We start from the raw sequence: 121,896 nt of genomic DNA on the forward strand, positions 1-121,896 counted from the left end.
TAAAGCATCAGTGGACAGGAGACACCTCTTACAGAAGAGAATTTCCCTTCCTAGGGGTAGATTTCCTCACTTCCTTTTGCAAGTAGGAGTCGTTTGTAAGTTGGATGTTTGAAAGTAGGGGCCTGCCGTATATACTCTGCAGAAATTTGGGCCCTAGGTGTTGGTGTTGCCACAACACTGTAAGCCCTCACAGTCTTGGTGGGCGCTGGAATGCCCTGCTGTGAAATATTAGATCAAGAATTGTAATTACACGCCCCTGTTGAACAGGGGCAACAAAATTGGGCCTTAGGCATTGGTTTTGGTGCCACAACTCTGCAACCCCTCACAGATAAGCTAGTTGGAGCCCAGGAATAAGCCCTGCTGCAAAGTATTGCATCAAAAATTGTAATTACAAGGATAGTCACTCAGCATAACAGGATAGTCACTCAGCATAGGCAGTCTTGAAGGGATCTGACATTTAAAAAAAAAAAATTCACTTACATCAGCATCAGGTGCTTGGTAGCTGGTGGTGATCCAAGCCTGATTCATTTTTATGAAGGTCAGTCAATCAACCGAGTCGGTGGAGAGGCGCACCCTGTGATTGGTTACAAAGCCTCCAGCAGCACTGAATGTGCGTTCTGAAAGAACCCTGGATGCAGGACAAGCCAGTAGCTCAATTGCGTACTGTGCGCGCTCTGGCCAGTGATCCATCTTCAAGACCCAGTAAGCCAGAGGATTTTTGGTGGGAAAGGTGTCAAAGTCTGATCTTGCCCCTAGGTATTCCCGAACCATGTAAACCAGACGCTGGCGATGGTTGCTGGAACCGGTCATACCTTGGGGCTGCGGACTAAAAATTGTCTGAATGCATTGGTCAGACGGACACCTTCTCCACCGCTCCTTCCACAGGCTTTGCAGGATCAGGGAGGCCATGCAGCGTAGGTTTGCTGAGGCATTCAGGGCACAGTCCTCTGGGTCACTGAGGATGACATGATCCGCAGCCACCTCGTCCCAGCCATGTACAAGTCCATGGGTTTCCTGGGACTGTAATTGATCCTTTGAAGACTGCTGATGATGCTGAGTGCCAGGCTCCACCTCTATGTTGACACAATCCTCCTCCTCCTCCACCTCCTACTCCTCGTCTTCTTCCTGTGTGATAGACGGGCAAGCAGGAACACTGTCTGGATAAAGTGGGCCTTGAGAGGTAAGGAAATCCTCCTCTTTCTCCCTCTGTTCTGCCTCAAGGGCCCTGTCCATTATTCCACGTAGGGTGTGCTCCAACAGGTGGATAAGAGGGACAGTGTCACTGATGCATGCACTGTCAATGCTCACCATCCTTGTGGCCTCCTCAAATGATGGCAGGACAGTGCATGCATCCCTGATCATGGCCCACTGGCATGGGGGAAAAAACAAGCTCCCCTGACCCTGTTCTGGTGCCATATTGGCACAGATACTCATTGATGGCCCTCTGCTGCGTGTACAGCCGCTGAAGCATGGCCAACGTAAAGTTCCACCTGGTGGGCATGTCACAGATTAGGCGGTTCTTTGGCAGGTTGTATTCCTTTTGGAAGTCTGCCAGCCAAGCACTGGCATTATATGACCATCGGAAATGCACACAGAGTTTCCTGGCCTGCTTCAGGACATCCTGTAAGCCCGAGTACCTTCCCAAGAACTGCAGCACCACCAAGTTAAAGACATGAGCAAAACAGGGCACATGGGTCAGTTGTCCTTGTCGCAGGGCGGAGAGGAGGTTGGTGCCATTGTCGCAAACCACCATTCCTGGCTTAAGCTGGCGTGGCATCAACCACCTCTGAGCCTTCCCCTGCAGAGCTGACAGAACCTTTGCCCCAGTGTGGCTCCTGTCCCTCAAGCACCGCATGGCATCACTTTACATGCGTACCTGCGTAGCCCCTTGATTGCCTATGGAGCACCGCTGGTTCAGAGGACACATCAGCACAGAAAGAGGCCTCAGAGGAAGAGGAGGGGGTGGAGGAGAGAGGTGTGTCACAATCACCAGTAGTAGCATTTTGGAGGCGTGGTGGCGGAACAACCTCCAACACTACTATACCTTGTCCTGGATCCTTCCCAGCTGCCAGCAGAGTCACCCAATGCGCTGTGAAAGAGAGGTAACGTCCCTGTCCATGCCTGCTGGACCATGAGTCAGTGGTAATATGCACCTTATCTTATACCTTACCACGGTAGAGTGCCGGAATCGCCTTCTGTGAGAAAAAGTGGCGTTTGGGTACCTGCCACTGAGGTACCGCACATTCCACAAACTCACAGAAGAGGGCAGAATCTACCAACTGAAAAGGCAGCAGTTGAAGTGCTAGCAATTTAGCTAAGCTAGCATTCAACCGCTGGGCATGTGGATGGCTGGGAGAAAACTTATTTCAGTGCTGCAGCAGCTGGGGCAGGGAAATTTGCCTGGTACAATCTGACGTTGGTGTACCGATAGTAGATTTCCTGCAAGTACTCGGCTGTGACACACCTAATTCTACACCTTTAGTCCTATCAGTGCAGGCTTCAGAGAGGACTGAGGGTCTAGTGGGGTTGGAGCTCCCAGCTGAAGAGGGGCAAGGGGAGGTCCGCTTTGTTCTTTGGTGTGGGTCTTTGAGGTACGCTTGCCAACTAACGGCATGGCAGGTCGACATATGACTGGTCAAGCATGTGGTGCCCAAGCGGGTGATGTTTTGGCCACGCAAGATACGCTTGCGACATATGTTGCAAATAGCAGCTGTGCGATCTGATGCACTTGTCTCAAAAAAGGCCCACACCAAAGAACTTTTGGAATAACACGGAGAGACAGCAGCGCCCTGCACATGTGGAGCTCTGCGTTGTGATGCAGTCGGTGGAAAAGTCTACAGCTTTTCATCCACTTTAAACCAAAAGAGACGAGGCTCGGGGAATTGATATGTTTTTATCTATATAATCTCAATGTTTGCTAAATCCCTCCCTAAATGTCTCATAGTTCTGCATTGTAGGTTTTGTAGCTTATCTATATTACACAATCTCAAGACTGTGGGAATGCCCAACTCAGCACTGCTTGGTGGTTCCCAGACCAGTATATGGAACTCTAATGCCTAGTACACACGATAGGATTTATCCGCGGATACGATCCTCAGGACCGTTTCCACGGATAAATCCTCTAAGGATTTTGATCCGATGGAGTGTACACACCATCGGATCGAAATCCGCGCCGAATTCCCATCGCGATGAAGTGTTGCGCCGTCGCCGCGATGATGACGCGGCGACGTGCGCGACGCTGTCATATAAGGAATTCCACACATGCGTCGAATCATTACGACGCATGCGAGGGATGGGTTCGGACGGATCGATCCGGTGAGTCTGTACAGACCACCGGATCGATCCGCTGAAGCCGATTCCAGCGGATAGATTTCTTAGCATGCTAAGAAATTTTTATCCGCTGGAAATCGGTCGGCCCGAAATATATCCGCGGATAAATATCCGCTGGATCGTACACACCAGCGGATCTATCCGCTGAAACCGATCCGCGGATCAATTTCAGCGGATCGATCCTCTCGTGTGCACGGGGCCTAAGGTCTGGGCTAATCCAGAGTCATCTCAATAGTGACCACCAGACAAATTATTATAGGACAAGGCACCAATTATCATAACTCAATGGTATCTTTAGCCCTTGATGTACTAAGATAGACTGTTACATTTGTGTGTGTATAAGAAATAAATGGGGGTTTTAACTATAGAAAAGGGTTTGTGCCCATAAATGTATTCCTTTATAAATGTTCTGTGTGTTTTTTCTTTAAACAATGTTTTATTTCTCTCCTATTTTTGGCAGGTATATCGCTCATTGGAATTATTATTGTCTAAACCTCTAAATTCATCTGTGCGCATCCTGAACATCAACGTCAATGTCACTGACACAGATACTGCCACATATAATGACACGTTTAATGTTCCAACTTCCTTATCATATTTACTGATCACAGGAGATGACAGATTCAGTATTCATTTTACTGATCCGAATGGTAAGTTCATGTCTGTAGATTTACTGTAAGAGTTTCTGAATGTATATATACTGCATCATTTCCAACAAATGTAAGAGGATAAAACCGATGTCCACCATTTCTACGATAAAATTAAAATGAATCCTTACTGCCAAAATTCACAGAAAGTGAGAGTCAGCGGGTATCACATTATTTAAAAAGTCAAACCCAAACTTAATACAAGGGAATTCTTCTCTTCTTCACAGAAAATTGAGATGTGAACACATTTAATGCATTAATGGCCCTGAATCCTGTTCATTCTAAGGGTCTTTATTGATGGACTTGACGATTGTGTCAGATCAGTTTGAAATACATTTGAGATCCTTCAGAATCCAATGATAAGTACATTTAAACCGGAGCTGACCCACTTCTCACCAACATGTGACCTGATTCAAGCAGATATTGCATTGTCATATATAAAAAATTATTCTGTGCCCAAAAAAATATGTTTATATATATTATTGAACAATTTGAGTGCCCGTGTAAAGGTCCCAAACACACAATGGGGTAGATTCAGGAACAATTTCCGCCGGTGTAGACTGAGATGCGCGGCGTAAATGCCAATTTGCGCCGGCGTATCTCCGCGCCGTATTCAGCAAACAATATTACGCCGTAACGTAGATTTTTTTTTTCGTTTGGACCTTTCCACGCCGGTGCGGCGTGGGCGCCCATTTACGCTGGTCTGAACTAGCGCGGCCCTGGTTTTTCTATTTTAAATATGCAAATGAGGGAGTTGGTCCAATTCAGCAAATTACGAATTGCCGGCGCAGGCTACTCCCGGTGCGTGTAACTCTGGTTTGCAGCGGAAAGTTACCCTTTATAAAGCAGGGGTAACTTTACACCACACTTGCAGAGGTCAGCTGGAGAGCAGCTAAAGCAGCAGCGTTACAAACGACCTGAGCAACAACACTTGCTGGACAACACATAGAGGCGGTCCCCATGTTGGGAGAGGCCCTCAATAATTACAGCCCTCTCCTCTGGGCTGAAATTGGTCATCCGCCCACCTGAGGATTCCTCATCAGCCATAACTGCCCCACCACAATGCAAACCACCTAGCTTGGAAAAAAAAAGCTTCAATACATTTGCACCTGCAGGGCGGAAGTCTGGGCTGATTCAGGGACTGGGCTTTGGTAGTGGGTCGGCGGAGCTCAGGGATCACGCCGGGGCGCAGTTCTGAGCATGTGCAGATTGGGGCATTTACCCCTGGATGTCACTGAGCATGTGCGGTCTAAGATGCGCCCCGGCGTGACCCCTGCGCCACGCTCCCCGCTTCATTAGCATAGGGAGCCACCCATTTTATTCTACCCCGCCTTACGCCGCGCTACGCCGCCTTACGCCGTGTAAAATCCGCCACGCCGGGGCAAGAGACAGGAAAAAAGTTTCCTGAATCACTAGCATGCCTCTCTGCGCTGCTCCGGCGCAGTGTAAAAAAGATGCACTGCGCCGGACCAAAGATCCGCTGATGTTCCTGAATCTGGCCCACTGTGTGCTAAGCTGCTCCCCTAGAAAGTGATGAAGTGTATGTGACTTCTATCTGATACGTGCTAAAAAGTGTACTGGGGGCGCTATAGAGTAATATGTAATTACGCAACTAATCCTATAATATGCAACAACAAGTAAATTAATAAAAATGTGTCCTGTTGTACGTGATAAATCAATCAATAAATGAATAGTAAATAATAAAGTCCCATTGGTGCAAACAAAGATACAACATCAATGCTCGAATATCCTCAAGATATATTTCTTGCTGTGATACAAAAACCATCTCCGGTCGTGCAAACTTAATTGATCTTCCACCACCTGGATAATTAGTATGACACCCAATGTGCACAAGTAGTAAATTGTGCTTACCAGACCTGGTTGACCTCTGTAGTGAAAAAAAGTCGGTCAGATGCGCTTGAGCAGGATAATGCTTGCAGACATATAAATGGACTGGAGCATGTACGATACCTCACCCTCGAAATGTTGAGATTTTAGAACATAGAATACAAACAGAGAGCAAACACCAGCCAATTGGCTACTCACATAAAAAGTGCCCTTCTCCCAGCACTGGGGCTGCAAGCTTTGATTAAAAAAAAAACACTGGCTCTCCCACCTCTGTGGCGGCGTGCGTTCCACCAGCTGCTGACACTCTCCAGACGATCCGGAAGTGACGTAGGGCATAGTACACGTGACCAGGTACCGCCGCCGACGTACGTTTCGTTTAGTTACGTTTTCAAGGGGCGCCTTTTCATAAACTTGCATAAAGATGCAAAAACCCATTGAAAGTGAACACAAGTCCATTAACACAGGTGCTTATAGACTCCAGGAAAATTCTTCACTTTTCTCTACATGTGTATGTTCCAAATACCGTATTTATCGGCGTATACCGCGCACTTTTGTTGCCCTGAAAATCAGGGCAAAATCGCGGGTGCGCGGTATACGCCGATACCCGCTTTCCCGCGCCAAGTTTTGAATACTGCGCCGACATATACCGAGCGCAGTACACTTGGGTATAGTAGTCGGCCAGTCTCGGCTCCTTCCACGCTCACGTCCTGGACGTACAGGACGTGAGCGCGAGAGTTGCCGAGCCTGCCCGACAATACACGAGTGTACTGCGCTCTGTATATGTCGGCGCAGTATTCAAACTCGGCGCGGGAAACGAGCGGGGAGGACGCGAGGACGCCGCAGAAGGACGCCGGACCCGACGAAGAGGACACCCGAAGCCCTCAGACGGACCCCGGACCCCGACGAAGAGGACACCCGAAGCCGCAGACGGACGCCGGACCCGACGAGGCCACCGATAAAAATCCCAATAAAATACATTTATATTTTTGGCTGTAACATTACAAAATTTGGAAAATTTTAAGGGCTATGAATACTTTTTCAAGGCACTGTATACTAACCTCAAAACATTTCAATACAGGTACTCAGGGATGCTCTAGATTAGGGATGAGCCGAACACCCCCCCCTTTCGGTTCGCACCAGAACCTTTGAACGGGCCGACCGTTCGCGCAAACATTTAGAATCCCATTGACGTCTATGGGACTCGAAAGTTCGAATTCAAAAGTGCTAATTTTAAAGCCCAATATGCAAATTATTGTCGTAAAACGTCTTTGAGAACCCAGGTCTTGCCCCAGGGAACATGTATCAATGGAAAAAAAAGTTTTAAAAACTGTTGTTTTTTTCTGGAGCAGCGATTTTAATGATGCTTAAAGTGAAAAAAAAAATGAAAAATTCCTTTAACTATCGTACCTGCTGGGTGTCTATAGTAGTGGCACGTGTTTAGAACTGTCCCTGCACAAAATGAGATTACTATAAGAAAAAAGTCATTTAAAACTGCTTGCGGCTTTAATGTAATGTCTGGTCCCTGCAATATGGATGAAAATCACTGAGAAAAATAGCACAGACAGTACACACCAAGTAGCTTTAGGTGCAATCTGCAGAGGACAAAAGCAGTACACACCTCGTAGCTTTAGGTGCAAACTGCAGAGGACACGGGCAGTACACACCACGTAGTTTTAGGTGCAAACTGCAGAGGACACAGGCAGTACACCACGTGAGAATACTGCAGCTAGCACAATCACCTGCCTTTAACTGACTAGCCTGCCTGCCTGCCTGCTCTATCTACCTAGAAAAAATGACTCTCTCTCTCTCTCTCTCTCTGTCTTCTCTCTTTTAACCACCGCAACACACTACACAAGGCCAACCTGCAGGCGGCCTTTTATAGTGTGGGGCGTGTACTAAACCTCCTGAGCCATAAATGGCCAAAGCCACCCTGGCTTTGGCAAATTATGGCTCTCAGTTTTTTGCAAGCTGTGATTGGCCAAGCATACGGTTCATAGTGCATGCTTGGCCAATCATCAGCTAGCAATGCACTGCGATGCCGCAGTGAATTATGGGCTGTGAAACGCAACTCGAATTTGGTGCGAACGGCCCAAAACTTTCGTAATTCGACGAACGATCGAACATACGATGTTCGAGTCGAACATGAGTTCGATTTGAATACGAAGCTCATCCCTACGCTAGATCTATTAGGACTCTGGCAAAATACTTACCCCTTCTCCATATCCTCGTCTAAAAATGGTGCAGAATGTTGAAAAAACAAAAGGAGCCCAAATCAGTGCCCAGTTAATCATTAAATTAGAAGGTTCATCTCTATTAAAAGACATTGGCCATAGAAGCCCTTCTGCTACACAGCAAACAATTCATATATCATTGCTATTACTGTGTATATTATAATTATTAATATGTCGTAAGGCATCTAGCCAGCTTAGATTGCTATGAATGTAATATTTTGTGGATGACATGAAATCAATACATACACGTTGAGGAGTTTGTAGAATTTGTTGTTTTTTGGATTTCCACTTTTAGCTTTCTGGTGGAAATTTGAAGGTGTATTTATTATGTATTGTCATAATGGCACACAACTTTAGTACTTCTGCAACCCGCTCTAAATAGAACTGACTGGGGCAGTCTGAGGCTGGTTGAATCTTGTCTGGTAGTAGAAAATGTCTTGAGGTTGAAGTGTGATGTTTGCGGCGTGGGCATATGTCCGCCGGCGAGGGGCCCTCTGTGCATTTAGCACCGACGATCGTTGAGGAGCGGATGCGCTCACTCCGCAAGCACACTAGTGGTTATGGACAGATGTGCGCTCTTATCTGGGTCATGTCTGATCAGCAGGGCTTGGGATTTGTAGCGTACGCCTGTAGATAGCCTCCATTCCACCTTTAATAAGGGTATAATCTGAATATGCATTATTCTATGGAATGGCGCAGATTAAGGATTCTATCAGTGTTTAATATGAGAGCTTGTGATCGTTTCTGGAGTCAGGAAAGGCACATGCACTCCCTGCCCAGACACGCCCCTAAGACTTTAGCCAGCATTGTATGTATTTCTATTCATTGTATTGTATTCATTGTATGTATTTCTATTCATTGTGGTGTTGTTGTATTATTTTGTTATTGTTATATTACTGTATTGAATCCCTGTTGGAAGGGTTTCCGTATATGGGCATCTGCTGGGTGGAGCTCACACCCTGTGAGCTCACTTCCTATGGAGGAGGTCACATGTTGTGACATCACTTCCTGCTGGGTCTTTAATAAAACTGCCTGTGAGGGCGTCGGCAGACCAGTCATGACTGGGAGCTAGACTGAGAACAATTGGTGAGGTCTCTTGACTTGAATGGATGGGCAGAGAATGGATGGTGAGTGAACTTATTTATCTTTAAGATGGTTTATTTCATTAAGATGAATTCTGTGCTTTTTAGCACAGGGCAAAATGGCGGTGTGCTCTGCATACAGCCCATTTTGCCACCACAGCTTTTATCTGAAATTCTTCAACCAAAGAAACATTTTAGTCTGTCCACTTCTCCTATATGAATGATATTGGTTGAATATTAGACTTAAAAATATGTGATAACAAAATACATTTATTAGCCTTGTTTTCAATGTATAAATGTATTTAAATTGTTTTTATTTATTCTTTATTATTTTAGGAAACACATTATCATTTGAAAAAAATCCATATTATTACAACTACTATTACTACTATTACTATTATTACTATTACTATTACTACTATAATTATGCTATTCCAATTTCCCATTTGGTAAAAAGTCCAGCTGCGGGATCCTGGATTCTGAATGCTCAGGGGAATACGTCACTTTCTCTTCAGATATTGGGATTTACTGGTAAGTTTTACCATCTCTCTGTATATGAATAATTCTAACTCTGACAGGTCCTCTCCTATCACTTGCCTAATACAGTCATTCTCAATATTTGGACAATGTTAAATTCAGATCAGTATTAATGGATTTGTTAAATTTAGGTAATAATGAATCCGTATTTTTGGTGTGTTTTTTGGCGTTTCAGATTCCAAAACATCTTCTGGGAGCCATGTGACCACCATTAAGACAATAATTTTGCTGTAATCCTGTAAAATTTTCTATCCCCCACCCCCTCTGGTATTAAAAGGAGCCCCTCTCAGGCCCCGTACACACGACCAGTTTCCTCGGCAGAATTCAGCTTCCGACCGAGTTTCTGGCTGAATTCTGCCGAGGAAACTGGTCGTGTGTACACTTTCGGCCGAGGAAGCCGACGAGGAGCTCGACGAGGAAATAGAGAACATGTTCTCTATTTCCTCGTTGTTCTATGGGAGCTCTCGGCCCGCCGAGCTCCTCGGCGGCTTCAGGGCTGAACTGGCCGAGGAACTCGATGTGTTTGGCACGTCGAGTTCCTCAGCCGTGTGTACGGGGCCTAAGAGTTCATATCTCCCCATTGTGGTTGAGAGAGAAGGAATGGAGATATGGTTGTGGTAGTATAGAGTAGAAGAACCTTTTACAGCAGTTGGCCACTGTGAGAGCAGCACAGACTCATGTTAGTGTTCTCTTTTATATTGTTCTACAAAAAGAAACAGATTTTTATAGTGTATCATTTTGTCAGTCTGTGCCTTTGACTATTGTCTGTCAGTGTGTACTGTTGTAGTCTATTGGCTTGCCAGTTGTCATCTGGTACAATTTATTGGTATATTCTTTCATTTGTTTTGTAAAACATAAAATCAATACAAATCAAAACATGAAATCAATACAAATCAAATCAAAAAGACATTGCATACTAATTCTAAGAAATGAGGGCAGCACAGTGTTGTAGTGGTTAGCACTTTCACCTAGCAGCAAAAGGGTCACTGGCTCGAATCCCGACCACGACACCATCTGCCTGGAGTTTGCATGTTCTCCCTGTGTCTATGTGGGTTTTCTCTGGGTACTCTGGTTTCCTCCTACACTCCAAAGACATGCTGGTAGGTTAATTGGATCTTGTCCAAATTGGCCCAGAATATATGTGTGTCAAGATCCTACAAGGTAAATGACCGCACCAGCCAGGAAGACACTGGCTGCAAAAAGCGCCTAGAGGCGATTCAGTTCGCATGTGTAGCGCTATACAAGTCATTCATTCATTCATTCTCTCTATGTATAAGGCCTCGTACACACGGCCGAGGAACTCGACGTGCCAAACACGTCGAGTTCCTCGGCCAGTTCAGCCCTGAAGCCGCCGAGGACCTCGGCGGGCCGAGAGCTCCCATAGAACAACGAGGAAATAGAGAACATGTTCTCTATTTCCTCGCCGAGGTCCTCGTCGGCTTCCTCGGCCGAAAGTGTACACACGACCAGTTTCCTCGGCAGAATTCAGCCAGAAACTCGGTCGGAAGCTGAATTCTGCCGAGGAAACTGGTCGTGTGTACGGGGCCTAAGTCCCATTTGTGATGAAAGCTAAGGGCCAAATCCTCAGCCAGGCGGCGTAACTTAACTTTTTCCATTTAAGTTACACCACCGCAAATTTCCCAAGTTAGTGCCCGATCCACAAAGCACTTACCTGGGAATTTGCAGCGGTGTAACTTAAATTCAGCCGGCGCAAGACGTTCCTCTTCAAATGGGGGCGATTCCCATTTAAATGAGGCACGCTCCCGCGCCAGCCGTACTGCGCATGCTCGTGCCGTCATTTTCCCGACGTGCATAGCGCAAAATTACGTTACGCCGAGCTTTGTGGATCACGACGGGTCAATAAAGTTGCGTCGGGAAAAAAAAAAGATACGGCGAAAAAAAAAAAATTCAAAACAAAAAAAAAATCGCGTCGCTGGACAGAAGGGTCTGCTTTTACATGGTGTACTAACGTTACACTTTGTAAAAGCAGCCCTAATTTTGCGTATGCAAACTAAAACTTAGGGAGAAAAAACGAAGCTGAAAAGCTTTGTGGATCTCCGTAAGTGCTAATTTGCATAACCGAGGCGGCATTTCGACACGAAATGCCCCCAGCGACGGATGCGGTACTGCATCCTAAGATCCGGCAGTGTAAGTCCCTTACACATGACGGATCTTCTGCCTAACTATGGAAAACTGATTCTGTGGATCAGTTCCATAGTTAGAAACAGGCATACGACGGCGTATCAGTAGATACGCCGTCGTATCTCTTTTGAGGATTACCCAGTACGTGTTTTACAATTATGGGTTGAAATTAAATCCAGCTTTTTTTTCCGTAGTAAGTTCAGCAAAACGTTTTTGATGTCTTTGATAGCAGTGGGAAGCAAGCTTTCCAATGTTTAAGAATGGCCCTTCTGGCCGCCATGTAGCATGTGGTTAACCATAGTTTGTTGGACTGGATGGTTTTGATTTGCGCTCTTAGCTGGCTGGGAAGGGGAGTATCCAAAGAGCTGAAAAGTAGAGAGTATATGTCCCTGCAAAGGTGGAAGTCCTGTAACCGTGGCGGCCAGTAGCTCTACCAGATTCCAAAAGCATGAGATGGAGGGACAGGACCATAGCCTGTGTAGCAGAGAGGGCCTGCATTTATAGCACAAGGGGCAGTGTTGGCGGTCAGGAAACTATGGTTGCGTTAGGTGAGGTATATATGCCCGCTGCATTATGTTGTATTGTTGCTCACGGCAAAATTAGTTTGTGACAAATGCGCAGGTAGTGCTATAGCCAGCTAAGATGCGATGGAATGCCTCCGAGGATGTAAGTCCTTATTCCACGATGTTGCTGTGTTGGAATGTACCGGTTTGGCAAGCTTGGAATTCAGGGGTTTATACAGGTGTGACATTTTATGACATTGGAGATCCACAAGAGAGTCTATAAGAGACTTTTTGAAGCGCATGTCTCTGAGCGGGCATACTTTACATACAAAACTGATTGCTTGTTGGGTCTATAGGAGGTGGCTAGAGGGTAGGTTATAGAACATGCTATGTCTATAGTTTTTCCATTGCTGTTAATGTTTAAAGTCCTCAAATTCCACTGTAATTTATTGTTTTTTAAAGTACGGACTTCAATCCTGTATGAATGCAATGCTAACAATGCGTAGTACAGCATCATGTAGAGTGGAATGTGAGCATTGTATTGTTGGTAGAGTGTAAGGCCCCATGCACACGAGAAGCAAATGCAAACACATGTAAACTCAAGTTTTCAAAGACAAAAACCGGCGTTTAAAACACCTGTTTTTGCCGCGAATTTTGCGGCGTTTTGCCGCGTTTAGCTGCGTTTTACCGTGTTTACGGCTATCAGCGTTCATAACAAAGACATTGTAGACCCTCCCAAAGCTTTGAAACGCAAAAACTTTTGCGACTGAACCCAAAATGTTGTGTCTGAAAAAACGAGCCTAAACCCAACTGCTTTAAAACCCAAAAAAACGTGAATGTGTGCATGGACACATAGGATAACATTAAATGTGTTCAGGGGCAGTTGAAAAAAATGCCCGAATGCCTCTGAACTCGAGTTTACCAGCGTCTCGTGTGCATGGGGCCTAAATGATACTTTATAATTATCATTGTCACAAAATGTCACTTTATCTGGAATGATGATTTGCTAATTGCAAGAGATACATGCCGAGGAACACAATCTAATGTACTTTTTTCTTTTTTTTGTAGGGTTGGACAAACCAGGTAAGCCCAATGCATGATAGTTTTGTGTTTTTTTTTTTATTATATGTAAATATTACAGTTCTATTATCTTCCTATTATGTGTAGAGATCACCGGTCTATAGATGAAATTCAATACGGTCCCCGCCCCCGAGATTTACAGAACAAAACTTCTGCTTTAACTTTAGTTTGTTTTCTACAGAATGACATCAATCTTGGTGATAACTTTTCAGCTTTGGGTGTTTCCTATTCATTCCGACTGAAAAAATTATTAAGGGACATTTTTTAAGCAAATTAGTGATAAATATATAGATACAAATCAGGCATTGTGTCAGTTAAAGTCTGTGCAACATTTTGAATCTGTATTTGTGGCCCCTGCATCAAAGTGCAAAAGATTAATTAAATTTGTAGGTCACTAGATCTAGTTTACTGCTTGAGATGAGACCGATTTTCATGCAAAACAGACGCAGAAGTGGTCAATGGCCGGGTAGAACTATCTATTTTTTTTTCTACTTAAATTACTGTATTTGCTGGCGTATAAGACTACCTTTTACACTTAAAAAAAATGGCCAAAAAGCAGGGGTCCTCTTATATGCCGGGTCAGCTGCTCACATGCCCGCTGGATGTGCAGTAATACTGTATGTAGCTTCGGCTACATACAGTATATTCCGCTTAGCCAATCCCAGTGAGCGATGTGAGAATGAATACAGAGCCTGCTCGGATTGAATTAACAACCTCTGTAGCCGGCTCGGATTGGCTTTGAGAGTCATAGAGGCGTGGGCTGATGATGTTACAGCCTCTGCCAATCTAAGCAGGCTTTGTATTCATTAATAGAATACATTGCTCGCCATGATTGGCTCCAGCTCCAGCAAGAAGGAAGAAGAATATGGCTCCAGAAGGTAGAAATATGAAGCGTTGGAAGCCTCGGAAGGGGGGGTCGTCTTATACGGTGAATACTGGCAAAAAATCTTAAAAAAAAGTAAAATTAAGGGGTCGTCTTATACGCCCGGTCGCCTTATACACTGGCAAATACGGTAGTCTTTATTTCATTTTATAAACGTAACATTGATAGATGTAGAGACTTATATAAAAGGTTTGGAGCACTACATTAGAATGTTAAATTCCAAATAGAAGGTTTTACACCAAAGCATGCAATGATCTTGATGAGTTTTGGAGGACTTAGCCCACCCCCTTCATTAGGGCTTAGAAAAAGGCTTAGGAAAATGGGTTTTGGAGAACATGAACACATGAGCTGGAATTGGAATCAGGATAATTGTGTGCTAAAAGTCTTGATTTGCCTTCAAAACTTTCAGCAGCTGATAAAAGCAGCAAGGAGATTGGAATATTTGGTACACACTTATCCTTATATCATTTCCAGCTTGAAAACCATTCCCTTAAAGCGGTAGTCAATTCTCCTTGAGGAAGTCTAAAAATGTGCCCCCTTGCAGGTTGAAATCATAATTTGCATATATATGCATGTCATACTAGTCAATATGAGAGACCTGCCTACAAATGGAGCCCTACAGCACTAGGCTGTCACGGCTTCTTTGAACTTCTGAATGGCCGGGCTTCGGTGACATCACGCGCAGGAGTTACTTCACCACAGCATGCAGAGAGTGCCACAATTGCAGTCGGAGCTGCGCATGGGTGGCTCAGATTGCATTACCGCTGACAGGGAAGGGAGACATTTATGACAGAAGAGCCTTCTATGGTCTCTTCTATTATAACAACCCGGCCTGTCAGTGGATTTTGGCATGTGGGAGTTAACTACCACTTTAAGCCCTGATGGTGGGGGTGAGCTGAGGTCCTTGAAACACATTTGCTGTTGAGTTCATTACATGTTGTGAATTTTAACATTTTAGCATTTAACATATTTATATGTAAAGTTGATGTAGGGTATATACTATTGTTAGAGATACTGCGCTCCACACAAGACTTATTTAAACACCTTGTGGAAGTTATCGGACTCACTACTATTGATCAGCACACCCGATGCTCTTGGATTGGATGGATAAGCCATCTTCCTCCCTTGTGATTTACGAGGGGCTCCTGCATAGACGGCGTGTCAGTCAAGGACCTGGATAAGAGTGGCTTTGGAGTAGTGGCTAAACAGTGATCTGTATGTACAACTCATCTTGGGGGGTTGTATACACATATATACCTGTATGCTACCATACATGTCCAACTCTATATTCCATTACTCGATAATAAAGGGAATTCCATATCATCATTGTGTGTAGCCTCATCATAAATTGTGTGGAAAGCTATCAGAAAAACTCTCTAAATTACCCAATCAGTGGTTATTGCATGAACTCTTCAGCACTATTACTTTCAGCTGGTTAAGTTAATGAAGATCCAATCTTTTCCATTCAATTCCCATATTCATATGATTGTTGTAAGAATACCATTCCTGCAGGAGTGTTGAGTGGCTCATGTGTATGTCTGTATGTGGTGGCCATCTGTGTCCATATAGACTATAGTCTAAATTTTAGATACATGTGGTGGGGGTGGATGTATTTACTTTAATAAGATAACTTTTGTATTTTGTGGAAGATTTTATAAACTTTTTTAGTCTTTCAAATGCCGCAGTTCCTTTTTGAAGAATTTATTTTGGGAGAAATCTTTCTTTTTCATTTTTCTTTTTCCCAGCCTTTTTCTTTTATAAGCATAAATAATTCAGAGGAACACATTCCCGGGGCTAGATGTTAAGCTACCCCGAGGGTGAGGGTGTATTTTTGCCTTGATAGGGTTTTTTTTTCATAATTCCCCCACTCGTGCTTGACTAAAATCGGATGTAGCCAAGCTGTTGGTTTTTTGTTTTGTCTTAGGGTATATCTAAATGTCCCTTGGGGGATCAGGAAGGAATTTTTTCCCATGCAGAAGCAAATTGGATCATGATTTTTGGGGCTTTTTTTGCCTTCCTCTGCATTAACAGTGGGTATAGGATTGTTTATTTTTTTTTTCCAAAAATTATTTTATTTATTTTTCCAGACAATACAATAAATACAACATAAAATCAACATATAAACGAACAACATATATGGTCTCGATAAGTACCCCTTACACTAAGAAAGATAAAAGAGATAAAAGAGGAGACGTCTTCAACCAGTACTTCTTCTGGAATGTTCCTTCCCATTTTGCCTCCAGGTCTAATTTTCCCATTGTATTCTCTATGGGGGACACCGGGGGAGAGGGCTCTAATACCCCTAGTGGAGGGAGGACGGGGTGGATGGGGAAGATGGGGGAAAGAAGAGAAGAGACAAGAAAGAGAAGAGAAAAGAAAGAAGAAAAGGAAAAAAAAAAAGAAAATGAGTTCCTTCCCTTTCCATTCCCCTCCCCTACGTCATGAAAAGTAAAAACACAGAAACAATTATTCTGGGGGGAATAATTCCCCTTATTGTGCATCTACTTAAGTGTGAGAGAAAAAAAATACTATATGATAAGAAGGGGAATACAAAGAGAGGCAATTCCCCTATATTGTGCTAAACAAAAAAGACAAAATTAGATATTATAGGATTGTTTATATGTACTATTACATATAATGGGAGTTTTCTTGTTTATTTTTCCCCTTCTATTGGTTGAACTGGATGAACTTTTTTCAACCAAACTAACTATGTAACTATGTAACTTCGGTGTGGTGCTCCAAATCTTTCATCCAACCATTATACTGATTGTCCAAGTATTCCCACAGAGGTCCTTGAGTGTATGGGATCCGACTACACATCACCCAGATGTCTCATTGGGATAATAGTAGTAGAATCGTATGGAAATACCAATAATAGGTACAGAATGGAATCTACCTAGGGACCCAGAGCTATTGAATCCACCATCCCCATTGGAAATAATTGACTTTAAGAAAGGAAATGATAAAAAAATTCAATAGAAGAAAGGAAATGGACAGAAAGTAGATCTATAGAGTACAATACATATAGCATCTTCTTATCTACAGAAAACTTGGCCCTGAATCATCTGTTATATTGTGAGTACTCGGCTCCAACCCAAGTAACTCAAGGCTTCCAGATGTTCTCAATTTTAAAACTTTTATCTTACCTTATGGCTAATCATTTTTCAAAAGTTTAATGAATTTGAACCAATCCAACAGCTCCAGGTGGATTTGGCGTAAGGTTATGTTTCCAATGTCTTATGACAGTCAGCCTTGCTGCAAAGAGAGTGACCACAGTGCAAAAGCATTGGATCAATTCATCTATTCCTAAATGTAACCCCTTCACACCTAAGGGTAAAACAAATGTTAATGCCTAAGCACAGTTTTGCAACTTTGACATGTGTTAGTAAAACCGCACATATCATCACAACTACTTTGTGCATCCAGGTGGATTATACCACATTTTTTTCATGACAAATTGGGCTTTTATTTGGTGGTAAATGGTAATGGATATCTCAGTTTTTTTTTTTATTATGAAAGGAAAACTGGCCCAAAATAGTATAACATGTTTTTTTTTTATTTAGCTGTATATTTATTGTTACTACCATAAACTACCACCAAAGAACAACCCCAAAATAAATTATCCTGCTCCCAATGATCACATTGATACCACATATGTGTATGTTACTTGTACCTGTAGTACAGCACAAAAACAATAGTGTGCATTTTCCTTTTTTTTTTATCCTACCTAAAACACACTGGGGCAGATCCACAAAGAAAGTACGCCGGCATATCTACTGATACGTCGGCGTACTTTCAAAATTCCCGCGTCGTATCTTTGTTTTGAATCCTCAAAACAAGATACGACGGCATCTGGGTTAGATCCGACAGGCGTACGTCTTCGTACGCCTTCGGATCTTAGATGCAATTCTTCGGCGTCCGCTGGGTGGCGTTCCAGTCGTAATCCGCGTCGAGTATGCAAATTAGCTATTTCCGACGATCCACGAACGTACGAGCGGCCGTCGCATTCTTTTAAGTCGTTTCCGTTCGGCTTTTTTCGGCGTATAGTTAAAGCTGCTATCTGGTGGCGTACGCAATGTTAAGTATGGCCGTCGTTCCCGCGTCGAAATTAAAAAAAAATATTTTGTTTGTGTAAGTCGTCCGTGAATGCGGCTGGACGCCATTTACGTTCACGTCAAAACCAATGATGTCCTTGCGACGTCATTTGGAGCAATGCACCCTGGGAGTTTTGACAGACGGGGCATGCGCAGTTCGTTCAGCGCGGGGACGCGCTTCATTTAAATGAAACGCGCCCCCTACTCGCCGCATTTGAATTCCGGGCCCTTACGCCGCGAGAGATACACTACGCTGCCGTAACTTACCGCGCAAATTCTTTCAGGATTCAAACCAAAGCCAGGTAAGTTACGGCGACGTAGCATATCTCAGATACGTTGCGCAGGTGCAGATCTATGTGTATCTGCCCCACTGACAGTAACTGACACTAATGCAAATTATTATTATTTAAATCCTGTCCAAAATATACTGACCCTGACCTGGACCTTTGACTCTGACCTTGACCTTTGACTCTGACACTAACCCTGACACTGACCTAGAGAAAACCTTGATCTAGGTATTTTTTCTTTTCTTTTATATTATTATTATTCTATTTAATTTTTTACACATTTTTTTCCTCTCTACAAGGTGGAGAGCTTAAAGATACAATGTATCTTTCCTAACCATTCACAGAGAAAGAAAGACAAGGGTGGGCTTCACAGTGACTGATCACTGTGATAGCCAATCAGAGGTTATTACAGTGATCAGGTGAACTGACCATTAGTATGGGACTCGGTGATCTCAGTGAGACCTGGATCTCTGTGCTGGGAGTGCGCTGTGTGGTGCGCTCCCAGCACAAAGACAGATGTGAAGATATGCGGCCCCACCGAAAAAGCCCAGCCCAGTAAGGCTGCATATCTATGTACTGTTGGTGTCAAGGGGTGAAGGTGGTTAGTGGAGGTTTATATGAAGTCACGACCCTTGTTATTTCTGACATAATTTGAAAGATTTTCCACCAGACGCTATTGAGGTTCCTGCATGACCATACAGTGTGCATCAGATCTGCCCTCAATGCTCCTGTCTGTGGTTTGCCTGGCTGTGGTACAGAATTGATAAATGTCCCCCATTGTTTCTGTGAGAATTGTTGTAGGTACAGGAGTTATATTTGTGAATGGGTCCCAAAACATTGAGGGACCTGATCTCTTTTTGTTACCACACCGATCCCATGACCCCCATTCTGACCCTATGTCCTCCTATTACTCTTCTTATCTGGTTCTGTGGTACCTAATAGACTAAGAAAAACAATCTTTCTCTTTTTAGGAACTTGTTCAGATTCTGACTGCCACCCGAATGCCACGTGTTCGGAGTTTGGAGGATACGGGGAGTGCACATGTAAAGAGGGATTTGCTGGAGATGGAATATCTTGTAATGATATAGATGAATGTCAGGACTATTACACCAACAACTGTTATTATTATTATGGTAGTATTTCCTGTGTGAACACTGTCGGATCTTACACCTGTGATTGTTACTCTGGATTTGAATATAAAGAAGAATTTGGTTGTGTTGATATTGATGAGTGTGCGGACAGATCTCTCAATAACTGTGATCCAGTAGCCATATGTACAAATTATTATTATGGATCTTACGCATGTGCTTGTCCCGATGGATATTACGGAGATGGATACCACTGTGAGATCAATGAATGCCAACAAGGAACACCGTGTGGCTCTAATGAAGAATGCATTAAGTCCATTGGATCATATTCCTGTACTGACCCTTGCTCCACCTACACCATAATTAATGACCCCTGGCGCAGTACTTCTAATACATACAATTATAATTATGATTACTGGTATTACTGGTATAACTGGTATCATTGTGACAATGGCCTGTCTGGCTGGTATCGGTTTAAAGGAGAATATGACCAGCAAATCCCTGAGCACTGTGTACCACGATCCAGCTGTGGGACTAATATCCCCATTTGGATGAACGGCTCCCACCCTACAGTCAGTGACGGCATTGTGAACCGTACAGCTTGTTCCAACTATTACGAGGGATGCTGTACATATAATTATAATATTTCTGTGAGAATGTGTCCTGGAGGATTTTATGTGTATAAGCTACAGAGTCCACCAATCTGCAGCTCCGCCTATTGTACAGGTAAGTATTTACACAAAACATAATTCAGTATGTTGTCTTCATTTATAATATAAATGTATACAATATATACAGTATATATATATATATAGGGCCAGATCCACAGACGAAGTACGCCGGCGTACTTTCAAATTACCTGCGTCGTATCTTTAGTTTGAATCCTCAAACCAAGATACGACGGTTTCCGGGTTCGATCCGACAGGCGTATGGCTTTTACGCCTTCGGATCGTAGGTGCAATACTTCGGCTCCCGCTGGGTGGAGTGTGCGTCGTTTTCCGCGTCGGGTATGCAAATTAGCGATTTACGACGATCCACGAACGTACGCGCGGCCGTCGCATTTTCTAACGTCGTCTGTAGTCGGCTTTTTCCGGCGTATAGTTAAAGCTGGTATTTTTCGGCGTATAGATAGACTTGCCATGTTAAGTATGGCCGTCGTTCCCGCGTCGAAATTTGAATTTTTTTTTTTGCGTAAGTCGTCCGTGAATAGGGATGGACGTAACTCACGTCTAAGTTCAAAAAATGACGTTGTTGCGACGTCATTTCGCGCAAAGCACGGCGGTAAATTTCTGGACGACGCATGCACAGTTCAATCGGCGCCGGGACGCGCTTCATTTAAATGAAACCCGCCCCCTGATCGCCGATTTGAATTCCATCGCCAGAAATACACTACGCCGCCGTAACTTACGGCGCAAACTCGCTGAGGATTCGAATATACGCCAGGTAAGGTACGGCGGCGTAGTGTATCTCTGATACGCTGCGCCGATCAAAATGTATGTGGATCTGGCCCATAGAATATATTTCTTATGTGCTTCAGGTTATTAAACATTCTTTGTTTTCTTTCTCTTCTAGAAACTAATTATACCTGCTCGGGGGTGGACTGCGCTCCGGATGAGGAATGTAGAGTTGTGGACGGAGTTCCTGGCTGTAACTGTAAATCTGGAATACAACTAGGAAATCTAGCAGGTACTGTAGGTTATGAGAATTTCTATGCAAAGGAAACTATGAAAGGAGTTCTTATAACTTTTCTAAGAGGTCTACCTATGGAGGATTTACTAGGAAATCAGCCCAGTAAATACTTGGGGCCATTTTCTCTTGGGGTAGTCTTTTTCTGACATATCACTCACCCCATGTCACCAGTACAGTAAGCTGTCACACTACTTTCTTGAGACAGATAGAGCTTTCTTTTGGTGGTATTTAATCACCGCTGTTTTTTTTTTGTAAAATAAATTAAAAAAAGATTGCAAGTTTTCTTTTTGCCTCATCCCCACAGCCCTTGCACGGTGGTTGTTGGGGTTTGCAGTCAGGGGGCTTATCGGAATCTGGAAGACCCCTTTAACAAGGGGACCCCCAGATCCTGCCCCCCCTATGTGAATTGGTAACGGGTACATTGTACCCCTACCATTTAAAAAAAAAAGTGTCAAAAATAGTAAAAAAGTCAGGAGACACTTCGGGATAAGTCCTTTATTAAAAAAGAAAAAAGAAAAATGTCCTGCGATGTCCATTCATCTTCTCTTCCGCCGTCCGAGACGGAAAAAAAAAGCTGCAACGGCTCCGCTTCCATGGGAGGCTCCCACCGACTGACGCTTCTCTCGCTTTGACAGCTGTAATATAGCTGAGGGTGGGGCCACTTGGTGATGTAAACGGGTGATCCCGCCACCCTCTGACGCCAATTTGAAGTATAATAATTGTACTTCCATGTTTAGTGCCGGCACTCCAGCAGCAGTGTTACCTTTGTTCACAACAGGCTCAGTTTAATCCAAGAACTTGCTTTTTCCCTTTTCCATATTGATTCATATCAATTTATGAATACAAAATTGGGAATGTGCATGTCCCATTCCCCCAAAGATACTGGTTACTATGGCCATGGGTGAATAGTATCATCTGCATGTCCTTGAGCTCTCAGAGGGTTCTTCAAGATCAGTGAAATCCAAACTACGGCCCTCCAGCTGTTTCAGAACTACATCTCACACAAGTCTTTCTAAAACTCTGACATTCACAGGCATGACTAGGCATGATAGGAATTGTAGTTCCTGAACAATTGGAGGGCCATAGTTTGGAAACCCTTGTTCAAGATGAAATCTCCATATGAAATGCCCCTCCCCTTTCAAAATCAGCTCAGGTGTTAATGGACACCATTATTCTTTGCAGTACTGGTCTTCAAGGATGACATGAAGGAATTGCAAAAATGTGTTCCATATGTCACTTTCCTTCTAGAATAGGGTAGCTAATATGTTTTACCCCCCCCCCCCCATCAGTGTACAGGCAAAGGGTCTTTTTAAACCCATACAAACCCAACCCCCCCATTCACTAATTTATTTAATATAATCAACATATTTAAAGAATAAATTCACCTTTTTACATTTCAGCCTGTAAGGCATTGCACCCGCGATCATCAGAATATAATAGAGGAAAGAGTAACCGTTCAGATGAACCAAAGAGCCTTCTCACTGGATCCAAACCATGGGTGCCGGCAATGCAATGGTAATGCAAAAATAGGGGATAACTTGGACAGCCGCACTCCAAAAAACGTTCCTTTTATTAAAACTGGTCACAAAAAATACATGCCACAGCAAAAATTAGAACAGAACCTGACGCGTTACACAGTGCTTAATCATAGCTTATGTGTAACAGTGTGAAACGCGTCAGATCCTGTTCTAATTTTTGCTGTGGCATGTATTTTTTGTGACCAGTTTTAATAAAAGGAAAGTTTTTTGGAGTGCGGCTGTCCAAGTTATCCCCTATTTTTGCATCAGAATGTAATGCCTGGATCCTGCAGACAATCTCAGTATACTGTCTTTCCATACATTGTACCGGGAGGCAGTTACTGAATGACAGGAAGGATTAATGAATTACCTAGAGTGCTCACCAGTGCCCCGGTAGTTCATTGAGAAATAAAAGCCATCAGCTGCAATGGCTGACAGTAGTTCTTCCATTCATAGAAATCTGTGAATGGATGGTGCGGCTGGGTGGGCAGAGCCCTTGCACAGCTGTGCTTTTTTAAAATAATGACAGCAAGTGCAGGAAGAAGATCCCCAGCTTACGATAATAGGGAGGCAGCGGATCAGGCTCCAGGAGTGAGAATATGTTAGATGTTCCCAAACCAATCCTTTGTGAGTGAAACAGATGAATCAGTTTGATGACAAAGTAGATCTTCTATTATATTATATATTTTATATTGACATCATATATCAATATTATTGTTTTTTCCACTTGTGTAGATGACATTAAACCACAGGTCACCTGTGGCCTGGAGAATATAGAAGTTCGGTTCAGTAAATGTCTCGTGGAGAAGTGGGGATATAGCACTTCATCCATCCATCTGAGAGATTATTCCTGCCGAGGAATCATTGAAAGAAGTGATAAAAGTTACATCATTTTCATCACACGGCCAGCAGATGGCAGTTGTGGGGGATCCATTTGGGTACGTAGATGTCCATTACCACATTATCTGTTGTTGTAGCAGCGTTACTATAATCCTGTATTTGGGCCCCATGTGGGAACAGCCATGGACTGTTTCACTACTAGGCTGCAATCCTTGGCTTCGAGTCCCCCCTTTGCCACGATGGATCCACTATTGGGGACGCAGGAGGCTGGCAACCCCTCTTCTGTCACAACTCAGGTCCCTGGCCCTACACCTCCCCCCGTACAAGCTGTTCTAACACCGGACGTCCTGAATGTCAAGTTAGACACCAAGTTACAGCTTCTGCTCCAGCAAATTACCCGAAATATCGCGGCAGAGGTGAGTAAGATTTCCGATGAATTGAGGGGGAAATCACCCAAATTGGGGAAGGCACCGATGCACTTGAGCATACATTTGATAAAATGGTGAACTATGTGCAGGCCATAGAGGAGGAAAATTACAACCTTAAACATTCAGGGCCAAATCTTCAAAGGAGATACGCAGGCGGAACTGCTGTTCAACCTGCGTATCCCTGTGGCTATCTTTGGAAACGATCCTCAGAAGGATTTTTCCAAAGATAGTCAGAAGATCCGACATCTTTAATAGACTTACACTGTCGGATCTTAGGATGCAGTACCGCATCCGCCGCTGAGGGCATTTCGAGTCGAAATGCCGCTTTGCGTATGCAAATGAGTACTTAGGCAGATCCACAAAGCTTTTTAGCTTTGTGTTTTCTGCGTAAGTTACGTTTTGCATGCGTAAAATTAGGGATGCTTTTACAAGGCCTAAACTGTTTAGACCTTGTAAAAACAAACCTTTTTTTCGATCGCCGCGTTTTTTTTAAAATTTCGAAAAAAATTTCCCGGCGCGTATTTTTTTTTTTACCCGACGCAACTTTATTGTCCAGTCGCGATCCACAAAGCCCGGCGTAAAGTACATTCGCGCGATGCACGTCGGGAAAAATGACGTCACACGCATGCGCCGAACGTCCGGCGTGGGAGCGCGCCTCATTTGAATAGGAATCGCCCCCTCGATCAGACGACCGCCTTGCGACGGAGGCACTTAAGTTACACGGCGTGTAATTTCTAGGTAAATGCTTTGTGGATCGGGCACTTAGGTAGAAATTTAACGCCTGTGTAACTTAACTGCTGAAAGTTAAGTTAGGCAGCTTTTTTGAGGATTTGGCCCTCAGTCTCCCAACTACAGCTGCAGCAGGAGGATTTAGAGAACAGGGAGAGACGCCAGAACCCACACTTTTGCGGTATCCCTGAGATGGTGGGGGACTCTACCTTGCACCCTTACCTCCTGGGGCTTTTCAATACTCTAGCCCCCATGGTGGTGGATGTGGACTGGTGCCTAGGCAGGGCCCACTGCTCCCTAGGTCCGAAACCCCCGGCTGGAGCCAGGCCCAGAGATGTTATTGTAAGGTTTCACTTCTATGACAGCAAGGAGGCCTTGACTCTGACCACACACAACAAATCCCAGATTACCTATAAGAGGGCTAAGCTAAAGATTTTCAGTCATCTCTCCCCCATCACCCTGGCCAAACAGAGAAACCAACACCCAATAACAACCCACCTGTAGCATCATCAGGTACCGTATTATTGTGGGTTTCCCTTCTGCTTTATCGTGTCTAAAGACGATACCCATCACAGCCTTCGAGATCTCCAGGAAGAAGAGGCCTTTGTGAAAATCCGTTATCTTCCTCCTTTGCCCGAAGAGGACCTTCTACCTCCTCCTGCTCAAGCCCATCCATTTCCTACTACTCCCAGTCAAGTCTGGACCCCCATGAGGGGCAAATCGAAGAAGCACTTTTCCACACCTCAACGCTCACGATTCTCCAAGCAACCTCATTGATTTGCCTGGGCAGAACATCTTGGTTCTCATTGTTCCTTTCTCTCTTTAGTCCATGGGAAACACAGTGCTGTGATCTGGACTTTAGGTTTCTGAGTTATCCTGAAATCTCCTAGGGGTAATTTTTTTCCCATCCCCATAGAGTAATAATGTTGAATGCTTTTTGTTGATTGGTTTCACCAAGTTTTCTCCAGCTAGACTTTTGTTGCTACTGCCAAGTTCCTAAGGAGAGCAGATAGTTTCCTCTCTCTCTCCAGAGTTCCCTGCTGGAGGTCCTCATGTGTCCATATCCGGCCTTTGACACTGCTCAAGGTCCCCTGAGATACTGATGTATCTCAGGCTCTCAAAGTTCAGTTTTTTTTTGTTCGTATGTTTATGTTTTTGTTTTTCTATGTCCATGCTTATATGCCAGCTCTGTAGGATGAGGTCACATATTTTTCCTCACTTTTTAGTTTTTTTTCTTATAAGATAGATTTGCTCTTGTTTAGGTATCAATGGGCTTGTCCCCTTTATCATGCGTATAACCATTTCTGTACCAATTTTCATCCCTTTTATGCTATGATTTTTCTTATGTTTTATGTGCCCACGGGAGCTATTATTGCAGGTATGTTCCCATGGCGTTGAAGATTAAGTCATATAATGTAAAGGGCCTGAACTCCATTCAGAAGCATTGGATGGCTTTGAAGGAGTTCAGATCCTCGGGTGCGGATGTAGTCATGCTCCAGGAGACGCACTTTCATGCAGGAGGCTCATTGAAGTTTGCCTCAAAGTTTTTTGCCACCTCCTACCTTGCCTCTCATTCCACAGGCCGGGCTGGAGTGGCAGTTCTAATTAAAAAGACCTGTCCCCTTAGGGTCAAAAGTGTACATACTGATCTTCATGGGAGGTATCTTATTCTAGAGTGTGACTACATGACCTCCTATTTTACCCTATTTAACATATATGCCCCCAATTCTGGGTAGGTCGACTTCCTCAACAAGGCTTTCGATTCACCTCAATATCGCTTTCAACCCTTCATGATCATAGGAGGAGGCTTCAACCTGGTCATGTTCCCCACTAGAGATAGATAAGCTATAGTGCGGGACATTCCATTTGAGAAAAGGTCGCCTCCCAAGCTAATTTCTTCCGTAAATGTGTTAGATCCCACCAACTGTTTGACTCATAGAGGATTAGGCATCCCTCTACTAAGCAATTCACTTTTTACTTCATGGCCCACAAAATGTATTCTTGCCTAGACCACTTTTTCATTTCAGCCCCACTTATCCCTTACATTGTTGAGACTGACATATCTCCCATTACATGGTCTGACCATGCCCCTATTACACTAGATGTTGTGTTATCCCAGACCCCCGCTAGGTCATGTCATTGGCGCCTTAATGACCACCTCCTACAATCTGAGATCACCCATACTAAACAGGCTGTGGACTTAAAGGAATTTTTTCAACTTAATGTGGGGCCTGTTCCAGATTTTTCTACATTTTGGGAGGCACATGAGGTGTTTTTCCGAGGTGCAAGTATTGCGGAAGGCTCCCGCTTGAAGAAAGACAGAAACAGACTTCTGCAGTCCCTCAGCACCAGCTATTATGCAAACCCACCGTGTCGAAACTGCGCAGGGTCACATCCCTTAGAGAGCAAATAAAATCTCTTAACCTTAGTAAGGCAGATAAATCCATACTATGGGCAAAACAGAAATTTTATGAGTTTTCTAATAAGCCCCATAGGATGTTAGTCAACAAACTTCGCCCACGTTCGTTCAACACTTTTCCTGTTTTTCTCCTTCAGGCTGATGGGACTAGAACCCATTGTCCCCTTGAGATGTCCAAGATTTTAGGTTACCTTTTACCGCAAGCTGTACAACTGCTTGACCCCCGAAAATCATATTAATTTTACCGAAGTGAAATTTGATGAATTATTTTCTGTCCTCCTCAGACCTGGTAGACTTAAACGCAGTCATATCTGCAGAGGAACGTCTACACACAATCAAGGACCTTCCACACCATAAGTTGCCAGGCCCTGATGGGTTGCCCTACTTTTATTATAATAAAATGTCCTTGATATTCTGTCCCCCCATGTGTTAACTCTTTATGGCACCCTGCTCAAAGGAAAATCCCAGTTCTCTCACTCCCATATATCCATTATCCCAAAACCTGGCAATGAATTTTTGCCTTGAACTGTCCTTTTTTTTTTTTTTTTTTTTTTTCAAATATTTTTTATTGAAAATATGCAATTTACAAGCCTCAAACAGAAAGGGGTAGATTTACAAAGCTTGTATCTAACCCGTCACCAATGTTTCCTTTTACTGCATAGATATTATGGGCCAGATTCAGAGAGAATGGCGTAAGTTTAGGCGGGCGTAGCACATCTCATATACGCTATGCCGCCGTAAATTAGAGAGGCGAGTACCGTATTCACAAAGAACTTGGGCCCTAAGTTACGGCGGCGTATCGTAAATGGGCCGGCGTAAGCCCGCATAATTCAAAGTAGGCTGGTAGGGGGCGTGTTGTATGGTAATGAATCGTGACACCACGTAAATGACACGCCTTACGAACGGCGCATGCGCGCGCATGTATCAAGTCATGCTCAGTATCAAGTCAAATTTTCTCCGTAAATTACGCCGGCTCAATGCTTAGTCGATGTGAACGTAACCTACGCCCATCCCCATTCATGTACGACTTACGCAAACAACGTAAAATACGACGCTGTTCCGACGTTTCCGACGTCCATACCTAACATGACTTACCCCTGCTTTATGAGGGGTAAAGTTACGCCAGTCGTACGCCTTACGTAAACAGCGTATTTTAATACGCCGGGCACAAGTACGTTCGTGAATCGGCGTATAGAGCTCATTTTCATATTCAACGCGGAAATATACGGAAGCGCCCCTAGCGGCCAGCGGAAATATGCACCCCAAGATACGACGGCGTAGGAGACTTACGCCGCTCGTATCTTGGCCGAATTCAAGCGTAACTGATTCTATGAATCAGTCGCATAGATACGATGGCGCACTTTCGGACTTACGACGGCGTACATGGAGATACGCCGCCGTAAGTCCTTTGAGAATCTGGCCCTATGTCTTTGTACCTAATATCAAGCGGTTTTAATCACATTAACGTATATGTAAATAGGTAACTATTACCAAATTATTAATTTATAGTAGAAGCATTTATGAGTAATTTGGATTTAACTGTGAATATAATCAATTGATCTGTATAGAAAATCTACAATGAAATACATAACAAGAAAATAAAAGAACAAGGGATAAAAACTGAAATAAAATAAAATAAAGAAACCATCTTTTTACATTAGTAATACAATTGTTGTTTGCAATTGCTTTTTAATGTTTGTTATAAATGTTATTTTACAGAATGATGGAAGTGTTATCAGATATAGAAATACTGTATACCTAGCATCGTATTCTGACGGAGTGATTATAAGAGACGAGATCCCCATTGACTTTCATTGTGATTATCCTTTAGACATGGAGATCAACCTTCTAACCGCTATCAGCACCTACGTAGTGTGAGTCGCTTTTCCTTTGTACCTTTCCTAGATACAGGTGTAGTGCTGAATGAGATGAGATGTTGTAACCAACCAATAGGTGTCCAGTCCTGTAGAAATCTATTTTCTATGTTTATATAGCACCAACATATTCCAGAGTGAGGTATACATCAGGCTCCACTTGATACATCAGGATTAAAGTCACCCTACCAGTCATATACTGAATCTAGGGGTGATGTGATAAAATTCAAATTAATAGGTTCTTGAACACCGAAAATCAGCTGAAGGGAATGTTTACTATCATATTAGTACATACAACCTCCATTTGGCCAGTGTCCCTGGTTTGTCACCAAACTGCTTTAGGCTGGGAGGCTGCAGATGTAGAATGAGCTGCAAATTAGTGTTGGTATAAAGCATGGGTCTTCAAACTTTCTAAACAAAGGGCCAGTTTACAGTCCTTCAGACTTTAGGGGGGCCAGACTAGGGCCAATGGGAGTAAAAAATGTCCAGTGGGAGTAAATAATACCATCTTTGGTGACAGTGAGAGAACTAGTGCCCCATCATTGGTGTTAATGGAAAGAATTGATAATGTCATTTGAAGAAATAGTGCCCCATTGGTGTCAGCAACAAGAATTATGCCCCATTAAAATTGGATGGAATAATGCCCCAAGGGCCACGTTAAGGCAAGCAAAGGGCCACATCCGGCCCCAGGGCCGCAGTTTGGAGACTCCTGGTATAAAGTATAAGAAGAGTCGGCTGTATACGGTGCTTTGTGTATAACCCGGGCTTTAGGCTGTTCTTCCCATGAACCTAGACCCTTTCCAACAAGGGTCTAGGCATCTGGCATGCATAAAATACACCAACAAAAATGCAACAGAAAGAGCCCCTTGTGTAAACCTATACCTTGTGCTGTGCATATATCAATATTGTGTGAATATTCACTTTAATTATCCAATTATGTGTAGAAAAAGCAAAAAAGGAATACAATTTAACATGGTTGAATGATTGAAGTGAATATTCACAATTTATTGTTTGAGAATTCTCAACTCGATATCTTCCTACCATGCACTCCCTCGTAGAACGAGGTCGGTTACAAATCTTCTAAAAGAAGATGAGATTTTAATGTATCATTGTAATCTTTTCACTGCCAGGCCCTGCGCTCCATTTTAAACTTGCCAGACCATTTTAGCATTTTTTTTTCTATTGCTTTTTTTATTTCCCTTACAACTTTCAGAGTTTGTAAAAGACCCCCCAAAACCATATATTTTCTGAAAGCACATGACCAGTAGAATAAAAAATAAGGTGCTACTAATTTTTAGGGCACAATGATATGTGTGCAAATGTTTATCAAAACAATATTTTCGTTAAAACTACATTAAATCATTATAATGAGAGGGGGAACCAATGCGCAAATCCACCTAATAAAGAATAATTCTGAACTCAAAGGGAACTAAAATAAAATTAAATAAAATAAAATAGCAGCCACGACGAAAAGTGTTCTCACACTCAAGACAGATATGAATATTGGTGGGTGTAATGGCGCTAAAAACAATAGAAAAAACTTAGAAACAATAAATGATCCTCATCACTCGACCCATAAAATAATGGAGAAAGTTTCTTGGTAAATACTCCAATGAATGTGAATAAATGTGTCCCACTCTTGGCGAATCCTGGAATACCATCCAGCATCAACAAAAAATGTGGAGGGTATTAATAGTGGCAAATAATAACAAATGATAAGTGAACAAACTGTGCCAAGCCAATGCACAATGTTGCATCAATACAATCAAAAGTGAAATATTTGGGTAACCAAATAAACATCAATATTAATGAAAAAACGGAAATCCAGTATATAAAAACACCAAAAAAAACAAAGGTCAAATAGAGTGCAGCGTGCAATAATTGTAGTGTAACAAATTCCAAAGTGATCCGAAGTAGTTTAAAACAACATGCAAAAATTTAAGCATGAAAATAAATCTAATTGTGAAAAAATGTCCAGTGAAATGAATAATGTTACATTAATAACAATGTCTCTAAAATTCACCAATAGAGGTTAAAAATAAAAGCACAGTGATAATGGTAAAGTGTCACAGTGCATATAAGGTGAAGAAAAAAAACAATCATAAAAAATGTTCAGTGAAAAAGATAAGTGCTCCAAATCGCAAATCTTTAAAATCCACAGCGTTCAGTGATCAATCCTGGATGTGCATGCAAGCTTAGAACTTCCACCATCAGGATTCCCAGAAGTGTCCAACAAACTAGGTGTTCCAGCCCCTTACCTCAGAGCGGCTTGTATTTAAGCCTATATAGATGTCTCACAGGCAGTCAGCTGTTCATCCAGCTCCACAATCCCACGACCCAGTCACGGATGGTTGCAGTCTCTGTACTGTCATATATGAATCTCAAAGGCACAGCTTCTCTTTTGCTTCTTGTTCCTCCAATGTAGACAGTCTCCAACCTGTCCGTCCAGCTCAGCATACCTCTCACACTGAGCTCTCCCTCAGTGTGAGAGGTATGCTGAGCTGGACGGACAGGTTGGAGACTGTCTACATTGGAGGAACAAGAAGCAAAAGAGAAGCTGTGCCTTTGAGATTCATATATGACAGTACAGAGACTGCAACCATCCGTGACTGGGTCGTGGGATTGTGGAGCTGGATGAACAGCTGACTGCCTGTGAGACATCTATATAGGCTTAAATACAAGCCGCTCTGAGGTAAGGGGCTGGAACACCTAGTTTGTTGGACACTTCTGGGAATCCTGATGGTGGAAGTTCTAAGCTTGCATGCACATCCAGGATTGATCACTGAACGCTGTGGATTTTAAAGATTTGCGATTTGGAGCACTTATCTTTTTCACTGAACATTTTTTATGATTGTTTTTTTTCTTCACCTTATATGCACTGTGACACTTTACCATTATCACTGTGCTTTTATTTTTAACCTCTATTGGTGAATTTTAGAGACATTGTTATTAATGTAACATTATTCATTTCACTGGACATTTTTTCACAATTAGATTTATTTTCATGCTTAAATTTTTGCATGTTGTTTTAAACTACTTCGGATCACTTTGGAATTTGTTACACTACAATTATTGCACGCTGCACTCTATTTGACCTTTGTTTTTTTTGGTGTTTTTATATACTGGATTTCCGTTTTTTCATTAATATTGATGTTTATTTGGTTACCCAAATATTTCACTTTTGATTGTATTGATGCAACATTGTGCATTGGCTTGGCACAGTTTGTTCACTTATCATTTGTTATTATTTGCCACTATTAATACCCTCCACATTTTTTGTTGATGCTGGATGGTATTCCAGGATTCGCCAAGAGTGGGACACATTTATTCACATTCATTGGAGTATTTACCAAGAAACTTTCTCCATTATTTTATGGGTCGAGTGATGAGGATCATTTATTGTTTCTAAGTTTTTTCTATTGTTTTTAGCGCCATTACACCCACCAATATTCATACATTAAATCATTATTAGCAGAAATAAACACAGTACATTTTACAAAAGTCATACTAAATATAACAGTTAACCTGTATTGAGTTAATAAATAACAAATATTTGAAATTTTTTAAATTGAGACTTTTTGCGAAAAAGGTGAAAATCGAACATATGCAAAGTGTAAGGGCCAGATTCACGTAGAATGGTGTATCTTAGCGGCGGCATAACATATGCGATTTACGTTACGCCGCCGCAACTTACACAGGCAAGTGCTGTATTCTCAAAGCACTTGCTCCGTAAGTTGCGGCGGCGTAGCGTAAATCGACCGGCGTAAGCCTGCCTAATTCAAATGTGGAAGGGGGGGCGTGTTTTATGTTAAACTACTGTGACCCGATGTGATTGATGTTTTTCACGAACGGCGCATGCGCCGTCCGTGGAAATCTTCCAGTGTGCATTGCTCCTAATACGCCGCAAGGACGTATTGGTTTTGACGTGGACGTAAATTACGTCCAGCCCCATTCACGGACAACTTACGAAAACGACGTAACTTTTTAAAATTTTGCCGCGGGAACGACGGCCATAAATAACATTGGCTGCGCCTCATATAGCAGGGGCAACTATACGCCGGGAAAAGCCTAACGTAAACGTCGTAACTTCACTGCGTCGGCCGCGCGTACGTTCAGGAATTCGCGTATCTAGCTAATTTGCATACTCGACGCAGGTTTTGACGGAAGCGCCACCTAGCGGGCCAAAAAAAATGCACTTAAGATCCGATGGGGTAAGAGACTTACGCCTGTCGGATCTAATGGATATCTATGCGTAGCTGATTCTAAGAATCAGTCGCATAGATACGGCGGCTCAGATTAGGACTTACGAAGGCGTACATGGCGCTGCGCCATTGTAAGTCCTTTGAGAATCTGGGCCTAAATATCCAAATTTCATTTTTTACTTACATCTTTCAGAGTTTGTTAACCACTTCAATATCAGGCACTTACGCACCTTCCTGCCCAAGACAATTTTCAGCTTTCAGCACTGTCACAATTTCAATGACAATTGAAAACCTTTACATCGTTCTGCCTATGTAAACAAGCCAGATCGTCGTTCTGACAGGAGGAAAGGCATGGGTCTTGTGTCTCTGCAAAGCATGGACCAGTATCCATGTCTTCCCCTAATAAAAGCACCTCCCACAGCTTGGTAAAACACTGGCTAGGCACACAGTTATCCCCCTTGCTTGTCCCTGATGTTAACCCCTTCCCAGACAGTGTCATTAGTATAGTGTAGTTGTAGCAGTGATAACTGTATTAGTCAATGGTATGCAAAAAGTGGCAAAAGTATCAGTATCAGGCAACATCGCAGCCCTGCTATATGTGGTTGATTGTCGCCATTACTAGTAAAATAAAAATAAATATCCTATCGTTTGTAGACGCTATAACTTTTGTGCAAACCAATTAATATATTATTGGGATTTCTTTTACAAAAAATATGTAGCAGAATACATTTTGGCATAAATCAATGAAGACATTAGATTTTTTTCAGTTTTTGTATTAGATCTGTTTAATAGCAGAAAGTGAAAAAATTGCATATTTTTTTTCAAAATTTGAAAATGTTTTTGTTTATAGCGCAAAAAGTAAATAAATGCAGAGGTGATCAAATACCAGCTAAAGAAAGCTTGATTTGTGGGGGAAAAAGACATGGGGCCAGATTCACGTATTTCCACGTAACTTAGCGGCGGCGTAACGTATCACATTTACGTTACACCGCCGCAAGTTTTAAGGGCAAGTGCTTGATTCACAAAGCACTTGCCTGTAAAGTTGCGGCGTCGTAGCGTAAATCCGCCTGGCGCAAGCCCGCCTAATTCAAATGGGGCGGGGACCATTCAAATGAGGCGCGTTCCCGCGCCGAACGTACTGCAGATGCTCCGTCCCTAAAATTTCTCGACCTGCATTGCGCTAAATGACGTCGCAAGGACGTCATTGGTTTCGACGTTAACGTAAATGGCATCCAGCGCCATTCACGGACGACTTACGCAAACGACGTTAAATTTCAAATTTCGACATGGGAACGATGGCCATACTTAACATTGGCTAGAACACCTAGAGGGCAGCTTTATCTTTACGCCGTGTATCTAAATCGAAACGGCGTACATTTACTGCGATGGGCAAAGCGTACGTTTGTGAATCGGCGTAACTAGTCATTTGCATATTCTACGCCGACCGCAATGGAATCGCCACCTAGCGGCCGGCCTAGAATTGCAGCCTAAGATCCGACGGTGTAAGTCACTTACACCTGTCATATCTTAGGGAGATCTATGCGTAACCTGATTCTATAAATCAGGCGCATAGATACGACCTTCGTATCTCAGAGATACGATGGCGTATCAGGAGATACGCCGTTGTATCTCTTTGATGAATCTGGCCCATACATTTTTTTAGCCTGGTCATAAAAGGGGCTAAATCTTCCGGAGGTCAAGTGATTAATAATAATTATGTTCTGTTACAGCTCGGTTATGGATGTGGCTGGAACAGCAAATTTCACAATAACGATGGGTCTATTCCAAGATTCCGGCTACACCACCCCATATACTGACTCCCAGGTGTGGCTGGACACCTCCTCCATCCTATATGTTGGTGTCATTGTAACCGGAGCTACGAGTTCATCTCCATTTGTGCTCGTCATGAAAAACTGCTACGCCACCCCAACACCTGACAGCTCCTACGGCCCCAGACATGAAATCCTTACAAACCAGTAAGTTCATTATCATGTGTTGTATATTATTCTTCTCAAAATATAATATGCTTTGTTTTTTCATCATATTTCCTGTATTGCCAAATAAACTCAGAGTGCCCGATGAGATCTGCCACCAGGAAAATATGAATATTCCATTGCAGGAATAGACAAATTTGCAGGAAAAAAAATCTGAGGGTCCCAGGATTCCCAACATTTTATTGGTGACATGGTTGGTTGCTACTCATTGCTCTTGACATCATTAATACAATAGCCCTACACAAGGTTACAATGTAGAAAATTTAAGAGTTGGTTTTCCTATTGGACATTTGAAGTGAGTAAAGATGACATTGGAGGAACAGTGGAGTGTAGTTATGGGTGGGAATGTTATCAAACTTGATTTAGATATGAAATTAGTAGTTTCTGCTTGACTGGAATTTGCTAAAATTGTCCTTTTTGTATTTTAACTTGTTTTTTCCCTTTTATTGGTTGAACTGGATGGACTTGTGTCCTTTTTCAATCAGACAAATTATGTAACTATGCTATATAACCAAAAGTATTGGAACACCTGTCTTTACACACATGAACTTTAATGGCATTCCAGTCATAATCCATAGGGTTCAATGAGTTGACCCGCCCTTTGCAGATATAACAGCTTCAACTCTTCTGGGAAGGCCGTTCACAAGGTTTAGGAGGGTGTCTATGGGAATGTTTGACCATTCTTCCAGAAGTGCATTTGTGAGGTCAGGCACTGAAGGTGGACAAGAAGACCTGGCTTGCAGTCTCTACTCTAATTCATCCCAAAGGTGTTCTATCAGTTGAGGCCAATCAAGTTCCTCCACCCCAAACTTCCACATCCACACTATATTGCCAAAAGTATTGAGCCACCCCTCCAAATCATTTGGTGGAGGGAGGATTATGGCGCAGAGTTGTTTTTCAGAGGTTGGGCTTGGCCAGTGAAGGGCACTCTTAAGGCGTTAACATACCGAGACATTTTGGACAATTTCATCCTCCCAACTTTTTGGGAACAATTTGGGGATGGCCCCTTCCTGTTCCAAAATGGCTGTGCACCAGTGCACAAATCAAGGTCCATAAAGACATGGATGAGCAAGTTTGGGGTGAAGGAAATTGACTGGCCTGCACTAAGTTGTGGCCTCAATCCAAATAGAACCCCTTTGGTATGAATTAGAGCGGAGACTGCGAGCCAGGCCTTCTCTTCAACGTCAGTGTCTGACCTCACAAATACAGTGCCTTGCGAAAGTATTCGGCCCCCTTGAAATTTGTGACCCTTTGCCACATTTCAGGCTTCAAACATAAAGATATAAAACTGTATTTTTTTTTTGAAGAATCAACAACAAGTGGGACACAATCATGAAGTGGAACGAAATTTATTGGATATTTCAAACTTAAAAAAAAAAAAAATATGAAAAATTGGGCGTGCAAAATTATTCAGCCCCCTTAAGTTAATACTTTGTAGCGACACCTTTTGCTGCGATTACAGCTGTAAGTCGCTTGGGGTATGTCGACTCTCTATCAGTTTTGCACATCGAGAGACTGAAATTTTTGCCCATTCCTCCTTGCAAAACAGTTCAAGCTCAGTGAGGTTGGATGGAGAGCGTTTGTGAACAGCAGTTTTGGATCATTGTCTTGTTGGAAGACAAATCTCCGTCCCAGTCTCAGGTCTTTTGCAGACTCAGGTCTTTTGCAGACTACAGTTTAAATACTGTATTGATTGGCGTATAACACTCACTTTTTTACCTGTAAATAGGGGTAAACTGTGCCTGTGTGGAATGTTTTTTTTTCTGAAACTTCCCTCTGAGGCCTCGTACACACGATAGGTTAAACAGAGGATGGTCTGATGGACCATTTTCATCGTTAAAACTGATCGTGTGTGGGCCCCATAGGTAATTTAAAAAAAAATCGGTTAAAAAAAAGCTAACTTGCTTTAAATTTAACCAATGGATTCCTAACCGATGGGAAAAAAACAATCGTTAGTAGGCACAACCATCGGATAAAAAGCCACGCATGCTAAGAATCAAGTCGACGCATGCTTGGAAGCATTGAACTTCATTTTTTTTCAGCACGTCGTTGTGTTTTACGTCACCGCGTTCTGACATGATCGTTTTTTTAACTGATGGTGTGCAGGCACGACGGACCATCAGTCAGCTTCATAGGTTAACCTATGACAACGGTCCTTCAGACTGTTGTCCTCTGGTTAACCTATCGTGTGTACGAGGCTTTATACTGGCTGCATGCATCTCTTTACATTTTTCAAATTGCTATTTGGGCTATTTATCTAAAACTCAAGACATAAAAAAGGGAAAATTACATTTTTGAAATGACATAATAAATAGGCCTCCTGTTTGTAAACCAAATTCATTCTAACTATAACTTGTTAAGTAGAAGCATTGGAAAACTGATACAGGAAGGAATGTATTAAAGAATGGAAATGCCCAGTTAGGAGGGTTACATTGGCCATTGTATAGAACATCCCATTTGCACTTTCTGTTCCCTGAAAAAACCCTCCTAACCCAACAAAGCAAATTTTTTGCTTATGCTGTAATGACCTCCCCACCTCCCCCCGTTTTTCCTCTTTCTCCCTTCAAATATCCTCTTTCATACCTACTGATTTGGGCTTAACTCAGCTATTTGATGATAATTATCAGTTGCTTGATATCTACAGCCTTCCTTGACTCTGGGCACTGGTAGTCGCTAGGCAGGCAAACTGTTGCACCTTTTACCTTTATACAATTGATAGTTGTAACACATTGAATGCATACAACTATGCTTGATATATCTCTGGACTGCATGTTCAAAAAAAATGTTTCAATAAAACTTGTCTGAAAAAAAAAGAATGTATATTATTCACATTTATTTCTTGATCGTGTTGAAAATCTTCTAATCCTCGTCTGATGATATCACTTATAGATGCCCCAACAAGAATGACCCAACAATCTCTGTGCCAGAAAATGGAGTGTCCCTTAAAGGTCGCTTTTCCCTCCAAGTGTTTCAATTTCTGGGAGGATTCGATAAGGTTTATTTACACTGTCAGGTCGGCTTGTGTGACACCTCCAACTCTTACTGTGCTTCTGTGAGTATGGATTGATAACATACAATTCTTTATTTTAAAGTTGGGATTTCAGGAAAACAGATTAATTCTAAATTGAAACTGATAGATGTGAAATGTTTCTCTTGAAAAGGGATTTTGTTAATCAGTTTGGCTAATCTTGTGGTTTATCATCCCCTGCCACACTGCACAGCCAGAAAGAAAACCCTTGTTTCTTGCTTCAGCAATACAACCTTTTTTCACCGGCCTGCTGATTGGACAATGAGTTATTATAGTGATAATGATGGTTAATTATCTAATGATCAGGCTAGAGATAGAGATGGAGCCTGGAAATCTGAAACGTTGGGTCAGCACCCTTTAGACATGTATTGTGGTAGAAGGATGGGAATCACAAATCAGATTCAAAGAACCAATTTTTTTTTGGCAGGTTGAACAGTTTACTATTTCAAATCAGTACACTTATAGGCTAGGGCCACGTACACACGATCGGTTAAACCGATAAGAACGATCTGATGGACCGTTTTCATCGGTCCAAACCGATTGTGTGTGGGCGCCATCGGTTATTTATTCATCGGTTAAAAAAAAGTGATCTTGTTTTCAATTTAACCGGTTAAAAAAAACGATCATTAGTAGGCACGTCCATCGGTTAAAAATCCACGCATGCTCAGAATAAAGTCGACGCATGCTTGGAAGCATTGAACTTAATTTTTTTCAGCACGTTGTTGTGTTTTACGTCACCGCGTTCTGACACGATCATTTTTTTAACCGATGGTGTGTAGGCACGATGGACCATCAGTCAACTTCATCGGTTAACTGATGAAAATGGTCCATCAGACCGTTCTCATCGGATGGACCGATCGTGTGTATTACTGCATTACTGAGCTCCACTTAAAGCTGAACTATACTTACTTGCTCACCAGTATTGTGTTCCCTGGAGCTCACCACATGCCTCTGACATCTTCAGCCTGATGGATTTTGGGTATCAGTCCAGGGCCGTTTTAATTGGCTGGCACAAGATGATGTCACTCCCACACATGAGCGGGAGTTCAGTCATTCGGCTTTGTTGCATTTCTACACTGAGAAGCACGGGAAGGCAGATAAGGGAAGTTTAATATAGAAAATACATTGTAAGTCTATTTTGCAATAAAAAACAATTGTCCTCAATTTTCTATTTTTCATTTTAAGTTCTACTTTAGGCTGCCAGTGTTGTGTGTATATTTGTGTAGGGGATATTAGAGTGTAAGCTCCTCTGGTGCAGCAGATGATTGGCTCAGTGTTCTTTGTGTAGCATTACATAATGTGTAACTGCTTTATGAAACAATATCAATATTAAAATAATAAGAATTAGAAGAAGAATGATAAGAAGAACAATAGTGTGTGATTTTGATGGGGCCATTAGATTAAGTTCCTTTGTTGGTTTGTCTATATGTGGCAAATATTATCATTTTCTTTTATAAACTAATAGAAAAAAGTGTTAGAAAAGGAGGATCTCAATTGAAAATTCAATTACAATTTAAATGTACTTATAAATATATATACATATATAACTATGTCATAATTTTTTTTCAATTGAATTGGAATTTATTGGGATGTTTATTAAATAACAATTTAATTATTTGTATTATATACCAAATAATGACTTCATAATAAGTGTGTACATTATGGGCTAGATTCAGGTAGAATCGCGCATTTTTACGGCAGCGTAGCGTATCGTATTACGCTACGCCGCCGTAAGTAAGTGAGGCAAGTGCTGTATTCACAAAGCACTTGCCTCCTAAGTTACGGTGGCGTAGCGTAAATGGGGCCGGCGTAAACGTGCCTAATTCAAATGAGGATGAGGGGGGCGTGTTTTATGTAAATGGGTTGTGACCCGACGTGATTGACGCATGCGCCGTCCGTGTACATATCCCAGTGTGCATTGCTCCAAAGTACGCAGCAAGGACGTATTGGTTTCGACATGAACGTAAATTACGTCCAGCCCTATTCGCGAACGACTTACGCAAACAACATAAAAAATTCAAAATTTGACGCGGGAACGACGTCCATACTTAACAATGCGTACGCCTCATAGAAGCAGGAGCAACGTTACGCCGGAAAAGCCTTACGCAAACGACGTAAAAAATTTCGCCGGGCGCACGTACGTTTGTGAATAGGCGTATCTAGGTCACTTGCATATTCTACGCCGAAAACGACGGAAGTGCCACCTAGCGGCCAGCGTAAGTATGCACCTTAAGATACGACGGTGTAAGAGACTTACGCCAGTCGGATCTTAGGCTAATTTCGGCGTATCTTGCTTTCTGAATACAGAAAGAAGATACGCCAGCGCAGCTTTGAATTTACGCGGCGTATCTATAGATACGCCAGCGTAAATCCTTGCTGAATATAGCCCTATGTGTTTTTTGACAATTTTAATTATTCACTATTTGTAAAAAAGAATTGATAATGATGATTTTTTTTTTTTTGCATTAATTTGTTCTCTTTAAAAAAGAGTTTTATTTGCAGTATATAAATATTCTGATTTACCTAACTCTGGGGCTTTTTGGGAAGTTTCTATAATACATTATAAAATTCTCTCATACCTGGGATGTAGAAACCCTCAGAATGTAACTATTTCTGTTTGGTAAAGGATTGTATTTGTTACTAATTTAACTAAAGTCTTATGCATTTTGATAAACCAATCATGTGTAAAGTAAATTATATTTATTTTTTACTTTGTTTTCACAATTTCACATCAAGAATGAATGCAACGCACATTACAATATTTTTTTTCTTTAATAGCGAAAATTATTGTGCAGCACTTTTTAGACAGAAAATTATTAAAATGAGGGATAGACCACCAGAATTCAACATCTGCCAGGAAAGAGTTTCTTAGGTTTAGGTGAAAAGTTGGAGGTAGGTAGGAATGGGATTTGGGTTTGCAGCAACACCATGGGATCGCCGTTAGACAAGTGCGGTTCGAAATTCGGACAGATTTGTCATTATTACAATAGAAACAGGAATCCGAAAAAATTAAACAAACAGTCCGGATGAAATTCAAATTTGAATAGTTTTTGAATCAAATTTCAAAATAAAATAAAATAGAATATAAAATAAAGGGATAGTCATTATTAAAAGAAAAAATTGCTTCACTCTGAGCCACATATTTATTTACTGTATTTATGTATTTATTGCTATGGTACATGTTAACCAGGGCAGTGCCCAGCTATCCGTACCTTTTGTTTGACAATTTCTTGCCTATTAGCCCTGAAAATAAAGAGCATTGATTTTCAAGATTTGTCTCCCTGGATGACTTCAATGGGCTCCAGATTCACAATTTGCATTTAAAATAGAATCCAAGAATACCCCCCCCCCCCCCCCAATCACTAGAGGCAGCAGATAGAACTGTGATATTAATAGTCAGTACTGACCTTCCTTTTTTAGAAAATCCAGAATGATCTGCAATATCGGTTTCAAGTGTGAAACTATTATTCAATGTTTTAGTACAAAAATAATTTTTATAGATCATAAAAAATAAATTTTTAAATATTTTAAATAAAATAATTTGATGACCTATTTTCTGATTTTAGAGTTGTCCCGCGATGAGATCGGCTTCGGTTGACGACAATAATGTGAAAAATATAACTATTGGACCTATATACCAGAAAGGTAAGACACATTCTTTATAAAGACTATGGGGCAGATCCACATAGATCTGAGCCGGGCGCAGCGTATGTCAGATACGCTACGCCGCTGTAACTTACTTTGCCTTTGTTTGAATCCTCAACGAATTCGCGCCGTAAGTTACGGCGGCGTAATGTATCTCTCGCGGCGTAAGGGCGCGGAATTCAAATTCGGCAGGTAGGGGGCGTGTTTCATTTAAATGAAGCGCGTCCCTGCGCCGAACGAACTGCACATGCGCCGTGCATTGCTCCAAATGACGTCACAAGGACGTCATTGTTTTCGTCGTGAACGTAAATGGCGTCCAGCCCCATTCACGGACGACTTACGCAAATGACGTAAAATTTTCTAAATTATACACGGGAACGACGGCCATACTTAACATTCAGTACGCCACCATATAGCTCCTTTAACTATACGCCAGAAAAAGCCAAACGGAAACAACGTAAAAAATTGCGCCGGCCGCTCGTACATTTGTGGATCGTCTGAAATAGCTAATTTGCATACTCGACGCGGAATACAACGGAAACGCCACCTAGCGGCCGCAGAAAAATTGCATCTAAGATCCGACGGCGTACGCCTGTCGGATCTAACCCAGATGCCGTCGTATCTTGTTTTGTGGATACCAAAACAAAGATACGACGCACAATATTTGAAATTACGCGGCGTATCAAGAGATACGCCGGCGTAATTTCTTTGAGGATCTGCCCCTATTTTTGGAAATATCTGATGTATCCTCTACATAGAACTGTGTATATCCACTTCCGGACCGCCCGATGTCGTTATATGTTGGTATTTTGACGTTGAATACTGTTGTTATGGCAGCAGATAGCTGCCATAACTTTGGTATTTCGGTATTTAAAAAAATGCCGGGAGATCCGCTTTCAGATAAAAGTGGTCTCTGCGGCGGATTCACCGTGAGATCACTGTCAGGTCACCTGTGGCCGGGTGACAAGTGCACCCCGTTGGGGTCAGGGATGCACCACAGGGTAGTGAACCCTATAGCCGAGGAAGCGTAAACCCAAGATCCCCCAGACCCAGCTTTGTGTTCACCAGAGCCTCTAGTGGTGAGGATGGCCTTCGCTGCAGCTGGATCCAGGTCGCGACCCCTGGGATCCCCTAGGTCACGCCCCGCAGGGAGAGAGGGGAAGCAGCAAGCAGGACAAGCGATAGTAATGGGTAAGCCGAGGTCAGGGCAACAGGCAAACAAGGGTAACCGAGAGACAGGCAAAAGGTCAGGATCACAGGCAAACAGGAGAAGTCAGGGATGAGCCAAAAACGGTACACAGGAAGGTAATCGGAGCACACTGCTGACAGGAACTTAAGCTAACAACACGGTTGAACAGCACTGCAGACCTGTAGTGCAACAGTTAATATAGACTTCCTGGGATGGCCTGGGTGGGGCCCTACAGGAAGGGGAAGTGATAAAAAGGCAACCAGAACAGATTCAGGCCTCTAATGAGCAGATGGAAACAGGTAAGCTGCCAGACTTTATTGCATATCCATGACAATCACTTTGATCGGCGGTGAGATGTCCAAAATGGGCAAAATGTCCCCCACTCGACTCCATCCATTGGATGACCGAAACAACGTCAAGCGCCACTTCTGCCCGATGATCCTAATGGGGATTTTTTTTTAATTGAAAAAAAAAAAGACATTTTAATTTTATGTTTATTGCATCTAAGTGCAAATGTGAAATCTGAGGTCTTTTTGACCCCAAATCTAACATTAAAGAGGGCCTGTCATGCTTTTTTTTTCTATTACAAGGGATGTTTGCATTCCTTGTAATAGGAGTAAAAGTGATACATTTTTTTAAAGGGACAGTTTAAAAAAATTTAAATAAAAAAAATCATATATTTTTTTTTTAAAAGCACTTTGTTCCTCCGAGGTTGCACATAGAAGCGAACGCATACGCAAGTCATATGTACACGGTGTTAAAACCACACATGTGACCTATCGCCGTGATCGTTAGAATGAGAGCAATAATTCTAGCCCTAGACCTCCTCTGTAACTCAAAACTGTTAATCTGTAGACATTTTTAAACTTGGTCTATGGAGATTTTTAAGTGTCAAAGTTTATTGCCATTCCACGAGCGGGCGCAATTTTGAAGCGTGACTTGTTGGGTATCAATTTAATTGACGTAACATTATCTTTGGGCTAACTTTACAGTTTTCTCATTTTTTAAAACAAAAAAGTGTATTTGTTCCCCAAAAAGCCGGCTGCACAAATACGGTGTGACATAAAGTATTGCAATGACCGCCATTTTACTCTCAAGGGTGTCTGAAAAAAAATACATAGTGTTTGAGGGTTCTAAGTAATTTTTTTAGGAAAAAAAAAAGATTTTAACTTGTAAACTCCAAAGTGTAAAAAATAGGCTTGGTCCTTAAGTATTTAATAATAAAAAAAAGTTAACTTAATCATAAAAATTATGTTAATAATAGTTTTATCTTTATTTCACTTTCAGCTGCAACGTCGTCTCTTGGAGGTGAGTTCGTTTTTTTTTTATATATATCAGCTTTAATTTAAACATACTGCATCACACATAAAATATACCGTATGTACAATAGAATTAAGTAGACATTCTCTCATTGGTTGCTGGTTAGGCAGGTCATACACAGTCAAATTTCGAACAAATTTTATTTTCAAAATCAGAAAGTTCGTTTTTTTGTGATCCAATGACGCCACCATTGATTTTCAAAATTCGGCCGACCAAACCTTCATGTTGCCGGGAATATTCTTTTCTCTCCGGGAATATTCTTTTCTCTCTGGGAATATTCTTTTCTCTCTGGAAATATTCTTTTCTCTCCGGGAATATTCTTTTCTCTCCCGGAATATTCTTTTCTCTCCGGGAATATTCTTTTCTCTCAGGGAATATACTTTTCTCTCCGGGAATATTCTTTTCTCTCTGGGAATATTATTTTCTCTTCCAGGAAAATTATTTTCTCTCCATAAATATTATTTTCTCTCCGGGAATATTCTTTTCTCTTCCGGGAATATTATTTTCTCTTCCGGGAATATTCTTTTCTCTCCGGGAATATTCTTTTCTCTCCGGGAATATTCTTTTCTCTCCGGGAATATTCTTTTCTCTCCGGGAATACTCTTTTCTCTCTGGGAATATTCTTTTCTCTCCGGGAATATTCTTTTCTCCCCGGGAATAATCTTTTTTCTCCAGGAATATTCTTTTCTCTTCCGGGAATATTCTTTTCTCTTCTGAGAATATTCTTTTCTCTCCGGGAATATACTTTTCTCTCCGGGAATATTCTTTTCTCTTCCGGGAATATTCTTTTCTCTCTGGGAATATTCTTTTCTCTCCGGGAATATACTTTTCTCTTCCGGGAATATTCTTTTCTCTTCTGAGAATATTCTTTTCTCTCCGGGAATATACTTTTCTCTCCGGGAATATTCTTTTCTCTTCCGGGAATATTCTTTTCTCCCCGGGAATATTCTTTTCTCCCCGGGAATATTCTTTTCTCTCTGGGAAGATTCTTTTCTCTCCGGGAATACTCTTTTCTCTCCGGGAATATTCTTTTCTCATCCGGGAATATTCTTTTCTCTCCGGGAATATACTTTTCTCTTCCGGGAATATTCTTTTCTCTCTGAGAATATTCTTTTCTCTCCGGGAATATTCTTTTCTCTTCCGGGAATAATCTTTTCTCTCTGGGAATATAATTTTCTCTTCCGGGAATATTCTGTTCTCTCCGGGAATATTCTTTTCTCCCCGGGAATATTCTTTTCTCTCCGGGAATATACATTTCTCTCTGAGAATATTATTTTCTGTTCCGGGAATATTCTTTTCTCTCCCGGAATATTCTTTTCTCTCCGGGAATATTCTTTTCTCTCAGGGAATATACTTTTCTCTCCAGGAATATTCTTTTCCCTCTGGGAATATTATTTTCTCTTCCAGGAAAATTATTTTCTCTCCATAAATATTATTTTCTCTCCGGGAATATTCTTTTCTCTTCCGGGAATATTATTTTCTCTTCCGGGAATATTCTTTTCTCTCCGGGAATATTCTTTTCTCTCCGGGAATATTCTTTTCTCTCCGGGAATACTCTTTTCTCTCTGGGAATATTCTTTTCTCTCCGGGAATATTCTTTTCTCCCCGGGAATAATCTTTTCTCTCCAGGAATATTCTTTTCTCTTCCGGGAATATTCTTTTCTCTTCTGAGAATATTCTTTTCTCTCCGGGAATATACTTTTCTCTCCGGGAATATTCTTTTCTCTTCCGGGAATATTCTTTTCTCTCTGGGAATATTCTTTTCTCTCCGGGAATATACTTTTCTCTTCCGGGAATATTCTTTTCTCTCCGGGAATATACTTTTCTCTTCCGGGAATATTCTTTTCTCTTCTGAGAATATTCTTTTCTCTCCGGGAATATACTTTTCTCTCCGGGAATATTCTTTTCTCTTCCGGGAATATTCTTTTCTCCCCGGGAATATTCTTTTCTCCCCGGGAATATTCTTTTCTCTCTGGGAAGATTATTTTCTCTCCGGGAATACTCTTTTTTCTCCGGGAATATTCTTTTCTCATCCGGGAATATTCTTTTCTCTCCGGGAATATACTTTTCTCTTCCGGGAATATTCTTTTCTCTCTGAGAATATTCTTTTCTCTCCGGGAATATTCTTTTCTCTTCCGGGAATAATCTTTTCTCTCTGGGAATATAATTTTCTCTTCCGGGAATATTCTGTTCTCTCCGGGAATATACATTTCTCTCTGAGAATATTATTTTCTGTTCCGGGAATATTCTTTTCTCTCCTGGAATATACTTTTCTATCCGGGAATATTCTTTTCTCCCCGGGAATAATCTTTTCTCTTCGGGAATATTCTTTTCTCTCCGGGAATATTCTTTTCTCTCTGGGAATATACTTTTCTCTCTGGGAATATTCTTTTCTCTCCGGGAATATTCTTTTCTCTCTGGGAATATTCTTTTCTCTCCGGGAATATTCTTTTCTCTCCGGGAATATTCTTTTCTCTCCGGGAATATTCTTTTCTCTCTGGGAATATACTTTTCTCTCCGGGAATATTCTTTTCTCTCTGGGAATATTCTTTTCTCTCCGGGAATATTATTTTCTCTCCGGTAATATTCTTTTCTCTCCGGGAATATTCTTTTCTCTCTGGGAATATTCTTTTCTCTCCGGGAATATTATTTTCTCTCCGGTAATATTCTTTTCTCTCCGGGAATATTCTTTTCTCTCCGGTAATATTCTTTTCTCTCCGGTAATATTCTTTTCTCTCCGGGAATATTCTTTTCTCTCCGGTAATATTCTTTTCTCTCCGGTAATATTCTTTTCTCTCCAGGAATATTCTTTTCTCTCCAGGAATATTCTTTTCTCTCCGGTAATATTCTTTTCTCTCCAGGAATATTCTTTTCTCTCCAGGAATATTCTTTTCTCTCCGGGAATATTCTTTTCTTGCACATGCGCATTTTTTTTTCAATTACATTTCTCGCACGATTCTCCCATCATTGATCAGAAAGTCGTTTGTTTTTCCAAAAATGTCCAACATGTTGGATTTCTCAAATTTGATTGCCGCATGAAAATCGGCTGTTGCTGCAGCCCCACTAACGGTGCGAAATTCGTACGAAAATTCTTTGATATGATTTTCGAAAGAAAATTCTTTCGAAATGCGAACCATGTATGGCGCCTTAAAACTATGTGGTTGAATAACTTAAAGGGGTTCATTGCATCCATGTAGAGAGCATCTGTGCACATTTTTGGCACGCAATCTGAATAAGGGAGATTTTAAAAACAAAAATTTCCCCAAATATGATTAATGCTGGCCATACACGGGTCGAATTTCAAAAGATCTTTCTTTCGAAAAACAGAAAATTTGTGCGTTTTGTGATCCGATGGCGCCACTATTGGTTTTGAAATTTGGCCAACCAATCCTTCAATTTCACCTCACGTTCCTACAGAAAAGAATTTTCGTGTCTGGGAATCTTCTTTCTTTCCAGGAACCTTTGTTTCTTTCCGGGGATTTTCTTTTCTTGCACATGCACATTTATTTTTTGAATACATTTCTCGCACGATTCTCCCATCATTGATTAGAAAATCGTTAGTTTTTTTAAAAAAATATCCAACATGTTGGATTAATAAAATTCGACGACCGTCCGAAAATCGGCTGTTGCTGCAGCCCCACTAACGGTGCGAAATCCAAACGAAAAATTCTTAGATAAGATTTTCGAAAGAAAGATCTTTTCGAAATTCGACCCGTGTATGATCAGCATAATAGAAATGTATTTGTTTTGGTATGAGTTTTTCCCTGCACAGCAGCTTTGAGGGCCAATCAAGGCTCCACATATATACATATTATACAGAACACATGTGATGAGTAATGCAGTTTTTCTATGAAAATGAATCTGATTTTTGTTTGCATTTTATTTCCAGCTGCTGTGTCTTCTGATGGAGGTAAGAGAGGGAAGTCATTATTATAATCATTGTGTTTTAGTCATAGTGGATACAACTGGGCTGATTAGTGGAGTAACTTCATTGGGATAAAATTTACAAAATAAGTAATCTGAGTCTCTATTCCAGGGAAGGAGTGTTCCTTGCAAACATTCTTTTAACCACTTAAGACCCCGACCAATATGCAGGTTAAGGACCTTGCCCCTTTTTGCGATTCGGCACTGCGTCGCTTTAACTGACAATTGCGCGGTCATGCGACGTGGCTCCCAAACAAAATTGGCGTCCTTTTTTTCCCACAAATAGAGCTTTCTTTTGGTGGTATTTGATCACCTCTGCGGTTTTTATTTTTTGCGCTATAAACTAAAAATAGAGCGACAATTTAGAAAAAAAATAAATATTTTTTTCCTTTTTGCTATAATAAATATCCCCAAAAATATATATAAAAAAACATTTTTTTTCCTCAGTTTAGGCCGATACGTATTCTTCTACATATTTTTGGTAAAGAAAATCGCAATAAGCGTTTAACGATTGGTTTGCGCAAACATTATAGCGTTTACAAAATAGGGGATAGTTTTATGGCATTTTTATTAATGATTTTTTTTACTACTAATGGCGGCGATCAGCGATTTTTTTTCATGACTGCGACATTATGGCGGACACATCGGACAATTTTGACACATTTTTGAGACCATTGTCATTTTCACAGCAAAAAGTGCTATAAAAATGCACTGTTACTGTGAAAATGACAATTGCAGTTTAGGAGTTAACCACTATAGCTGTAGGGGTTAAGTGTTACCTCATATGTGTTTTTAACTGTAGAGGGGGCGGGGCTGGATGTGTGACGTCAGTGATCGTCTTTCCCTATATCAGGTTACAGACGATCACTGCCACTGCCACAATGAAGAACGGGGAATGTGTGTTTACACTCACCTCTCCCCGTTCTTCAGCTCCGGTGACCGATCGCGGGACACCGGCGGCGATCGGGTCTGCGGGTCCCGCAGGAGCAGTCACAGAGCTTCGGACCGGGTCGCGAGCGCGCTGCCGGCGGCGCGCTCGCGACCCCACGGCTGGGCCTTAAAGAGACACGTACAGGTACGTGATTGTGCCCAGCCGTGCCATTCTGCCGACGTATATCAGCGTGAAGTGGTCCTTAAGTGGTTAAAAAAACAAATGTTTTCCTTAGTTTAGGTCAATATATATTATTCTACATGTTTTTGGTAAAAAAAATCACAATAAGTGTATATTGATTGGTTTGCGCAAAAGTTATAGCGTCTACAAAATAGGTTATTGATTTATGGTATTTTTATTATTACCGTATTTATCGCCGTATACCGCGCACCCCTAAAGTGGCCTCTTCATCGGGTCCGGCAGTCTTCTGCGGCTTCGCGTGTCCTCTTCGTCGTGTCCGGCGTCCTTCCGAGGCTTCGGGTGTCCTCTTCGTCGGGTCCGGGGTCCGTCTGCGGGCTTCGGGTGTCCTCTTCGTCGGGTCCGGCGTCCTTCTGCGGCGTCCTTGCGTCCTCCCCGCTCGTTTCCCGCGCCGAGTTTGAATACTGCGCCGACATATACAAAGCACAGTACACTCGTGTATTGTCGGGCAGGCTCGGCAACACTCGCGCTCTCGTCCTGTACATCCAGGACGTGAGCGCGGAAGGAGCCGAGACTGGCCAACTATACCCGAGTGTACTGTGCTCGGTATATGTCGGCGCAGTATTCAAAACTCGGCGTGGGAAAGCGGGTATCAGCGTATACCGCGCACCCACGATTTTGCCCTGATTTTCAGGGCAAAAAAGTGCACGGTATACGCCGATAAATACGGTATATTTTTTTTTTACTAGCAATGTCAGTAATCTGTGATTTTTTGGGTGTTCTTCAAATGGGGGGGAACAGCCAATGTTCGGCTCAAACCGATGCTCAGGCTGAACTTTTCGCACAGCTCTGCTCTGTAGTAAATCCCTTACATTTGAATTGTTGGATTTATTATACACAGACTGCTGGGGGAGGCTCACTGCAGAGTTCCCTGATACCGTCTTACTGGAGAATAATTGTGTATGGATTGGGTTGCTGTTACATAATGTTTATTTTATTTATTTTTTTAATTACCATTTATGTTTTTTGTCTTCCAGGCCCTGCTGTACCAACTGCAAAGCTTTTCTTCTCCGCCATTGTTTTCCTGTTACTATTGTACTGGTATTAGGTGGCATTCACATCTGAGCGTTTTACAGCTCTGGGTGTTTTTGTTTAGCCAATAGGAAGCACTAGGTGGAGGAGAGGGGGAGGAGATTAGGGATGGAGAACTGCTGTTTAAGCAGAAAACGAGTGACAAAACGCTCATAAAGCGTTCATGTTGCACATTTGCAGGCGTTCTCTTTAGAAGTCTATGGGGCCCAGTCTACCAAAAATAAGCTTGTGTACTTTTTTGAGCGATGGGCATTTTGCTTTTGGGCGACAAAACGCTAAGATGTGAACAGGGGCCATTGAAATTAATGGGATTTGCCTTGTTGAGCATTTTAGAGCTTCAAGCAGAAAATCGCACAGGTATGAACAGGGCCTATCATACTGACTTACCAGTGTGAATTGGTATCAGATTTGCAGATCGGTGTAACTATACATATTGGGGAAGGGTTCTATAATCACTCAGAGCAAAGCAGGATCTTCTACGGCAGACAAAGTCTTGGCAAGATGGTAAATATTGGGAGAACTAGTACAGTCAGGCCTCGTACACACGACCGGACATGTCCGCTGAAACTGGTCCGCGGACCAGTTTCCGCGGACATGTCCAACCGTGTGTAGGGCCTACCGGGCAGTTTTCCGGCCTAGCGGACAGGTTTCCAGCGGACAAAAGTTTCCTAGCATGCTAAGAAACTTGTCCGGTGGAAACCTGTCCATCGGACATGTCCGATAGTTAGTACACCTAACCATCGGACCGAAATCCCCCGCATGCGTCTAAGTAATTCGACGCATGCGTGGAAGCATTGAACTTCCTGGTTCGCGCACGTCGCCGCGTCATCGTCGCCGCCACATCGCCGCCACGTCACCGCGGTTTCTGTCCGCGGGGATTTTGGTCTGATGGTGTGTACACACATCAGACCAAAATCTCCCAGCAGACATGTCCGATGAAAACGGACCGTTTTCATCAGACATGTCTGGTCGTGTGTACAAGGCCTCAGAGTTACCAGAATATCATTTAAATCTTATATAAAAACATGAAAACATTAATAAATGTGTGAGAAGTTTGCTGACCAGCATAGCCAGAAGAAGGAGAAAACACAAAGGCAGGTCAAAAATGTGGAAACATCTAGAAGACTAAAAACTTGGCCAAAGTAGGACGTCTCTCCAAGGTATAAATCGGAGATATATACAGTATATGGGTTAAAGGGAATCTTTTTTTGATGGCATTTTATGTGATTATTTTCTATATACTCAACCTGATTACCAAAACTATCTCTAATCACTGTTAGTTTGGAATATAAACAAATATTATGGAAATGCTTTTCAATAAATATTATACAGATATAATAAATGGCATCTAAAAAGAAAAGTTGTGTTGGGTTGTCTTTTTTGACAAAGGTACACCATGGGATCCTCCCAGATAACTGATGTATACAGTCTGCAACTATAATATACACAATCAAAAATTAAACCGCATATGACTTTTAAGGTGCTAAAGTAATATAAAGAAAGCTAAGAAGGTATAATTAACCTCTTCAATACCGGGCTTTTATACCCACCTCCATACCGGGCCTATTCTGGCACTTCTCTCCTACATGTACAAATCATCATTCTTTTGCTAAAAAATTACTCAGAACCCCCAAACATTACCGTATTTGCCGGCGTATAAGAAGACCCCCTAATTTTCCAGCTAAAATGCTGGTTTTGGGATATACTCACTGTATAAGACGACCCCTCACTGTGCCATTATACATGCCTCACTGTGCCATTATACATGCCTCACTGTGCCATTATACATGCCTCACTGTGCCATTATACATGCCTCACTGTGCCATTATGCCTGCCTCACTGTGCCTGTATGCCTGCCTCACTGTGCCATTATGCCTGCCTCACTGTGCCATTATGCCTGCCTCACTGTGCCAGTATGCCTGCCTCACTGTACCAGTATGCCTGCCTCACTGTGCCTGTATGCCTGCCTCACTGTGCCAGTATGCCTGCCTCGACGATCTGCTTACCTTCTCCTGTTTGCAGAGTTTCTCAGGCTGCGGGCATCCATTATTCAAAAGCCGCGCCTCCTCCTCAGGCTGTTCCGTGATAGGCGGAACACTCATTTTCACAGCAGAGCCTCTGTTCAGTGTTCCGCCAATCATGGATGTCCTCTCGTCCAAGGCCGAGGATGAGAAGGCATCCGTGATAGGCGGAATACTGAACAGAGGCTCTGCTGGGAAAATGAGTGTTCCGCCTATCACGGAACAGCCTGGGGAGGAGGCGCGGCTTTTGAATAATGGATGGCAGGTACCCGGCGTATAAGATGACCCCCGACTTTTGGGGCATGATTTTAGATGTAAAAAGTCGTCTTATACGCCGGAAAATACGGTATATATGTTTTTTTAGCAGACACCCTAGGGAATAAAATAGCGGTCATTGCAACTTTTTATCTTGCATGGTATTTGCGCAATAATTTTTCAAATGCCTTTTTTTGGGGGGAAAATGGTTTCATGAATTAAAAAATAACAAAACAGTAAAGTTAGTCCAATTTTTTTGTAAAATATCTAGTCACCAGTCATCTCTATGCTTCCTATCCGGCGCTGGACGATTCTTTCTCCGGGCCCCCGATGGCACGGGAGAGCCTGGAGAAGCACCGGATGGTGGCGGGAGGGGGGGATGTCCCCTCCCACCACCTATAAGAATGACCAAGCGGCGGAACGACCCGCCGATATGATCATGCTTATGGTGCGCAGGATCGCCCCTGGGAAACAATGATATCTGAATGATGCCTCTAGCTGCACCCATCATTCAGATATCCCCGCACAAAGTCCAGGATGTCATATGACGTCCACCCAGGATGGGAGATCCCCTCTGTGGACGTCATATGACTATATGCGGTACGGAAGTGGTTAAAACCATTTTTTTCACATTTCACAAAAAACACATGATTAATAGGACTACAGTATGATCTACTAACATATAACTATATAGGGCAATGCAGCATACACATTATTTTTATCATTTGAATATTTCCAACTGGACTACCATCAATCAGACTAGTGTGGTGTGAATTACTGCGCTGCCAAAACATATAAGTATCAAGCTGCTGGACACGGCAACTGAAAAGTGAGAAGCAAACAAACAATGTGGACAAAGGAGTGCAGCGCTCTGATACAATCAAAATAAATGTGACAATGAAGTCAGAAAAATTGTTTTTGCATAAACAAAATAAATGAAAAATGCACATGAAAAGGAAAAAATACGTCAAACAATATACATATAAAGTCCAAATGGTGCCACGTGATGAGTGAATATAATATAGTCCAAAGACCAATCAACTCAAACCGGAATCGATATATACCCCTTTGAAAACGTGTGTTGACACGAAATGCATCAGGGATGACCTCATTGTTGCCATCGTTTTTTTGATATATTAAAATTAAAATTAAAAGCCAGCAGCTACAAATATTGCAGCTGCTGACTTTTAATAAAATGGACACTTACCTGTCCAGGGTGCCCACGATGTCGACAGCCGGTAGTGGGTCTTGCTTTAGAATAGAATTCCTCTGCAAGCGCCAGACCTTCTCCCACACCCTCATCCACCCCTGACCTCCAGGCCTTTCTGGGGTGAATGACATATCGGTATCATTGAACCCACTTCTTGGGAGTCCTTACAGTCAATGTCACATCCTCTGGGGGTATTTTATGACACAGATTGGGCTTAACATGGAATGCTAAATCGGTTGTCTCTCACACTTTATAAGTAGGGATGAGCTGAACACCCTCGGTTCGGTTTGCTGCAGAACATGCGAACTGGCAAAAAATTTGTTTGAACACCGTTAAAGTCTATGGGACACGAACATGAAAAATCAAAAGTGCTAATTTTAAAGGTTAATATGCAAGTTATTGTCATAAAAAGTGTTTGGGGACCCGGGTCCTGTCCCAGGGGACATGTATCAATGCAAAAAAAAAGATTGAAAAACTGATGTTTTTTCGGGAGCAGTGATTTTAATAATGCTTGAAGTGAAACAATAAAAGTGAAATATTCCTTTAAATTTCGTATTTGGCGGTGTCTATAGTATGCCTGTGAAGCAGTGCATGTTTCCCGTGTTTAGAACAGTCCCTGCACAGAATGACATTTCTAAAGGAAAAAGGTAATTTAAAACTACTCGCGTCTATAATGAATTGACATGTCCCGGCAAAACAGATAAAAGTCATTGAAAAAAATGGCATGGGTTCCCCCATCAGTCCATTACCAGGCCCTTTGGGTCTGGTATGAATATTAAGGGGAACACTGCGCAAATTATTTTTTTAAATGGCATAGGGGCCCCCTCAAAATCCATATCAAACCTTTCAGGTCTGGAATGGATTTTAAGGGGAACCCCGCAAAAAAAGAAAAAAATGGCGTGGGGTTCCCCCAAAAATTCATACCATGCGCCGTTCGTAAATAACGTCAATCACGTTGGGTCATCACATATTAGCATAAAACACTCCCCCCCTTCCACAGTTGAATTACGCGGGCTTACGCCAGCCCCATTTACGCTACGCCGCCACAACTTACGGAGCAAGTGCTTTGTGAATACTGCACTTGCTCCTGTAAGTTGCGTCGGCGTAGCGTAAATACAATATGCTGCGCCGCCGTAACATAAAGTGCAGCTACCTGAATCTACCCCAAGGGAACTTACAATTTAAAGGGGTTGTAAACCCTTATGTTTTTTTCACCTTAATGCATCCTAAGGTGTCACCACAATCGTTATGCCCCGTACACACCATCACTTTATGTGATGAAAAAAAACGACACTTTCTGTGAAGTAAAAAATGACGTTTTTGAAACTTCAATTTTCAAAGACGAAGTTGCCTACACACCATCGTTTTTCTCACAATGTTCTAGCAAAGCGAGGTTACGTTCACCACGTTTTTCCATTGAAGCTCGCTTCATAAGTAGCTTCTGGGCATGCGCGGGTGAAAAAACGTCGTTTTAAACGACGTTTTTGCTACACACGGTCAATTTCTGTGAAGTAAAAGTTGACGTTTTGAAAAACGACACATAAAATTGAAGCATGCTTCAATTTTTTTTGGTCGTTTTTTAGAAGACATAAAACAACGTTTTCCCCCACACACGGTCAATTAAAGTGACGTTTTTAAAAACGTCATTTTTTTTCATCACATAAAGTGATGGTGTGTACGCGGCATTAGAGTAAAGCCTCGTACCCACGCTCGGTTTACTCGACAAGAAAGCTCAGCCAGCAGTTTTCTTGCCGGTTCTTGCCGAGAAAACCGAGCGTGTGTACGAGGCTTTACTCTAACGATTGTGGTGACACCTTACATGTGGAATTTTAACACTGTTTACATATGTGGGCACAACTTTCATATACATTTTCTTTGCTGCGTGAGTTCGGGAAATGGGGTTCTTAAAAAAAATATTTTGTTTTTTACATTGGATCACTTTTTAATTGCTGTCTGAAGGAATGTAAACATCCCTTGTGACAGTATTAGGCAGGGACAAGTACTCTTTATGGATGGATGGGGTATCTAAAAGACTCCTCATCTTAGCTATTTAACCCCTTAGCACCATCCGTACACACACATATGCGAAAGGCCAATGGTGCCAATTTAAAAAAAAAATACAGTGTTCAAAATCACAGTTTTTGGCAATTTGAATACTTTGAAGTGCAAAGGAGGGATGGGGGCCCTCCTTTGCACTTCAAAGTATTTAAATTGCCAAAAACTGTGATTTTGAACACTGAATTTTTTTTTTAAATTGGCACCATTGGCCTTTCGCATATGTGTGTGTACGGATGGTGCTAAGGGGTTGAATAGCTAAGATGAGGAGTCACCGGGTGGCCATGCTCCCTTGTGATGTCACTGCCCCAACATGCTCTCTAGATGAGAAAAATAGAGAACATGTTCTCTATTTTCTCGTCGTGAGATTCTCGGCAGTTTTCCTGCCGAGAAACCCGAGAGTGTGTATACTTACCTGGTCGCCGTGGAAACCCACGCATGCTCGAAATGACTTTGACGCATGTGCGGTAGCTTCCTAGGCATAGGTAGGGTGCAGCAAGATGGCGGCAATGGAATCGAATGTGACGAGCGCATGCTCGTCATATGCGATGACATCACCGCGTTCTTTCCTTTCAAGAGAACCGCAATTCTTTTGAAAGGAGAGTCTGTACACTCGGGCGGCAAAAGATTCTTGCCAAGAATCTTGTCAGGAAAAACAAGTTTTTTTTTCCTGACGAGATTCTGGCCCATGTGTATGAGGCTTGAGAGCAATACTTATAGCAAAAGACCTCCTCTGTAACTCTAACCTGGTAACCGTTAATTTTTTTTAAAGCGTTGCCTATGGTGATTTTTAGGTACTGTAGTTTGACGTCATTCCACGGGTCTATGCAATTTCAAAGCGTGACATGTTAAGTATCTATTTACTCGGTGTAATGTTGTCTTCCACATTATTAGCTAGATTCAGGATGGCGAGCGCATAGTTGCGGCGGCGTAGCGTATGGCATTTACACTACGCCGCCGTAATTTAGCGAGGCAAGTACATGATTCACAAAGTACTTGCCTGCTAAGTTACGGCGGCGTATAGTAAATCGGGCGGGCGTAAGGGCGGCTAATTCAAATTTCGGCTGAGGGGGCGTGTTTTATGTTAATGGGGCTTGAACTGACGTGTTTGACGTATTTTACGAACGGCGCATGCGCCGTCCGCCTACATATCCCAGTGTGCATTGCGGCTAAGTACGCCGCACGGTCCTATTGATTTCGACGTGGATGTAAATGACGTAAAACCCTATTCACGGACGACTTACGCAAACAACGTAAAATTTTCAAATTTCGATGTGGGAACGGCGGCCATTAACATTACTATTCCAGCTATTTGATGGAATAACTTTAGGCCTGCTAATGCGTTAAGTAAACAACGCATCTGTACTGCGTCGGCCCGGCGTACGCTCGTGAATAGGCGTATCTACTGATTTACATATTCTACGCCGACCGCAATGGAAGCGCCACCTAGCGGTCAGCCTAAAAATTACACTTTAGGATATGAGGGTGTAAGACACTTGCGCCGTTCGTATCTGAGCCTAATTTAAGCGTATCTGGTTACCAGAATACACTTAAATTAGCGCAGACGCAAATTCTGACTTAGGCTGGCGTATCTACTGATACGCCAGCCTAAGTCTCTCTGAATCTAGCTGTATATAAACAAATTTGGCTAACTTTACTGTTTAGATTTATGAAAGTGTCTCTTTTTTCCTAAAAAAAGTGTGTTTGAAAGACCACTGCACAAATACTGTGTGACGTAAAATATTGCCATGATCGCCATTTTATTCTCTAGGGTCTCTGCTAAAAAATATATATCAATAACATGTGCATAAATATGAAAAGGAAAAATGAATAAAATTCAAAACAAAAAAACATAGTCCAAAATGAGACCAAAATGGAGAAAAGTCTGCCCAGTGTGCAAGTAATCCACAGAACAGTGCAGCAGATGACGACGAGGAACCTCCACCACCATCAAACACTGACCCTTACCAGAGCCTGAGATCTCAAAGAGATCAAACACAGCAGAGACATATGAATGCAGCCCTCATTCACAATCAGAATGTAATGGGAACATCCATCAGGGTAGATAAAGCAACCGAGTCTTCACCAGGATCGTGGTCACCAAAGGATATCAGCACTCAAATATATGCAAAAGAAAGAAGGGAGACTTGCATAGTGTAAAATCTCTCAGATGTTTAATAGATAAAAAGAATGCGCACTTACATCAATCAAGTGGTATTCAAGCATAAAACACATTAGCCGGCCGGCTGTCAGAAGCGTGTGCCCGTCTTTTCCGGGTCTTGACACGTGATGCGGTGACTTGGTCCCAATAGAGACGAAACGTTGGGAGGTGGCATTCTGACGTTACTGCATCACGTGTGAGAAACACTATGGGCCGGATTCACAAAGAGTTACGCCGGCGTATCAGTAGATACGCCGACGTAACTCGGAATCTAAGCCCGCCGTATGTTTAAGTGTATGCTCAAACTGAGATACACTTAAACCTACCTAAGATACGACGGCCTGCGCCGTCGTATCTTAGGGTGCAATATTTACGCTGGCCGCTAGGTGGCGCTTCCATTGAGTTCTGCATAGAATATGCAAATAAGTAGATACGCCGATTCACGAATGTACGCTTGCCCGTCGCAGTAAAGATACGCTGTTTCCGTAAGGCCCCGTACACACGAGAGGATCTATCCGCTGGAATTGATCTGCGGATCAGTTCCAGAGGATAGATCCGCTGGTGTGTACATCCCAGCTGATCTTTTTCCGCTGATTTTTTTCTGCCCGACCGATTTCCAGCAGATAAAAATTTCTTAGCATGCTAAGAAATCTATCCGCTGGAATCGGCTTCAGCGGATCGATCCGGTGGTCTGTACAGACTCACCGGATCGATCCGTCCGATTCCCTCCCTCGCATGCGTCGTAATGATTCGACGCATGCGTGGGTATCCTTATATGACAGCGTCGCGCATCAACGCGGCGACGGCGCGACACGTCATTGCGAAGGGATTTCGGCACGGATTTCGATCCGATGGTGAGTACACTCCATTGGATCCAAATCCGGGGAAATCCTCGAGAGGATTTATCCGTGGATACGGTCCGGCGGACCGTATCCGCGGATCAATCCTCTCGTCTGTACCCGGCATAAGAGATACACCGCGTAAAGATAAACATGCCCTCTAGGTGGCGTATCCAATGTTAAGTATGGCCGTCATTCCCGCGTCGCAATTTGAAAATTTTACGTTGTTTGCGTAACTCGTCCGTGAATGCGGCTGGACGTAATTTACGTTCACGTCGAAACCAATGACGTCCTTGCAACGTCATTTGGAGCAATGCACACTGGGATATTTTACGGACGGTGCATGCGCAGTTCGTTCGGCGCGGGGATGCGCTTCATTTAAATGACACACGACCCCTACCCGCCGAATTTGAATTCTGCCGCGTGATTTATGCTACGCCGCCGCAACTTCATAGGCAAGTGCTTTGTGAATAAAGCACTTGCCTGAAAAACTTTCAGGGGCGTAATGTAAATCGGATACGTTAAGCCATTCTACGAGAATCTGGCCCTATATGTGAATAAAATGAATTGCAGATTATTTCCCACACTCATTAAAATACAGTGGAACCTTGGATTGCGAGTAACGCGGTTAACGAGCGTTTCGCAATACAAGCAACTGTATTTTAAAATATCCTAACTCAGTTTGCAAGTGTTGTCTCGCAAAACGAGCAGGATTTAGGCCAAAGTGTTGTGCGGTACTGCGTTTGGCCTGAGGTGGGGGGGCGCCGCAGAGGAATGTCACCAATCGCAGCCAATCGGCATTGTTTAAAAATGCACGGTAAGGCCGAGGACAGCTCGGCTGACCTCGGAAAGGCTCGGGAATGGAGTCTTTCCGTGGTTTGCCGAGTTCAGCCAAACTGTCCTCTGGCCTTTCCGGCCATTTCCGAGGCTCTCCGGCACCCCCTTGCCTCTGGCCGCATTCGGTATTGCATGCCATTGAAGTCAATGCGGAACAAATTATTTTTGTTTCCATCGACTTCAATGGGGAAACTCGCTTTGATATGAAAATACTTTGGATTACGAGCATTCTCCTGGAAAGGATTATGCTCATAATCCGAGGTTCCACTGTATTATATCATTTGTGTCCATAGTGCCAATACTAAATCTAAACAAAGTGGGAGTATGGCCTCATGTAGGAAATTATAGTAAGGATAATAACGTACCATCATCCGGGTATTGATGAACAAGTAAAGGGGGAGGGTGGGGATGGGGGAATAGTTGCTGAGGCTAAACCCAGAACAAACCCGCCCAATAGATGTGTGGGCTATCTCGGTACCGATAAGTCAAAGTAAACAATAAAAGATACAAAATTATATTTATTTATAATTAAAATGTCGCATTTAACAATAATGTACATAAAAAGATTGGTCGGATTCTCGACTAGTTTCGCGGGGGGGACCCGCTTCTTCAGGAGAACCAATCTAAGAGACAATAATGCAATAAAAATAATAAAATACATGTAATGCAATTCAGCAATAAAAGTAAATAATACATAACAGTTAAAGGTTTACCCAATGTGTAGCGATGGAGACGCGGAGCCAAGCTGCCCAGGTTATTATCCCCCCGCAACGGACATGGGGGATGGTGCATTGATCTCTAAATATAATGCATACACTTGATTAGGGGTGCCCAGTACGTAGATACAATGCAGGGTGGAAAGGAAGGGAATGAAGGGGAGGGGAGGGTAAAGGGGGAGAGGGGGGAAAAGGGGGGGAAGGGGTAAATAATTAATACTAAATCATTAAAAATTATCTGTACATGTGAGTGGTCTCCATGGCTGTGCATACCTGGGGGCCACAAACTGGTTCCAGCTTGAAGAGGCAGGGTGTGGCTTAGACTCCCTGGGGAACGTATCACAGACATCTGACAAATGGCCAACACACATTTTGGTGCCTCAAATGTTAGACCTGTTAGACCTGTTCCTTGGCATGTATGACCGCCTGGTTCCAGGATGACACCTCCTTATCAGCTCTAGTTTTTTAGATAATGCCTCATATGACTCTTCACTCTGGTCGCCCATCAAGAAATTTTATTGTACTGCTTTATTTATTCTCCTTGTAACATGAAAGAAACACATTAAAAACTAAAAGAACAGTGTAATACACTAAAGCCGGCCATAGATGGCTCAAATCTCGGCCAGTTGAGCCAGGAGAACGATTGAGCTTTGATCTATAGCTGCCAGCAGAATATAATATAATAGTGAGCGTTATATTCTGCTGGCCAGGGAGGCTAAGAAACTAGAGTTGATTCAATGCAATTTTCTGAATCAGCACCCCAAATAACCTCATGGGCAGGTCTAAAAATCACCAAGAATTTTTTGGGCTGTGTAATCTGTGGATATCCAGGCTACTCATCATTTATTTTACAATAACTATCTGGTGTTATATTAATAATGTATTGAAGAGCTTACCGTATATACTCGAATATAAGCCGAGTCACCTTTTTGCACCTGATCTCCCGGATTCCCCTGGACCCCAAACTTGCCATACATATAGCCCCACCCTTCCTAAGTGTGTGAAGTTTGTTGTCTGGTCGTAGGTCCTCTGGACCCGGAACTTGGCACACATGTAGCTCCATTTCTCCTCTACAAGTGTGCAAAGTTTGTTGTCTGAGGCACCCCTTCCATAGACTCCCATGTTAAAGGTCAATCTAGCCATGGACACAGTGAGGCATGGGCACAGTGAGGCATGGGCACAGTGAGGCACAGAGTGGAGATTCCTGTTTATTAACTGCACAAAAAGGTTTTCTGATAAAAAAGAAAAGGTTGTTTGCTGGAAATATTTAACTAATTTACCTCAAAGTCTCAAGGAGTGTTCAGGTATTTTGGTAAAAATGCTTTGGGCGGTAACAATTAAAAATTTTAATTTTAAAATATAGCAAACTATGAGGAAGTTACATTTTAAATATGATAAGGAATGTACCAAGAGGCATTTTATGTTTTTCTCTTCCGTGAAGAAACATTGTATAAGCACGGCAACAAAGCTGACATCGTACTTGTGAACAAACCATTGTTGGGAGAAGTTTGTGTTGATGAAAGATCGATGCGGAAAGGAGATTCTACAATGAGAAGTTGGGTTTTTCTTCTCTTCCTGGTCCTGCTGGGTGCTCCTCATGGGACGGCTGGTGAGTAGATTCTGGTCATCTGATGTGGGTAGACCTGGGTGGGAGGGTTAGGACTGGTCTATGGTATAGTGACTGATGGTGGAGAGCCGACACCATATTGAGAACCTAGGTCCATTTCTCATTAAAACATCTACAGACCCAACAAGGGAGGTGTAGATCCTGCACTTAGAACATGTGAAAGGGGCATCACCACCCCCCTTTATTTATCATTTGTATGTTTGCCATAAAACTTAATACAATAACATATTATGTATGAAAACACATAAACTAACCCTACAAATGTATTTAAATATATTAATAGTTAAAAATAAAGTCTGAGCATTCAGTTGTCTTACAAGATTGCTTATAGTTGTGGACTGGGTCCAAAACAAAGGCAATTCTACAAAACGATGTTGTAAAGTGCTGAGCAAACTGTTGGTGCTTTATAAATCCTATATACCGTATTTATCTTCATATAGCGCGCCCCGGCATATAGCGCGCACCCCTAACCTGGAAGGGAAATTTCAGGAAAAAAAGAAAATACTTACAGTTTGAATGCCCCTCTTCGGTGTCTTGCCTGGCGTCCATCGGCATCCTTGTCCGGTCCGGCATCCATCTGCGGCCTTGGTGGTGTCCTCCCCGCTTCTCCCGCGCTGTTTTTGAGTCGATCCCCACTTCCCGCGCTGTGTTTGAACGGCACCGCCGACAAATACCGAGCGCAGTACACTCGGGCACGCTCGGCCACACTCGGCTCCTCTCGCATAAAGGCTAGGAGGCGGCACAGGGCTTGACCACGAGGGAAGCCGAGCCTGGCCGAGTGTACCCGAGTGTACTGCGCTCGGTATATGTCGGCGACGGCGTTCAAACACAGCGCGGGAAGCGGGGATCGGCGTATATCGCGCACCCACGATTTCCCCCTGATTTTAAGGGGAAAAAAGTTCGCAGTATACGCCGATAAATACGGTAATAATAATAATGATAATAAAATACCTTCTTCATCTCTGTGTATACTAAAGGAAAATGGGGAAGCTCAAGCCCATGATGGAGATAGTATCACCACAACCTTAAATAAACCACAATGACTCAAAATCGATAAGGTACAGAGACAGACAAATTAAAGGCTTACACACATGTGTCCTTAACCGGTTACGGACCGTCTTCTGTACATATACGTCGGAAGAATGGCAACAGCTGGGCAAAGTAACGTATATTTACATCACTTTGAAATTCCCGCCAATGTCCGCCAGTTTCCCGTGATCGGGTCACAGAGCTGCAGAACGGGGAGAGGCCAGTGCAAACAAGCATCTCCCTGTTCTGCCTAGTGACATCTAGTGATCATATGCCCCCTCTCATCGGAAGCAGCGGTCAGTGATGTGTCCCACGCCCCCTAACAGTTATAGTCACTCCCTAGGACACACCTAACCCCTTTCAGCGCCACCTAGTGGTTAACCCCTTCACAGCCAGTGTCATTTTCACAGTAATCAGTGCATTTTTATAGCACTGATCGCAGTAAAAATGACAATGGTCCCAAAAATGTGTCAAAAGTGTCCGATGTGTCCGCCATAATGTTGAAGTCACAATAAAAATTGCTGCCAATACTAGCGCTAATTGATCTTCCAAATGTACATAGATTTTACATTGACTGACCTAAATGGGGTCTGAATTCAGCATTATTGTCATATGTTGGCCAAACGTCCCATGAGCTGAACCCGGGTACATTGAGCCTACACCTGCTTACTGTGCATGAAAGTTACCAGGGCTGAATTGACACAACCCTTATACAGAGCCTACATCTCAACATATTCATATCGCTTCCATTTTCACTGTGTAACTTGTTTAAAAAAACATACCAGAGAAGGAAAAAGTTATCTATCTATATATACTATATACAGTATATACTCCTATAATGTATATATTATATATGCACTTACCATGATGGGAGGGGGAGTGGACTTTAAGCAAACAGAACAGGTAAAGTTGTTGCTCCTTTTTGTAAAGAAAACTTTGTGTGGATCTGATATGTTATTGTTTTCTTTTCTTCAGGTACTGATGACCACCACTGTACACAGAGAGGTAAGTCACCAAGTGATTAAAGCGGAGCTCCACCCTGAAAAAAAAATCCAGGTTTCCCTGCTGACAGCAGAATTTGAACAGAAGTATTGTCAGCATTTAAAAACTAAAAAGAGGGTGGGGGTCACGCCCAAACCTTACCAGGCCCTTTGTGTCTGGTATGGATTTTAAGGGGAAACCCAAGGAAATTCTTTTTTAAATGGCGTGGGCCCCTCAAAATCCCTTATCTGAGCATTCAGACCAGGAAAGGGAGGATAAGCAAGCACCCCCAAACCATACCAGGCCATATGCCCTCAACATGGTGGGGTGCTTTGGGGGAGGAGGGACTCCCCACCAAAGTACCTTGTCCCCATGTTGATGTGGACAAGAGCCTCTTCCCCACAACCCTTGCATGGTGGTTGTGGAATCTTCAGGCATAGTCTTATCTGGAAGAGTCATCTGGAAGCCCTCATTAACAAGGGAGGCACCTGATCCTGCCCCCCCATGTGAATGATTATGAGGTACATAGCATACCCCAGTTGATGATGTCATAAGGAGAAGGGTGACCCAGTGATGTCAACGGATGGCCCTGCCTCTTAGTTTATTAACGGTGGAGCTGTAATTCGATGTTCATCATTGTGATTTTACCTATTCACCTAGGGGCTGGATATTTGTGGACCCCTTATCTATAACAACTTAAAGGGGTTGTAACGGTTATAAAAAAATTCCCTAAATATCTTCCTTTACCTTAGTGCAGTCCTCCTTCACTTACCTCATTCTTCCATTTTGCTTTTAAATGTCCTTATTTCTTCTGAGAAATCCTCACTTCCTGTTCTTCTGTCTGTAACTCCACACAGTAATGCAAGTCTTTCTCCCTGGTGTGGAGAAAGCCTCTTGAGGGGGGAGCGGGCGAGCAGGAGTGTCAGGGTGCCCACTAACACACAGCTCCTTTCTCTATCTGCAAAGTAGAGAGTGTCCTGACTTGCCTGCTTGCCCCTCCCCCCCTCAAGAGGCTTTCTCCACACCAGGGAGAAAGCCTTGCATTACTGTGTGGAGTTACAGACAGAAGAACTGCCGCAAATTGAGAACTGAGGGGTGCCGAGAGTTGAGAACGGGGGAGATGCTGCCATGAGTTGAGAACCCGGGGGGATGGGGGGGGGGGGGGCTGGGGTTGCCAAAAATGACTGTCATCTTCACTGAAAGTGAAAGTGTTTTCTCTCCTCTCTCCAGCCGCGACATGAGAGGGGGAGGGGAGCTGCCGAAATGAAAGTTTTCTCCTCTCCTCTGAGCCACTAGCTGAGAAGGGGGGTCGGCCGGGCCCCTGAGAACATTTGGGCCCCTTACAGGTGTAATGCCTGTACCCCCTGATGGCGGCCCCTGGATGCAGTGGCTGGTAACTTGGACCTGAGCAAGCCCCGGAAGGACATCCCCTCCCGCTGCTTGTAATAGCAATCTACTGTAACTAATTAGCCACTCCAGTTGCTATTACAAGAGAGCCAACCACCAGCTCCAAAAAACAGTACCAGGGTGATGCCTTCAGCTGCATATCATCCTGGTACAACCACTTGAAGACCAATAACATACCAGGTACATGACTGGAGCTTCCAGGTTCCAATAAGTCCCCCCACACCCCATGACCACTGTGCCAGACAAAAACCTTTTTTGCATTGATATATGTCCAAACATGTTGTCATTGGTACAAAAGACAGTGCCCCCACCTCCCCTGCCCCTTTTTACCAAACCTTTGCTTATTAGACTTGAAAATGGGGAAATTTGAAATGGCAGATTTAGCACCGGAGTACAGTCAGCCAATAGGAAGATCATTTTATATATAAATTGACAGATCTGATCAACGTCTCTACTGCAGAACTGTCTCTAAAAAAGAACATGTCATCGCCAACCTGATCTGATGCAAAGCTCCAACATGACATAACAAATGTCTTTAATAAAATATGAATAGAACATTGTTTTATCTGATTTGTATTACAGAGGGGACCTCCCTTACTGTACTGATGGATGCATTTATGATGTATTGTGGTTATTCATACTTCTTGGAGAACGTTCTGAATCATGTATCAAACAGATTCCCCTGCGTCACACGACAATACACTACAGTAATCCTGGACTATGCAGGTAAGTACAAAAATCAATACTTTACTTGGTTAATTTTAACATTTTAATTTCTAAGCAATGTTTCATTTTGTAGAAATGATTTCATTGGTATCTTTCTATGAGTCAGCTAGCAATCATGCTAGATGAATAGAAACATAAATAAACATGTAAGTCAATCATGTGAAAAAATGTCCCAAGAAATAAAAAATAAAAAATATATATAATAAAGAATCTTGTAGGTGTCAACATCTGAGACAAACAGCACCACAGTGAACGTTTCAACCATCTGTGAGAACCGCCACCACATGGAAAGCCTCTTACCAGATTAATAAGTAAACACAGCCTCAAAGAGATATGGTCTCTGTCAGTGGATTAAACACAGGGTCCGGAAGCTACAGGATCAATCGTCCAACGAGGGATCACTACGAAACGCGTCTGGGACGGCGTAAAGTGAGGTCACCACGTTCGATGTGAAGGAGGAAGGGCTCTTCTAGTGCTGGCCAGCATCTTTTACATGCTTTTAATGAATTTGTGCTTGTAAGTACAACCTTTTTTACTTAAACGTTACCAAACGGTATTACGCTATAGTCCGTTTTTGTCATCTGTGATCCACGGACCATCTTTGCAAAGGAGGTAGTGATCCCATATTGGACGATTGATCCTGTGGCTCCCAGACCCTGTGTTTAATCCACTGACAGAGACCATATCTCTTTGAGGCTGTTTTTACTTATCAATCTGGTAAGAGGCTTTCCATGTGGTGGCGGTTCTCACGGATGGTTTAAACGTTCACTGTGGTGCTGTTCGTCTGAGATGTTGACAACTACAAGATTCTTTATTATATATATTTTTTATTTTTTATTTCTTGCAACATTTTTTCACATGATTGACTTACATGTTTATTTATGTTTCTATTCATCTAGCATGAGTGCTAGCTGATTTTTGTGTTGGCACAGTTTTTTTCTTTCTTTTGTATTCTATGTGTATTCACACTGTTTACTGCAGACTTCTGGTTCAATATTGTCACTATATTAATTTTGTTTTGGGTTAGCGCAATTTTTTGTTTAATATATTTCTATAAGTGCAATCAACCTGACCATTGAGGGGAATTTCACAAAATATCCATCTGTTTTCCACCTGACATGTTCTTCTTCACTCTCTGGCACTGCACTGATGCTCATCTCTTCCCCTCCATCCCAGTGATCTGACGATATGGTTCCTCCTATCGATATGGTTCCCATCTTGACTGCGCAGGCGCAATCTGTGCCAACGGAAATGACCGAACCTGAGCAGCTGTAGCAAGAGGTCCAGGGCGATGTGGAATTTGCTGTAAGTGGCCAGTCGGCCTCACGTCCTTGCTTCGCTCAGACAGCTCGCTGCGCTCGCTCGGCCTTCTGGCTCTTTTTTTAACATCCTCCAAGGAATGAGCCTGGATGCCACCTGAGCTTCGGAGATTTCCGTGGGCTTCGTCTGCGCCTGCGCAGTCAAGCAGGGAACTATCTCGATAGGGGAACTAGATCGACAAGACACCAGCACCAATGTTCAGGCTTTCACTTTCTGTTCTTGAACTGACTCTCACATTTTTTACTCTCCTTTCCTGAATTTTTTCACATTTCCTTACTTCATGCACCTGAACTGTTGGACATTCTTCACTCTACAGTACATACAATGATCAGTGGGATGTCTATGTCCTTCCTCGCCTGATATCTCACTCAGCCTCTGATGGACTCTCTGATGTGATAGCTGGGAGGGGGTTACGAAATCACACCACTTCCCAAACATATATGAAAGTATGGTGATTTTCTACAGAAGGATATAGAAATGAGTATTCAGGACATTGCTGGGACCCTAAAAACTTTATTGTAATCTTAAAAATAATGAACTCACGTCAGCTTTTCTGCAAATACAGTAGATTATAGACATAGAACTAACACACTGTCTGAACTATTCGTTAAGTGAAACCTGGGGACTACTGAGCAAAGTTATTTAAAGTGGTTGTAAATGTAAAATGTTTTTCAAAGGTCATTCTCTGTTTTAAAGTGGTTGTTAAGCCACTCTAACCTGTATACACAATCAGCACTGCCTCCTATTGTAGTGTCCCCCTCTGCGTGTGATTTATAAAAATAAATGCTGCAAATACCTAAATTCACAGCCAGGATTGCAATCACATGACTGGCCAGCTCTCTCCTTTCATTGCAGAGATGCAGTGGGCGGGGCTGAGAGTCAGTCTGTAGGGGAGGAGGAGAGGAGGGGAGAGCTGGCCAGTCATGTGATTGCAATCTCAGCTGTGAAATTAGGTATTTGAAGCATTTATTTTTACAAATCTCACACAAATGGGGTTCTACAATAGGAGGCAATGCTGATGCATACGTCCCAACTGTCCCTGATTTCGAGGGACTGTCCCTGATGTGAAACAAAGTGCCTCTGTCCCTCATTCCTCCTCATCTGTCCCGCATTTTGGTCTGATCCATTTAGATGTATATAAAATGCACTTTTTATCTTTCAAAAAGTATTTCCCGGCGCTAAACCTTTCATCCAAATTCGAAATTGTTGCTTTTGTACACTTCAAAAGCCAATATAAAGGAATAGTAGTGGTTAAAAGAAAGTACTTGTGGTTTTAACTAATAATTGTTTGTATAATTCTCAGTTAAAGAAGCGTGACAGGGGGTATGTTCTATTCCTACATACATTTGCTGATAGGTGTCCCTCATTCCTATATCAAAATGCTGGGAGGTATGCTAATGGTGTATACAGGTTAGTGTTATTCGAGCAGCAGGAGGGGGAGGGGCAGTACTGTCACTAGCAGAGAGGCAGAGAGGGGAGGGGGAAGGAGGACACAGGAGCAGAGAGGAGAGCAGATATCAGGCTGCTGATGACGGAGGAATGTGAACTGATGTGTCTGGGCTCAGCAGCCATGATACACCGTGGTCAGTTTACAGAGGAGTGGGAAGAAACTGTCAGGATCAGCCAGGTTTTTTAGGTGTTACAGGGGGGCCAAATGACACAGGACAAGCACTGTGTCATATAACATTCTTTAAAGGAACAGGATCCATTTTTTTTTTTTGGGGGGGGGGTTAAAAAATGCTTCAAGGTTGCATAGTTACATACAAATTACATAGTTAGTCAGGTTGAAAAAAAGACACAAGTCCATCCAGTTCAACCAATAAAAATAAAAAAAATCATACAATCGCGTACCTAATCCTTCACCCACAGTTGACCCAGAGAAAGGCGAAAATCCCCAGCAAAGCATGATCCAGTTTTCTACAGCAGGGGGGAAAAAAATTCCTTCCTCAAATCACTATCAATATTTAGCAGTCATGGAGAAGTGATCTAGTCTGAAATTGGGTATAATTTGGGATCTGCATGTGAATTTTTTTTATGAGCAGAACTCAGAGGCGGCTCTTTAATTAGTCAAATTAGGCGGTCGCCTAATGCCTCACACTAACAGTGGCCTCGCAGCCAACTAATTTGCCTCTGCTCAATCAATAGATCCATGCAACTTTCTGCAGCCATTTTTATTTGGTTAAAAATGTTTTACCCATTACGGGCATGGTGGGGCCCCCGTGTCTAAGTTTTGCTTAAGGCCTCACAAAGCCGAGAGCCGCTTCTGGCAGAACTGATATTAACAAACTACATTGCTAAGCTGAGAAGCTGAGGATATCAAGACTTTGATGGGTGGTTTTGTTCTCTTACTATTTATTATACTACTATTAATGTTTATACCTTTATTTTGAGCAGTCAACTTCTACATTTTTTTTCAGAAACCAATGAAACTATCACCAATGACACGAGTGATTTCTTACAAAGCATAACAGGAAACTATGGGAATGACACTTCTGCTTATGATAATTACGATGACCATCTAATAAACTGCAATCAGTCCCTCCTCTATGGGGTGAAGAGAGCTCTGGAGATTTCCCCCGCTGAGTCCATCATTTGGGTTTATACAGTTGGCTCCATGACAGATTACAACGACCCTCAGCTCCTGTCTGATGTTCATACATTGCTGGAGGAAAAGAAGTCCCAAGTAAGAATCTTCCATGTAAAGTCATACATCATCTATGTACAGGCATGGCCAAAAATATTGGCACCCCTGCATTTCTGTCAGATAATGCCCCACTTCACCCAGAAAATTGTTACAATTATAAATGTATATACATTCTCATGTTTATTTCTTTTGTTTGTATCGGTATGACACAAAAAGGTGGAGAAACAAAAAGCCAAATCTGACACATTCCACACAAAAATCCCAAAATGGACTGGACAAAATTATTGGCACCCTTAGTTTAATATCTGGTAGCACACCCCTTGGAAATAATATATGAAATCAATGGCTTCCTGTAACCAACAATGAGTTTCCTACACCGGTCTACTGGAATTTTGGACCACTCTTCTTTTGCCGACTGCTCCAGATCTCTCAGATTTGAAGAGTTTATTTTCCCAACTGCTGTTTTGAGATCTCTCCAAAGGTGCTTTATGGGATTTAGATCTGGACTCATTGATGGCCAGTTCAGTACTCTCCAGCGCTTTGTTCTTAAACCATTTCTGGGTGCTTTTTGACGTGTCCTTTGGGTCATTGTCCTGCTGCAAGTCCCATGACCTCTGACGGAGACCCAACTTTGTGACCCTAGGCCCTACATTACACCCCAGAATTCATTCAAGAGAAAAAGAGCGAGAAGGGTGGGACTTTACATGAAGTACATGGTAGCAAAAGCAGAATTCTTTGGTAATCTTCAGATTTCATAATGCCATGAACACGGTCAAGAATGTTCCTTAAGCAGCAAATAAAACCCCAAAAACATCAGTGAACCTCCACCATGTGTGACTGTAGGGACTGTATTATTTTCTTTAAAGGCCACATTTCTTTTTCTGAAAACAGTAGAATAATGAGCTTTACCAAAAAGCTTTCATTTTGTTTTATCTGTTCAAAACACATTCCTAAAAAAGGATTTTGGCTTTCTCAGGTAACTTTTGGCTTTTTTATGTTTCTGTGTCAGCAGTTGTGTCCTCCGGGGTCTCCTACCAGATTTTCATTCAGATAGTGATGTATAGTGCGAGCGGACACAGGTGAACCCTGTACCTGAAGGTCAGCTTGAGTTTGTCTGGTTGATTGAGGTTCTTCAGCAGCCATTCAAACAGTCCTACGTTGCAATATTTGATCATTTTTTCTCTTTCGTCCACATCTTTTCCACAATTTTTGTTCTCAAATTCTCAGAGAATTTTTTGCTGCTGTTTCTTATCTCACACAGAGACACACAATAGAAAGGTTAAGTACATTTTCCACCACTTTAACTGGTTGCCGGTGTGATTTCTATATAGTCAGCACCTGATAATTGATACAGGAGAGTTTACCGTATTTTTCAGACCATAAGACGCACTTTTTTCCCCCAAAAATATGGTAAAAATGTCCCTGCGTCTTATGATCCGAATGTACATGAGGCACCGCCCCCCCCGCCGCCTCTGGCAACACCCCCGCCACCTCTGGCAATCGCCAAGCCACTGCCCAGCCCAGCAGCGTCCCTCGTGACTCGGCTACCGCCGGCACAACGCGCATGTGCGGCCGACGGTGGATGTTGTAAGTCTAGCATCCTAGCAATGACGTCTATCGTCACACGTCGTTCACGCCACAGCGCCCCCCGACACTACAGCGTTCCTGGTTGCCTTGGATACCGGCGCTGCATTGTGGAAGCGCGGCCTGCGATTGCTGCCACGATCAACACCCACAGCTTCCAATCCCTGCACTGGCGCCGATCTAGAACAGATGCTCCCTGACAGCTGGTCCGTCCCCACGATGATTGGGGACCACGCCATTTTGATAATAGAAAGGTACTATAAAGGCACTAAACAGCATGTCATTTTACTATTCCCTTCATTTGATAGATATGTTTTCTCTTAACTCTGTGAATTTGTGCTGATGAATTTGGATTATTTGAGCTGTTTTGGTGGGATTTGTGACATCCTACCAGTCTGGGGGTGGGATTAATATTTTTTTTCCTACTTTTTCTGATTGGTTGATGTTTACTTAAATTCTTTTTACTGTTACCCCATGCGATGGCACAGGTCAGGCTGCATTTCATGGTAAATATTTTAGTACACCATTTGGTTCAAAATATATATTTTTCTTGTTTTCCTCCTCTAAAATCTAGGTGCGTCTTAGGGTCAGCACCGTTTTATAGAGAGAAAATATGGTAATTACAAATTACAGGAGCATCACAAACTTGGAATGCAATTATTTCTTACAATTTAGGTGACAATAATTGTGTCTAGTCTATTTTTGGAGTTTTGCATGTAATGTGTCAGATTTGACTTTTTGTTTCTCAACACAAGAAATAAACATGAAAATGCCTACACATTTGTAATTGCAACAATTTTCTGGGTGAAGTGGGGCATTATCTGACAGAAATTCAGGGGTGCCAATATTTTTGGCCATGGCTGTATCTCTAAACCATAGGTAAACATTTTATTTTTCTTTACAGGTTTATTTTCTGTTGTACCCATGGTGGAATTGTATACTGAGTGCTTCCCAGCGTGATGTACTTAATGATATTTCATCTCTTAGTTACGGAGAAGTGATTCCTATGTATATTACTGATAATTATAAGGTAAGAATCATATAGGAATCCTAGTTTAAGTGAAAGCAGAAATATTTTGATGGTGGGCACTTTATGTATGGGGCTCACTTTCAATTATACTGTATATATTTGAAGTTATAATTCACAATGATCTGAACTGCCATAGGTTCAGTTCAGCAGGAGTTCAGTGAACTTTAAAGAAGTTCAGATGCTAAACCTCAACCTGAACCCCATTCAAATCAATGGAAACCAAATGTGTCAAATTAAAAATGCCCATCTGGGCTAATAAGAAAGAAAAGGAGGGCCAAACATATCTGCTGGAGGGATCAAGCTCCGGTGGGGTGCTCTTTGTTATTGGCTCTTGGATCCCTCCAGCTGCTCTGGTAACACAGGTGAACAGCTGGAGGGATCCAAGAGCCAATAATAAAGAACACCCCACCGGAGCTTGAATGCTTTGGTAGTAATTCGGGAGGGCTCCCCATAATATTGGACTCTTCTAAAGAATCTATGATCTATTAGAATTCTCATAAAAGATAAAATAATTATTAATGTGGCGCTCAAAATGGAAACAAAAATTGCCAGTTCCAAGTCCATCATATCATGTAGGTGGGTGAAGAGAAATACACAGCAATGTGCATTAAAAGACAACAATTCCATCTAATACTCATGATATAAAACTTAAAGAGACCTCTTAGGCCTTGTACACACGAGCAGACATGTCCGATGAAATTGTCCGCGGACCGTTTTCATCGGACATGTCTGCTGGGAGCTTTTGGTCTGATGTGTGTACACACCATCAGACCAAATTCCCCGCGGACAGAGAACGCGGTGACGTAGAAGACACCGACGTTCTCTGACACGGAAGTTCAATACTTCCACGCATGCGTCGAATCAATTTCGGGCCGCTGGTTATACGTCATAACCAGCGGACATGTCCGATGAGTCGTATTAACCATCGGACATGTCCGACGGACATGTTTCCAGCGGACAAGTTTCTTAGCATGCTAAGAAACTTTTGTCCGCTGGAAACCTGTCCGCTAGGCCGTAAAAATGTCCGCTAGGCCCTACACACGGTCGGACATGTCCGCGGAAACTGGTCCGCGGGCCAGTTTCAGTGGACATGTTCGGTCATGTGTACGGGGCCTTAAAGAGTGAATAATGAATCAATCACTTTTATTAATAGCAATCTACCTATTCAGAACTGTTTTCAGGATAACTATGTAATAACTAATGTGAAAGAGAAGGAACTTTAAAAGTGCTTGTAATCAGGCTGATCAGCAGGTCATGGAAGGCTTGAGAATAGGGGACTGCTATCCTACCCAGTTCCCAGCCCCACAGCCCCCGTTTACAAGGACTTTGCTAATAGGGGACAAGGGAGGGAAGGGGCATAGGGAGGGGGGGTGATGCACACAAAAGATAAAGGAAGGAGACTGGGTGGGAGAACCACCAACAACCCTCTCCATCTAATTGTTGACCCAATTTATATTGGGCCAACAACGCCATCTGAACTGATATGTTTGTATCTATATAATCTCAAAGTTTGCTAAATCCCTCAAAGTTCTGTGAATGTCTCATAGAGCTGAATTGTGGGATTTATATCTTATTAATATTACACAACCTCAAGACTATAGGAATGCCCAACCCAGCAGGCCTTGGTGGTTCCCAGGTCAGTATATGGAGATCTAAGGTCTGGGCTGATCCAGAGTCATCTCAATAGTGACCACTAGACAAATCCTTGTAGGACAAGGCACCAATTATCATAACTGAATGGTATCTTTTCGATAGATAGGTAGATAGATAGATAGATAGATAGATAGATAGATAGATAGATAGATAGATAGATAGATAAATAGATAGATAGATAGACTGGGTTTGTATAGGAAACAAATGGGAGGATAGCAAAGGATTGGTGCCCATAAATGTATTCCTTTATAAATGTTATGTGTTTTTTAAATAATGTTTTATTTAACTCTTATTTTTGGCAGTTATATTTTATTTATATTTTATTTCTCTCCTATTTTTGGCAGTTATATCGCTCATTGGAATTATTGTTGTCTAAACCTCTAAATTCATCTGTGCCCATCCTGAACATCAACGTAAATGTCACATATACCGATAAATATACTGGTTTGTTTAATGTTCCAACTTCCTTATCATATTTACTGATCATAGGAGATGAGAAATTCACTCTTAGATTTACTGATCCGAATGGTAAGTTCATGTCTGTAGATTTACAGTAAGATTGTCTGAATGTATAGACTACATCATTTCCAACAAATGCAAGAAGATAAAACACAATTTCTACAATAAAATTAAAATGAATCCTTACTGCCAGAATTACACACTGTGGGCTAGATTCAGGCAGTGCGGGTATTGTGTGGGCGTAACGTATCTCTGATACGTTATGCCGCCGTAATTTAGGGAGCAAGTTCCGTATTCAGAAATAACTTGCGCCCTATGTTACGGCGGCCCCACGCAATTGACGTATTTTACGAACGGCGCATGCTTTCTAGATTGTAAGCTCTAACGAGCAGGGCCCTCTGATCCCTCCTGTATTGATTGTATTGTGACTGTACTGTCTTCCCTGATGTAAAGCGCTGCGCAAACTGTTGGCGCTATATAAATCCTGTATAATAATAATAATAATAATAATGCTCCGTTCGTGAAAAAATCCCAGTGCACATGCTCGAAATTCCACCGCAAATCGTCATTGCTTTCGACGTGAACGTAAATTACGTCCAGCCCTATTCGCGAACGACTTACGCAAACGACGTAAAATTTTCAAAACTCAACGCGGGAACGACGTCCATACTTAACATAGGATACCCCTCATATAGCAGGGGTAACTATACGCCGGAAAAAGCCTAACGTAAACGACGTAAAAAAATGCGCCGGGCAAACGTACGTTTCGGAATCGGCGTATCTACCTAATTTGCATATTCAATGTGTAAATATACGGAAGCGCCACTTAGCGGCCAGCCTAAAATTGCAACTAAGATACGACGGCGTAAGAGACTTATGCCGGTCGGATCTTAGTCAAATCTATGCGTAACTGATTCTAAGAATCAGGCGCATAGATACGACGCCGCACACTCAGAGATACGACGGCGTATCTGGAGATACGCCGTCGTATCTCCTACATGAATCTACCCCAGAGTGTGCTGAGTGTCAGCGGGTTTCCCATTATTTAAAAGGTCAAACCGAAACTTAGTATAAGGAAATTATTTTCTTCACAGAAAATTGAGATGTGAACACATTTAATGCATTAGTGGCCGTGGATCCAGTCCTTTGTTGATGGACTTTAATGTTGTGACGTTTGTGTCAGATCAGTTTCCTGTATTTAAATTGTATCTATTTATTTATCTTTTATTATTTTAGGAAATGCATTTACATTTGAAAAAAATCCCTATTATTACTACAATTACTACTATTACTACTATTATTACTATTACGATTACAATTACCACTATGACCATGCTATTCCAATTTCCCATTTGGTAAAAAGTCCGGCTGCGGGGTCCTGGATTCTGAGTGCTCAGGGGAATACGTCACTTTCTCTTCAGATATTGGGATTCACTGGTAAGTTCTACCATGTCTCTGTATATGAATAATTCTGACAGGTTCTCTCCTATCACTTGTCTAATAGAGTCATTCTCATTATTTGGATCATGTTAAATTCAGATCAGTGAACCAAAAGAGCCAATATACGATTAAGAAATATTGGTATGTTATACAATGACAGCCAATATGTGAATGAGAAATATTGGTATAAAAAAACGTGACATACTGTATTTATCGCGGTATAACGCGCTCACGCGTATACCGCGCACCCCTAAAGTTGCCCCGAATCCTGTGGAAAAAAAGTTTTTTTTGTACTTACAGTTTTGGTGTCTTGCGCAGCGTCCATCGGCGGCCTTGTCGGGTCCGGCGTCCGTCTGCGGCTTCGAGTGTCCTCTTCGTCGTGTCCGGCGTCCTTCTGCGGCTTCGGGGGTCCTCTTCGTCTGGTCCGGCGTCCGTCTGCGGCTTTGGGTGTCCTCTTCGTCGGGCCCGGTGTCCTTCTGCGGCGTCCTCGTGTCCTCCCCGCTCGTTTCCCACGCCGAGTTTGAATACTGCACCGACATATACAGAGCGCAGTACACTCGTGTATTGTCGGGCAGGCTCGGCAACTCTCGCGCTGACGTCCTGTACGTCCAGGACGTGAGCGCGGAAGGAGCCGAGACTGCCCGACTATACCCGAGTGTACTATTCAGTATTCAAAACTCGGCGCGGGAAAGCGGGTATCGGCGTATACCGCGCACCCACGATTTTGCCCTGTTTTTTTCCTTCCCCTTGTAGGAAAGTAAACACACAGCTCCCAGTCCTGTCAGGGGAGAAATGCCTGGCCGTCTGTCCATACAATGTATGAACAGCGATCAGTGATTTCCCCTAGTGAGGCCACCACCCCCTACAGTTAGAACACACCCAGGGAACATACTTAAAGCGGAGGTTCACCGGTAAAATGCTGTTTTTACCCGTAGATTGATGCTCATTTAGTCTAGGGGAATCGGCTAGTTGTTTTAAAATCCGAGCATTACTTACCGTTGTAGAGGTCGATCTTCTCCACCACTTCCGGGCATGGGCTGCGGGACTGGGCGTTCCTTCTTGATTGACAGTCTTCCGACAGGCTTGCGACGGTCGCATCCATCGCGTCACGATTTTCCGAAAGTAGCCGAACGTCGGTGCGCAGGCGCAGTATAGAGCCGCACCGACGTTCGGCTTCTTTCGGCTACTTGTGACGCGATGGATGCGACCGTCGGAAGCCTTTCGAAAGCCTGTCGGAAGCCTGTCGGAAGCCTATCAATCAAGAAGGAACGCCCAGTCCTGAAGACCCATACCCGGAAGTGGCGGAGAAGATCGCCCTCTACAACGGTAAGTAATGCTCGGATTTTAAAACAACTAGCCGATTCCCCTAGACTAAATGAGCATCAATCTAAGGGTAAAAGAGCAAAAAACAGCATTTATGGGTGAACGCCCGCTTTAACCCCTTCCCTGCCAGTGGCATTTTTATAGTAATCCAATGCATTTTTATAGCACTGATCGCTATAAAAATGCCAATGGTCCCAAAAATGTGTCAAAAGTGTCCGAAGTGTCCGCCATAATGTCGCAGTACCGAAAAAAAAACGCTGATCTAGTAAAAAAACGCATTACTAGTAAAAAAAAAATATTAATAAAAATGCCATAAAACTATCCTCTATTTTGTAAACGCTATAACTTTTGCGCAAGCCAATCAATAAACGTTTATTGCGATTTTCGGCCTTAACGGCCTAAACTGAGGAAAAAAAATCGTTTTTTTTTATTTATTTTTGGGGGATATTTATTATAGCAAAAAGTAAAAAATATAATTTTTTTTCAAAATTGTCGCTCTATTTTTGTTTATAGCGCAAAAACTAAAAACCGCAGAGGTGATCAAATACCACCAAAAGAAAGCTCTATTTGTGGGAAAAAAAGGACGTCAATTTTGTTTGGGAGCCACGTCGCACAATCGCGCAATTGTCAGTTAAATTGTCAGTTAAAGCGAGTGCTCTGATCTTTGACCAGCAATATGGTCCGGGGGTTAAGTGGTTAAAGCACAAACCTCAATCCTGTATGAATGCAATGCTAACAACACATAGTACAGTGTTATGTAGAGTGGAATGTAAACAATGTATTGTTGGCAGAGTGTAAATGATACTTTATAATTATTGTTGTCACAAAATGTCACTTTATCTGGTATGATGACTTGCTAATTGCAAGAGATACATGCCGAGGAACACAATCTAATGTTCTCTTTTATTTTTTATTTTTTGTAGAGTTGGATAAACCAGGTAAGCCCAACGTATGATAGTTTTGTGGCTTCTTTATATGTAAATATTACACTTCTATTATTTTCCTGTTATGTGTAGAGATCACCGGTCTATAGATGACATTCAATATGGTCACCGCCCCCGAGATTTACAGAACAAAACTTCTGCTTTTATGTTTTATTATTATTATTTTCTTTTATTTTCTTTTTTATACTTTTTTTCTCTCTGCAAGGAGAGAGAGAGATACAATGTATCTTTCCTAACTATTCACAGAGAGAGAAACACGGGGATGGGATTCACAGTGGCTGATCACAGCGATCAGGTGACTTAGAATAAGGGTTTTCGGGGTCCCGGTCGTTAGCATGGGACCTGGCGCTCTCGGTGAGACCCCGGTCTCTGTGCTGGGAGTGCGCCATGTGGCATTCTCCCAGCACAAAGACAGATGGCCCCACCGAAAAAAGCTCAGCCCAGTGAGGCCGCATATCTGCGTACTGTAGGTGTCAAGGGGTGAAGATGGTTAGTGGAGGTTTAGATGAAGTCACGGTCCTTGTTATTTCTGAAATAATTTGAAAGATTTTCTACCAGAAGCTACTGAGGTTCCTGCATGACCATACAGTGTGCATCAGATCTGCCCCAATGCTCCTGTCTGTGGCTTGCCTGGCTGTGGTACACAATTGATAAATGCCCCCAATTGTTTCTGTGAGGATTGTTGTAGGTACAGGAGTTATATTTGTGAATGGGTCCCAAAACATTGAGGGACCTGATCTCTTTTTGTTACCACACCGATCCCATGACTCCCATTCTGACCCTATGTCCTCCTATTACTCTTCTTATCTGGTGCTGTGATACATAATATACTAAGGATATACTAAGGATATACTAAGAAAAATACTAAGAATATACTAAGGAAAATACTAAGGATATACTAAGGAAAATACTAAAGATATACTAAGGAAAATACTAAGGAAAATACTAAGGAAATACTAAGAATATACTAAGGAAAATACTAAGGATATACTAAGGAAAATACTAAGAATATACTAAGGAAAATACTAAGGATATACTTAGGAAAATACTAAGGATATAATAAGGAAAATACTAAGGATATACTAAGGAAAATACTAAGGATATACTAAGGAAAATACTAAGGATATACTTAGGAAAATACTAAGGATATACTTAGGAAAATACTAAGGATATAATAAGGAAAATACTAAGGATATAATAAGGAAAATACTAAAGATATACTAAGGAAAATACTAAGGATATACTTAGGAAAATACTAAGGATATACTAAGGAAAATACTAAGGAAAATACTAAGGAAATACTAAGAATATACTAAGGAAAATACTAAGGATATACTAAGGAAAATACTAAGAATATACTAAGGAAAATACTAAGGATATACTTAGGAAAATACTAAGGATATAATAAGGAAAATACTAAGGATATACTAAGGAAAATACTAAGGATATACTAAGGAAAATACTAAGGATATACTTAGGAAAATACTAAGGATATACTTAGGAAAATACTAAGGATATAATAAGGAAAATACTAAGGATATAATAAGGAAAATACTAAAGATATACTGAGGAAAATACTAAGGATATACTAAGGAAAATATTAGGGATATACTAAGGAAAATACTAAAGATATACTAAGGAAAATACTAAAGATATACTAAGGAAAATACTAAGGATATACTTAGGAAAATACTAAGGATATACTTAGGAAAATAAGGTACTAAGGATATACTAAGGAAAATACTAAGGATATACTAAGGAAAATACTAAGGTTATACTAAGGAAAATACTAAAGATATACTTAGGAAAATACTAAGGTTATACTAAGGAAAATACTAGGGATATACTTAGGAAAATACTAAGGATATACTAAGGAAAATATTAAGGATATACTGAGAAAAGTACTAAAGATATACTAAGGAAAATACTAAAGGATATACTCAGAAAAATACTAAAGATATACTAAGGAAAATACAAAGGATATACTAAGGAAAATACTAAGGATACACTAAGGAAAATACTAGGGATATACTAAGGAAAATATTAAGGATATACTAAGAAAAATACTAAAGATATACTAAGGAAAATACTAGGGATATACTAAGGAAAATATTAAGGATATACTAAGAAAAATACTAAAGATATACTAAGAAAAATACTAAAGATATACTTTGGAAAATACTAAAGATATACTTAGGAAAATACTAAAGATATACTAAGGAAAATAATAAGGATATACTAAGGAAAATACTAAAGATATACTAAGGAAAATACTAAAGATATACTAAGGAAAATACTAAAGATATACTAAGGAAAATACTAAAGATATACTAAGGAAAATACTAAGGATTTACTAAGAAAAATACTAAGGATATACTAAGGAAAATACTAAGGATATACTAAGAAAAATACTAAGGATATACTAAGGAAAATACTAAGGATATACTAAGGAAAATACTAAGGATATACTAAGGAAAATACTAAAGATATACTAAGGAAAATACTAAAGATATAATTAGGAAAATACTAAAGATATACTAAGGAAAATACTAAGGATATACTAAGAAAAATACTAAAGGTATACTAAGAAAAATACTAAAGATATACTAAGGAAAATGCTAAAGATATACTAAGGATATACTAAGGAAAATACTAGGGATATACTAAGAAAAAAAGTAGGGATATACTAAGAAAAATATTAAGGATATACTAAGGAAAATACTAAGGATATACTAAGGAAAATACTAAGGATTTACTAAGAAAAATACTAAGGATATACTAAGGAAAATACTAAGGATATACTAAGAAAAATACTAAGGATATACTAAGGAAAATACTAAGGATATACTAAGGAAAATACTAAGGATATACTAAGAAAAATACTAAGGATATACTAAGGAAAATACTAAGGATATACTAAGGAAAATACTAAGGATATACTAAGGAAAATACTAAAGATATACTAAGGAAAATACTAAAGATATAATTAGGAAAATACTAAAGATATACTAAGGAAAATACTAAGGATATACTAAGAAAAATACTAAAGGTATACTAAGAAAAATACTAAAGATATACTAAGGAAAATGCTAAAGATATACTAAGGATATACTAAGGAAAATACTAGGGATATACTAAGAAAAAAAGTAGGGATATACTAAGAAAAATATTAAGGATATACTAAGGAAAATACTAAGGATATACTAAGGAAAATACTAAGGATATGCTAAGAAAAATACTAAAGATATACTTAGGAAAATACTAAAGATATACTAAGAAAAATACTAAAGATATACTAAGGAAAATACTAAGGATATACTAAGGAAAATACTAAGGATATACTAAGGAAAATACTAAGGATATACTAAGGAAAATACTAAGGATATACTAAGGAAAAAAATCTTTCTCTTTTTAGGAAATTGTTCAGATTCTGACTGTCACCCGAATGCCACGTGTTCGGAGTTTGGAGGATACGGGGAGTGCACATGTAAAGAGGGGTTTACTGGAGATGGAACATCTTGTAATGATATAGATGAATGTCAGAACGATTACACCCACAATTGTAATACTTATGGTGCTGGTTCCTGTGTGAACACGATCGGATCTTTCACCTGTAATTGTTCCTCTGAATATGGATATAATGCAGAATTTGGCTGTGTTGATATTGATGAGTGTGCGGACAGATCTCTCAATAACTGTGATCCAGTAGCTATTTGTACAAATTATTATTATGGATCTTATGAATGTGCTTGTCCCTACGGATATTACGGAGATGGAAGACACTGTGAGATCAATGAATGCCAACAAGGAACACCGTGTGGCTCTAATAAAGAATGCATCAAGTCCATTGGATCGTATTCATGTACTGACCCTTGCTCTACCTACACCGTACTTAATGACCCCTGGCGCAGTACTTCTAATACATATAATTATAATTATGGGGATTACTGGTATAATTGGTATCATTGTGACTATGGCCTGTCTGGCTGGTTTCGGTTTAAAGGAGAATATGACCAGCAAATCCCCGAGCACTGCGTACCACGATCCAGCTGTGGGACTACTACCCCTATTTGGATGAACGGCTCCCACCCTACAGGCAGTGATGTCATTGTGGACCGTACAGCTTGTTCCAACTATTACGACGGATGCTGCACACATCCTTTTAATATTTCTGTGAAAATGTGTCCGGGAGGATTTTATGTGTATAAGCTACAGAGTCCACCAAGCTGCAACTTTGCCTATTGTACAGGTAAGTACTGACACTAAACATAATTCAATATGTTGTCTTCATTTATAAAACAATATATACAGTATACACAGTATCTCACAAAAGTAAATGTACCCCTCACATTTTATTTTTGTATATTTTATTATGTCAACACACAGCCATTAATGTCTAAACCGCTGGCAACAAAAGTGAGGACACCCCTAAGTGAAAATGTCCAAATTGGGCCCAAAGTGTCAATATTTTGTGTGGCCATCATTATTTTTCAGCATTGCCTTAACCATCTTGGGCATGGAGTTCACCAAAGCTTCACAGGTTGCCACCGGTCTTCCACTCCTCCATGACGACATCACAGAGCTGGTGGATGTTAGAGACCTTGCGCTCCTCCACCTTATGTTTGAGGATCCCCCACAGATGCTCAATAGGGTTTAGGTCTGGAGACATGCTTGGCCAGTCCATCGCCATTACTCTCAGCTTTTTAGCAAGGCAGTGGTTGCCCTGGAGGTTTGTTTGGGGTCATTATCATGTTGGAATACTGCCCTGCGGGCCAGTCTCTGAAGGAAGGGGATCATGCTCTGCTTCAGTATGTCACAGTACATGTTGGCATTCATGGTCCCCTCAATGATCTGTAGCTCCCCTGTGCCAGCAGCACTCATACAGCCCAAGACTATGACATTCCCACCACCATGCCTGATGCACTTATACTCCTCACCTGGTTGCCGCCACACACGCCTGACACCATCTGACACCAAATACGTTTATCTTGGTCTCATCAGACCACAGGACGCGGTTCCAGTAATGTCCTTAGTCTGATTGTCTTCAGCAAACTGTTTGCAGACTTTCTTCTGCATCATCTTTAGAAGAGGCTTCCTTCTGGGAGGACAGCCATGCAGACCAATTTGATGCAGTGTGCAGCGTATGGTCTGAGCACTGACAGGCTGTCCCCTCCCCCACCCCTTCAACCTCTGCAGCAATGCTGGCAGCACTCATATGTCTATTTCCCAAGACCAGCCTCTGGATATGATGCTGAACACGTGATCTCAACTTCTTTGATCAACCATGGCGAGGCCTGTTCTGAGTGGAACCTGTCCTGTTAAACCGCTATGGGGAGGGAAAAGGGATAATTTGGCCCAATTTGTACATTTTCAGTTAGGGGTGTACTCGCTTTTGCTGCCAGTGGTTTAGAAATTAATGGCTGTGTGTTGAGTTATTTTGAGGGGACAGCAAATTTACACCGTTATACAAGCTGTACACTCACTACACAACATTGTAGATACAAAGTGTCATTTCTTCAGTGTTGTCACATGAAAAGATAGAAGAGAATATTTACACAAATGTGAGGGGTGTACTCACTTTTGTGAGATATTGTATATACAGTATATATTTTTTATATGTGCTCCCGTTTATAAAACTTTCTTTGTGTTCCTTCTCTTCTAGAATCAATATATAACTGCTCGGGGGTGCACTGCGCTCCGGATGAGGAATGTAGAATTGTGGGCGGAGTTCCCGGTTGTTACTGTAAATCTGGGATACAACTCGGAAATCTAGAAGGTAGGTTAGAAAAACATGAGGATTTCTATTTAAAGGAAACTATAAGTGTCATTCTTATAACTTTTCTAAGAGGTCTATAAATGTGTCCCTAACCAATCCTTTGTGAGTGACACGGATGAGTCAGTTTGATGACAAAGTAGATCTTCTATTCTATTATATATTTTTATATTGACATCATATATCAATATTCTTCTTCTTTCTACTTGTGTAGATGACATTAAACCACAAGTCACCTGTGGCCTCGGGAATATAGAAGTGCGGTTCAGAAAATGTCTCGTGGAGAAGCGGGGATACAACACCTCATCCATCCATCTGAGAGATTATTCCTGCCGAGGAATCATTGAAAGAAGTGATAAAAGTTACATCACTTTCATCACACGGCCAGCAGATGGCAGTTGTGGGGGATCCAGTTGGGTACGTAGATGACCATTACCATGCTATCTGTTGTTCAGCGGCGTCACTAGGGTTGGTGTCACCCGGTGCGGTAAAACATGGTGTCACCCCCCCTCCATCAACTATAGTCGCTCCTCAATACAGACCCCCCTCCTTCAGAACAGACCCCCTTCCAAGTATAGTCCCCCCTCAATACAGACCCTCCCTCCAAAAAGTATAGTCCTCCTCAGTATAGACCCCCCATTTAGTACAGACCCCCCCTCCCTCAGTATAGACCCCCAACTAAGTATCAATCCCCTCCATCAGTACAGACCCACCCCCAGTACAAACTTCCCCCCTCGTCCATCAGTACAAACCCCCCAGGACAATAGCACCCCCCTCCATTAGTACAGACCCCTCCCCCCAGGAAAAAGCACCCCCCTCCATTAGTCCAGACCCCTCCCCAGGACAACCCCCCCTCCATCAGTACACCCCTCCAGGACAAACTACCCCCCTTCATCAGTAGTACAGCCTCCCAGGACAAACCACCCCCTCCATCAGTACACCCCCTAGGACAAACTACCCCCCTTTATCAGTGGTACAGCCCCCCCAGGACAAACCACCGCCTCCATCAGTACACCCCCCCCAGGAAAAACTACCCCCTTTATCAGTAGTACAGCCCCCCCCCCAAGGACAAACTACCCCCCTGTATCAGTAGTACAGCCCCCACCTGTCACAACACCATGGAGGACAAACCCCCCCTCATTGCAAGCTGACACCCCCTCCCCCCGCTCATTACCGCACCAGCTCGGGCGGTTTAGATACACGGAACACCCGGGCGGTAGCTGGAGAGGATAGTGTGCAGCCGCGGTGGAGAATAGATCTTGACAGGTTGCAGCGAGAGACAGAGGAGGAGGAGGAGAACACCCATGGCCGCGGCGCTGGAGGTGGGTTTCCAGCTGAAAGAATTTTTTTTTTAAGTCAGCGAGGGCTTTCCTCACCCTTGGGATGGTGTCATCCCTGTAGCGGGTGGCACCCGGGTGCGTACCGCACCCCCCGCACCTCCCTAGAAACGCCTCTGCTGTTGTATTCATGAAATGTTTGCATTGTCCCCATTTGTTTATTCCAAGGCTTGTCACTTCCCATCACAATTAAATGGTAATTTGATGTTTAGAAACAAATGCCCAGTCTTGCACTATACCAACCCTGGTAAAGGGCTCCTTTATAGTGAGTAACAGCATGAAATCCTGTGCTGTGCAAGAAGGCACTGCTTTGTCTTTTTGTTAAATATAATTAAAGATATTTTCTAAGGCCCGGATTCACAGAGACTTACGCAGACGTATCAGTAGATACGGCGTCGTAAGTGCGAATGTGCGCCGTCATATCTATGCACTCATTCTTAAAATGAGATACGCCTGAATTTTGACAAGATACGACCGACGTAAGTCTCCTATGCCGTCGTATCTTGGGTGCATATTTACGCTTCCCGCAAGGGGCGCTTCCGTTGATTACGCGTTGAATATGTAAATGAGCTAAATACGCCGATTCTCGAACGTGCTTGCGCCCGTCGCTGTAATCTATATTGTTTACGTAAGGCGTTTTTCCGGTGTAAAGTTAAATCACCAAAAAGCTGGTCTAAGTCGTTTAGGGTATGGACGTCGGAAGTGCCGTCGGATTTTACGTTGTTTACGTAAGTTGCACGTGAATGGGGCTGGGCATTCAGCCATTGTATCGTAGGGAGTAATTGCAATGTGATTCTGAGCATGCGCGTGCATGCGCCGTTCGTTCGGCAATGCATTCACATGGGGTCACGATTCATTTGAATACAACACGCCCACTGCCTTGCTACTTTGAATTAGGCGGGCTTACGTCGGCCCATTTACGTTACGCCGGCGTACATATGGGAGCAAGTGCTTTGTGAATACAGTACGAGCCTCTCAATGTTACGTCGGCAGGGCACATATGAGATGCGCTACGCCGGCACAAAGATACGCCGAACTACCTGAATCCGGCTAATAATGTATTATGCAGAAACACACAATTTTTTTATACATTTTGTGTTTCTCCTAGTCAGTCCCCCCCCCACAGTTAGAACACACAGTCAGGGAACACATTTAAGCCCTTGATCGCCCCCTAGTGTTAACCCCTTCCCTGCCAGTGACATTTACACATTAATCAGTGGCTATTTATAGCACTGATCGCTGTATAAATGTCAATGGCTTCAAAAAAGTGTCAAAAGTGTCCGATATGTCCGCCGCAATGTCACAGTCATGATAAAAATCGCAGATCGCCGCCATTACTAGTAAAAAAAAAATAATGCAATAAATCAGTAACCTATTTTGTAGACGCTGTAACTTTTGTGCAAACCAATCAATATATGCTGATTTTAAATAGATTTGGGATATTTATTGTAGCAAAAAGTAAAAAATATTTTTTCAAAACTGTCAGGCCCCGTACACACGACCAGTTTCCTCGGCAGAATTCAGCTTCTGACCGAGTTTCTGGCTGAATTCTGCCGAGGAAACTGGTCGTGTGTACACTTTCGGCCGAGGAAGCCGACGAGGAGCTCGACGAGGAAATAGAGAACATGTTCTCTATTTCCTCGTTGTTCTATGGGAGCTCTCGTCCCGCCGAGCTCCTCGGCGGCTTCAGGGCTGAACTGGCCGAGGAACTCGATGTGTTTGGCACGCCGAGTTCCTCGGCCGTGTGTACGAGGCCTCACAGTTTTTTTGGTTTATAGTGCAAAAAATAAAAACCGCAGAGGTGATCAAATACCACCAAAAGAAAGTGTGAATGAAAACATGTTCATCACCAAACCCTTATATCACCTTCTCTAAATGTATTCACTGAGTTGTGCTCAAAATCCAGATTATTCATGGAGAAGTCAGTTCCTAAAAATGTTTTGTTAAAGGGGTTGTAAAGGTACAATTGTTGTTTGTAATCGTTCTTTAATGTTTGCTATAAATGTTATTTTACAGAATGATGGAAGTGTTATCAGATATACAAATACTGTATACCTAGCATCGTATTCTGACGGAGTGGTTATAAGATATGAGCTCCCAATTAACTTCCATTGCGATTATCCATCGGACATGGAGATCAACCTTCTAACCGCTATCAGCACCTACGTAGTGTGAGTCGCTTTTTGCACCTTTTTGCGTAATGATGAAATGTGTGCGTACACAAAACTTTAAATAACCAAATTCTCAAAAGATGTGGAGGTTTTCATTTTACACTTACAGCTTTCAGAGTTTGTAAAAGACCCCGCCAAACTATACATTTTCTGAAAACACATGGCAAGTAGAATGAAAAGAAGGTGCTACTGATTTTTAAGACCCTGAGATATTTGAGCAAATGTTGTTTACCAAAACAATATTTTTGCTAAAAGTGCACTGAAATCAGATTTAGCCGATACAAACACCACACATTTTACCAAAGTCCTGATAAACTCCTAGTAAATATAAAAGCGAAACTTGTTTTGACGCCATCCTGAGCAATAGGACACGTTACCAACAGTGGAGGAACGTTGGATGCCTGGGCTAGCTCCTGACAGAGCGCTCCCCCTCCTCTTCCTCATTCGAATCTAGCCCTGTCTTAAGATCTACCCTTGGACCCCGCTGGTTGTCCTAGCATCCCATTACCCGCAGTTTTCACGGCCAGTTGGATCTAGGTCAAGGCACAGCGCTGCTTTGGTCCATTTCGCTGGGACCTATCGGTTGACGTATAGGCAATTTTGCCCTGGCTCAGCTGTAAATGGAATTGACCATTAAATACAGAAAGAATGAATTGCAAGCCCTGACGAAGCACAACAGTGAGAAACTAGTCGGCAATCTGCATTTAATTTGCATTCCTTGTAATCTACTGTGGTCATATTATACAACTTGTTTTTATATGGAAATATTTTATATGAAAATTAAACCCTTTTGATATTTTTCTAAAACATACGTGTTTGGTGTGCTTACCTTAAATACCACGAACAGTACCTCACTTAAAAATCCCTATATTTGGAAGAGAATCCTCTCTTCCTTATATGTGCTTTTGTTGTCTTTTATATGTATCTAATGATGGGATTGTGAGTCACTGCTGTTCGACTTGGGAAACTTTTCACCTACCCCTCTGTTTTTTTGTTTTGAGGTAATAAATAACAAATATTTGTAAATTTTACAGAAATGCTCCTTTTCGAGAAATGGTGAAAAACATTTCTCAAAAAATCTGGAGCTTTTTCTTTTTCATTTACAATTGTCAGAGTTTGTAAAAGACCCCCCAAACCACATATTTTCTGAAAGCACATGGCCAGTAGCATAAAGGGAAGGTGCTACTGATTTTTAAGGCACCACAATATTTACGCAAATATTTATTAAAACGTTATTTTTGCTATAAGTACACTAAAATCATTATTAGTGGATTCATGCATGGCAAAATGTTCAATTGCACTGAGCTAATAAATAACAAATACTTGTACATTTTTAATTGCAGTTTTTTGCAAAATGGTGAAAACTGAAAGTACGCAAAATGAGAAAACTGTAAATAAAAACAATTTACTTAAAAAATCTAAAGGCTTTCCATTTTTCACTTAAAGCTTTTGGATTTTTAAACGATCCCCCAAACCATACATTTTCTGAAAACACATGACCTGTAGAATAAAAAGAGCGCTACTCATTCTTTGGGCTCTGCAATAATTGTGCACATTTTCTTCAAACGGCTATGGTCACTAAAAATATACTAAAATCATGATTAGTGCACACAAACACATCATAACCTACAAAATACCTGCTATATGCTACTAAAGCATTGCTCACATGTGGCGTATCCAAGTTTACGCCCATGGAGGGCCATGTTTGCCCACACCGGTATACACAGGTATGCACAGGCATCCCCGAGCAGGCAATCCCATTTATATCAATTGGGATGCAATGGCTTCACAGGCATAGCCGCTGCTCCCAATCTTTTATCCATGTGGGTGTGGGTGCATGTCCCCAAGCGCAGACAGTGTAAGCTCAGGGACATGAACCGGGACCTACATGGATGTCAAATTGTGAGCAATGTAGAAGAAATGAGGATAAAGGAGTGCCCGGTGATCAAAGAGGTATGTCATTTGTATTTTATTTGAAGTTTAAGCAATAACAAGAGGCCAACACATTTTGGGGGACTAAAGACTCCCCCTTCATCAGGGCTGCTAGCAAAAATAGCTGTGGGATGATCCTGTTGGAGGGTGCCTTTGGCACATGGATCTGGACTGTTAGAAGTCCTCAGCGCTGGCTGTGTGTTCATAAGGATGCATGACGAGGTATCAGCCCTAACCTTTTTCCAGACTGGGCACATATCTCTGGAAACAAATTCCTTCCCTCTGCCCACACCCTACCAATTTACAACATTGACTGATAGAGTCAGTCCAGCGCGATCTACACACATTCTTCTCAACCAAATTGTGAGCAATGGCTCTGTTTACGCAATTGCTACGTACCAATGACATTGTGACATCGATGGGACTGCCTGAACAGAGATGCACAGAACACCTGTGCATCCCTGTACAGGTAAACATGGCCTTAGAGGGGTGTACGCTGTGTACGCCCTGTATGAACAAGGTCTTAGGCCCCTTTAACATGAGCAGACCATTCTTCAGCGGAGCGGACACAGACCTGTCATCCGCCTCAGCAGGGATCAGTGGACATACCCCCCCCCCCCCCCGCTGAGAAGGCAGATCTGCTTGATGGAGTCCGCTCCATGTGAAAGGGGACTTACTATGTTTTTTTTACAATTATATGTTTTATCTTTTTTTTGTTTTGGGGGGGGGGGGTGCTTTGGTGATAAAAAGGAGGTGAAAACAGACTGAGACAGAAAAAAGGACTAAAGACAGCACCTTTCTCTTCAGCCTGAGCTACACATTATATGAATGTATAGAAACTCCTTATTCATTCATAAGCTGACACTGTATCTCAAAAAATAGCCATGAAAGGGGGTTGTAACGGTCAGAGGTTAACACCGTTTACGATATTCCATTCCACCAACCCAAGACAGCTTATCAGACACTCCAACAATCCAGCAGACACGATCCATTGGATTCCCCCCCCCCCCCCCCAGAATAACGAGACACAAGCTCTGTTCTCTGGTTCCAAACGAATGAATACTTTAATGGTAAACTCAGCACTTGTTATACAATTAGCAATCAAAATATGGACAATGACTTAACTCCACCCACAACATGACACAAGGAACTTCAATACACATTCCTTTAGATAATGACATTCAGATAATCTACATGAACTAATTACTAATCATTACCCAGACGTTTTGACTCCACGATAAGTTATTCTCACCTGATACACAATATACATTCCTTTGTAGATGTAATTGACATGCTAATTCACATTCCACATCTATCATCAATAGACTTTCACACCATACAATGTCAATTAGCATAGCACAATAGACATTGAAATATCTTAGGAGCCACACTCAATTAACACCTCAACAGTATGTGTCCCCACATGAATGAATACTGTCCTATTGACCTGTTGGGGTCAGAATAAACCACTTGTAATATTTCAAGATCTCCTGCAATACATGAATTATCATTACTGTCCCATCTCATGTAATCCGAGATATCATTTCTCAGTCATCCTATGCGCCTATTGGACATAGGATGACCCTAGACACAAGAGTCATTGGTGAAGCTGGCACAGGAGTACCCTGCATCCTTCAAAAGTCTCTGGGTATCACGGGCCATTCCGTTACAGGGGTAAATCTTCCAGAGGTCACGTGATTAATAATGATTATATTCTGTTACAGCTCGGTTATCAATGTGATTGGAACAGAAAATTTCACAATAACGATGGGTCTATTCCAAGATTCAGGCTATACCACCCCATATACCGCCTCCCAGGTGTGGCTGAACTCCTCCTCCATCCTATATGTTGGTGTCATTGTAACCGGTGCTACGGCTTCATCTCCATTTGTGCTCGTCATGAAAAACTGCTACGCCACCCCAACACCCGACGGCTCCTCCGGCCCCAGATATGAAATCCTTACAAACCAGTAAGTTCATTATCATGTGTTGTATGTTATTCTTCTTAAATGATAATACGTTTTGTCATCTCATCATATTTCCTATGTTACCAAATAAACTCAGAGCACCCGATCAGATCTGCAACCAGAAAATTATGAATTGCAGGAATAAACAAATACGCCTAAAACCCATATTCCTCAGATGTGTGAGCGATAAGTGCCACAGGATTCCCATCATCATTTTATTGGTGACATGGTTGCTTGCTACTCCTTGCTCTTGACATCATTAATACAATAGCCCTACACAGGGCTACAATGCAGAAAATGCAACAGTTGGTTTTCCTGTTGGGCATTTGAAGTCAAGCCCCATACACACTATGGGGCAGATCCACGTACCTTTCCGCCGGGCGCAGCGTATCTAAGATACACTACGCCGCCGTAAATTATCTTTTTTTTTCGAATCCTGAATAAATTTGCGCCGTAACTTACGGTGGCGTAGTGTATCTCTCGCGGCGTAAGGGCGCGGAATTCAAATGGATGTAATGGGGGCGTGTTTTATGTAAATATGTTGTGACCCGACGTAAACAACGTTTTTTTTAACTGCGCATGTGCCGTCCCTGGGGGTATCCCAGTGCGCATGCTCGAAATTAAACAGGAATCAGCCAATGCTTACGACGGTGACGTCATTCTACGCAAATTCCTATTCGCGAACGACTTACGCAAACGATGTAAAAAATTCAAAATTGTATGCAGGAACGACGGCCATACTTAACATTGAGTACGCCTCAGTATAGCAGCTTTAACTATACGCCGGAAAAAGCCGAACGCAAACGACGTAAAAAAATGCGCCGGCCAGACGTACGTTCGTGGATCGCCGTAACTAGCTCATTTGCATACTCAACGCGGAATTCGACAGGAACGCCACCTAGCCGAGATGCCGTCGTATCTTGTTTTGTGGATACAAAACAAAGATACGACGCGCAAAATTTTAAATTACGCGGCGTATCAAGAGATACGCCGGCGTAATTTCTTTGTGGATCTGCCCCTATCAGTTTTCCTGCAGGTTTTTCTCTTCAGGTTTACCAAAACCATCTAATACAGTATGAGGTCAAACCTCAAGTGTTTCAATTCCAAAACCATGTAGTGCCAAGGCCCTGCCTGATTGCATACAAATTGAAACTCTTGAGGTTTGACCTCATATTAGATGGTTTTGGTAAACCTGAAGAGAAAAACCTTAGTTCCAGTGAAGGGAACTTTAAAGGCATCAGCATACCAAGACATTTTGGACAATTTCATGCTCCCAACTTTGTGGGAGGAGTTTGGGGACGGTCCCTTCCTGTTCCAACATGACTGCACACCAGTGCACAAAGCAATGTCCATAAAGACATGGAGGAGTGAGTTTGGGGTGAAGGAGCTTGACTGGCCTACACATAGTCCTGACCTCAACCCGATAGAACACCTTTGGGATCAATTAGAGCGGAGACTGCGAGCCAGGCCTTCTAGTCCAACATCAGTGCCTGACCTCACAAATGCTCTTCTGGGAAAATGGTCAAACATTCCCATAGACACCCTCCTAAACCTTGTGGACGGCCTTCCCAGGAGAGCTGAAGCTGTTATAGCTGTTTTTTAGAGAGCCTCCATTCAGCTTTAATTTACATGTGTTCTTTAAAAAGAAAATAAAAATCTTAGTTGTTGTATTAGAAATACAGGCTAATGTAAAACAGAGCTCACGCATTTAATTTAGTATAGAAACATCATATGTTATTGCACAATAGGCAAAGAAAATACTTGTTTAATGCTTGCCACCAGGTCATGAGCAAAATTGCCCAATTTCAACCACAATTTCAGCCAAATTGTCAAATTTTTGGCAGAATTTAGCCTGCAGGTGAAAAGCATTGAAATGAGTATGGGTGTGAAACTTTTGTGATTTAAGGCTTATTAGGGTGTTTTTAAAGACATTTAGGGACTTTGAATTTGAATAAATCCTGAGTTTGTTTAGAGATCTGAAAATGGCAAATTAAACACATATTGCGGTAGTACTTTTTTTTCTTTGTTGCCTTTTATGGTTATTTATCAAAAAAATACCCCCCCCCCAAAAAAAAAGCAGAAAAATAGTACCAGTTCTGAAGTCAAAACGGGTCCAACCTGGTACTAGAAAGGTGTACTTAATAAAGTGGTCAGTGAGTGTATATTTCTTCGGACTTCAAGTTGACAAGAAAATAAGAAAAACAAGAAAATAAAACTACCAAATAATGAAGTAAAAATATACTGCATATACTCGAGTATAAGCCAAGTTTTTCAGCCCTTTTTTGGGCTGAAAATGACCCCCTCTGCTTATACTCGAGTCAGCGTACCTGAGTCCATTGCTGCCTGACGTCACCGTGCCCATTGCAGAATCCAATCTGTGTACCTGAGTCCGTGCAGTGTTAAAAACTTGCGCTCCTCCTTGTGCTGTTCCCTGATAGGCGGAACACTCGGTTTCCCAGCAAACACTGTGTTCAGTGTTCCGCCTATCATGGACAAGAGGGCTAAAGGAGGGCTGCCAAACCAAGTGTTCGGCCTATCGTGGAACAGCACAAGGAGGAGCGCGCGTTTTTAACACTGCACCAACTCAGGTACACAGATCGGATTCTGCATTGGGCATGGTGACGTCAGGCTGCAAATTACCATGGGTGCTATGGTAACAGGACCATGCCGGGGGAACCAACTGGATCCTGCCATACTATGAGTACACCCAGGGAGACTCACATCCCCACAGTGATGGCACATTCCTTAACGTTACAGTAGAGAGAATGTAGGTGAGAGGATGGTCGAGTTGAATAGCTGCAATGGGCACAGTGAGGTCAGGCCGCAAATGGGCACAGTGAGAATGCAAATGGGCACATCGAGGCTGCAAATGGGCACAGTGAGGTCAGGCTGCAAATTGGCACAGTGAAGTTGCAAATGGGCATTGTTGAGCCTCTTTTCCGCTTACAGTAGCTACTTCATTCTCACCCTAGGCTTATACTCGAGTCACTAAGTATTCCCAGTTTTTTGTGGTAAAATTAGGTGCCTCTGCTTATATTCGGGTCGGCTTATACTCAAGTATATACGGTACAAGGAACATTCCAAATGATTTTTGACATTGCTGTTTTTGTTTAGTTTGACTTCCCATGTTTCATTATCAAATGAAGGATCGTTATCACTGATATGATAAAAAAAATAAAAAAAAAAGTGAATATTTTTCAAAAATAGGTTTAAAAATTAAAAGATTAAATCCTTTTTTTTTTTTTTACAATTTTTATCTGATTTTGTTATTCTCTGAGATTTTGTTAGACAACAAAAAAGCAGGGAGAAATTAGCAAAGTTTGTACCTGTAACACTGGCTGCATGCTTTTGTTAAAGTCTCTTTACATTTTTCAAATTGCTATTTGGGCTATTTGTCTGAAATGCAAGACATAAAAAAAGGAAAAGGACATTTTTGAAATCACATAATAAATAGGCCTCCTGTTTGTAAATCAAATTCATTCTAACTATCACCTGTTAAGTAGAAGAATTGGAAAACTGATACAGGAAGGAATGTATTAAAGAATGTAAATTCCCATTTAGGACGGTTACATTGGCCATTGATATTGAACATCACATTTGCACTTTCTGTTCCCCCGACACACCCTCCTATCCCAAACACATTTTGAGGAGGATTTACTAACACCCCCCTTTTTTCCTCTTTCTTCCTTCAAATATCCTCTTTCATACCTACTGATTTGGGCTTAACTCAGCTATTTGATGATCATTATCAGTTGCTTGATATCTACAGCCTTCCTTGACTTTGGGCACTGGTAGCCGCTAGGCAGGCAAACTGTTGAACCTTTTACCTTTATCCGACTGATAGTTGCAACACATTGAATGCATACAGCTATGCTTGATATATCTCTGGACTGCATGGTAAAAAAAAATAAAAGTTTTTTCAATAAATCTTGTTTGAAAAAAAAAAGAAGAAAAGAATGGATATTGTTCACATTTATTTCTTGATGGTGTTCAAAATCTTCTAATCCTTGTCTGATGATATCACTTTTAGATGCCCCAACAAGAATGACCCAACAATCTCTGTGCCAGAAAATGGAGTGTCCCTTAAAGGTCGCTTTTCCCTCCAAGTGTTTAAATTTCTGGGAGGATTGGATAAGATTTATTTACACTGTCAGGTCGGCTTGTGTGACACCTCCAACTCTTACTGCGCTTCTGTGAGTATGGATTGATAACATACAATTCTTTATTTTATACAGTAGTTGGTGTTAGGTTGCTGGTTCAACTAGACCCGGGTTTTAAGGGCAGTCTTGATGTATGGAAAGTCCCTCAATGCATTGGTAGTGAAAAACATCCATACGCACACATGGTATGTCCACACTAGCTTGTTCATAATCAAATAATCAAATCATACAAGAAGGGAACGCCCTTCCCAGCCAATCATATCTAAGTTATTAGGTTATTAGGTTATACAAGTAATATTCGTCACAATTATACATCGTGTGTAAAATATAACAGCCTGACTGACTGATCTTGGTTCCTACTGCAGCTTATCTCATGCTTATGTCTTTGACATAAGAACATAATAACATTGCCAATGTTCCTAGCTTCTCCTAGAAGCTCAAGGATACATTTTAAATACATTTTAGAATACAAGCATTAATCACTAAGGGGGGACTCTAACAAGCCTTATAATGCATTATTAGTATAGGGGAACTATAGCCTATCAATCATTGATATCTATGGGGGAACTCTAGCCTTTCAGTTGGGATTTCCGGAAAACAGATAAATTCTAAGTGGAAACTGATAGATGTGAACTGTTTCTCTTGAAAAGGGATTTTGTTAATCTGTTTGGCTAATCTTGTGGTTTAGAATCCCCTGCCACACTGCAGAGCCAGAAATGTTCCTGCTTCAGCAATATTGTCACATTTGTCACCAGCCTGCTGATTGGACAACGAGTTATCATAGTGATGATGATGGTTAATTATCTAATGATCAGGTTAGAGGTAGAGATGGGACAAAGGAGCCTGGAAATCTGAACCAGAAAGTAGGACTAGCGCCCTTTAGACATGTATTGTGGTAGAAGGATGGGAATCACAAATAAGATTGAAAGAACCTATTTTCTTGGCAGGTTGAATAATTTACTATTTTAAACCAGTACACCGATAGGCTAACTGGGCCCTACTTAACCACTTAAGGGTCGGAAGGATTTGCCCTCTCAATGACCAGGCCATTGTTTGTGATACGGCACTGTGTCTCTTTAACTGACAATTGCGCGGTTGTGCGACGCTGTACCCAAACAAAATTGACGTCCTTTTCTTCCCACAAATAGAGCTTTCTTTTGGTGGTATTTGATCACCTCTGCGGTTTATATCTTTTGCGCTATAAACAAAACAAGAATTTTTATAGATCATAAAAAAAAATATTTTTAACCGTCTCCTGCACATATATGTTGGCAGAATGGCTGGGCTGCGCAAAGTAACGTATATTTCCGTAACTTTGAATTTTGCGCCGTGCGGGCGTGCGCGCGCCCCTGCCGTGAGCTCCTTGACCATGCACGTGGGACCCGTGAACTCAATGTCCGCAGGTGTCCCACGATCGGGTCACAGTGCGGCAAAACGGGGAGAGGCCAGTGTAAACAAGGCATCTCCCCGTTCTGCCTATTGACAAGACAGTGATCGTTTGCTCCCTCTCATCGGGAGCAACGATCAGTGTCGTGTCACGGTAGGCCCCGCTCCCACACAGTTAGAACACATCCATAGGACACACTTAACCCCTTCCTAGCCCCCTAGTGGTTAACCCCTTCACTGCCATTCACATTTACACATTAATCAGTGCATTTTTAAAAGCACTGATCGCTGTATAAATGTGAATGGTCCCAAAATAGCATCAAAAGTGTCCGAAGTGTCCGCCATAATGTCGCAGTCATGATAAAAATCAATGATCGCCGCCATTACTAGTAAAAAAATTATATTAATAAAAATTCCATAAAACTACCCCCTTTTTTGCGCAAACCAATCAATAAACACTTTTTTTTTTTTTACCAAAAATATGTAGAAGAATACGTATCGGCCTAAACTGAGGAAAACATTTTTTTATATATTTTTTGGGGATATTTATTGTAGCAAAAAGTAAAAAATATTGTTTTTTTTCCCCAAATTGTCATTTTATTTTTGTTTATAGCGCAAAAAATAAAAACCACAGAGGTGATCAAATACCACCAAAAGAAATCTCTATTTGTGGGAAAAAAAGGACGCCAATTTTGTTTGGGAGCCAGGTCGCACGACCGCGCAATTGTCAGTCAAAGTGACTCAGTGCCGAATCGCAAAAGTTGGCCCGGTCATTTGGCTGCCAAATCCTCCGGGGCTGAGGTGGTTAAATATATGGTCATTTTATATGGCGATAAAGATAATTTTAACCTTAGAGGTTTAAAATGGAACACAATCAGAGGAAATCATAAAGAGTGTCTAAGACACTTCCGATGTGCCTCCACACGACACGTAGGGGCACAACAATGAGGAACTTTGTATTTTGAGGTGGTGGCACCTGATGGCGATTCACAGATACTATTTATCCATCAAATCTGCTCCACTTGTGATTGACGACAGGCAGTGGGTGGATCCACAGCCAATTGACAGCCTGCTATTGGCTACAGAATCCATCCAGTCTCGGCTGTCAATTACAAGGAGAGAGAAGACCTGATGGAGTACTTGTGTCTCGGCTTCCCTATCATGTTCCACCCGCCGCTGTAACACCATTGGTAGCTAGGAGACTGCTGGCCGAGGACACTTTGTGGAATTACCTTTAACATTAAAATGTATGGGGTTTTTTTTTTTTTTTTTCATAAAGTTGGAAAACCAATTTATAATCATGAGCATAAAAACAGAAAAGTTTGACTCCATTTAGAACAGTAAACTGTTTTCTATGTATATAGTAATGTGAATATGACCATCTCTATTATTGTTTCTGGTTAAGAATTTGATGACCCGTTTTCTGATTTTAGAGCTGTCCCGCGATGAGAACGGCTTCAAATGACAACACTAATGTGAAAAATATAACTATTGGACCTATATACCAGAAAGGTAAGACTTATTTTTACAAAGACTTATTTTTGGAAATATTTGATGTATCCTCTACATAGAACTGTGTATATCTGGTTCTAGTTCACAAAACAATGCTCACCAAAAGAAGGTTCTAGTTGCACAGTACGGGACACGGGATCTTTAGTCATTGCACTGGGGATTGTGCATCTACCTTCAGGTGATTGGATCATGGTAAAAAAAGAGGAAGCTACAAGGTCACCCCCCCCCCTATATAAAACTTCCCACCCTCAGTTTTTTACTAGTGTTGGTTTGGAGAAATTTCCTTTTCAGCTGCTCATTCCTCTGAGGCCCCATACACACGAGAGGATTTATCCGCGGATACGGTCCAGCGGACCGTTTCCACGGATAAATCCTCTCAAAGATTTCCGCAGATTTCTATGCGATGGAGTGTACACACCATCGCATTGAAATCCGCGCGGAAATCCTCTGGCGATGACGTGTCGCGCCGTCGCCGCGATTATGACGCGGCGACGGGCGCGACGCTGTCATATAAGGAATTCCACGCATGCGTCAAATCATTACGACGCGTGCGGGGAATCCCTTTGGACGGATGGATCCGGTGAGTCTGTACAGACGAGCGGATCCATCTGTTGGGATGGATTCCAGCAGATGGATTTGTTGTGCATGTCAGCAAATATCCGATCTGCTGGAATCCATCCCAGAGGAGATTTCTCCGTGGAAACAGATCCGCTGGCGTGTACACACCATAGGATCTATCCGCAGAAACCCATTTGCTGGGATTTATCTGCGGATGGATTCTATGGTGTGTATGGGGCCTAAGGCCGCGTACACACGACTGGTCCAAACCGATGAAAACGGACTGAAGTTCAGTTTCATCGGTCCAAACCGACCGTGTGTATGCCCCATCGGTCTGTTGTCCCTCGGTCAAAAAAAAGAGAACTTGCTTTAAAATCGAACCGATGGACGGCTGACAATCGGTCAAAACCGATGGTTAGTACACAAAAGCATCGGTTTAAAACTCAGAATCAAGTCGACGCATTCTTGGAAGCATTGAACTTCGTTTTTTTCAGCTGTCGTTGGTTTTCACAAAGGTGCTTGCCCCAGTCTTAGTTCTGCCCTGTATTCTAGGAATTCTTGTGATGGGGTATCTGTATGATCTCTTATTAAATAACCAGTCTTCCATCTTCCTGTCACCTAACATCCAGTGGACAATGGAGATTAAGCAAAGCTTTGACTTGATCCTCAGCCTATGAAAGTCATTGTTGGAACCTCTTCACAAACTTTGGCCTGATGTTAGATTTTGCCCAGTTCAGGATCTTCCTGTCCTGTCTTGCTTTGTGCCTGCATGATTTTCCTGGGTTTATAGGTTGCCTATTTGAGGCAGTGCCATATGTCTACTTTTACCCAGACTGTAGCAACTCACCATTTCACCAGTATGGAACAAAGAGTGACAACCCCTATGCATCTGACCCCAAGCCCAGACTCTCCCTTCGGAGTTTGGAGTTTTCAACCCAGAGCTGGAGTCACTTTCACAGTAGGGTTTTATGTCACGTCCACATAAAGGTTCATAAAACAGCCACAGAGCTGGAGGACATGACTTGTGCACTATAGACCAGTGGTGGCTGTGGGTTTTTCTTTTGGGGGGAGCAGCAAACAACTGACCCCCCCAGGTGGCCGGCAGGGGGCACTGGCACCACCCCTGGTCCGGCACTTACCTAATCTAGGGATCTAGGTGGTGGGCTGTGGTGTCCTCTCCTCCTCTCCTGGGGTACAGGCACTCCTCCAGCAGCTTCCTCCACCGCGTGTCTCCTCTATCTTCTGCTTAAGCACTAGGCATACAATAGGATCGCCAAAAGGTTTGACCAATCGGTAAACAGGTCTCATGTCCTGCCTCCTGATTGGCGGGGAGGAACTTTAGCAGCTGGTACAATCTGATAAACTAAAAGTAATTGAAAAAAAAGAACAATAATGCTTTAAAATTAAAAAAAGCAAAAATGAAGTTAATAATTAAGCTAATAACAAAAATAATAAAAAGTTAATCATAAAAATTAAGTTAATAATAGTTGTACCTTTATTTTACTTTCAGCTGCTGTATCGTCTGTTGGAGGTGAGCTTGTTTATGTTATATAACTAGCTGCTATTTAATCATAGTGCATCACACATGATAGATAAATACAATAGAATTAAGTAGACATGCGCACACTGAAGTATTTTGTTTCGGAATTAAATTTTCATCCAAAAAATACATTTATTTAGTTACTCCCGAAATTTGTTTTTATTTATTTTGTTTCGTTAAAAAATGCATTTGTCCGAAAATCCGAATGAATTAAGGTTGAATCTGTCGATTGAATGGTTATGGTGTCTGTCGAATGTTCTAAGAAGATTTGATGAAGCAGCTAAACTGTACGACGCCGCGATCGTACATTTCCGGTCGATTGTTCCGCCCACAAGCTATGGAAGAATTCTAATCTCAGACTAATAGAGTTAGGTTAGGTACATTCAACCACAGATCCCTATTGTAACCGTAATGTCGAATCTTCTATCTAAATTGAACTGTTGTCGCAACAATATGAAAATAAAGCATTTTTTTATGTCGGATCTTTCGGAATTCGCATTCTATGTGTTCGTTACCGTTTGTTAAAACGAACACTTAGGGCCAGATTCACAAACTAGATACGACGCCGTATCTACTGATACGCCGGCGTATCTCTGTTTCTAAGTATGCGACTGATTCATAGAATCAGTTACGCATAGCTAGCCCTAAGATCCGACAGGTGTAATGGAATTACGAAAGGTAAAGTGACGAGCGCAATGAATATGACTAAGTAATCAAAGTGTTAATCAGTGATGAAGCCACGTGACGTGGTGTAACATGTAAGGGACGGACTGATTTTTGAAGCAATACATCAGTAAGCTGTCATCAGCTGTTTCTTAGTTTCGTTTTCTTTGATCTTTTAAAATGCACTTGTTAGCGTTTTTACCAATAAATTAGCCTTGGTTTACTACACTATGGGAAGCTACCTTTTTTATTTCCCCATGCTGAGCACCACCGCTGCCAAATAGAAATCTGGAGCCTACAAACATTGGATTATACAGGACGCCCTGAACATCCACAGCTAGTTGCAGATTCAACAACACCCCTTGTGGATATCCATTTAATCAAGGCTTGATTACTACCTTGGGAAGGTAAGCGCATTGTGAGCCCACATTATTTGAAGACCCACATGAGAAGATTTTAAACATTTGTTTATCACTATTGGAGAAGTTTATATTTATTTTTGTCTTTATGGAACTTCCTACACTTTTATGCACGTATAAAGGCTGTATTGTTAGCCTATTATTCCAGGACTGATTTAGGCTTCATATTTATGTTTGCCTGCTGACTTTTGCAGCTATTTTTGTGCACACTTTTTTTTTTTTTTTTTTTTTTTTTTCACTGGCCACGTTTTTATTCATTATTGATGTTTTTATATTTTTTAGCACTTTGTTTCAATTTTAGTTTATTATCAATGTTCACTGATTAACACTTTGATTACTTAGTCATATTCATTGCGCTCGTCACTTTACCTTTCACTATTTTATTGTATTTCTATTTGATATTTATACATTATTAGATTGAGCAGCATCATCACTTTTAGTTCATTACTATTATTTTACTTCACATCTTAAGCTTTACTAGGTAGGCGCAAGAGCACCCTCACTTTATTATGTAATGGAATTACACTGTCGGATCTTAAGGATGCAATTCTAGGCCGGCCGCTAGGTGGCGAGGCCATTGCGGCCGGCGTAGAATATGCAAATGAAGACTTACGGTGATCCCCGAATGTCCCGAACGGGGACGTAGTTTCCGTCGAGTTACGCCACGTAAAACTAGGGCTGAGCCCTAGTTCTCTTAAGCCATGGTAAGTATGGCCGTCGTTCCCGCGTCGAAATTTAAACATCAACGTCGTTTGCGTAAGACTTCCGTGAATGGCGCTGGACGCCATTTACGTTAACGTCTAAGCAAATGACGTCGTTGCGACGTCAGTTAGCACAATGCACGTCGGGTAATTTACCCGACGGAGCATGCGCAGTACGTCCGGCGCGGGAGCGCGCCTAATTTAAATGGGACTCGCCGCATTCGATTGGGCCCGCCTTGCGCCGGACGGATTTAAGTTACACCGCTGCAAATGTCCAGGTAAGTGCTTTGTGGATCGTGCACTAACTTGTGTAATTTGCGGCGGTGTAACTTAAATCAGAAAAGTTACGTTGCGCCCGCTGGCTGTGAATCTGGCCCTTAAATCCCCGAAATTTGGCCAAAAATGCATTTGGACGAAAAACAAATGCACATGTCTAGAATTAAGTAGATATTCTCTCATTGGTTGCTGCTGGCTGACAATCATAAGGAATTAATTTCCTCCATGTGGAGAGCAGCTGCGCTTATTTTTGGCACCCAATCAGAAAAGGGGAGGTTTTAGAAACATAGGGCCAGATTCACAGAAGAGATACGTCGGATTATCTACTGATACTCCGGCGTATTTTCAAATTTGCCGCGTCATATCTTAATTTGTGATTCACAAACAAGATACAACGGCTTTTGGCTAAGATCGCTTCGTACGCCTTCGGATCTTAGGCTGCAATACTTCGGCCGCCGCTGGGTGGAGTTTGCGTCGTTTTACAGCGTCGGGTACGCAAATGAGCTTTTACATCGATCCACGAAGGTTTTCGCGTTCGTTACGTCGTCACTAGTAATTTTTTCCCATCGCAAAGTTAAGCATGCTTTTACATGGCTTAACTTTAGATGAGCCATGTTAAAGTATGGGCGTCGTTCCCGCGTGGAATTTCCCCAAATTTTTTTTTGCGTAAGACGTCCGGGAATACGAAAGTATGTTACGCACGTCGCCTTTCAAAAAAATGACGTCACTTTGTGCAAAGTACAGCAGGAATTTCAAAACGGAGTGTGCCTAATTTAAATGGTACACGCCCCATTTGAATTAGGCGGGCTTGCGCCGAACGCCTTTACGTTACACCGCCGTAAGTTTACACGCAAGTGCTTGGTGAATCAGACACTTGCGCTGAAAACTTGCGGCGGTGTAACGTATAGACGATACGTTACGCCGCCGCATTTTTATGTGAATCTGGCCCATAGAATTTTCCCCAACATGATTGTTAAATATAAATCAATTTGAATGTGTGTTGATAATTGTAGTTCCCATTACAGCAGCTTTGGGAGCCAATCAGGGCTCCACAGTTTATATATTACAGAACAAACAGAATGTAGTTTTGCTATAAAAAAATAAAATTTTTGTTTGTATTTCATTTTCAGTTAATCTGTCTTCTGGTGGAGGTAAGAGAGAAATAAAAGTTACACTGCTCGCGAGCAGAAGCGAACACGCATGGAAGTCCCGCCCACATATGTAAACACTGTTCAAACCCCACATGTGAGGTATCGTCGCGTGCATTAGAGCGTGTGCAACAATTCTAGCACTTTGTAACTCGAAAATGGTAACCTGTAAAAAAAAATTAAAGCGTCGCCTATGGAGATTTTTAAGTACCGAAGTTTGGCGCCATTCCATGAGTGTGCGCAATTTTAAAGCGTGACATGTTAGGTATCTATTTACTTGGCGTAACATCGTCTTTCACATTATACAAAAGAATTGGGCTAACTTTACTGTTTTGTTATTTTTTAATTCATGAAACTGTTATTTTCCCTAAAAAAAGGCGTTTGAAAAATTATTGCGCAAATACAGTGCGAGAAAAAAGGTTGCAATGACCGCCATTTTTATTCCCTAGGGTGTCTGCTAAAAAAATATATAATGTTTGGGGGGTTCTGATTAATTTTCTAGCAAAAAAATTGTGATTTTTACATGAAGGAGAGAAGTGCCAAAATAGGCGCCGTGATCAAGTGGTTAAAGTGACTGACGCCCATCTGAACGACTGGCCAAGCTCCAGCTGCTCTCAGTCTTTTTTCATTTACTTACTGAATGAGTTACACATAAGCTTGGCAGCAGACACTGATAAAAGTGATTGGGAAGTATACTTAAAGAAGCAGTCCACTGACAGTCCACAGCTTCTGTCTGCATGGACTCCTAAGGCCCCGTACACACCAGCGGATCTGGCCAATGAAAACGGTCCGCAGACCGTTTTCATCGGACATGTCCACTGCCGGATTTTGGTCTGATGGCTGTACACACCATCAGACCAAAATCCCCGCGACGATGACGCGGCGACGTGCGCGACCATGGAAGTTCAATGCTTCCACGCATGCGTCGAATCACTTTGACGCATGCGAGGGATGGCGGCCGATCGGACGTGTCCGGTAAGTCTGTACAGACGACCGAACACGTCCGACGGACAGGCTTCCAGCGGACATGTTTCTTAGCATGCTAAGAAACATTTGTCCGCTGAAAAAAGTCAGCTCGGCCAGGAATCCGGTCCGGTCGGCTGTACACACGACCAAACATGTCTGCTGAAACTGGTCAGTGGACCAGTTTCAGCAGACATGTTCGGTCGTGTGTACGAGGCCTGACCTGCACATTGTATGACATCCAGACAGCTATGAGAGTCCTCACTGTGCAACCAGAGATAGACAATTGCTAGCAAAGCAGCCTTGCTGCTAGTTGGTTGGCCGTGTAGTGAGGAGGAACCTTAAAGGGCACCTATGAAGATGGGACAAAGTACTACTTCTACTTTTCCCATCAAGAACTGTAAATATCTTATGGTGCCCATGGGCAATAGAGTTGGGTAGGATGTCCTCATATAATCTTTCTCTCCCAGACACATTATTCTGTAGTAAAGCTCTTACATTTGAATAGTTGGATTTAGTATACACATACTGCTGAGGGGGGGGGGGGGGGTCACTGTACATTTCCCCGATAATGTCTTACTGGGGAGAACAGTGTACAGATTGGATGACTGTTACACAATATTTAGGATATTTTCTTAATGACCATTTATGTTTTTTGTCTTCCAGGCCCTGCTGTACCAACTGCAAAGCTTTTCATCTCCGCCATTGTTTTCCTGTTACTATTGTACTGGTATTAGGCAGCATTTACATCTGAGCAGAGCGACTTTCAGGCGTTTTTAATTGAGGGTTTTTATAAGTGTATTACAAGCGTTTTACGGCTTCAGATGTTTTTGTTTAGCCAATAGGAAGCACTAAGGGGGGGAGAGGGGGAGGAGATTAGGGATGGAGAGCTGCTGTTTGAGCTCTCCAGACATTGCACTGAATTTCCAGGCGTTTCCATTGAAGTCAATGGAGCCAAATCTGCCAAAAAGATGCTCATGAACTTTTCTGAGTGACAGGCGTTTTGCTTCAGGTGACAGAATGCTCAGATGTGAACCAGGGCCATTGAAATGAATGGGATTTGCCTTGTTGAGCATTTTAGAGCTACAAGCAGAAAATCACTCATCAGTGTGAATTGGTATCAGATTTGTAGATCGGTGTAACTATATATGTGGAAGGGTTCTATAAATACTCAGAGCAAAGTAGGATCTTCTACTGTAGACAAAGTCTTGGCAAGATGGTAAATATTGGGAGAACTACTACCCAGCATATCATTTAAATCTTATGTAACTTACAACATGAAAACATTAATACATGTGTGAGAGTTTTGCTGCCCAGCATAGCCAGAAGAAGGAGAAAACACAAAGGCAGATCAAAAATTTGGAAACATCTATAAGACTAAAAAGTTGCCCAAAGTAGGACGTTTCTCCAAGGTATGATTTATATTTTGGATCAATAGGAGATACAGTATATACAGTATATGGGTTAAGGGGAAACCTTTTGATGTAATGTTATGTGATTATTTTCTATATTTGATTATTAAAACTATCACTGAGCTCTATTATCTTGGAATAAAAACAAATATTGAAATGCTTTTCAAAAAATATCATAAATATATAATAAATGGTGTCTAAAAAGATTTGTGTTGGGTTGTCTTTTTTGACAAAGGTACAACCTGGGATCCTCCCGATAACTGTTGTATACAGTCTGCAACTATAATATATACCCAATAAAAAATTAAACCATGTGGGCTGTTTAAGGTGCCAAAGTAATATAAAGAAGGCTAATGCCTTGTACACACGACCAGTTTTCCAGACGAGAAAACTGCTATTTTTTAAATAGGTCGGGAAAACCGGTCATGTGTTTGCACCATAGCAGTTTTCCCAAGGAGAAAACTGCGCGCAAAAAAAACCTAGAACCTGCTCTATTTTTTCCCGTCGTGTTTCCCGTCAGTCTTTTTCTCATCGCGAAAACTGCTCGGGTGTAGGCTTTTCCGAGGGGAAAAAAAACGGGCATGCTCAGAATCAAGTATGAGACGGGAGCGTTCGTTCTGGTAAAACTAACGTTCGTAATGGAGATAGCACATCTGTAACGGACTGAAAAGCACGAGGCTGAAAAGCGCGAATTGTCTCTCGACCAAACTTTTACTAACACGAGGATCAGCAAAAGTAGCCCAAAGTGTGGCGCCATTTGAATGGAACTTCCCCTTTATAGTGCCGTCGTATGTGTTGGACATCACCGTGCTTTGGTCGAGCATTTTTTTCCTGAATGTTTGTATGCAAGGCAGGCTTGAGAGGAATCCCGACAGGGGAAAAAAATCGGTTTTTGGCTTGTCAGGAAAACCAGTCGTGTGTACAAGGCATTAGAAGGTGATTTATGTGCTGGTTTTTCTTACCACATATTTATCTGAACCCTACTCCCTATTTCCATTTTTCTAATGATTTTACTCTGTTTACCTATGTGGTTATTGTCCTTATTGCCTTTTAAAGTCCCATACTTTGAAAGGGTATCTCTCTTGTTCCATATATACTATGATGATGGCATTATCACAGCTCCCCACCATATATTTCTCCATGTGTACAGGTGGGCAGTCAGCATTTGGATAATAATAGCCTATGTGAGATCTCCCAGAAGGAGAGGCAAATGCAAAGGGAAGGTGTGGAGCCTGTTTAATTACATCCAAAAGTCCAGTCATGTGATCCATCCAATAAAATGCTAGATTGCCAAATAAGACAGGAGGTGAGGGGGGAAGAGGCCTCCCTGGGTAGTGTCAGGGGCAGCCTCTCATGTATCCCCCCGCCATGGCCCCCAAATACGGAAGATAGCCACGCGTGAGGTGATGTCACATCCGGAATCGAATGATTCACAGCAGCCACTTTGGAGGATAGCCGGCGTCGATACCCATAGGCCCGGGGACACCAGGATGACTGTGCTGTCCCCAGAGTAGGGAGGAGAAATGCAGAGACTCTAGGAGGAAGCCCCACAGTAGACCTCACCAACCAAACCAGCCCCCATAAAACGGGGTCTGTGCATGCTGGATGCTCCTAAAAACAGAGAGAACCAATGGAAAATTGGGAGAAAACTGACATGGAAAAGACGGCCTTGCCACGAAGCATCTAACATTTACAGTATTGTAGAATAAAAATACAAAATAGAAATAAATAAGTGCAACAATATATATATATATATATATATATATATATATATATATATATATATATATATATATATATATATTTATATTGTGACAGCAAGCAGGTAAAATCGCCTGGTTGCACCCAGGATGGAAGAGGTATATGTGTCTTAGATTCAGGCTCTAATTTTTTCACTAAGGGGAAGTGCTGAGAGTCCTTCAGGGTTGAGGCAATGAGCCCAGCTGAAGCAAGTTAGCTCATTAGGGCCTCTACAAAAGTTCACTTAGCTTGCTAAGGCCCCTTTCACACAGGGGCGGTGGGGGGGTCGGCGGTAAAGCGCCACTATTTTTAGTGGTGCTTTCCTGTTAATTTCATGTTGCTATTCGGCCACTAGCAGGGTGCTTTGAGCCCCTCGGTGGCAGCCGAGAAAGAGTTAAAACCACCGCAAAGCGCCTCTGCAGAGACGCTTTGCCGGCGGTATAGCCACGGTGTCCCATTGATTTCAATGGGCAGGAGCGGTATACACACACAGCTCCTTCACCGCTCCAAAGATGCTGCTAGCAGGACTTTTTTTACCGTCCTGCTAGCGCACCATTCCAGTGTAAAAGCCCTCGGGCCTTTCACACTGTAGAGACAGCAGCGGCTGTTTCAGGTCGCTTTGCAGGTGCTATTTTTAGCGTTATAGTGCCTCAGTGTGAAAGGGGTCTTAGGGACTTGCTCCATCCTGGAACCAGTTTGTGCCTGTGTAGACTGGGGGGCTTGATACTTGCCTGTGTGGTAAGACAACGCCTGTGAGGCCGAATAATAATTTATGACCCCTTTTGACCTAAGCCTTGAAAAACACAATTAATTGTCCAAGGGTGTCAAAGAATTGTCAATTAGCTTCAGACATCCTGGCATTTCTTATACATTTATAGACTGGGAATGTTTTTTTTTTGTTTACAAACTTTTATTGTAATAATAATGAAAGGTTGCACAAATATAATGACAATGTAATCAATAATAGAAAGTCAGTAGAATAGTACATAGTATATCATTCAGACAACGTAATCATCGTTATACTACAGTAAAGGTAATAATAAACAGGTAGCAGTATTTAAATGTATTGCAATCTAGTAATATCTTAAGTGGTTTGGGTAGTGATGGTAAAGAAAAGGGGAAGGGAGAGAAGAAGAATATTGAGTATTATGGTACGTTCCAATTCGACCATTTAGAGTTGTAAATATGGAGGTTGTCATTTAAGGTATGGTATATTTTCTCAGAAATCTTATAAACTTCCATTCTCTCCAATACTTGTGACCAAAGGATAGTATTAGATTTCCAATTAAGGGCGATCATCCATTGGATCGAGCTGCAAAGGGAATGGAATAATCTCATGTGTGAAGTTGGTATATCTGGAATCGGTGCATACAAAAGACAGATTTGTGAAGTAAGAGAGATTTTATGACCATAGGATGACTCAAATCTAGATGTTGCCGCACGCCATATTTGGTCTAGAAAAGGGCAGCTCCAAAATGTATGTAATAACGTGCCTCGTTCTGAGCAACCTCTAAAACAATTGGGAGATATTGAGGGGTAAAATGAATGTAATTTGGAGGGTGTGAGGTACCACCTAGAAAATAACTTTACTGGAGTATCTCTGAATGAAATTTGCTTTATTACATTTTTGAAGGTTTTCAGACATGGAGTACCATGAGTCTGCTGAAAAGGAACAATCAGGATCTTTCTCCCAACGGAGCATCGGGTTAGATTTCTCCTGTAAATTAAGGTTGCTAAGGTACTGATATAGTCTGGAAATCATTCCCTTGTCTCTGGAGGATGTTAGACAAATTCTTTCAAATAAAGTATTAGTAGAGTGTGAGGAAAGTGAAAAATGGCGTGAGTAGAAGGATTTAATTAGTTGGTAGTTCATGTATTCTATGGGGGGGAGGTTATATTCTGGGAATGTTTACCCATCTTAGCTGAGACCATTAGGTAAATTCCTAGGAAAGTGAGATCATTGGAATGTAACTATTAACCAAGCCAATTCCTAATGCTTCCACACCAATATAGGATCTTATACTTGTGACCCTTGTTACGATAATGTCTATGTATTAAACAGGTTTATATATGGATATATAATTAATACATAGATATATTGTGAAGCTATTTAAAAGGAACATTATTTAAAATAGACAATACCACAGGAGAATTGAATCAGCCCCATGGCATCATTATATAAACACAATACCATGTTGTTTTGTGTTAGTCTGTACCAGTCCTTTTATCTTGTTTATCTTTCAGTGTCCAAAACCTTTGAGTTATAACCTGGGGAGTTTGGTTTAACCAGACATCCATAGTCTCTTGTAAAGACATAAAATCCTTGGGGCAGATCCACATACCTATATACGCTGCGCCCAGCGCAGATATGAGATACGCTATGCCGCTGTAACTTGTCTGGCTTTGGTTTGAATCCTCAATGAATTTGCACCGTAAGTTACGGTGGCGTAGTGTATCTCTCGCGGCGTAAGGGCGCGGAATTCAAATTGTGTGGGTAGGGGGCGTGTTTCATTTAAATTAAGCATTTATTAAAATGAAATTGAAAACGAAACAAATGTTAAACTTTGTAGCGTTAATCCCTTTTGGTTCACATTATTCCCAGCACTATATCCCATACCAAAAGCGGTTGCAGAATTTTTACAATTCAGCCGAGGTACAGCTAGCCCCACGGTGGTGTGGGATGCCCTCAAGACTCATATGCAAGGATTTATCATTAGACAGATTTCAGCCATAAAAACTAAGGCATGGGAGACTCTTGTGCTTAATAAAGCTAGTGAAGCAGAAGCCATGTATGTGAAAGCACCTACGGCAGACTCAGAGCGTAGATGGTTAGAAGCCCAGTCACTGTATTAACAGGTGTCTAACAATGCAGCTGAAAAAAAAAGATTCTTCATCAAACAAAATTATTTTAACCAGGTAAAGGACCTCGCCCCTTTTTGCGATTCGGCACTGCGTCGCTTTAACTGACAATTGTGCGGTCGTGCGACGTGGCTCCCAAACAAAAATGTCCTTTTTTTCCCATAAATAGAGCTTTCTTTTGGTGGTATTTGATCACCTCTGCGGTTTTTATTTTTTGCGCTATAAACAAAAATAGAGCGACAATTTTGAAAAAAATTCTATATTTTTTACTTTTTGCTATAATAAATATCCCCAAAAATATATATAAAAAAAAATCCTCAGTTTAGGCCGATACGTATTCTTCTACATATTTTTGGTACAAAAAAAAATACAATAAGCGTTTATCGATTGGTTTGCGCCAAAATTTATAGCGTTTACAAAATAGGTTATAGTTTTATGGCATTTTTGTTAATATTTTTTTTTACTAGTAATGGCGGCGATCAGCATTTTTTTTCATAACTGTGACATTATGTCGGACACATCGGACACTTTTGACACTATTTTGGGACCAATGTCATTTTCACAGCAAAAAGTGCTATAAAAATGCACTGATTACTGTGAAAATAACAATGGCAGTGAAGGGGTTAACCACTAGGGGGCGCTAAGGGGTTAAGTGTGCCCTAAGGGAGTGATTCTTACTGTAGGGGGGTGTGGCTGTAGGTGTGACATCACTGATCGTCGTTCCCTATATCAGAGAACAGACGATCAGTGAAGAGCCACAGAGAAGAATAGGGAAGGTGTGTTTACACTCACCTCTCCCCGTTCTTCAGCTCCTGTGACCCCATCGCGAGACAATGAAGGGGGTTGGGTCCGCGGGTCCCACGGGCGCGGTCACGAAGCTTCGGACCGGGTCACGAACGCGCCGCCGGTGGCGCGCTCGCGACCCATGGCTGTGCTCTTAAAAAGGACGTATATATACATCTATGTGCCCAGCCGTGCCGTTCTGCCGACGTATATCGGCGTTTGGAGGTTCTTAAGTGGTTAATGAAAAGGGAAAACACAGGCCATTTACTCGCAGTGATAGCTCGAGCAAAGCAGGGTGAAACGCATATAGACGCCATACAAACCCCACTTGATGACACAGTCAGTGATCAGGATCAAATTGCTTCAGTGTTTTTTTGAACTTCTTTAACCACTTCAGATCCCGCCCATAGTCAAATGACGTCCACAGATGGGATGTCCCTTCCTGGGTGGACATCATATGATGTCCTGGGCTTCCCAGGCCATCTAAAGGGCATGCGCGTGCCACCGTCTGGCACGCGCAGCATCACTCGGTACCTGGTGAACGTGCCCGGTGGCCACGATTGCCAGCAATCATGTCTGTGGATCTGTGTGTGTAAACACACAGATCCACGTCCTGTCAGAGGTGAGGAGACCGATGTGTGTTTCCAGTACAGAGGAACACAGATCGGTCTCCTCCCCTTTTGAGTCCCCTCCCCCTACAGTTAGAATCACTCCCTAGGGAACATATTTAACCCCTTTTGTTCCCCCTAGTGCTAATCCCTTCCATGCCAGTCACATTTACACAGTAATCAGTGCAGTTTTGTAGCACTAATCACTGTATAAATGTGAATGGTCCCAAAAAATGTGTCAAAAGTGTCCGATATGTGCGTTGCAATGTCACGGTCACAATACAAATTGCAGATCACCGCCATTACTTGTAAAAAATAAAAATAGTTAAAAATTCAATAAATATATTCCCTATTTTGTAGGCGCTATAACTTTTGCGCAAACCAATCAATAAACGCTTATTGAGGTTTTTTTTACCAAAAAAAACGTAGAAGAATACGTATCGGCCTAAACTGAGGAAAAATAATGGGCCAGATCCACAAAGAATTAGATCCGCACAGCGTTTCAGAAATACGCTACGCCGCCGTACCTTACCTGGCGGAATTTCGAATCCTCAACGATTTTGCGCCGTAAGTTACGGCGGCGTAGTGTATTTATGGCGGTGGATTTCAAATTGGGCGTGTAGGGGGCGTGTTTCATTTAAATGAAGCGCGTCCCGCGCCGAATGAACTGCGCATGAGCCGTCCGGAAATTTCCCGCCGTGCATTGTGCGAAATGACGTCGCTAGGACGTCATTTTTTTAACTTAGACGGGACTTACGTACATTCCGATTCACGGACGACTTACGCAAAAAAAATAAAAAATTTGACGCGGGAATGACGCCCATACTTAACATGGCAAATCTAACTATACGCCGCAAAATGCCAGCTTTAACTATACGCCGGAAAAAGCCGACTAGAGACGGCGTAAGAGAATGCGACGGCCGCGCGTACGTTCGTGGATCGACGAAAATAGCCAATTTGCATACCCGATGAGGAAAACGACGAGAACTCCACCCAGCAGACGCCCAAGTATTGCATCTACGATCCGAAGGCGTACGAAGCCGTACGCCTGTCGGATCGAACCCAGATGCCGTTGTATCTTGGTTTGAGGATTCAAACTAAAGATACGACGTGGGTAATTTGAAAGTACGCCGGCGTATCAGTAGATACGCCGGCATACTCGCTCTGAGGATCTGGCCCAATGTTTTTTTTTAAAAAAGTGTGATATTTATTAAAAAAAAAAAAAATCAAAATTGTCGGTCTTCTTTTGTTTATAGCGCAAAAAATAAAAACCACAGAGGTGATCAAATACCACCAAAAGAAAGCTCTATTTGTGAGGAAAAAAGGATGTCAATTTTGTTTGGGATGTATGTAAAAATGGTACTACAGCGCTGATTAAATATTTAAAAAAATGACATTAACAAAATTACCAAATAATAAACGCAGCAATAAAGTGATGTATGTCAAACAAAATAGTGCAAAAAATTATATATAGTATATTGCGCTGAATATTAACTAAGATAATGTGAAAACCAAATTATACGTGATTCAATATGTACACAGATCCACAAACAAAAAGAAAAGGTAATTAGTCCAATTGCATGGATACACCAGTGTTTCTTCCGTGAACAACACCCTGTGTAATGATTGAGAGATGTGAGATCTAATCACACTATGTAGACATCTGTTTCATATGTGCAGCGCTTCCTCCACACTGATACAGCTCATAGAAAAAACAAGAGAAAAAGATCTTCATAGCGCAAATAGCATGAACAAATATCGGTAAATGATTTCAGACTAGGTCTCACTCACGAATCCGCCGAGTATAAACAGCATTTGGGACAACCTAGCACCAATCCTTCAAATTAGGCCGCTCAGCGTCTCTGATGCACTCTCCTCATTCGGATCTGCGATCCGTCCCGCTCGTAACTCCTCCCCCACGCGTTACGTCACTAGACACGTGACTTAGTCATGGGTCACGTGTCAAGTGACGTAACGCGTGGGGGAGGAGTTACGAGCGGGACGGATCGCAGATCCGAATGAGGAGAGTGCATCAGAGACGCTGAGCGGCCTAATTTGAAGGATTGGTGCTAGGTTGTCCCAAATGCTGTTTATACTCGGCGGATTCGTGAGTGAGACCTAGTCTGAAATCATTTACCGATATTTGTTCATGCTATTTGCGCTATGAAGATCTTTTTCTCTTGTTTTTTCTATGAGCTGTATCAGTGTGGAGGAAGCGCTGCACATATGAAACAGATGTCTACATAGTGTGATTAGATCTCACATCTCTCAATCATTACACAGGGTGTTGTTCACGGAAGAAACACTGGTGTATCCATGCAATTGGACTAATTACCTTTTCTTTTTGTTTGTGGATCTGTGTACATATTGAATCACGTATAATTTGGTTTTCACATTATCTTAGTTAATATTCAGCGCAATATACTATATATAATTTTGTTTGGGAGCCATGTCGCACGACCGGGCAATTGTCATTCACAGCGCTGAAAACTAAAAATTGGTCTGGGCATGAAGGGGGTGAAAATGCCAGGTACTTGTATTGAAACAGTTAAGGATGTATACCCTACAGAGGAAGTACAGGCAGTATAGTGAGACCCTTTTGCCAGGTCTGCTGGAGACACCCAATGAGGCATTCAAGACTGGTTGCCTACCAGTGTCCATGGGTGAGGCTGTCGTAGTGTAGCTGTCATTGGATCCGTTGATATGCTTGCTGGGCAGTCTGGATGGGGAATTATATATTCTACCTGTATACTGCTCCTCTTAGACTACTATATTTGGCTAGAAAACTCATAGCGAGGTATTGGTTATCTACCCAGGCTCCGACGAGTAAGCAATGGATCCAAGCAGTTAATAACATTCTTATTTGTGAAAGAAATACCTACAGTATTATCATTTTGAAATCTCCTAAGAAGTTTGAAAAGATCTCGCAATGCTGGTTGGGTGCACCAGGGGTCGCTCTTCCACACCTTGTTCTCAACAGGTTACTGCAATGTTAATGGGTTTAGAAAGTTGGATTTAAGACATATTAATATTCTACGACTAAGCTACTTTTATTATTGTGTATATGGGTACGGTGTAATATTCCAGGAGGAGAATACACTGTTATTGTTTATACCAGGGGCGGACTGACAACTCATGGGGCCCCCGGGCAATAGAAGATTATGGGGCCCCTGGGCTTACAGATGACCACCACGCCAGGAGGCAGTGCAGAGCCGGGGCAGCAAAAATCTCAGGATTTTCACATCAAAAGCATGTCGGTTTCGGACATATCAGGGACAGATCTATAAAAAACATAGATTTTTACATACTGTCCTTGGTTTTACTGAGCCTGGCAACCCTGATGGGGCCCCCTAGTGGCATGGAGCCCTTGGGCAGTGCCCGAGTGACTCAATGGTCAGTCCGCCCCTGGTTTATACTGTTCTTTCTGAGTTTTCAGCAAAAGGCAACATAGCAGGTTACACTCTAAATTTATATAAGACAAAGTATACAGATGTTGCGAACACTCCTAACCTTTGTACATTGTTTATTTTATATGGACTGAATCTCTATATACCTGCATAGCTGTATTGGAAGTGTCTTTTGCTTTTGTTTCAATAAAATATTGCTTGATTTAAAAAAATATGTGGGCAGCACAAGGCTGCATCTAGTTGATAGTCTGGGAACCTGCATGTCTAGTAAGTGGCCAAGTTGGAAATTATGTTTTACTGTTCTTTTTCCATTGTATATAGTGTAAATAAACCACACCTTTGCTTTTTCACCTTCACTTCTGTTAACAAATATTATATATGTATATATACACAGATGAAAACATAAAAACAAACACTATATTCACATAAGTTGTTCAAAACGTCCTGATCTAAAGCCCTCAAGGAAGTTCCTATTAATAATAATAATACCATTTAGTCCTGGAGCTAGCTTGTTCTAGTTTTAAAAAGTGGGGGTGGTAAGGGGCGCTTACTAAAAAGAGAAAAAAAAAAATATATAAAAACGTGCATCCATCATCAATAGTGAATAAGACAGTAATACAAATAATTAATAAATAATGTAGATGAATCTTCATAAAATTAATTGAAGAGATGAAGAAGTGCAACAATCCAGTGCAAAGAGTTCTCCTGTGCACAATATTCGTGTAGGCAAGATAAAAAAATGCAATATAGACATTTTTTTTTTAGAATATAAAAATAAAAAATTACGAGTAAAATGCAAACAAAACAATCTTAATCTTAATCTAGCAAGCCTTACAATGCATTGATATTATGGGGGAACTCTAGCCTTTCAATTGTAAGGCTAGAGTTCCCCCATAATATCAATGCTTGTATAGAGATGTATCCTTTAACCCAGAGCCTCTAGGATTAATTACACAGAAGCTAAGAACAGCCTTGCCAAATGTTATTGTGTGCGAGCAGAGAACAATAACATAGATAAGGCGTGCGGGTAGAAACAAGGTTTTAGTTGGTCACACAGAGAATAGATTGCTATGTTTTACACATCTTGTATAATTGTGACGTACTGTATTGCTTGTATAACCTAATTACGTAAATACGTTTGGCTGAGCTAAGGGCGTTCCTTTTCTTGTATGTTTCGATTAGGTGGAGTGCGCACGAAAAATAAAGCCTAGTCTTTGATACACCATATTGCTGTGTGTGTCTTGACTAGTGATGTACAGAACTGTTCGCCGGCGAATAATTTGCAGCGATTTTCGCTTGTCCGCGTTCGCCGCCGCGGGCGAACATATGCGAAAAAATCTACTAAATTAGAAAAAACTGCCACATTCGATTTTTTTTTACATATAACTTTGTTCCAAAATTCGAATTTCATATAGAATGAAATCGAATTGGAATAGAAAAGATTAGACTAGAATAGAAAATAATAGAAAAGTTAATAAACTAGAAAAACAATAGAACAGAATAGAATCAATTATAATATATATTATATTTTATTCTATTCTCTTGTTTTTCTTTTCTAATCCATTCTAATTCTTTTCTATTCGAATTTGAATTCATTTATACAAAATTCGAATTTCTGATTGAATGAAATCGAATTTGAATAGAAAAGATTATAAAGGATTAGTTTTATATTAGAATTTGAAAAAATTTTGACCGATTTACTAAAAAGTCGATCAAATTTGAAAAATTTTATTAGATTAGAACAAATCTACTGCATTCGAAAAAATTCTACCACATTTGAATTTTTTTTATTACATATAACCTCTTTCCAAAATTCGAATTTCATATAGAATGAAGTCGAATTGGAAAAGAAAAGATTAGAATAGAATATATTATATTTTTTCTATTCTGTTCTATTGTTTTTCTATGCTTTTTTCTATTATTTGCTATTCTATTCTAATCTTTTCTATTGGAATTCGATTTCATTCTATACAAATTTCGAATTTCAGGAAATGGTTATATATAGTTTTGTTTAAATGTGGTAGCATTATTTCGAATTTGATCATTTTTTTCAAATTCGGTAGAATTATTTTGAATGCGGTAGAGTATTTTCGAATGCGGTAGAATTTTTTTAGAATACGAAATGAATCCCGAAAACAAATGTAATGAATGCAAAGAACTTAACTAAACAAATTTAATTAAATAACGAATCGAAACGAAACAATTTTTTTCATCGTGCACATGTCTAAGCAGGAGTAGTCAAGGGAGAGACGGATCAGGTAACAAAGCCAGCAATCAGAATCACAGGTAGCAGGGGTCTCAAGAACGCTGTAGACCGGACAGCAAGGTAGCAAGGTGTCTGATCTCTTTAAATAGCTTATTTTGGCGCCAAGTTCTGTCACAGCGCACCTGTGTGTGCTCCCGCGCGCGCTATTGCGCAAGCGCATGCGCCGAACGGCTCTACCACGCATGTGCATTCTTCTGACACTGCTGTTGCTAGGCAGACTACTGAAACGCCTTTCCTGATAAATGGCGTGTTGCAATTTAAGGTAGGGGGAAGTACATTTTGTTTGAAAAACCCATATGCTCGCCACCGGGCTGCACAATGCAGCTTTACCAGTTCTGGGTAAGTATTGTTATTCCAGATGGGGCTGTGACTAGCAAATAAGGACACTCTTTGTAGTTTTGCTTTGAACCAAATCTCATGTAGTGACCTATACATGGGTTACCTTTTGTTGGACTTTAAGAAGAGCTGGGCCTCGAGGGGCGTGACCAGCGGCGTGGTTGGCACTATAGGAGAGTTCTGAGAACCAAGTCTCCCTGAAGCAGCCCAAGGCTATTTACAGCCTACCTGACAGTAATACTCAGCAGGGGAGACATCAAAGAAGCAGCCGGTGATGTCAGGGAAAAGGAAAAACAAAGAGAAGCCTTGTAAATGAAGCACATTCCACAGCCTGGCCGGGACTCCAGAGAAGCAGCATGGCGCCGGCTCCCGTCCCTCACAGCAACGGAATGCAGGCTGATCAGTGTGAAGGAGGAGGCATGGGAGAGAGAGCACATTTCAACATGCAGCCTCACAGCTCTGACCCAGCTAATGCAGATATCAACAGCCCACTGAGGCAAAGAAGAAAACTTCCTGGTGCTGAAAGTTATGTAAGTGACTCTCACCCGAATCTAAATACAGTACAACCTTGGATTACGAGCATACTGTAATCCATTACAGGAGAATGCTCGTAATCCAAAGTACTCATATATCAAAGCGAGTTTCCCCATTGAATGGAAACGAAAATAATTTGTTCCGCAATGACTTCAAGGGCATGCAATACTGCATGCAGCCAGAGGTGGGGAGGCGCCGGAGAGCCTCGGAAATGGCCGGAAAAGCCTGTGGACAGTTCGGCTGACCTCGGCAAACCTTGGAAAGACTCAGTTCGTGAGCCTTTCTTAGTTTTTCTTGAACGGCGCTGATCGGTGCTGTTTGGCTCCAGCGCCCCCCCCCCCCCACCTCAGGCCAAAAGCGGTACTGCACACAACTTTGGCCTGAATCCTGCTTGTTTTGCGAGACAACACTCGCAAACCGAGTTAGGATTTTTTTAAATACAGTGCTCGTATTGCGAAACGCTCGTTAACCGTGTTACTTGCAATCCAAGGTTCCACTGTACTACATCCACAAACAATCCTTATAATGAAAAGCTTAATGCATTCCTACTTTTACTGAAGCCCACAATGACTTAGTGGATTCACACGTCGATCTGGAGGATGAAATTAAACATCTAAAGTCAAAGGTTTCCGATTTAGAGGACAGATCCAGACACAACAAGAATAGAATTTAGAGGAGTGCCTAAAAAGAAAATTCAGATCTGAAACAATTTTTATGCTGAACGATGCCTGATCTGATACCTACAATATCTCTTCAAGAGCTGGAAATAGATGGAGAGCATAGGCTGCCTAGGACCCCTCCACTTCCCGGAAAAGTTGCCTAGGGATGTAATTGCGAAAATACATTTTTACCATGTGAAAGATCATTTGATGCCGCTCGCTTGGACCACTATGTGCACAGCACAGTGGAATATTTAGAGTACCTAGGCTGGGTCCTCAATTTGGAGAAAACTTCCCTGTAGCCTCAAAGACGGCTAGAGTACTTGGGCATGATCATAGACACATCCCTAAGCAAGGTTTACCTTCCCAAGCCAAAGGCAAACGCCATAGGAGACTTGGTTCGAATGGTAAAGGCAAAGAGAAGGCCTTCCATCAGTCTTTGCATGAGATTATTGGGAAAGATGGTAGCCTCAATCGAGGCTGTCCCTTACGCCCAGTTTCACTCAAGACCGTTACAGGGCAGGATTCTATCCGCTTGGAACAATAAAGTTCAGGCCCTGGATCTTTCTATGGTCTTATCTCCAGGGGTTCGCCAGAGCCTCAATTGGTGGTTGTTCCCCTAAAATCTGTCAGAAAGAAAATCCTTCACTCCAGTTACCTGAAAAGTGGTAACCACAGATGCCAGCCTTCTAGGCTGGGGGGCAGTGCTAGTATAAACATCTGCCCAGGGAAAGTGGTCCGGGGCCGAAAAGCTCCTACCCATCAACATTTTGGAGATTCGGGCAATTCATTTGGCCCTCAAAGTTTGGTCTTGCAGACTGCAAGGCTGGCCTGTTTGGGTTCAATCCGACAATGCTATGGCCGTAGCCTATGTCAATCACCAAGGAGGCACCAGAAGTCTGGATGCTCAAAAAGAGGTGAATCACATCCTGGCCTGGGCAGAAAGGCATATTCCTCGCCTATCTGCAGTCTTCATTCCAGGGGTAGAAAATTAGCAGGCAGATTTTTTTTTTAGCCGCCAGCAACTGAGTCCAGGAGAATGGTCTCTACACCCCGACATATTTCAAATCATATGTCAGAAATGGGGAACCCCAGATGTGGACCTGTTGGCTTCCAGGTTCAACGCAAATCTGTACGGTTTTGTGTCAAGATCAAGAGATCCCTATGCTCAAGGCTCAGATGCCTTGACAATCCATGGGATCAGTATTCCCTGATTTATGCATTCCCTCCTGTACCGCTCCTCCCACGATTCCTTCAGAGGGTCAAGAAGGAAGGAGAATCGGTAATTTTGGTCGCCCCGGCTTGGCCCAGGGGACCCTGTTACGCAAAAGTCGTAAGGATGGCAGTAGGAAGACCTTGGATTCTTGCATTACGCCCAGACCTATTATCACAGGGTCCAATATTCCATCTTGCCTTACAAAGTCCAAATTTGACAGTTTGGCTGTTGAGACCCACATTCTGAAGAAACGTGGGCTCTTGGGACCAGTCCTATACACCCTGGTTAGTGCTATGAAGCCGGCCTCCAGGCTCATCTACTACAGAATCTGGAAGGCATATGTTTCTTGGTGTGAAACCAGAAAGTGGCATCCTAGGAATTTTGCCAATTGCCATTAATAGGATTCTTGCCTTTCTTCAGTTGGGCTTAGATATGAGGTTGGCCTTGAGCACTATCAGGAGCCAAATCTCGGCTTTGTTGGTATTCTTCAGAAACCGCTTGCTTCTCATTCCCTAGTTAGGGCCTTTGTTCAGGGTGCACTGCAGTTAAATCCGCTGATTAAGTCTCCCGTGTCCCCATGGGATTTGAATTTGGTATT

The 121,896-nt window shown here is 42.0% G+C and overlaps 3 protein-coding genes and 1 long non-coding RNA gene across 4 annotated transcripts; all 4 read left to right on the forward strand.

The window, feature by feature from the left end:
• The first annotated feature begins 1,469 nt into the window (after positions 1–1,469).
• On the forward strand, positions 1,470–42,137 carry LOC120942827 (uromodulin-like). Its single transcript, XM_040355753.1, has 11 exons — positions 1,470–1,478; positions 3,791–3,980; positions 9,475–9,669; positions 13,389–13,403; positions 19,636–20,478; positions 21,325–21,438; positions 23,694–23,896; positions 29,094–29,248; positions 35,181–35,426; positions 38,334–38,496; positions 42,039–42,137. Exons 1-11 carry the CDS (start codon positions 1,470–1,472, stop codon positions 42,135–42,137), a joined length of 2,232 nt encoding a protein of 743 aa, XP_040211687.1.
• Positions 42,138–44,580: 2,443 nt separating this feature from the next.
• LOC120942914 lies at positions 44,581–51,239 on the forward strand. Its single transcript, XR_005750264.1, has 3 exons — positions 44,581–44,614; positions 48,516–48,536; positions 50,657–51,239. It is a non-coding gene; the product is annotated as an uncharacterized LOC120942914 (long non-coding RNA).
• A 10,967-nt stretch (positions 51,240–62,206) lies between these two features.
• LOC120942828 lies at positions 62,207–75,422 on the forward strand. Its single transcript, XM_040355754.1, has 6 exons — positions 62,207–62,414; positions 64,437–64,466; positions 66,432–66,575; positions 70,313–70,578; positions 73,028–73,153; positions 75,151–75,422. Exons 1-6 carry the CDS (start codon positions 62,207–62,209, stop codon positions 75,361–75,363), a joined length of 987 nt encoding a protein of 328 aa, XP_040211688.1. The 3' UTR covers positions 75,364–75,422.
• Positions 75,423–76,515: 1,093 nt separating this feature from the next.
• Positions 76,516–104,619, forward strand: LOC120942911 (uromodulin-like; the record flags this gene model as incomplete). Its single annotated transcript, XM_040355863.1, has 11 exons — positions 76,516–76,702; positions 78,952–78,966; positions 82,388–83,221; positions 84,635–84,748; positions 84,960–85,162; positions 88,099–88,253; positions 91,910–92,155; positions 96,183–96,345; positions 99,132–99,210; positions 101,279–101,299; positions 104,498–104,619. Coding segments are annotated over 11 exons (2,112 nt in total), but the record flags the coding sequence as incomplete, so codon positions are not given.
• Positions 104,620–121,896: the final 17,277 nt, after the last annotated feature.

This window comes from Rana temporaria, chromosome 6 (assembly GCF_905171775.1).
Source record: "Rana temporaria chromosome 6, aRanTem1.1, whole genome shotgun sequence".
Lineage (NCBI taxonomy): Eukaryota > Metazoa > Chordata > Amphibia > Anura > Ranidae > Rana > Rana temporaria.

What these genes read in the sequence shown, in the direction of transcription:
- LOC120942827 (XM_040355753.1), top strand. An exon ending in GCTATCAGCACCTACGTAGT is followed by an intron (nt 29,249 to 35,180) that starts GTGAGTCGCTTT and finishes GTTCTGTTACAG; the next exon opens with CTCGGTTATGGATGTGGCTG. An exon ending in CATGAAATCCTTACAAACCA is followed by an intron (nt 35,427 to 38,333) that starts GTAAGTTCATTA and finishes TATCACTTATAG; the next exon opens with ATGCCCCAACAAGAATGACC.
- LOC120942828 (XM_040355754.1), top strand. Translation starts at nt 62,207, where the DNA reads ATGTACCAAGAGGCATTTTATGTTTTTCTCTTCCGTGAAGAAACATTG. An exon ending in TGCTCCTCATGGGACGGCTG is followed by an intron (nt 62,415 to 64,436) that starts GTGAGTAGATTC and finishes TCTTTTCTTCAG; the next exon opens with GTACTGATGACCACCACTGT. An exon ending in ATATTACTGATAATTATAAG is followed by an intron (nt 73,154 to 75,150) that starts GTAAGAATCATA and finishes TATTTTTGGCAG; the next exon opens with TTATATCGCTCATTGGAATT.